At 43.8% G+C, this 144,179-nt stretch overlaps 1 protein-coding gene across 1 annotated transcript; it reads left to right on the forward strand.

Moving 5' to 3' along the window:
- The first annotated feature begins 429 nt into the window (after positions 1-429).
- Positions 430-74,755, forward strand: LOC140190999 (aspartate beta-hydroxylase domain-containing protein 2-like). Its single transcript, XM_072248042.1, has 4 exons — positions 430-512; positions 35,251-36,372; positions 69,486-69,599; positions 72,668-74,755. Exons 2-4 carry the CDS (start codon positions 35,487-35,489, stop codon positions 72,775-72,777), a joined length of 1,110 nt encoding a protein of 369 aa, XP_072104143.1. The 5' UTR covers positions 430-512; positions 35,251-35,486; the 3' UTR covers positions 72,778-74,755.
- Positions 74,756-144,179: the final 69,424 nt, after the last annotated feature.

Genomic DNA, 144,179 nt, shown 5'->3' on the forward strand with positions numbered 1-144,179 from the left:
CAGATAGCTAAAGTTGTTCTGTTGTTTTAAAAAGGCTTTAAAAATAAACCAGGAAATTATAGGCCAGTGAGCCTAACATGAATAGTGAGAAGTTATTATGTTATTCTAAGGGAGCGAATATTATAATAAGTATTTGGATAGATGTGGAGTGATCAGCATGGTTTGGTGTCTAACCAAACTTGTAGAGATTGTTGAGGAAGTTAGCGGGAAAGTTGATGAAGACAAGGCAGTGGATATTGTCTACGTGGTACTGACGAAGGGTCTCGGCCTGAAACGTCGACTGTACCGCTTTCTAGAGATGCTGCCTGGCCTGCTGTGTTCACCAGCAACTTTGATGTGTGTGGCCCGACGTCACCGCGTCAGGCGAACCGCTGGGTGGCGCGAGCGACGCGTTTACGACACGGGGGTCTGGCCGGACGGGCCGAGCGGCGCCGTGACGTCACGGCCGGCTGGCTGGCTGGCTGGCGAGGGGAAGCTGCGGATTAATGAATCGGCTCGGTGGTATTGTTCAGGTGGGCACCGTGTCGCTGCATCGGGGCGGGAAGGTGGGCCGGGACTCGTTGGAGACACGTAGCGGCAGCCGAGCGATGACTGAGTTTGCTTTGGTATTTGCTGTTCTGCTTGTGTCACGTTAATGCAGGGTCAGAGACTGCAAACTGGGGCCTGATCGGTCACCTCACCTGCAAAAGGGGATGAGCATGACGTTGCGCTTTATTATTTTAATTCTCCGTGTATTATGAGTGTGTCAGAGGGAGTCAGGTGCGCCTTTTATTCCCCCTTGGCAGTGTTTGGCTAGACTTGGTACTGGGGCAGGTGCAATGCTGCCAACAGACCAGTGGGCCGTCAAAACGTTGTGCAAATGAATAACAGTTTATTTATTCGCAGAAAAGCGTGTGATATTGGTTTTCAAATTATCAAGCCTCTTTCAGAAAGGCTTATTATGCAGGAATGAATTCAGTTTGCATATTTACTTTGGAGAGTTTTATAGATGTCGATATTAAATGTTGATATGCCTCTGATATTTTTGTTGGGATCGCCTGCATCAGTGCATTTCTTGACGGGTAGTTGACGCAAAGGGGATTTCTGCCCAGGATTCTTGTTCCAGAACCCTCTTTAGTCATGCTTGAAAAGCATTAGGGTTGTGAATATTGGGATTACTGCCTGTGCCACGCGACAGGGAGAGTAGGAATGCGATGAGGTGGAGGATAAATGCGTGGCTGAGGGATTGGAGCAGGGGGCAGGGATTCAAGTTTTTGGATCATTGGGACCTCTTTTGGTGCAGGCGTGACCTGTACAAAAAAGACGGGTTGCACTTGAATCCTAGGGGGACCAATATCCTGGCAGGGAGATTAGCGGGAGCTACTGAGGTGACTTTAAACTAGAATGGTTGGGGGGTGGGAATCAAATTAAAGAGGCTAGGCGAGAGGAGGTTAGTTCACAACAGGGGGATGGGAACCAGTGCAGAGAGACAGAGGGGTGTAAAGTGAGGGTAGAAGCAAAAAGTACTAAGAAGAAAAGTAAAAGTGGCAGGCCGACAAATCCAGGGCAAGCATTAAAAAGGGCCACTTTTCAGCATAATTGTATAAGGGCTAAGAGAGTTGTAAAAGAGTGCCTGAAGGTTTTGTGTGTCAATGCAAGGAGCATTCATAATAAGGTGAATGAATTGAAAGTGCAGATTGTTATTAATGATTATGATATAGTTGGGATCACAGAGACATGGCTCCAGGATGACCAGGGATGGGAGCTCAACGTTCAGGGATATTCAATATTCAGGAGGGATAGACATGAAGGAAGGGGAGGTGGGGTGGCGTTGCTGGTTAAAGAAGAGATTAATGCAATAGAAAGGAAGGACATAAGCCAGGAAGATGTGGAATCGATATGGGTAGAGCTGCGTAACACTAAGGGGCAGAAGACGCTGGTGGGAGTTGTGTACAGGCCACCTAACAGTAGTAGTGAGGTCGGAGATGGTATTAAACAGGAAATTAGAAATGTGTGCAATAAAGGAACAGCAGTTATAATGGGTGACTTCAATCTACATGTAGATTGGGTGAACCAAATTGGTAAAGGTGCTGAGGAAGAGGATTTCTTGGAAAGTATGCGGGATGGTTTTTTGAACCAACATGTCGAGGAACCAACTAGAGAGCAGGCTATTCTGGACTGGGTTCTGAGCAATGAGGAAGGGTTAATTAGCAATCTTGTCATGAGAGGCCCCTTGGGTAAGAGTGACCATAATATGGTGGAATTCTTCATTAAGATGGAGAGTGACATAGTTAATTCAGAAACAAAGGTTCTGAACTTAAAGAGGGGTAACTTTGAAGGTATGAGACGTGAATTAGCTAAGATAGACTGGCAAATGACACTTAAAGGATTGATGGTGGATATGCAATGGCAAGCATTTAAAGGTTGCATGGATGAACTACAACAATTGTTCATCCCAGTTTGGCAAAAGAATAAATTAAGGAAGGTAGTGCACCCGTGGCTGACAAGAGAAATTAGGGATAGTATCAATTCCAAAGAAGAAGCATACAAATTAGCCAGAGAAAGTGGCTCACCTGAGGACTGGGAGAAATTCAGAGTTCAGCAGAGGAGGACAAAGGGCTTAATTAGGAAGGGGAAAAAAGATTATGAGAGAAAACTGGCAGGGAACATAAAAACGGACTGTAAAAGCTTTTATAGATATGTAAAAAGGAAAAGACTGGTAAAGACAAATGTAGGTCCCCTGCAGACAGAAACAGGTGAATTGATTATGGGGAGCAAGGACACGGCAGACCAATTGAATAATTACTTTGGTTCTGTCTTCACTAAGGAGGACATAAATAATCTTCCAGAAATAGTAGGGGACAGAGGGTCCAGTGAGATGGAGGAACTGAGCGAAATACATGTTAGTAGGGAAGTGGTGTTAGGTAAATTGAAGGGATTGAAAGCAGATAAATCCCCAGGGCCAGATGGTCTGCATCCTAGAGTGCTTAAGGAAGTAGCCCAAGAAATAGTGGATGCATTAGTGATAATTTTTCAAAACTCGTTAGATTCTGGTCTAGTTCCTGAGGATTGGAGGGTGGCTAATGTAACCCCACTTTTTAAAAAAGGAGGGAGAGAGAAACCGGGGAATTATAGACCGGTTAGCCTAACGTCGGTGGTGGGGAAACTGCTGGAGTCAGTTATCAAGGATGTGATAACAGCACATTTGGAAAGCGGTGAAATGATCGGATAAAGTCAGCATGGATTTGTGAAAGGAAAATCATGTCTGACGAATCTCATAGAATTTTTTGAGGATGTAACTAGTAGAGTGGATAGGGGAGAACCAGTGGATGTGGTATATTTGGATTTTCAAAAGGCTTTTGACAAGGTCCCACACAGGAGATTAGTGTGCAAACTTAAAGCACACGGTATTGGGGGTAAGATATTGGTGTGGGTGGAGAATTGGTTAGCAGACAGGAAGCAAAGAGTGGGAATAAATGGGACCTTTTCAGAATGGCAGGTGGTGACTAGTGGGGTACCGCAAGGCTCAGTGCTGGGGCCCCAGTTGTTTACAATATATATTAATGACTTGGATGAGGGAATTAAATGCAGCATCTCCAAGTTTGCGGATGACACGAAGCTGGGTGGTGGTGTTGGCTGTGAGGAGGATGCTAAGAGGATGCAGGGTGACTTGGATAGGTTGGGTGAGTGGGCAAATTCATGGCAGATGCAATTTAATGTGGATAAATGTGAAGTTATCCACTTTGGTGGCAAAAATAGGAAAACAGATTATTATCTGAATGGTGGCCGATTAGGAAAAGGGGAGGTGCAACGAGACCTGGGTGTCATTATACACCAGTCATTGAAAGTGGACATGCAGGTACAGCAGGCGGTGAAAAAGGCGAATGGTATGCTGGCATTTATAGCGAGAGGATTCGAGAAAAGGAGCAGGGAGGTACTACTGCAGTTGTACAAGGCCTTGGTGAGACCACACCTGGAGTATTGTGTGCAGTTTTGGTCCCCTAATCTGAGGAAAGACATCCTTGCCATAGAGGGAGTACAAAGAAGGTTAACCAGATTGATTCCTGGGATGGCAGGACTTTCATATGAAGAAATACTGGATGAACTGGGCTTGTACTCGTTGGAATTTAGAAGATTGAGGGGGGATCTGATTGAAACGTATAAGATCCTAAAGGGATTGGACAGGCTAGATGCAGGAAGATTGTTCCCGATGTTGGGGAAGTCCAGAACGAGGGGCCACAGTTTGAGGATAGAGGGGAAGCCTTTTAGGACTGAGATTAGGAAAAACTTCTTCACACAGAGAGTGGTGAATCTGTGGAATTCTCTGCCACAGGAAACAGTTGAGGCCAGTTCATTGGCTATATTTAAGAGGGAGTTAGATATGGCCCTTGTGGCTACAGGGGTCAGGGGGTATGGAGGGAAGGCTGGGGCGGGGTTCTGAGTTGGATGATCAGCCATGATCATAATAAATGGTGGTGCAGGCTCGAAGGGCCGAATGGCCTACTCCTGCACCTATTTTCTATGTTTCTATATCCCCCGCCCCAGTTCCCCATCCCCACCACTTTGCCCTACCAAAATTAAAGGAGAATACTGCAGTTGATGTATGTGTTGAAATCCTCAGCGGGGATAGGATGGTCAGTATCTAGAGAGAGATAATGTTTTAGATCAATGACCTTTCATTCCTCAGAAGCTGCAATTCTGATCAAAGGTCAAAACCAAAATACTGTGGGTGTGTGAAATAAAACATTTTTTAATAAAATCAGCAGATCTGCAAATCTGATATATCTTATATAAATAAATATATATAAATCTGATAGATAGATATATATATATAAAATTAGTGGCTGGAAAAGTGAACAGCCTGTCTGTGTATAATGCCTGGTTTGTGGATGAGTTCCAATTTGTGTTACTGAACTCTGTCAATATTACTTGTCTGAAATTACAGTTGAGGATTAGTCAGACAGCTGAGGTTCTAAGGGCTGCCGGGGTAAAATCTGAATCCAGTGGGGAGGAGAGAGAGAAATTAAAGGGAAGAGAACAGGACAGCAAAATTACCACACAGATGTGAATAGCAGTGTATTGTCCATTGAGTAATATTTAAACTTACACCCCTTAACTGGAATTTGATTTTAAGTTCTATCTTCATTGTTGGGTTGACTCTTTTGTCATGAACTGTGATTGAAATGTGTATCTGTCGCGGTCATGTGCCCACGTGAACTGCGATTCAAGTGTGTTTCTGTCGCGGTCATGTGCCCACATGAACTGTGAATGAACTGTGTATCGGTCATGGTCAAAGGCCCATGTGAACTGTGTATTGGTCATTGTCAAGTGCCCACACAGTACTTCGCCATTTGTTTATTATCAGAATCAGGTTTGATATCACTGCCATATTCCGTGAAATATGTTGTTTTGTGGTGGCTGCAGCACACTGCAATACACAATAAAAAGCTATAAATTATAATAAGAAATATATATTAAAAATAATAGTGCAAAAAGAGAAAAGAAAAAAATAAGTGAGGTAGAAATCCGGTGGAGGGCAAGAAGTTGTTTTAAAACATTGAGTGTCTGTCTGCAGCCTCCTGTACCACCTCCTTGATGGTACCAATGAGAAAGAGGCCATGTGGATTCTAACTTTTTGAGACATTGCTTTCAACAGTGGGGAGGCCGGTGATGGAGCTGATTTGACAACACTCCGCAGCTTTTACCAATCCTTGCAGTGCCCCCCCACCCCCCCCCTGCTCCCCATATAGATGATGCAACCTGTTAGAATGCTCTGCACAGTACATCTGTAGAAATTTGCAATGGTCTTTGGTGTCGTCCCAAGTGCCCAGTGTACAGTAAAGAACCTTGCTTTGCGTGCTATCCATAGGGATTATTTCCAGTGCCTGTAAGTTGGACAATGCACGTGGTGATCGACATTTCAAAGGCAGAGTTTTAGAAACATATAGAAACATAGAAAACCTACAGCACAATACAGGCCCTTCAGCCCACAAAGCTGTGCTGAACATGTCTCTACCTTAGAAATTACTAGGCTTACCCGTAGTCCTCTATTTTACTAAGCTCCATGTACCTATCCAAAAGTCTCTTGCCAGCAGCCCATTCCACGCACTCACCACTCTCTGCGTAAAAAAACTAACCCCTGGCATCTCCTCTGTACCTGCTCCCAAGCACCTTAAACCTGTGCCCTCTTGTGGCAGCCATTTCAGCCCTGGGAAAAAGCCTCTGACTATCCACATGATCAATGCCTCTCATCATCTTATACAGCTCTATCAGGTCACCTCTCATCCTCCGTCACTCCGAGGAGAAAAGGCCAAGTTCACTTAACCTGTCATCATAAGGCATGCTCCACAATCCAGGCAACATCCTTGTAAATCTCCTCTGCACGCTTTCCACATCCTTCCTGTAGTGAGGCGAACAGAATTGAGCACAGTACTCCAAGTGGGGTCTGACCAGGACCCTATATAGCTGCAACATTACCTCTCAGCTCCTAAATTCAATGCTACGATTGATGAAGGCCAATACACCGTACACCTTCGTAACCACAGAGACAACCTGTGCAGCTGCTTTGAGCAACCCCAAGATCTCTCTGATCCTCCACACTACCAAGAGTCTTACCATTAATATTGTATTTTGCGGCAGCCTTTCGGAGTTGAGGAGCAACCAATCAGCAAGAGGCATTGCGTAAAAAGAGATACCTTTCGGTCAGGTCTACGCTTAAGATTTAAAAAACAGTCCTGCTGAAGGGTCTCAGCCCAAAGTGTCGACTGTACACTTTTCCTACATGCTGTCTGGCCTACTGACTTCCTCCAGCATTTTGTGTGCGTTGCTCAGATTTCCAGTATCTGCCCTCGTTCTTGTTTGTGAGGCAAGAGGGATGGATTGATTAGGAAGGGGAAACACAAGTAATGCAGGTGCAAGGGGAGCGGCCATTCTTGTGAGCGTGCCAGTCTTTAGAGTGGCTTTGTCTCATCAGGTTTGGATGAGGTAGATTGTCTTGTAAGTTGCTCTCTCTGTTGTTATTTGTTCATTCCTCATTCATCAGTGCACAGTATAGTGAGAATGGCTCCAGGGGCAGTGTCCTGTACCGTGTGTGGGATGTGGGAAGTCTGGGACACTTCCAATCTCTCAGATAAACAAATCTGTTCCAAGTGCACTGAGCTACAGCTTCTGAGAGAAAGTAAGGAACTGGAGCTGCAGCTCGATGACTTTCAACTCGTATGGGAGAATGAGGAGGCGATAGATGCTACTGGAGGTAGTCACCCCTAGGTTGCAGGAGACAGGTAACTGGGTGACTGTCAGGAGAAGGAGGGGAAACGCACAGGCAGTACAGAATACACCTGTGGCTGTTCCCCTCAATAAGTATACAACTTTAAATACTATTGAGGGGGACGACCTACCGGGGGAGCCACAGTGACCGGGTCTCTGGCACTGAGTCTGGTGCTGTGGCTCAGAAGAGCGGAGGTGAAAGAAGACTGCAGTGTTGACAGGAGATTCCATAGTCAGAGGAACAGAGACGAGGTTCTGTGGCCATGATAGAAACACCCGGAGGGTAGGTTGGCTCCCAGGTGCCAGGATCACAGATGTCTCTGATCAGATCCATGGCATTCTCAAGGGTGAGGGTGAGCAGCCAGAAGTCTTGGTACGTATTGGCACCAGTGACATAGGTAGACATAGTGAGGAGGTTCTGAAGAGAGATTTTAGGGAGCTAAGAAACAGGACCTGCAGAGTACAGGACCTCCATCCAAGGTGGTAATCTCTGGATTTCTGCCAGTGAGAGTAAGAACAGGATGGTTCGGCAGGTGAATATGTGGCTGAGGAACTGGTGCAGGGGCAGGAGCTCAGATTTATGGATCATTGGGATCTCTTTTGGGGAAGGTACGACCTGTACAAAAGGGACGGGTTACAGCTGAACCCAAGGGGGTCCAGTATCCTTGTGGGCATGTTGGCTGGACTTGTTTGGGTTGGTTTAAACTAATTTGTCAGTGGGATGGGAACTGGAGTGATAGTGCTGAAGATCAGATAGTTGGGTCACAAACAGAGGCAATGTGGGGAGACTAGACCACAAAAAATAGGAGCAGAATTAGGCCATTCAGCCCATCAAGTCTGCCGCACCATTCGATCATGGCTGATCCCGGATCCTGCTCTACCCCATACACCTGCCTTCTCTCCATAACCTTTGATGCCCTGACTGATCAGGAAACAGTTAAATTCTGCCTTAAATATACCCACTAACTTGGCTTCCACCGCAGTCCGTAGCAGAGCATTCCACAGATTCCTACACTCTGGCTAAAAAAGTTCCTCCTTCCTTCTGTTCTAAAAGATCACCCCTCAATTTTGAGGCTGTGGCGTCTAGTTCTGGATATCCCCATCAGAGCAAACAGCCTCTCCACATCCACCCTATCTCGTCCTTTCAACATTCAGTAGGTTTCAGTGAGATCCCCCTGCGTTCTTCTAAATTCCACTGAGTACAGGCCCAAAGCTGCTAAGCGTTCCTCATATGTTAATCCCTTCATTCCCGGAATCATCCTCGTGAACCTCCTCTGCACTCTCTCCATTAACAACACTTCCTTTCTGAGATATGGGGCCCAAAATTGTTGACAATTACTCCAAGTGAGGCCTGACTAGTGTCTTATAAAGGCACAGCATTATCTCGATTTTATATTCTGTTCCCCTTGAAGTAAATGCTAATATTGCATCTGCCTTTGTTACCACAGAATCAAAAAAGGCCGTTTTTATTCCCACCTGCTGCCTCCTGCTTGTCAGCCATTCTGCTGTCCTTGCCAGTATCTTTCCTGTAACGCCATAGGATTTTGTCTCGTTAAGCAGCCTCACTTTATCAAATGCTTTCTGAAAATCCAAGTGAATGACATCCACTGCCTCTCCTTTGTCCACCCTGCTTGTTACTTTCTCAAAGAACTCTTAACAGATTTGTCAGGCAAGATTTCCCTTGACAGAAACCATGCTGACTTTGACATATTTTATCATTAGTCTCCAAGTACCCCAAAACCTCATCCTTAACAATTTCCCAACCACTGAGGGTGCCTTTCTCCCTTAAGGATTGGAGTGACATTTGCAATCTTTCTGTCCTCTGGGACCATGTCAGAATCAAGTGATTCTTGAAAGATCATGATTAATGCATCTGTTATCTCTTCAGCAACCTCTCTCAAAACTCTGGGATGTTGTCCATCTGGTCCAGGTGACTTATCCACCTTAAGATCTTTAAATTTGTCTTGCACTTTTTCTTTGTAATAGCAAAAGCACTCACTCCTGCTCCCTGACACTCACGGACCTCTAGCGCACTGCTAGTGTCTTCCACAGTGAAGACTGATGTAAAATACTCATTAAGTTCATCTGCCATTTCTTTGTTCCTCTTTAGTACCTCACTAGCATCATTTTCCAGTGGTGTAATATCAACTCTCACCTCCCTGTTACTCTTTATATAACTGAAAAAAACTTTTGTTATCTGGCTTTATATTATTGGCTAGTCTGCCTCATATTTCATCTTTTCCCTTCCTATAGCCTTTTAGTTGCCTTTTGTTAGATTTTAAAAGCTTTCCAATCATCCAACTTCCCACTGACTTTTGCTACCTTATATGCCCTTTCCTTGCCTTTTATGCAGTCCTTAACTTTCCTTGTCAGCCATAGTTGCCTACCCCTGCCATTTGAGAACAACAACTTCTGTGGGACATATCTATCCTGTGCCCTGTGAACTATTCCAGGAAACTTCAGCCATCATTCCCACCAGTCTCTTCCTCTAATCCACCAGGGCAAGCTCCTCTCTCATGCCTCTGTAATTCCCTTTATTCCATCGAGATACTGATACATGTGACTTGTGCTTCTCCCTCTCAAGTTGCAGTATGAATTTAAACATTATGATCACTGTCTAAGGGATCCTTTACATTAAGCTCCCTCATAAGATCTGGGTTATTACACAACACCCAATCTAAGATAGCCTTTCCCTGAGCAGACTCAAGCACAAACTGCTCTAAAAAGCCATCTCAGGCATTCAACAAATTCCCTCTCTTGCGATCTGACACCAACCAGATTTTCCCAATCCTCTTCCATACTGAAGTCCCCCATTACAATTGTGTCATTACCCTTATTAAATGCCTTTTCCAGCTCGCTTTGCAATATCAACCCCACATAGTGGCTGCTATTTGGAGGCCTATATAGGATTCCCATAATGGTTTTTTAACCCATGCAGTTTCTGAACTCTATCCAAAGATTCGACATTCTCTGACCCTATGTCACCCCTTTCCAAAGTTGGAATTCCATCTCTTACCAACAGAACCACACCACTGTCTATGTCTTCCTGCCTGTCCTTTCTATACAAAGTATATCCTTTGATATTAAGCTCCCAACTGTGGCCTGCTTTCAGCCACGACTCAGTGATGCCCACAACATCATACTGACCAATCTCTAATTGTTCCACAAGTTCATCGACCTTATTTCAAATGCTATGTGCATTTAAATACAGCAGCTTCAGTCCTGCACTCTTTGCCCTTTTGAATTTTGCCTCTGTGGTACAATTTAACTCTGCTCTGTCTACATTTGTTCCCAGTCATTGGCTTGTCCTTCCTTTCATTCATGTTACACCCATCATCTACTTGTAAACCTGCTGGCTGTTCCTCAGCTCTATCACACTGATTCCCATCCCCCACCTTATCAGTTTAAACCACTCCCAACAGCTCTAGTGAACCTGCCCACAAGAATATTGGTCCCCCTCAGATTCAGGTGCAAATGATCCCTTTTGTGTCGGTCCCACCTGCCCCAGAAGAGATCCCAATTATCTGGAATTCTGAATCCCTGGTTCCTGCTCCAATTTTTCAACCACAACTGCCCCCTCATTCTATTCCTATCCTCACTGTCGCGTGGCACAGCAGTCCCAAGGTTACTACCTTTGAGGTCCTGCTTCTCAGCTTCTTTCCTAACTCCCTGTATTCCTTTATCAGGACCTCCTCCCCTTTTCTACCTGTGTCGTGGGTACCAGTGTGCACCACGACTTCTGGCTGCTCACCCTCCCTTTTCAGGATATTGTGGACGCGTTCAGAAACATCACGGACCCTAGCATCTGGGAGGCAAGCAACCATCGTGTTTCCTTTTTGCACCCATAGAATCACCTATCTGCCCCCCTGACTATAGAGACCCTTTACTACTGCCATCCTCTTCAGTTCCCTCCCATTCTGAGCCACAGGACCCGACTCAGTGCCAGAGGCATGGTTGCTGTTGCTTCCCCCAGGTAGGTCGCTTGCCCCTCAACAGTACTCAAAATGGAGTACTTATTGTTCAGGGGGATGGCCATAAGGGTGCTCTCCACGGTTTGATGTTCTCCCTTCCCTCTCCTGACAGTCACCCATTTATCTGTCTCCTGTAGCCTTGGGGTGACTGCCTCCCTGTAGCTCCTGTCTATCACCTCTTCACTTTCCCGAACAAATCGAAGGTCATTGAGCTGCAGCTCCAGTTCCCTAACACGGTCTCTAAGGAGCTGCATCTCGATGCATCTGGCACAGATGTGGCCATCAGGGAGGCTTGGAATCTCCTAGAAATCGCACATCTGATACCCAGAACAGAATACTGGCTCTGTAGACATTCCCCCTATTCTCTCTAGAGTGAAATAAGGAATGAATTTATCTACTTGCCTTGCCTCTGCCTTTTCTCGCCGAAGCCCTGTTGACCAAAGCCTTATTACTCTGCCTTAGACTACTCCGACGATAACTACTCCACTAGGGGGTACCTCCTTTTATAGAGACTGGGTTTTTAAATATCTTTGCCAGACCTGCCCGGGAATGCTTCTGTTGCGTCTGTGCAGTACTCGAATCAGGCTCCTAGCAAGGAGAGGCTGATGATAGGGCAAAATTGCAGTCAAACAGGACGAGTTGCAATGTAAGATGCAGACAGAATCGAAAAAGGTGCATAGAGGACTGAAGGTGTTATATTTGAATGCATGCAGTATATGGAATAAGGTAGATGAACTTGTAGCACAGTTACAGATCGACGTGTATGATGTAGGCATCACTGAATCATGGATGAAAGAAGATTATAGCTGGGACTTTAATGTCCAAAAATACACATTGTATTGAAAGGATAGGCAGGAAGGCAGAGGGGTGGCGTGGCTTTGTTGGTTATAAAAAATGAAATTAAGTCATTAGAAAAAGGTGTCTTAGGGTCGGAAGATGTTAAATTGTTGTGGATAAAGCTAAAGAACTGCAAGGGTAAAAAGATCCTGATGGGAGTTGTACGCAGACCCCCAAACAGTAGTAAGAATATACTCTACAAGTTACAATGGGAGATAGAAAATGCATGCTAAAAGGACAATGCTCATGGAGGATTTCAATATGCAGGTAGGTTGGGAAAATCGGGTTGCTGTGGGACATTATCCTGAGGGATAATTTCTAGAATCCCTACGAGATTGCTTTTTAGAGCAGCTTGTGGGTGAGCCCACTAGGGGATCAGCTGTTTTGGATTGGATGTTTTGCCGTTAACCAGAATTGATTAGAGAGTTTAAGGTAAAAGAACCCTTTGGGGCAAGTGATCATATGATTGAATTCACCCTGAAATTTGACAAAGGGAAGCCAAAGTCAGATGTATTAGTATTACAGTGGAGTAAAGGGAATTACAGAGACATGAGAGAGGAGTTGGCCAGAATTGGTTGCAAAAGAACACTGGCAGGGATGATGGCAAAGCAGCAGTGACTGGAATTTATGAAAGCAATTCAGAAGGGACTGAATATATACATCCCTAAAAGGAAGAAGTATTCTTAAAGCAAGATGACACAACCAGGGCTAACAAAGGAAGTCAAAGCCAACATAAAAGCCAAAGAGAGGACATATAATACAGCAAAAATTAGTGGGAAGTTAGAGGATTGGGAAGTTTTTAAATACCAACAGAAGGTTAAAAAAATCATTAAGAAGGTAAAGATGAAATATAAATGTAAGCTAACCGATAATATTAAAGATGATACCAGTAGTTTCTTCAGATACATAAAGTGTAAAAGAGAGGCAAGAGTGGATATCGGACTGCTGGAAAATGATGCTGGAGAGGTAGTAATAGGGGACAAGGAAATGGCTGATGAACTAAATAAGTATTTTCCTTCTCTCTTCACTATAGTGGAAGTTCCAGGTGTCAGAGATCATGAAGTTTTGAAATTACCATAACTAGACACAAGGTTCTTGTGAAGCTGAAAGGTCTGAAGGTACATAAGTCACCTGGACCAGACTGTCCACACCCCACGGTTCTGAAAGAGGTGGCTGATGACATTGTGGTGGCATGAGGAATGATCTTTCAAGAATCACTAGATTCTGGAATGGTTCAGGAAGACTGGAAAATTTCAAATGTCATTCCACCCTTCAAGAAGGAAGAGAGGCAGAAGAAAGGAAATTATAGGCCAGTTAGTCTGACCTCCATAGTTAGGAAGATGTAGGAGTCGATTATTAAGGATGTGGTTTCAGGTTACTTGGAAGCACATGATAAAATAGGCCATAATCAGCGTGGTTTCCTCAAGGGAAAATCTTGCCTGACAAATCTATTGGAATTCTATGGTTTCTGTGGTTTCTAAATAACAAACAGGATAGACAGAGGGGGAAATTGGTTGATGTTGTATACTTGGACTTTTAGAAGGCCTTTGACAAGTTACCACACATGACACTGCTACAAGCCCATGGTATTACAGGGAAGATTCCAGCACGGATAAAGCAGTGGCCAATTGGCTGGAGACAAAGAGTGGGAATAAAGGGAGCTGCCAGGTGGCTGCCAGTGTCTAGTGGTGTTCCATAGGTGTCTGTGTTGGGATTGACTCTTTTTACATTATATGCTAATGATTTGGATAATGGAATTGATGGCTTTGTTGCAAATTTGCAGACGATAGGAAGATGGGTGGAGGGGAAGGTAGCTCTGAGGAAATAGGGAGGCTACAGAAGGACTTAGACAGATTAGGAGAATGGGAAAAGAAGTGGCAGATGGAATACAGTGTCAGGATGTGTATGGTTATGCACTTTGGTAGAAGAAATGAACGGGTTGGCTTTTGTTTAAGTGCAAAGAAAATACAAAAATCTAAGGCGCAAAGGATTGGGGAGTCCTTGTGCAGCATTCCCTAAAGGTTAATTTGCAGGTTGAGTCTGTGGTGAGGAAGGCAAATGTGATGTTAGCATTCATTTCAAACGGACTAGAATATAAAAGCAAGGACATAATGTTGTGACTTTATAAAGCACTGTGAGATCTTACTTGGAATATTGTGAGCAGTTTTGGTCCCATTACCTTCGAAAGGATGTGCTAAAATTGGAGGGGGTTCAAAGGAGGTTCACGAAAATGATTACAAGATTAAACGTCATATGTTTGGTGGGTCTGGGCCTGTACTCACTGGAATTCAGGAGAATGAGGGGTGTCCTAATTGAAGCCTACCAAATGATGAAAGGCCTTGATAGAATGTTTTCTATGGTGCGAGTGTCTATGACCAGAGGATACAGTCTCAGAATAGAGGGGTGTCCTTTTAGAATAGAGCTGAGGAGTAATTTCCTCAGCCAGAGTGCAGTAAATCTGTGGAATTCATTGCCACAGGCAGCTGTGAAGGCCAAGTCTTAAGTATATTTAAGGCAGAGGTTGGTGGATCCTTGATTGGTCAGGGCATGAAGGGATGCAGGGGGAACGCAGGAGATTGGGGTTGAGAGGAAAATTGGATCAGCCATGATGCCATGGTGGAGTGGACTTGACGAGCCAAATAGCTTAATTCTGCTCCTATATCTTATGGTCTTATGGTGTTCATCGATGTTGTACAAAGGTAAAAACAATAACAGGTGCTACAGGTACAGAGAAAGCGCAGTGCAGGTAGATATGAGATCCAAGGGCTATGAAAAGGTAGACTGTGAGATCAAAGGATTGTCTTTATAAAATTGATCAGAGAATTCAATAAGTTAGAGAATTTAGATTTAAGTGCATGGAACAATTATAATAGATGTAATCTAAGAATGGCTAATAGTCATAATGCTGCAGTACCAAGATGCCAGAGGAAGTGGTAGATGCACTCAGACCAAGCTTAATGCTGAGGAGGTAAATAGACATTGTGTAAATGGACATGGGTGCCTGATTTTAAAAAATCAAACCCAAGATGTATGATATTTTATGTATACACAGTAATTTGTGGAGTGACCTGTACATTGGTGGAGCAACAACCCATTGTAGCATTAACACCTCGCAGCATCAGTGGAGGAAGCAGGTGGTGGTTAAATCTTAACGGGACCAGCTATGAGTCCTCCTCTGCCTTTGGCTTTTTCTTCAAGTAGACATCAATATTTGACTGCCTTTTCTTAAGTTTCCTCTCATGAAGCAGTTCTTGGCAGCCGGAAATCATGTCAAGAACACCTCTCTTTGCTTCTAGTCAGGGCCATTACTGATGAACTGGTCCGTGATTTGTGTGATCGTGGTGATGCCAGTGCATGGAGAGGGGAAGTCTGCTGCATGGGTAACAGCTTGCTCTCCATATTGTACTGTTCTGGCTTGCATATTGGCTTGTGACACTGCACCAACGATGTAGACAGCTGGGACGTAACATCCATGGTTGATCCCAACCAACAGAGGGCCTCTGTTCTTATTGACAATTTTTTTCAGCCAATCGACAATCAAGACTGAGCATATATCAGTGTCACATCAAACAGTTTACTCAGGAGTCTTGAAAAACTGAAGGAAATAGACTGAAAACCAAAGTGACAGCAGCCTCCATTAGTAAGAATGGGCTGACTCCTGCAGAAAATGCAGTGAGTGGAGGATAATTACATGCTGTTGATTTTCATAAAGCCATGCAGGTTACCGGTTGTCACTAGGCTCGAGTTTAATGGGGATAATTATAAGTTGTTGTGCTCTGGCTAGGAATAGCATTGACACCAAATGCAGCTACATCAAAATAAGCAAGAAAGGGTATTCTGGATTGTCTTCTGATCAAAGTCAAGTTTCTTGTCATCTGCAACCATGAACACACAGGTGCAATGAAAACTGACTTGTCGCAGCATCACAGACAGAAAGCATCATGTAGGCAGTATTCACAAGAAAAGCGAAACTATACACAGTAAATAATATAAATTTTCACAAGAAGCTCACAATTAGAACAAAACACAAAGTCCATTTTAGTGCAATGTGATCAGTGTTCATAACATTGCTAAGCTGCTCAAAGTTTCAAAAGAAATTTATTATCAAAATATATATATGTCACCATATACTACCCTGAGATTCATTTTCTTACAAGCATTCACATTACAATAGAATCAATGAAAAACTACACAAAAAGACTGACAAAGCAACCAATGTGCACAAGACAAACTCTGCAAATAGAAAAAAAAAGAAAAAGAAATAAATAAATCGCTGTAAATTTCTTGAAAGTGAGTCTGTGGGTTGTAGAATCAGCTCATTGTTGAGGTGAGTGATGTTATCCACACTGGGTTAAGAGCCTGATGGTGAGGGGTAATAACTGTTCCTGAACCTGGTGGTGTGGGTCCTGAGGCTCCTGTACCACCTCTCTGATGGTGGCAGCGAGAAGAGAGCGTGGCCTGGATGGTGGGGGTCCATAATGATGATTAGGGTTTTGCCGGTTGGTTCAAGAATTGGATGGCTGAAAGGAAGTCGCTGTACTTGACTTGGTGGTTTGAGACCTCCTGGCTGATGGTAGCTGTGAAAAGATGGGATGGCATTCCTTGCACTCATTGGTACCATTTATCAATTTTGGTTTCAGTGATAGCTGTGATCTTTCATCCCACATCTCCAAGCAAACCACAGTATTATTATTGGCTAAATAGACCCAGTTTTTATCCCTGATTTTAGAAGTTTACCAGTTCCAAGTCCCAGGCCAGAGGCCCTAGATGCATTATTGATGGGCAACTGCATCGTTGAGGTGCTGACATGCTGATGAGAGTTTAAATCAAGGTGCAGTCTTCCTCCATGTAAAAGATTGTGTGGCATCTTTTGAAAAAGAACTGGGAAGTAGAGTGAAGAGCTTAAGGGCTTTGGCTAAACGGGCGAGGTGAAGAGGGTTTGGTTACTCATTTTTTTTTTCACTGTTATTTGAAGAGAGGGGGAAGTATGAGCGTGAGGGCAGCTTGTTGTTCTCAGTGCCGAATGTGGGAGGTGGTGGAGTCTCCCAGCCTCCCGGACGTCCACATCTGCACCAGGTGCGTCGAGATGCAGCTCCTAAGAGACTGCGTTAGGGAACTGGAGCTGCAGCTCAATCACCTTCGTCTTATCAGGGAGAGTGAGGAATTGATAGGCAGAAGTTACAGGCAGGTGGTCACAGCGGGGCTACAGGAGGCAGACAAGTGGGTCAAGGTTAGGAAGGGGAATAGGAAGAATCAGGTAATAGAGAGTACCGCTGTGGCTGTGTCCCTTGAAAATAAGTACTCCGGGGTTTGAGTACTTTTGCGGGGGACAGCCTACCTGGGGGAAGCAACACTGGCCGTGCCTCCGGCACAGAGTCCAGCCCTGTAGCTAAGAAGGATAGGGAACGGAAGAGGAGGGCAGTAGTAATAGGGGACTCTATAGTTAGGGGGTCAGATGGACGATTCTGTGGACGAAGTCAGGAGACCCGGATGGTAGTTTGTCTCCCTGGTGCCAGGGTCCGGGATGTTTCTGATTGCGTCCAAGAGATCCTGAAGTGGGAAGGAGAGGAGCCAGAGGTTGTGGTACCAATGACATAGGTCATTGAAGAGGTCCTGAAAGAAGAATATAGGGAGTTAGGAAGGGAGTTGAGAAAAAGGACATCAAAGGTAGTAATCTCGGGATTACTGCCTGTGCTACGCGACAGTGAGAGTAGGAATGCAATGAGATGTAGGATAAATGTGTGGCTGAGGGATTGGAGCAGGGGCAGGGATTCTGGTTTTTGGATCATTGGGACCACTATTGATGCAGGCGTGACCTGTACAAAGGGGACAGGTTTCACTTGAATCCTAAGGGGACCAATATCCTGGCTGGGAGATTTGCGAGGGTTACTGAGGTGACTTTAAACTAGAATGGTTGGGGGGAGGGAATCAAATTAAGGAGACTAGGAGAGGGGAGGTTTATGTAGGGGAAAAGGAAGAAAAAGATAACAAAGTTGTTTGCTCAATTAAGGATAAACAGAGAGTGGGAGGTGGAGAGTTTCTTAAATGCATCTATTTTAATGCTAGGAGCATTGTGAAAAAGATGGATGAGCTTAGAGCATGGATTGATACCTGGAAGTATGATGTGGTAGCTATTAGTGAAACGTGGTTGCAGGAGGGGTGTGATCAGCAACAAAATATTCCAGGATTTCGTTGCTTCAGATGTGATGGAATAGGAGGGGCAAGAGGGGGAGGTGTTTCATTGCCTGTCAGAGATTATATAACAGCGGTGCTCTGGCAGGGTATTTAGTGGACTCGTCTAGGGAGGCTATTTGGGTGGAACTGAGGAATAGGAAAGGTGTTATGACGCTTATAGGGGTGTATTATAGACCACCTAATGGGGACTGAGAACTGGAGGAGCAAATTTGTAAGGAGATAGCAGATATTTGTAGTAAGCACAAGGTTGTGATTGTGGGAGATTTTAATTTTCCACACATAGACTGGGAAGCCCATTCTGTAAAAGGGCTGGATATTTTGGAGTTTGTAAAATGTGTGTAGGATAGTTTTTTGCAGCAATACATAGAGGTACCAACTAGAGAAGGGGCAGTGTTGGATCTCCTGTTAGGGAATGAGACAGGGCAGGTGACGGAGGTATTTGTTGGGGAGCACTTCGGGTCCAGTGATCACAGTACAATTAGTTTCAGTGTAATTATGGAGAAGGATAGGACTGGACCTAGGATTGAGATTTTTGATTGGAGAAAGGCTAACTTTGAGGAGATACGAAAGGATTTAGAAGGCGTGGATTGGGAAAATTTGTTTTACGGGAAGGATGTAACAGAGAAATGGAGGTCATTTAAAGGTGAAATTTTGAGGGTTAAGAATCTTTATGTTCCTGTTAGGTTGAAAGGAAAGGTTAAAACTTTGAGAGAGCCATGGTTTTCAAGAGGTATTAGAAACTTGGTTTAGAAAAAGAGAGGGATCTTCAATAAATATAGGCAGCTTGGAGTTAATGAGGTACTCGAGGAATATAAAGAATGTAAAAAGAATCTTAAGAAAGAAATTAGAAAAGCTAAAAGAAGATACGGGGCTGCTTTGGCAAGTAAGGTGAAATTAAATCCAAAGAGTTTCTACAGTTATGTTAGTGGCAAAAGGATAATGAGGGATAAAATTGGTCCCTTGGAGAATCAAAGTGGGCGGCTATGTGCGGAGCCAAAAGAGATGGGGGAGATTTTGAACAACTTCTTTTCTTTGGTATTCACTAAGGAGAAGGATATTGAATTGTGTAAGGTAAAGGAAACAAGTCGGGTAGTTATGGAAAGTATGACAATTGTAGAAGAGGGAGTACTGGCACTTTTAAGGAATTTAAAAGTGGATAGGTCTCTGGGTCCGGACAAGATATTCCCTAGGACCTTGAGGGACATTAGTGTAGAAATAGCAGGGGCTCTGACAGAAATATTTCAAACGTCATTAGAAACGGGGATGGTGCCAGAGGATTGGCGTATTGCTCATGTTGTTCCATTGTTTAAAAAGGGTTCTAAGAGTAAACCTGGCAATTATTGGCCTGTGAGTTTGACGTCAGTGGTGGGTAACCTGATGGAAAGTATTCTTAGAGATGGTATATATAATTATCTGGATAGACAGGGTCTGATTAGGAACAGTCAACATGGATTTGTGCGTGGAAGGTCAATTTGACAAATCTTATTGAATTTTTTGATGAGGTTACTGAGAAAGTTGTGGGTAAAACGGTGGATGTTGTCTACATGGACTTCAGTAAGGCCTTTGACAAGGTTCCACATGGAAGGTTATTTAGGAAGGTTCAATCGTTAGGCAAAAATATGAAAGTAGTAAAATGGATTCAGCAGTGGCTGGATGGGAGACACCAGAGAGTAGTGGTGGATAACTGTGTGTCAGATTGGAGGACGGTGTCTAGTGGTGTGCCTCAGAGATCTGTACTGGGTCCAATGTTGTTTGTCATATATATTAATGATGTGGATGATGGGGTGGTAAATTGGATTAGTAAGTATGCAAATGATACTAAGATAGGTGGTGTTGTGGATGATGAGGTAGGTTTTCAAAGCTTGCCGAGAGATTTAGGCCAGTTAGAAGAGTGGGCTGAAAGATGGCAGATGGAGTTTAATGCAGAAAAATGTGAGGTGCTACATTTTGGTAGAACTATCAAAAGAGGACATACATGCTAAATGGTAGGGCATTAAAGAATGCTGTAGAGCAGAGGGGTCTAGGAATAATGGTGCATAGTTCCCTGAAGATGGAATCTTATGTGGATAGGATGGTGAAGAAAGCTTTTGGTTTGCTGTCCTTTATTAATCAGAGCATTGAGTATAGGAGTTGGGAGGTAATGTTGAATTTGTATAAGGTATTGGTAAGGCCAAATCTGGAGTATTGTGTACAGTTCTGGTCACCGAATTATAGGAAAGATGTCAATAAAATTGAGCGAGTACAGAGGAGGTTTACTAAAATGTTGCCTGGGTTTCATCTCCTAAGTTACAGAGAAAGGTTGAACAAGTTAGGTCTTTATTCTTTGGAGCGTAGAGGGTTGAGGGGGGACTTGATACAGGTGTTTAAAATTATGAGGGGGATTGATAGAGTTGACATGGTCAGACTTACCATTGAGAGTGGGGATGATTTAAACAAGAGGACATGGGTTGAGAGTTAGAGGACAAAAATTTAGGGGTAACATGAGGGGGAACTTCTTTACTCAGAGAGTGGTAGCTGTGTGGAACGAGCTTCCAGCAGAAGTGGTTGAGGCAGGTTCTATGTTGTTGTTTAAAGTTAAATTGGATAGATATATGGACAGGAAAGGAATGGAGGGTTATGGGCTAAGTGCAGGTCGATGGGACTAGGGTCGGCACGGACTAGAAGGGCCGAGATGGCCTGTTTCCGTTCTGTTATTGTTATATGGTTATAAGGTTATAAGTAGATATTTTATTGATCCCAAGGGAAATTACAGTGTCACAGTAACATTACAAGTGCACAGATATACAAATATCAGAAGAGAAGTAAGAAAGAATAAAAAAAAAGTTACCTCAAAAAGTCTAACAAGAGGGCGTGATCACTTCACCAGCTATAGGTTTGCTCTTTATAGAGCCTAATAGCCGAGGGTAAGAATGACCTCATATAGTGCTCTTTGGAGCAGTGCGGTTCTCTCAGTCTATTACTATAAGTGCGCCTCTGTTCAGCCAAGGTGGTATGCAGAGGGTGAGAAACATTGTCCAGAATTGCCAGGATTATCCATTGGGTCCTTTGTTCCACCACAGCCTGCAGTATGTCCAGTTTGACTCCAATAACAGAATCAGCTTTTTTAATCAGTTTATTGCGCCTGTTGGCATCACCTGTGTTGATGCCATTGCCCCAGCAGACCACTGCAATAAAGATTGTACTGGTGACAACAGTGCGAGCATGTGAAGGAGAGGCCTGTATATTCCAAAGGACCTCAGTCTCCTCAGGAAGTATTCTCTCTTGCCCTTCAGCATTTACCTTTCAAGCAGCAGATGAACGAGTTTTTGGGTGTGTGGACCTTGCTTTAAGTAACTGATGTTTTTCCAGACTTTCCAACATTGGTTGTAAAAAGGGTCATGGCTGCCAAGGTAATGAACAACACACCATGTTTTTCTTTTTCCTTTATAATTGACAGTCTTCCATTGGAGAAATTTTATGTACAAGCTTTCACAAAAATGTTAAGGATCTCGCCCCAAAATATCAACTCTATATTCTTCTCCATGGATACTGCCTGACCTGCTGAGTTCCTCCAACATTTTGTGTGTTGCTTGGATTTCCAGCATCTGCAGACTTTTTTATGTTTATACTTTCCTACAACTATTCACTTCTTGAACCAACCAGCAAAACCGTAATTACCAACAGTTTAGCTTAGACCATTTTGATCACATTGTTTTGCATAAATTGTGTTCTTTTTGTAAAAGTTTAAAATCCTTTAAAATACTTCATTTTTCGTAATTTGCATTCGACTTTACATCAGCTATTTTAATGTTTTTTTAATTTTTCATCTTGGGATCAAGATGCATCTGTATTTTTTTATTCATTTCTCAGGGTGCAATTGTTAATTGCTGCATTTCTTCCCCATCTGTATTTGCCTCTGAGAAGGTGGCGCTGAGATGCAACCTCTGAGAAGGTGTGTTGATCTGCCTCTCTACCAGAGGTCTTTAGGTTCAGACCCAGGGAATAACTGTTTACTTAAAAGTACATACTGTTTATTAGCAAGCTTACGTTTTCAGTTGGCAACACAGAATCTCTGCTCACCGAGCTTGAGAAAATCTGCAGCCAAGTCAGCCCAGAATACTGTTTGGAGCTGTTGATGTACATTGTTAGCACATACGGATAAGGGTAGACCGAGAAGCTTCTCATGGAACAAACAATTCTTTGTTCATACATTATTCTCAGAGCAAGACTTGTCAAGTCAGTTAGGTTCTAGCCCTTTAATTCTGCAAATAATTCCTCATTCCCTCCTTTTGTCATTGCATGACAACCAGGATTATCAATGTCGGGGTTGTTGTACATCTTAATTTTCATATTCGTGTAGGGAGGGTGGGTAATAACCCATAGGATAGGCTGAAGGGCTTTCTGTGTCATCGTAGTCTCCATTCTCATCATTTGCACCTCGGTCTCTCTGAGGTCCCCTTTTTTCTTGGCGGACTCTTTGTATAAATACCCCTGTGGGTGTAGGGCAAAAGCACCGGCTGACTAGGGACCATAAACATCAGAAAAGTGCAATAAGTATGAGTACTCCTGCAATGATGATAGCGTAATGTAGCATTATACCGCTCCATCCTGCAAACATGCCATTAAAGGGTCACCATCCCCCTTTTGACCTAAAGCCATGCAGGTCGGCCCGGATTTTCCAGATTTTATTAACCTCCTTTTGAATGTGAACGGAAAGAGAGGTGATGTTCTCTGATTCATCTGGGATGTAGGTGCAGCACTCTTGTCCTATAACGGCAAATGCATCTCCTTTTTCAGCCAGAACAAAATCAAAGGCCACTCAGTTTTGTAAAATAGTCTATCTTAGCACCATCATTTCAGCGGTAATGGCCGTCACCTGATCCTGGACGCCATCCATGGCCTTAGCGGTGCTATTGGCCATCTCCTCCAAAACTGCATCCAGGTTGATGATTTCCCTTGAATTGTGGGCTGCCCCGTAGAAGGGGAAGGCTGTCATCCAGATGCGCTCTGGTTGTGAGATTCCTTGCTTTTGCTGTAGAAGGGAAGGGTGCTGGTCCAGGGTTTTCAGCATTCGCATATGGGGTACAAGGTAAGCCAGGAAGCAGCATCCCATCCAACTTCTGCTCTCCTGTTGGGTGTCCCATCGGCTAGCTATCTCCTATGAGCCGCCAGTGGGCCCTTTCCTCACAAACCCATTGAGTTCCGTTCAGGGGGCGAGGTGGTTTGGCATTGTATAAATGGCACAGGTGCTATTGCCCAGAAAGTAAGTCTTCTTACCTTTGAAATTACAGTAGCAGATATTATTTGCTGGTTGGTCAGATCTGACAATGGTGGGGGGCCATGATGTCTGACCTCCCCATCGGATGGCTTTTTCCGGGGGCAGGGGGAAGGTGTCGAATGTACCAACCATCAAAGAGGGAATGATTTCTTTCAACAAAGTACGCACCACAGTATTGGCTTTGTTATCTGTGGTGGGATATGCTTCCATCCATTTACTAAAAATTATCAAGAATTGCAAGACGATACTTACAGCAGTGCACACATGGTAATTCGATAAAATCGAGTTGTAGTTGGCAGAAAGGGTATTTTGGCACTGGGGTATATCCCTTTGGGCATGGGGTGCCTTTTCCTGGGTTATGGTCTTGGCATATCAGACATCGCCTGGCAACATTCTCTGCTACTTTCTCCAGGTCCGGGTTCCACCACGATTCCAAACATTGCCTTACCTTTCCCTCCTTGCCAAGGTGAGTATTGGTATAGACAAAATCTACAATATAGCCCAGTATAGTTTCAGGTATGCAGACCTGACAGGCAGGAGTAAGCCAGAAGTCCTCGGTTGGTGAGTAAAAACATCCAGCCGATTCCCAGGGGGCTTTCTGTTTTTCAGAGGCATCCCTCTGTAAAACACGCACATCCTGGATGTTATTCCATTATTCAAGAAAGGGATTAGAGATAGCCCAGGAAATTATAGACCAGTGAGTCTTACTTCAGTGGTTGGTAAGTTGATGGAGAAGATCCTGAGAGGCAGGATTTATGAACATTTGGAGAGGCATAATATGATTAGGAATAGTCAGCATGGCTTTGTGAAAGGCAGGTCATGCCTTAAGAGCCTGATTGACTAAACACATTGACGATGGTAGAGTAGTAGATGTATGTATGGATTTCAGCAAGGCACTTGACAAGGTAACCCATGCAAGGCTTATTGAGAAAGTAAGGAGGCATGGGATCCAAGGGGACTTTGCTTTGTGGATCCAGAACTGGCTTGTCCACAGATGGCAAAGAGTGGTTGTAGATGGGTCATATTCTGCATGGAGTCCGGTGACCAGTGGTGTGCCTCAGGGACCCCTACTCTTTGTGATTTTTATAAATAACCTGGATGAAGAACTGGAGGGATGGGTTAGTAAATTTGCTGATGACACAAAGGTTGGAGGTGTTGTGGATAGTGCGGAGGGAAGCGGAACATTGATAGGATGCAAAACTGGGCTGAGAAGTGGCAGATGGAGTTCAACCCAGATAAGTGTGAAGTGGTTCATTTTGGTAGGTCAAGTATGATGGCAGAATATAGTATTAATGGTAAGACTCTTGGAAGTATGGGGAATCAGAGGGATCTTGGGGTCCGAGTCCATAGGACACTCAAGGCTGCTGGCTGCTGCGCAGGTTGACTCTGTGGTTAAGAAAGCATACGGTGCATTGGCCTTCATCAATCGTGGGATTGAGTTTAGGAGCCAAGAGGTAATGTTGCAGCTATATTGGACCCTGTTCAGACCCCACTTGGAGTACTGTCCTCAGTTCTGGTCGCCTCACTATAGGAAGGATGTGGAAACCATAGAAAGGGTGCAGAGGAGATTTACAAGGATGTTGCTTGGATTAAGGAGCATGCCTTATGAGAATAGGTTGAGTGAATAGATCCTCCTTTTTTCCTTGGAGCAAAGGAGGATGAGAGGTGACTTGATAGAGGTGTGCAAGATGATGAGAGGCATTGATTGTGTGGATAGTCAGATGCTTTCTCGCAGGGCTGAAATGGCTAGCACGAGAGGGCACAGTTTTAAGGTGCTTGGAAGTAGGTACTACTTCAGGGGTAAGTTTTTTGACGCAGAGAGTGGTGAGTGCGTGGAAGGGGCTGCCGGTGACAGTGGTGGAGGTGGATGCAATGGAGTCTTTTAAGACACTCCTGAACAGGTATATGGAGCTCAGAAAAAAAAGAGGGTTGTGGGTAACCCTAGGTAATTTCTCAGGTAAGGACATGTTCGGCACACCTTTGTGGGCCGAAGGGCCTGTATTGTGCTGTAGGTTTTCCATGTTTTATTCTCAATTCCAGGCATATCCTTTGATTCGGAAACGGGGGAATCAGTTTTTCCCTGGCGATTTATCATTTGGGGAGCAATCAGAGCAGCTTGTTTCGCAGCTGAGTCCGCTCTGTTGTTTCCATGGTCAGTCTCAGTAGTACCTTTAGTGTGTGCAGAGCGTTTAATAATGGCCAATTGTGAAGGAAGACAGATGGCGGACAAGAGGTTGTCGATGTAAATTTTATAAGTCGTGGGCGTACCAGAGGAGGTGACGTAACCCTAGTTTTCCAAAGTTGGCCAAAGTCATGAGCGACTCCAAAGGCATATCTAGAGTCTGTAAAAATGTTGGCTGATTTCCCAGTGGCTAGGATGCATGCTGTAGTGAGTGCAAGGAGTTCAGCGTGCTGCGCCGAGTAAGAAGAAAGAAAGGAAGCAGACTCCACATTTTCTATGTCAGAAACAACAGCATAGCCTGCATGACGCTGGCCTTGGTTGTCTATAAAGGAGCTCCCATCTACATAGAAGATTAAGTCTGGGTTAGCGAAGGGGACGTCAGTCATGTCAGGCTGGACTTCTGTCAGTTGGTGATTTATTGTTGCACAATCATGGGGTGGTCAATCTAGACTCTCAGGAGGGCATTCTAAAATGGCGGCTGGGTTCACGGTAGAATGGGAAAAATGGAGAAGGGGGTTCTGTAGGAGGACCTCATGTAGTATCCTTATATTTGTTCAGAATTGGACAAAATCAAAAATCAACCTTTCCTCACAAGTAAAGAAAGCAAATATTCCAATATAGAAGATTGCTCTTGCCACTCACTGAAATGTTATGTACTAAAATTTAAATAAACTTCTTCCCTTTAGATGACCTCTGTGTTTTGCTTTGGAAGACAGAACGAGACACTTCTTTCTGACAAGGCCACAGATTGTTCATACAGCTACAATGATAAATAATGAACGTCTTTATCTGATTTACAGCTTTCTTAGAAATACTTTGTCTTGGGCCGGCTGGTGGCGCAATGACATCAGCGCCGGACTCTGGAACGAAGGTCCCCAGGTTGGAATCCAGTTGGGGCTGCTCCCGAGTACGCTTTCCATCCGTGCCAGGTTGAGTGTCGAGATCGCAACTCAACCTAGTAAAATAAAAGGGAAAAATACTGCGAAATGTCTGTGTGAGGAGTGGCGCGCCACACAGTCCCTCTCTCGCTTCGCGCCTTGTAAAGGCATGAAAAAAGACATTGTCCCGCCAACATCACATACGCCAACAGAAAGAGAAATACTTTGTCTGTGCAAACTACTATCTAATTTAAAATGGCTTTCTGAAGCGCGAGTGGATTCTGACCAGTTCATATTGTTGACTTTAACCTTGTCGGCCACCTTGCTGGCTGAGGCATGGAGGAGGAGAGCACAGTACTGTGGGGGCTGGTTCCCTGCTGCGTACAGCGGATCTCCCGATCGTGCAGAATAAATGGCATTAAAGCGTCCTAGGAAATCATCGGGGGTCTCACCTTTCCTGGGTTTACACTCTTAAGACCTTCGTTACATCTGTGGAGGGGGCCAAAACATGCGACAAGGTGTTCGATGTATTTTCAATCATCTGTAGTTTGGTTTGCCCGGTTGCAATTAACTGGTCGTAGTTGCCGTGTCCGAGTCGAATGGTGAATCGTGTCTGATTGGTAGGAGTATAGCCATAGGGAATAAATCTCGGGAGTTAGCAGAATAAATAGTCAGGACAGTTCTTAAGTAACTACAGAACCCTTGGGGGTCAACCTTCTTGTCAGGGGCAGCATTCAGTGTACCACAGAGTCTGGAAGGGGTCCAGGGCTTATAGATTTGCATGGTAGGTGCTTGTCCCACCACACCGGCTTGTGGGTTAGGAATGATTGTCATGGGCAATTGATACTGAGTCTGTATTGGTCCCAGTAAAACCAATGGCCCTTTTTCAGGGGTCTGCTCCGGGAGAGGTCCAGTCTGACTGCGCGTGCGGGCAGAAACAGGTATTGGACTTCCCAACCGTTCTGGAGAAACTACATCGGTCGGTGGTAATGCAATGGCTGTCGAGTTGGCGATTGAGGTACCAGGGCAAGAACCATATAGGGGTGGAGAACTGGACCGTGGTAAAACTGGTGCTGTCGCAGTTGTGGTAGTACAGCGGAATTATTAGGTAGCCTTACCCATTCCCAATTATCATCAGTATTGTTTAGGGAATTGGTTGTAATGTCTGAATAGAGGCGGGGTACCCCAGAATTATTTTTATTTTCCATATCCATTTTCCCTTTATTTCTTCCAGGGCCAGTATGTTTTGGCTCTGATACAATTTCTTTCTCCGTCTCCTTTGTCTGTTTCTGTCCCTAATCCCATTCTTCACAAATCGCTCTCAACTCTTGCCACTCCTAGGATTGCCTCTTTTATGTCTAACCCTCTTTGCTTAGCGTTATCGGTCCAACAATTTAAGATATGTCTGTCTTTTATTTCTGCCTCTTGTCGCCGTAGACCAATCAGTCGACCATACTCTTTCCCTGCCTTCCCATTCCATATTCTCTGTTCTGCCTGCCATACTAAATTTAAATCAAATGTACCTCCTGCAGGCCAGTTGTCTTCCCAAATGTTTAGACAATTAGTCTCAGTTTCTTTTCATTATCTGGATATTTGTCTATTATTTTCTATAACGGTCTACTCCCCTCCCCCCCCCCCTTTGTCTAAGCATCGATTCCAGGGGACATGAACCACCCATCTTGATTCACTATTCCGGGAGATACGAACTGCCCATCTTGATGTACTATTCCAGGGGACTCGAACAGCCTGTCTTGATTTGCTATTCCCTTTGGATCCCGTCAGTGGATTTTAGCCACCAAAATGAGGGAACAAACAGAGTCGTCAGAGAGCAGAGAGGAACCAAGGTTAAAACTTACTTTGTGGGCCTGTCGTCTCTGATTCACCCCAACTTATTCTGTCCACTTATTCAACTTCGGCGAGGGGTCCACCATATATTTGGACCCTGCTCACAGCACCAAGATGTTAATCTGCCTCTCTACCAGAAGCCTTTTGTTTCAGACCCAGAGAATAACTGTCAAACACAATTTACTTAAAAGTACATACTGTTTATTAGTAAGCTTGGATTCTCAGTTGGCAACGCAGAATCTCTACTCACTGAACTTGAGAAAATCTGCAGCCAAGTCAGCCCAGAATACTGTTTGGAGCTGTTGATGTACATTGTTAGCACATACAGATAAGGGTAGACTAAGAAGCTTCTCATGGAACAAACACTTCTTCGTTCATACATTATTCTCACAGAGCGACTTGTCAAGTTGCCAATAAGTCAGTTAGGTTCTAGCCCTTTTAAGTCAGCATATAATTCCTGAGGTGGAGCTGAGGTGCTTCCTTTGAGAAGGTGGGGCTGAGGTGCTACATATAGATTTATGGTCCAGTATTTGTCTAACAAAATAGAATGTTCTCTATTCAGGGAGATGATCCTGTATTCACAGGACTTGCTAAGTGTTCTTACCAGTGATGCCCAGAGACTCCAGACAGTCTTTCTTTGTTCTCATAAGGGGTTATTAACTAGTCAGCATTCTGTATCTTTAAAGATGAGGTATCTTTTGTGTTTTTTTTTACCTTCGCAGATTACATGCTGCCACTATAAATACTGAGTATTGCAGTACTGCAAGACAAATTAGAACAGCCCATCTTCATTCACAATAATTGATGTTTTAATTTGCACAAGCAGTTAGTGTTAGGATCTTCAAAGTATCATCTTGTTGTTAAATAGTATGTTTTTTTACAGCGCTGTTCAAGCCCTTCGGCCCATGATGTTGTGCCAACCTTTAAACCTCCCTGTGACTGTGGGTTTCCTCTGAATGCTCCGGTTTCCTCCCACATTCCAAGAGAAGTATGAATTAGGAGTAGTAAGTTGAGGGTGTGTTCTGTTGCTGACACTTGCGAGCTGCCCCTGGCGCATCATCAAACTGTTTTGGTCGTTGAAGTAAACGATGCATTTCGCTGTGTATTCTGATGTTTTGATGTACATGTGACAAACAAAGCCAGTCTTTCTTCCTTTCTATTTCAAGTTCAATTAAGTGCCTCCCTTCCACATAGCTGTCCATTTTTCTGTCATCCATGTGAATATCTAAGAGTCTGTTAAACCTCCCTATTGTCTCTGCCTCTATCCCTGGCAGAGCTTTCTGTGCACTCACCACTGTGTAGAACAAAAAAACCTCTAACATCAACCCTATGCTTTCCTCCAAACACCTCAAAATTCTGTCCTCTCATATTTGCCAATGCCACCCTGGGAAAAAGACAGAGGCTCTACATTCCATCAATGTTTCTTGTCTCCTGCACCTCTATCAAGTCATCTCTCCTTCCTTTATCCTAGCTCACTCAACTTTTTCTCATAAGACATGTTCTCTAATCCAGGCAGCATCCTGATAAATCTCGTCTACCCCCTCTCTAAAGCTTCCACTTCCTTCCTATAATGAGGAGACCTGTGAAGAAAATAAGCTTCAGTATGATCCATTTAGGTCCAATCACCTTATGTTTTCACTTTCAATGAATTTCAAGCTTATCAGCAGATATCCTGTGAGAGCTGGAAAGAGATGTGCCTCATTTCATGACAGTGAGTGGTGCCAAGTCAGAGTTTTTGGACAGACATCCAGTCATATTTTGTCAGGACGTACCCTCGGCTGTTCTGAGAACAAATAATGTGCTTGTGAGGTGGAAAATGCTCATCACAACAGATAACAATGAGCAAATTGGAAGAGAAGAAATAGAAACAGGTTTAAGACATCAAACTGCTTGAGTCTGTGCCAGTGAGCAGCGAGAACAGTGCTTATCCTGTGAAGTTCATAACCTAACTCATTGCCAGAAGCAGTAGAAATTACATATAATCAGAAGCATTTTATAGAAAGGAGCATAGGGTTGGGAGAGTGGGAAAGAGTCTTGTTGTCGCTGTCTGTGTTGTTCTGCTGAACATCGTGGACATGCTATGTTGGCGCCGGAATGCGTGGAGACACTTGCGGCTACTCTCAGCACATGCTTAACACACACAATGCATTTCACTATGTCTTTCAATGTACGTGTGGTAAATAAATCGGAATCTGAATCAGTATCTGAAGGAGAAGCAAAGGAAAGAAGGAGGACCATAGGTATTAAAGACATGAAATGCAAAGCTATATAAAATGTTCAGAAGGGAAACAAAGTACTTCAATGGCTAAGTAAATATTTACATGGTAGAAATTAAAATATAAGACAAAATAGTTCTTGAATCCAGTTTCCAACAGTTACGTGGATTTCCAAACTGGGTGGAGATCTTGGAATTTTCAGTCCTCTGTAGACAAAATATGATCAGCTGGTTCATCAAAGTTCAAAAACTGGATGAATAGTAGCTAGGTTTACATGGAACCCACTCTGCTGAACTATACTGTTAAGCCCAAATAAATCTTAGTGAATGTTAGTCTCTTTGCTGGTCTCCTCCCATACTAGTTATCTGGTGCAACACTTTCCCCAGATCTCTCTAATCCCCTCTTTCTCAAGTGTGATTATTTTGTAAGCCTCCCTAAACAGATACATTTTGAGAATTCTGTTCTATAGCAGATTTTTGAAGTCAGCCAGCGAGTGTACGGTTCTCAGATTCAGAACGTAAAGAATTAAGTATCTTTATTGATGTAACCTTAGATATTTCCAACTGATTTTCCTGGAAAAGGTATACCTTCTGACTCCTCAAATCCTGCCTGTTGTTTGAGGTATAAATCAGATTATGAGTGCAGATTTAACAAATTTAAAGAAGTTTAAGACTACCTGTGATAAAGCAGCTATCATGATTGGAAGCCCAGCAAGGCCTTAAAAAAATATACATCCCTTCCTTCAGCAGTACATCGAATTTGCAAGCTCTACTGCGATTGCTTATCTTGCACCAAGCCCTAATCCAACAGTCTACATTTCCCAGAAGACAGCAAATGTTGTCTGGGAATGTCACTATATCTGGGAACTTCTCCAAGTTGTACACTGTCCAAACTAGTGATAGCCATAGCCCAGTGGGTAATATTCTCAGAAGTTTGAGGGATCAATATTTTAAGCTGGCAGCAAAAAAAAAAAAACAAACTGTGACAGCAGGAGTTCCCAACCTTTTTTATGCCATGGACCAATAACATTAAACAAGGGGACATGATGGATTCCATGATGCTATTTTGAAGTTCTTCCCACCATCCTAGCCAATAATAGTCCTTGCCACACACACAAAATGCTGGAGGATCTCAGAAGGCCAGGCAGAATCTATGGAAAAGAGTATAGTTGATATTGCGGGCCAAAATCCTTCATCAGGTCTTGGCTCAAAACATCGACTATACTCTTTTCCATAAATGCTGCCTGGTCTGCTGAGTTGCTCCAGCTTTTTGTGTGTGTTGCTTGGTTTTCTCTTATCAAGGATAGTCCTTATTCAACATTACCAAGACAGGGTTATGTGGATATTAGCACATTTTCAACAAGGCCAAATTTGTTCTCAAGTGCTAGTTGTAACTGGGGCAAGAATTATTCTTCTGATTTTTGAATGCTTATGTTGGATTATTGTCTGCATAGTTTCGTACTACACTTGCTGTTAATAAATTGGGAAGATTTTCTGAAGGACTGTAAGATTCTTCTGCTTTTATAAAAGGGTCAAGTTCACGGGCTTTATTCTATCGAGCATGGTGTGATCTGCAGCCTCTGATGAACTAATCCATTTCATCAGGGTGTGAGGAGGATGGGAGTGCATGTTGAAAAATAATGTGCAGAGAGAAACAGATGTAGTGTTTCAGGTGACCTTTCAGAACTGAAAGTGAGACTTCAAGTGATGCTCATGTGTAAATTAAACCAGGTAAATATTGGCCATTGGTTTTGGAAGTGGAATCATTGCCTGTAATAGTGCTGACTTGCTAAGCATTCCAGCACTTTGCGTTTTGATATTGTGTGACCAACAGTTGATTTACACCTTGGGAACAGAAATTTAAAAATGGTTGTTATAAACTCTGTTTATGCATCCAAGTATTTTCCTTTTGGACTTCTTCAAAGATCTGATCTATTCTTTATATTATCTATATCTGAAGAACAATTAGTTAAGGGCTTCAGGATTTTATCCCAGCAATTAAGGAAAAGCAATGTTAGAAGGTTGTGACTTGGAATCTGTAGGTAATAGTGCTCCCTTCTAGATCACGAGTTTGAAAGACAGTGCTAAAGAAGCCATTGCAAGTTGTGTTGTATTTTGCAGATTGTGTTCACTCGAGGTATAGTGCATAAGTGGTGGGAGGAGTGAATGTTTAGATTGGAGATGAAGTGATCTGTTTTGACCTGGATGGGGCTACCTGAACATTGGGTGAGCTGTTAAGTGACAAATTGGTATATATCTCTTAAAAAGAGGGAGTGAGAAAACAGGAAACTTCAGGCTATTTAGCTTAACATTTGTCAAAGGGAAAATGTTAAAAGCTATTATTAAAAACATTGTAACAGAGTAGCTAAAAAAATTCAACATACTCCAGCAGAGTTGACATTGATATGTGAAAAGGAAAACTTCTGACTAATTTCCAAGAGTTTTGTGAAGAGATAACATGCTGTGCATAACGAGGTAAACACAAGAGATTCTGTAGATGCTGGAAATCTAGAGCAGCACACAAAATGCTATAGGAACTCAGCAGGTCAGGAAAGGAATAAAGAGCCGGCTTTTTGGGCCAAGACCCTTCATCAGGACTGTGGATAAAGAGGGAACTGGTGGATGTACCATACCTAAATTTCAAGAAGCAATTTGATAAGGTGCTTCAGCAGAAAATAACCTTTGCTCAGTGTTAACTGAAATGAGCTTGTTGTTTCACGGGGAAAGTTTGGGCTTGTACCTACAGACTTTGAAAGAGTGAGAGCAGACTTAACCCTCAGGGGTTTTGATAGGGTGGATGTGGAGAGGATGTTTCCTCTAGTGGGAGAATATAGGGCTTGGGGGTCAGTATTTAAAATTAAGAGGGCATCCATTTAAGACAGACGAGGCATTGTTTGTCTCTCGATGTCATGAGTCTCTAAAGCTGTCAAGTCAGTAGAGACAAAGGTATTTGAATGTTTTAAGACCATGGTAGATAAACTCATGTTAAGGAAGGGGGTGAAGGAAAGAATATGGAGTTTGAGTTACAATCCTTCTAACTGCTCATACAGTTACACAAGAAACTGCAGATGCTATAGTCTGGAGTGAAAAACAGTCTGTAGCATAAAAGAGAGCGAAATAATTGTTACTTACTCCAGATCTGAAGCTGTACAAAATAACACACTGCTATAGGAACTCGGTGGGTTGAGCACATATGCTTGTACATTCACTTCACTTGGGTTCACGCCTCCTTCCTAATTTTAAAGTTCTTGATATAAGGCATCTTTGTCATTCTTTAGAGAGACTCTCTCTTGATGGTTGTTTCACTGGTATATTTTTTCTCATCGAAGTGTAACCCTCCATCACCACCATATCAGTAAGACTGATCAATACTTCCACCCACTAACCCACCTCAGCATATCCCACCTCACCACCACTCCTGTTAGTCACTTTATGTACAGATACTCCTGTACCCAGCACCACTTTTTGTATGTAAGCTATCTTGTGTTCGGTGCGCTGCGTTAGTCTGGGGAAAGACACTCTCCGGCCCTCCAAACTTGTGAAATCTCATTTGTGTGGATGCTGTGTGATGTTTTCCCCGTTACAAATCAGTACCACAAAATAACAAACAGTACACCTTATGCAGTTAAACAGTTTAGCTTTATGATTCTTAATTTGACGAGAGGGTTAGTAAAGAAAACAAAAGAAAAGGGCCCACTTTAATGAAACAGTCTATTGCGCGTGTTGGAGCTCACGACTTCCCATCCATTCGTTCTCCATCAATGTCCCCCCCTGGGCATAGTCAAGTCCTGACCCCATTCCACGTCCACTCAGTCCTGCAGTCTACAACCTCTCCGTTCTGGCATCTCTCCATCTTCCGCCGAACAAAAGCCCCCGAAAACCTTCTGTCGGACACACAAGAAAGAAGCAACAGGTCTCTCACTTGGATGGCGCACATTCCAAAGCCCCATTATCTCTAGTCATAACCCAAACACTGCTGCTACAGAGAAACCATTACATTAGGAGTGAAACCTTACAGAGTGTTACATGTGCATTACAGAGTGTTACATGTGCATTTATATTTATCATGTTTTTTAATTAGTGTTCTTTATCTTTTTTGTGCTGCATCTGTTAAGTATAACATTAAGTTGTTAGAACGCAAATTATAGAAGAATATTCCTGAGAAAGTAATCTGATGTTTTTTGAAAAAACTGAATAGTGTTGGAGTCTACTTGTGATTCATTGTCTTAACCTGTATACTAATGGTCTTTCAAATTGCCCTTTTGTGTTTGAAGCTTTCAGTTTTTAGTTAATTTCAAACAAGACAAAATGAATTTGTTAATTGTTTACCTGCATATTATTTTAGTCAACTTTACATCCTTTATTATACTTAATTTTCAAGATATTACAGTGATAAATCATCTTAAAGTATTGCTTCATAAAGATGATTTTGTTTCAGTGGGTTGTTCTGTTATTTAGTTTCTATTGCTCAGCATTCCATTTTTGCAAAATCATTCCAGGCATGCACTGGCAAAAGGTTAACATAAAACAATGTTTAAATGCCAGAATTGTTTGTAATATTCTCTGAATCCAGTATATTACAGAACTAATGAGTATATGTCTTGTCTCTGTGCTCTTGTTTGTAGGACCTGAGGCTTTAGCAATGCTGCTTTATATCCAGATGCTCCAATACAGCAATCTAAATCAAGGCTAGCTGGTTTTTCTCCTATGCAGCAAGAAGATCGTGGTTATGTGTTTGTTCTGTGAGACGAGCAGACAGACTAAATGTGTCCAGGCTGCCAATACAGTGCTTGGGAGCCAAAATGCCATCTTTGCCTGTCGATTAGGCCACAGTTGCTTTTCTTCCACTTACTAACACCGCATGGTGTGGGTGCCTGTGCACAAGTCGAAGGCTGACAACATTGCCTTGCTACACCGATCTAATACGAATCTTGGGAACATGTTTGTTGAGTGGTTGACAGACTGGGACCTGACACTGGACCGCATTAAAGGTTTGGTGCTGGCAAGCTTGCACGCAGTGCGGGAGTGTGACGTAACGGCTGTGACCACCTTTGCGTGCGTCTTGGGGCTCTTTGTGTGGTATTGCTACCACGTAGGCAGTGAGCAGCCCCGCAGTCACACACCGGTGAATGCCATCATGCAGAATGCTGACATAAATGGGTTGCAGAATGGTTACACGTGCTGTCAATCCGCCGATTGCATAAGGTGCACCCATAACGAGGGACGCAATCAGAAACTGCATCACAATCTACAGGAGTATGCTAAGCACTACTCGTGGTCAGGAATGGGACGGATCCATAAGGGAATTCGGGAGCAGAGCCGATACTTGAACACTAGACCTTCCATCCAGAAACCAGAAGTTTTCTTCCTGCCTGACCTGCCCACGACTCCATATTTTTCACGAGACGCCCAGAAGCATGACGTAGAGTTGCTGGAGCGGAACTACCAAACCATCCTGGCTGAATTTGAATTGATTTTCAAGGCATTCTCAAACTGCAGCCTTCCACAGGGCTGGAAGGTTAATACCACCCCAAGAGGCGACTGGTTCACCTTCTATCTGGTTAACCAGGGCATCTGCCTTCCCAGTAATTGCAGAAGGTGCCCTCGGACGTATCGATTACTAGGCAGTCTTCGCACTTTCATCAGTAATAATGTCTTTGGGAATGCCTGTTTCTCTGTTTTGAGTCCAGAAACACTCATCACCGAACACTACGGACCCACAAACGTCCGGATCCGCTGCCATTTAGGTGTGTGAGTACTTGATTTTTAACATAATTGTGCTTTGTGTGGCGGGCAGTACTGGTATGGCTTCTCTTTTCTCTTTAACGCCTTCTTCAATATCAAATGGGGTGTCATGATAATGAAGACAAGGGACTGCAGATGCTGAAATCTGGAACAAAAGAAAACATGTTGCTGAAAGAGCTTAGCAGGTCAGGCAGGATCCGTGGAGGGACATTTTGGGTCAAGATCCTTCATCTGGACCAAAAGGTAGAGGGGAGATCATATGCCTTTCACTCCAGGTGATGGGTCTTGCATCTGGATCAAAAGATAGAAGGAGGTGATGTACTTTCACTCCAGGTGAAGGGTCCCATATTGAAATCTCAATCATCTATTTCCATCTACACAAGCTGCTTCACTTGCCTATTTTCCTGACCCCCCCCCCCCCCGTTATAAATTCTGGGCTGACGGATTGGGACTCATTCAGGACCAGTATTTATCTTGTTTGCTACTCATCACCAATTACTGGTTACCATGAACTTACCATGTACAAGCCAGCTACTGTATTGTGTAGCAACTTCCCCACATTAATAAAGGTTAATTGAATTCAGGAGGCTAGTGGTCATGAAAAGAATTGTACTAATGCAGCTCTGGTCTTCCTGTGAATAAAGTGTTGGAGCGATTTACCAGAGTCACCATCTAGTCCGGGTATTCTGAAGTGCCTTACACTACTTTCTTCGGCAGTTTGAACGGGGCACGACTGCGCAAGCACGTGGAAGTCAGCCTGTGAGACAGCAGGAGAGTTTAAAAAGCGAGCAAATTGAGAAGGGGCAGTCATTTCTTCGGCAGTTTGAACAGGGCACATGAGACAGCGGGAGAGTTTAAAAAGTGAGCAGATTAACGGAGCGGGCGACAGAGTAGTGGGAGACAGAGTAGGAAGGCTTTGGCTTGAGAGGCTCCGGAGAGGAGAGGCTCAGGACGAGGTAAGGCCAGGTAAGCTCCTTTAATTACTCTAATTAACTTATGCGTAGGTAATAGAGACAGCAGTTAGGGCAGTCAAGTGCTCAATTTGTAGTATGTGGGAAGTCAGGGCAAGCACAATTGTCCCTGATGACTACACCTGTAATAGGTGCATCCAGCTGCAGCTCATGACAAACCGAGTTAGGGAGCTGGAGCTGGATGAATTTCGGATCATTCGTCAGGCAGAGGCAGAAATAAACAGGAGTTACAGGGAGATAGTCATCCCTGAAAGTCAGGAGGCAGGTAGCTGGGCGACTATCAGGAGAGGGAAGGGGAATAGACAGGAAGAGCGGAGCACCCCTGTGGCCGTTCCCATCAACAATAAGTTTTGGATACTGTTGGTAGGGACGACCTACCTGGGACAAGTTGCAGTGGTCGCGTCTCTGGCACTGAGACTGGACCCTCAGCTCAGAAGGGAAGGAGGGAAAAGAGGAGAGCAGTAGTGATAGGGGATTTGATATTTAGGGGGACAGATAAGAGGTTCTATGGAAGAGATCGAGAATCCCGGATGGTCTGTTGCCTCCCTGGTGCCAGGGTCCGCGATATCTCGGATCGAGTTCTCGATATTCTCAGGAATGAGGGTGAGCAGTCAGATGTCGTGGTCCATGTAGGGACCAATGACGTGTATAGGAAGAAGAAGGAGGTCCTGCAAAGAGAGTTTAGGGAGTTAGGTGCAAAGTTGAAGGATAGGAATTCCAGGGTTGCAATCTCAGGATTGCTACCCGTGCCACGTGCTAGTGAGGTTAGAAATAGGAAGATAATGCAGCTAAATACCTGGCTAAGGAGTTGGTGCAGGAGGGAGGGCTTCATCTTTCTGGACAATTGGGCCTTGTTCCAGGGAAGGTGGGACCTGTTCTGACTGGACGGGTTGCACCTGAACTGGAGGGGAACTGACATCCTTGTGGGAAGGTTTGCTAGTGCTGCTCCGGGGGGTTTAAACTAGATTTGCAGGTGGAAGTGAACCAGAGTGTTAGAGCAGATATTGAGGTGGAGGAGGATAAAGGTCATGCAAGAACTGCAAGTATAGTGCATGGAGTAAAGCCGGATCTAACATATAAAGAGGCTTTGAGGAAAGAGAAGCAGAATAAAGGGTGTAAAGGTAGTAAGGTAGAAGGGCTAAAATGCGTGTACTTCAATGCGAAAGCTTCAGGAACAAAGGTGGTGAACTGAGAGCTTGGATACATAAATGGAATTATGATGTAGTGGCCATTACAGAGACCTGGCTGGCGCCAAGGCAGGAATGGGTTCTCAATGTTCCTGGATTTCGTGCTTCAAAAGGGATAGAGACGGGGGAGAAAGGGGAGGAGGAGTAGCATTACTAGTCAGGGATACTATTACAGCTACAGAAAGGGTAGGTAATGTAGCAGGATTCTCTTTTGAGTCAGTATGGGTAGAAGTCAGGAACAGGAACTCTATTGGGAGTATTCTATAGCAGCAGAGATACCGAGGAACAGATTGGGAGGCAGATTTTGGAAAGGTGCAAAAATAACAGGGTTGTTATCATGGGTGACTTTAACTTCCCTAATATTGATTCGCACCTGATTTAGACGGGGCAGAGTTTGTTAAGTGTGTCCAGGAGGGATTCCTGTCACAATACGTTGACAGGCTGACTAGGGGGAATGCCATACTAGATCTAGTATTAGGTAACGAACCCGGTCAGGTCACAGATCTCTCAGTGGGTGAGCATCTGGGGGACAGTGACCACTGCTCCCTGGCCTTTAGCATTATCATGGAAAAGGATAGAATCAGAGAGGACAGGAAAATTTTTAATTGGGGAAGGACAAATTTTGAGACTATAAGGCTAGAACTTGCAGGTGTGAATTGGGATGATATTTTTGCAGGGAAATGTACTAAGGATATGTGTCGATGTTTAGGGATCTCTTGCTGAATGTTAGAGATAAATTTATCCCAGTGAGGAAGATAAAGAATGGTAGGGTGAAGGAACCATGGGTGACAAGTGAGGTGGAAAATCTAGTCAGGTGGAAGAAGGCAGCATACATGAGGTTTGGGAAGCAAGGATCAGAGGGGTCTATTGAGGAATATAGGGTAGCAAGAAAGGAGCTTAAGAAGGGGCTGAGGAGAGCAAGAAGGGGGCATGAGAAGGCCTTGGCGAGTAGGGAAAACACGAAGGCATTCTTCAGTTATGTGAAGAACATAGGGATGACAGGAGTGAAGGTAGGACCGATTAGAGATAAAGGTGGGAAGATGTGCCTGGAGGCTGTGGAAGTGAGCGAGGTCCTCAGTGAATATTCACCAATGAGAGGGAACATGATGATGATGAGGACAATATGAGTGAGGTTGATGTTCTGGAGCCTGTTGATATTATGGGAGAGGAGGTGTTGGAGTTGTTAAAATACATTAGGATGGATAAGTCCCTGGGATATTCCCCAGGCTGCTCCACGAGGCGAGGGAAGAGATTGCTGAGCCTCTGGCTAGGATCTTCATGTCCTCGTTGTCCATGGGAATGGTACCAGAGGATTGGAGGGAGGCGAATGTTGTCCCCTTGTTCAAGAAAAGTAATAGGGATAGTCCGGGTAATTATAGACCAGCGGGCCTTACGTCTGTGGTGGGAAAGCTGTTGGAAAAGATTCTTAGTCAAAGTCATAGTCATACTTTATTGATCCCGGGGGAAATTGGTTTTCGTTACCATTGCACCATAAATAATTAAATAGTAATATGTAAATTATGAAATAAGTCCAGGACCAGCCTATTGGCTCAGGGTGGCTGACCCTCCATGGGGAGAAGTTGTAAAGTCTGATGGCCACGGGCAGGAATGACTTCCTATGACGCTCTGTGTTGCATCTCGGTGGAATGAGTCTCTGGCTGAATGTACTCCTCTGCCCACCCAGTACATTATGTAGTGGATGGGAGACATTGTCCAAGATGGCATGCAACTTGGACAGCATCCTCTTTTCAGACACCACCGTCAGAGAGTCCAGTTCCATCCCCACAATATCACTGGCCTTACGAATGAGTTTGTTGAGTCTGTTGGTGTCTGCTACCCTCAGCCTGCTGCCCCAGCACACAACAGCAAACATGATCGCACTGGCCACCACAGACTCGTAGAACATCCTCAGCATCGTCCGGCAGATGTTAAAGGACCTCAGTCTCCTCAGGAAATAGAGACGGCTCTGACCCTTCTTGTAGACAGCCTCTGTGTTCTTTGACCAGTCCAGTTTATTGTCATTTGGTATCCCCAGGTATTTGTAATCCTCCACCATGTCCACACTGACCCCCTGGATGGAAACAGGGGTCACCTCTCCTCAGGTCTACCACCAGCTCCTTAGTCTTTTTCACATTAAGCTGCAAATAATTCTGCTCACACCATGTTACAACGTTTCCTACCGTAGCCCTGTACTCCCCTGCTGATGCATCCAGCTATGGCAGAGTCATCAGAAAACTTCTGAAGATGACAAGACTCTGTGCAGTAGTTGAAGTCCAAGGTGTAAATGGTGAAGAGAAAGGGAGACAAGACAGTCCCCTGTGGAGCCCCAGTGCTGCTGATCACTCTGTCGGACACACAGTGTTGCAAGCACATGTACTGTGGTCTGCCAGTCAGGTAATCAAGAATCCATGACACCAGGAAAGCATCCACCTGCATCGCTGTCAGCTTCTCCCCCAGCAGAGCAGAGCGGATGGTGTTGAACGCACTGGAGAAGTCAAAAAATATGACTCTCTCAGTGCTCGCTGGCTTGTCCAGGTGGGCGCAGATACGGTTCAGCAGGTAGACGATGGCATCCTCAACTCCTAGTCGGGGCTGGTAGGCGAACTGGAGGGGATCTAAGTGTGGTCTGACCATAGGCCGGAGCAGCTCCAGAACAAGTCTCTCCAAATTCTTCATGATGTGGGAGGTGAATGCCACTGGTCTGTAGTCATTGAGGCCGCTGGGGCGCGGCATCGTCGGCACAGGGACGAGGCAGGATGTCTTCCACAGCACAGGAACCCTCCGGAGCCTCAGGCTCAGGTTGAAGACATGGCGAAGTACTCCACATAGCTGAGGGGCACAGACTTTGAGCACCCTGGTACTGACACCATCCGGTCCTGCAGCCTTGCTTGGGTTGAGACATTTCAGCTGTCTTCTCACCTGTCAGCTGTGAAGCCCACTGTGGTGGTTTCATGTGGGGAAGGGGTATAGTCATGAGAGCCGGGGGCGGGCGGGACTGTGAGGAGGGGTAGGAGGGGAGATTGGAATATGTGTTGGTTGGGGGCCGACAACAGATGACTCATGTGGGGGATGGGCAGGGGCCACAATGTCACAAAGAACAGATTAAGATAGGATCTGTGGGCAATTAGAGAATCATGGTCTGATCAGAGACAGTCAGCATGGCTTTCTGAAGGGCAGATTGTGTCTAACAAACCTGATAAGAGTTCTTTGAGGAGGTGGCCAGGCATATAGATGAGGATAGTGCAGTGGATGTGATCTGTATGGATTTTAGTAAGACACTTGACAAGGTTCCACATAGTAGGCTTATTCAGAAAGTCAGAAGGCATGGGATCCAGGGAAGATGGGCCAGGTGGATTCAGAATTGGCTTGCCTGCAGAAGGCAGAGGGTGGTGGTGGAGGGAGTACATTCAGACTGGAGGATTGTGACTAGTGGTGTCCCACAAGGATCTGTTCTGGGACCTCTACTTTTCGTGATTTTTATTAACAACCTGGATGTGGGGGTAGAATGGTGAGATGGCAAGTTTGCAGAGGACACAAAGGTTGGTGGTGTGGTGGATAGTGTAGAGGATTGTCAAAGATTGCAGAGAGACATTGATAGGATGCAGAAGTGGGCTGAGAAGTGGCAGATGGAGTTCAACCCAGAGGAGTGTGAGGTGGTACACTTCGGAAGGACAAACTCCAAGGCAGAGTACAAAGTAAATGGCAGGATACTAAGTAGTGTGGAGGTGCAGAGGGATCTGGGGGTACATGTCCATAGATCCCTGAAAGTTGCCTCACAGGTAGATAGGGCAGTTAAGAAAGCTTATGGAGTGTTCACTTACATAAATCGAGGGATAGAGTTTAAGAGTCACGGGGTAATGATGCAGCTCTATAAAACTCTGGTTAGGCCACACTTGGAGTACTGTGTCCAGTTCTGGTCACCTCACTATAGGAAGGATGTGGAAGCATTGGAAAGGGTACAGAGGAGGTTTACCAGGATGCTGCCTGGTTTAGAGAGTATGCATTTTGTTCGGAGATTAAGGGAGCTAGGGCTTTACTCTTTGGAGAGAAGGAGGATGAGAGGAGACATGATAGAGGTATACAAGATATTAAGAGAATGGATAGAGTGGACAGACAGCGCCTCTTCCCCAGGGCACCACTGCTCAGTACAAGAGGACATGGCTTTAAGGTAAGGGGTGGGAAGTTCAAGGGGGATATTAGAGGAAGTTTTTTTTTACTCAGACAGTGTTTGGTGCGTGGAAAGCACTGCCTGAGTCAGTGGTGGAGGCAAATACACTCGTAAAATTTAAGAGAGTGCTAGACAGGTATATGGAGGAATTTAAGGTGGGGGCTTATATGGGAGGTAGGGTTTAAGGGTTGGCACCACATTGTGGGCCGAAGGGCCTGTACTGTGCTGTACTGCTCTGTGTTCTACCTATAATAAAGATATAGAACCACTTGCATTCATTTTAAGAGAACTAGAATATAAAAATAAGGATATAAGGCATTGGTTCGACTGCACGGAGCATTGTTAGTAGTTTTGGGCCCCTTATCTGAAAAACGGATGTGATGGCATTGGAGATGGTCCAGAGAAGGTGCACAACAATTATCCTGGGAGTGAAAGGGTTAATGTGCAGAGAGCTTGATGGCCCTGAGCCTTTACTTACTGGAGTTTAGAAAAATGAGGGAGGGATCTCATTGAAACCTGTTGAATATTGAAAGGCCCAGATATGGTGGACCTGAAGAGGATGCTTCCTATAGGATGTTTCCTAGGACCTGAGGTCACAATCTGAGAGGAACGTCCATTTAGAACAGAGATGAAGAGGAATTTCTTTAGCCACAGATAGCAGTGAAAGCCAAGTCATTAAAGCAGAGAAGGTTGATAGGTTCTTGATTAGTAAGAGTGTCGAAGGTTACGGAGAGATAGTAGAAGAATGGGGTTGAGAGGGCCATGATGGAATGGTGGATCAGACTCAGTGGGTCAAATGGCCTAATTCTGCTCCCATGTCTTATGATCTTATAGGCTTTGTTTCTTCTTTGTTGATGTATGTTTATACCTTTGCTGAAAGATTAATGTTGGTAATGTAATTGTCACAGTTTATAAAATAATAGTCTTGAAAATGAGTACCAAATTGGTAGGTGCAGTCAGAACTAAATAGCAGGTGAAAGTCGTTCAGTGATTTGCATGACAGCAAACTTGAAGCAATTTATGCTAGAAACAAGAAGCTGGGAAGTTCGGTAGCTCAACGAGTTAATGGTTTATACAGTGATCTTCTAAATAATAGAGATCAAGAGCTTAATTGACATTCCATCTTAACGTCAACGTGTTCCACCATTCAGTACTTGGTGATGAACAACCTCCAACTGCTGCAGTTCATGCCATTGCCTCAGGGATGACTCAGGATAGCAGCTGCAACAACACTGCACCCTATAATCTTGTTTTTAAGAAGTACTCATGTTAGGGTGAAGAGGGCAACATTGGCCAATATGGATTCTTGAAAGGAAATTGGTGATGTCAGATGAGTACAAGATTGAAGTCAGTTGAAAAGACTGCTAAAATCTCTGATGTGGGTGAAGCCGCAAAAGGCAGTTCCTATGAGACCTACCGTTCAGCACTCACAGTGGAAGATATTGGCTAAAATGTGCTACTTGTTTACAGTTATTCACTTTCTCTGCCAGCAGTCAGTGAAACACAAAGGAAAGGAGTATTGCAGCCAAACCTTGAGAAAATGCTGCTCACATCACAAAGCTGCAACAATCTGAATCTGTCCCTTCCTCCTCTGAGAACCGCCATCAGGAAATGTATTCTGCAGTATTGGCTGTCCTGTTCAATTACACTAATGGGAAATGATCTGAGGAATGAGTGAGAGTCCAATAATCTTAACCTGCCGAACCCCAGTTGAGCTTTCCAAGGAGATCATTACCAATATATTATTTATTTTTAGATACTGCCTGATAACAGGCCCTTGCAGTCCAACAAGTTAATTATATGTGTGATCAATGACTAACCTGTACATCTTTGGACTGTGGTGGAAACCAGACCCCCATGCTGCCCAGTTACACATGTGATCAATGACTAACCCATATGTCTTTAGACTGTGGTGGAAACCGGACTCCCATGCTGCCCAATTACACACGGGATCAAAGATTAACCAAAATGTCTTTGGACTGTGGGAGGAAACCGGAGTACCTGGAGCCACGGGGAGAAAGTACAAACTCCTTACAGTGGTGGATTGCTGGCACTGTAATTGTTTTACATTAACCACTACACTACCTGGGTTGTGACACTCTGCCTCTCTCTCTGTCTTCCGGATCCCACTTTATTTTGCATATCTGCTATTTTGTAACCCATTTTTAACCTTTTCTATCTCTCCTATCAAATCTTCTTTGACTTGATCTCCATAAACCTTTTTTATCCATCCTTCTGCATAGTCCTTTGTGCAGATGCGGTGCGTGTCAGTAGGCTGTTACTATATGCTGATTTTCTTTCTGGACGTTTTCTTTCTTTTCCATCTTCAGCCTATATCATTCTACATCTTTCTTTTCCCACGATGTTTGAACTGGACACAGTTGCTTCTTCATCTATGTGCACATTCCTGGGTCTCTCTCTCTCCCTCGTTTTCTCATGACCTGTGCCACCTCAGCTCTTTTATCCTCTGGTGTCACCATCTTGCCTTCCTCTCTTTGCAGAAGAATATGGCTGTGCGTGTGCTCCTCTCATGCAGTGTTTTTTTTTGCTCTTATCTTCTTGTATTCCTTCGGGGTTTTATTTTCTTCAGAGTTGCAGCACAGTACCCAGTCCTTCCGGCTCAACATGCCCCTGCTGCCCAATTACAGCCATGTGACCAGTTAACCCACTCACCCATATGGTCAAGGGGAGAATGTAGAAACTCCTTTCAGACAGCAGCAGGAATTGAACCCAGATCACTGGGCCTGTAATAGTGTTATGCTAAGCACTATGCATGAGGTTCTTTCTTTTGTTTTCCTCTTTCTATTCACATTCTATATATCCTTCCATTCCCATTCATTCACTTGCATTCCTTTTACCCTCTGTCTATTATCCTCTGTCTTTTACTCTCTTTCTACTCATATTCCATGTATCCTTCCATCCCATTCATTCACTTACATTCCTTCTGCCCTCTGTGTCACTGGCTTTGGGGTTCTCATGTTTCTGTCATTGATTCTTTGGGGTTTCTTGTTTTGTGGATGTCCATGAAGAACAAGAATTTCAGGTTGTATAGTGGATACATTCTCTGATATTAAATTGAACCATTGATCTCTCTCATATTTATTTTTCTTGTCATCAGTAATAGTTAAAATTAACCTGGCCATTCTGCAGCAACTGCACAGTGGCAATAATTTATTGTCATTAGTTCAGCAAAAATACTCCATTTTATTCCACATATTTTCAAACGACAGAAGGAATCTGCCACATCTTGTCATGCCCGGTTACGTAATCCCTCTTCTGCTGTTTGTTTTGCCTGTAACCCATTCCCTTTCTCATACCACTCTGTGATTCTCTTGCCACCCACCTACATTAGATGCAATTTGCAGACACAGTTTTGGGATGGGGGAGGAAACGAAGCAAGGATTCACAGGGATAATGTGTAAGCTCAAGCTGAGTGGAATTTATTGTCATATACATAAGTCAGGTGAAGCCAAGTTGCAATGAAAAGCTCCACCTGGATTTCTGGGACTATGTGGCGACAGCACTAACTATGGTATCTCATGAGGTTTTCGGTCCCTAATCCTAAAAAAGAATATGATGATATTAGAGAGGGTCCAGAGGAGGTTCACCAGAATGATTCTGAGAATGAAAGAACATAGAACATAGAATAGTACAGCACAGTACAGGCCCTTCGGCCCACAATGTTGTGCCGACTCTCAAACCCTGCCTCCCATATAAGCCCCCACCTTAAATTCCTCCATATACCTGTCTAGTAGTCTCTTAAACTTCACTAGTGTATCTGCTTCCACCACTGACTCAGGCAGTGCATTCCACGCACCAACCACTCTCTGAGTGAAAAACCTTCCTCTAATATCCCCCTTGAACTTCCCACCCCTTACCTTAAAGCCATGTCCTCTTGTATTGAGCAGTGGTGCCCTGGGGAAGAGGTGCTGGCTATCCACTCTATCTATTCCTCTTATTATCTTGTACACCTCTATCATGTCTCCTCTCATCCTCCTTCTCTCCAAAGAGTAAAGCCCAAGCTCCCTTAATCTCTGATCATAATGCATACTCTCTAAACCAGGCAGCGTCCTGGTAAATCTCCTCCGTACCCTTTCTGATGCTTCAACATCCTTCCTATAGTGAGGCGACCAGAACTGGGCACAGTACTCCAAGTGTGGCCTAACCAGAGTTTTATAGAGCTGCATCATTACATCGCGACTCTTAAACTCTTCCCTCGATTTATGAAAGCTAACACCCCATAAGCTTTCTTAACTACCCTATCGACCTGTGAGGCAACTTTCAGGGATCTGTGGATGTGTACCCCAGATTCCTCTGCTCCTCCACACTACCAAGTATCCTGCCATTTACTTTGTACTCTGCCTTGGAGTTTGTCCTTCCAAAGTGTACCACCTCACACTTCTCCGGGCTGAACTCCATCTGCCACTTCTCAGCCCACTTCTGCATCCTATCAATGTCTCTCTGCAATCTTCGATAATCCTCTACACTATCTACAACACCACCAACCTTTGTGTCGTCTGCAAACTTGCCAACCCACCCTTCTACCCCTATGTCCAGGTTGTTAATAAAAATCATGAAAAGTAGAGGTCCCAGAACAGATCCTTGTGGGACACCAGTAGTCACAATCCTCCAATCCGAATGTACTCCCTCCACCATGACCCTCTGCCTTCTGCAGGCAAGCCAATTCTGCATCCACCTGGTCAAACTTCCCTGGATCCCATGCCTTCTGACTTTCTGAATAAGCCTACTATGTGGAACCTTGTCAAACACGATCTGCTCTTCACAAAGCCATGCTGACTGTCCCTGATCAGACCATGATTCTCTAAATGCCTATAGATCCTATCTCTAAGAATTTTTTCCAACAGCTTTCCCACCACAGACATAAGGCTCACTGGTCTATAATTACCCGGACTATCCCTACTACCTTTCTTGAACAAGGGGACAACATTCGCCTCCCTCCAATCCTCCGGTACCATTCCCGTGGAAAACGAGGACATAAAGATCCTAGCCAGAGGCTCAGCCATCTCTTCCCTCGCCTCGTGGAGCAGCCTGGGGAATATTCCGTCAGGCCCCAGGGACTTATCCATCCTAATGTATTTTGACAACTCCAACACCTCCTCTCCCTTAATACCAACATGCACCAGAACTTCAACCTCACTCATATTGTCCTCACCGTCATCAAGTTCCCTCTCATTAGTGAATACCAAAGAGAAGTATTGATTGTGGACCTTGCTCACTTCCACAGCCTCCAGGCACGTCTTCCCACCTTTATCTCTAATCGGTCCTACCTTCACTCCTGTCATCCTTTTTTTCTTCAGGATTAACGAATAAGGAACTTTTGATGGTTCTGGGCCTGTACTCACTGTAGTTTAATAGAATTGGGGGTGGGGAGGGAATCTTGTTGAAACCTATCAAATATTGAAAGGTCCAGATAGAGTGGATATGGAGATGATGTTTCCTACAGTGGGGGAGCCTAGGACCAGAGGGAACAGCCTCAGAATACATAGGCATCCCTTTAGAACAGAGGTGAGGAGGAATTCTTAAGCCAGAGAGTAGTGAATCTGTCATGGACGGCTGTGGAGTATATTTAAAGCAGAGGTTGATAGGTTCTTGATTCGTAAAGTCATCAGAAGTTACGGGGAGGAGAAAGGAGAATGGGGTTGAGAGGGGTAATAAATGAGCCGTGATGGAATGGCCAAGTGACTTAATTCTGCTCTTGCGATCTTATGGTTGCAAAGATAGGTCTCCAATACAAGTTACCATAGAAACCAAAAGTGGACCCAATGATCTATCAAAAGACCATGGCATTAGACCAACGAGATAAGCATTTTGAATACTGGATAACTGTTCTTATGTAACATGTAAAATAAATAATATTATTTATAATAAATGTTCACAGTTATATACGGTGTGCAGAATTTACGTGCTGTGTTTGAAGCACACACAGAATTGTTCACTCCAGATGATTTCAGTTTTCAGTACATACAGGCTCCCTACAACATACGCTACATTTGCTCCATCCCTTCAAGTTTTTTTTATTTTGTAAGGCAACACAATCTGTGTTTTTAGACATGAGTACTTTGTCATTCATTTCGAGCAGGGTTTCCCAACCTCAGGTCAACAGACCCCTTGCGTAATGGTATTGGTCCAGTGGGAACCCCTGACTTAGAGTGTGTACCCCCATCTACATCTTTGTCCTCCCATCTACTCACCTTGGTTTTAGTTACCGTGTTAACCTTGTCCAACTGAATCTTCTCCCTCTACATCCAGAAATTTTCATTTGACTGAACCTCCACTGATTTTACATTTTCATTACACTATGTGTGAAGGAATACTTTCTAACATAACCCTTCAACTGCTTAGCTCTAATTCTGAGCTTGATCACTTTTGTTTATGAACCTCTCACCAAAGGAAGTAGTCTTCATCAACCATGTCAAAACTTGGTTCATACTGAGCACTTCAATAGATACCACCCCCCACCCCCAAGCCTTTATACTCTGTTAATGCAAACTGCCATCGGTCTCATTCATACCTGATCAGTCCTGATGATCATTCTGGTGAGTCTGCACTGCACATTGTCCAGGGTTAATACTTCAGAATCAGGTTTATTATCACGACATATCTCCTGAAATACAGTGCAATACATTAAAAACTTCCTGTAAGTTACAGTGAAATATATATAAAATAGTGCAAAGCGGGAGCAAAATCACGAGTCATGGGCTGTTTGGGAATCTGATTGCTGAGGGGAAGAAACTGTTCCTAAAATGTTGACTGCACTTCTTCAGGCTCCTGTACCTCCTATATTATCATAGTAATGAGAAGAGGCAATGATAGATACGTCCTCCTTGAGCAGCATTGCACAGACATGAATCTGCATAGATGGGATCTAACAAGAGCTCTGTCCAGCAGTAACGATGTCCTTTGCCTTTTAACCCTCTAGTAAGAAGGTACAATGTTGGGCAAGCTATTTATTTCTGTCTTGTACTTGGCTAGCACTTTATTTCTGTACTATAGCTCCTCGTATCTTTGTGCATATTCACCTACCTGGCAGTTTTATATAATACCTTGACCAATCTTCCTTCTGTACAGGACGAATAAGTTCTTAGTTTCCTACACTAAATAATATTTGGCACCGGAACTTTGTTTCTTGATCTAATTTAGTCAATACCTGTCTCCTGCATCCATCCATAGTATTATTTGGTGTGCTCAGCAGTCACAGATGTCTCTTCTGTCAAGCTACTGGTGAAAATTCCAGTACAAGTCCTTGATTTCAGAGAACATCCCAAATAATCCTACTTCAACTCTACCTCTATTCCAACCAATCTCCTAAATAACTTAATACAATAAACTATTGTAGATGATAGAAATCAAGATGTAGGAGTAGAATTAGGCCATTTAGCCCATCGAGTCTGTACTTCCGTTCAGTTGTGGCCAATTTATTTTCCCTCTCACCCCCATTTTCCAGTCTTCTTCCCTTAATTTTTGACACCCTTACTAATCAAGAAACTATCAACCTCGGCTTAAAAAATATACCCAATGACTTGGCCTCCACAGCCTTTTCTGGCAATGAATTCTACAGATTCATCACCCTCTGGCTAAAGAAATTCCTCCTCATCTAAATGGATGTTCCTCCATTCTGAGGTTGTGCCCACTGACTCCCCCACTACAGGAAACATCCACTCTGTTTAGGTCTTTCAATATTGGATAGGTTTCAGTGAGATCCCTCCTCATTCTTCCAAACTCCTGTAAGTACAGGCCCAGAGCCATCAAACACTTCTCATATGTTAACCCTTTTGCTCTGGGGTCATTCCTGTGAACCTTCGTTGGACCCTCGCCAGTACCAGCATACCCTTTCTCAGGTAAGGAGACAAAACAGCTCATAATATTCTGAGATCTGACCAACACCTTATAAAGTCTCCGTAATGAAAATGGAAAAATGCTGGAGATTCTGAGCTGTTTATGCAGTATATTTTGGCTAATGTTAATGCTTCAAATTAGGAGATTTTATTAATATAGTTCTGACACCTGACTTGCTCAATATTTTTGGCATTTTAACATTTTGAGCTCCCTGCCCAAGCCAAGAAACTGCTTCCAATTCTGCAGACTTCCACTTCATAATATTTCATTGTCTGTTGATCTATGCTCACTCTCAAAACCGTCCAGAAATTACATTTCTCCCCACTCTGTCATTCCCCGGCATCTTGTCCATCTCACATGCCCATCGCCACCCTGTCACACATCATATATGCCCACCACCCTGTCATTGTCTCACCTGCCCACCATCACCCTGTCACTGTCTCACCTGCCCACCATCACCCTGTCGTCTCACCTGACCAACCTGTCACCGTGTCACCTGCCCCCCTGTCACCATCTCACCTGTCCACCATCACCTTGTCACTGTCTCACCTGCCCATCACCCTGTCACTGTCTCACCTAATCAACCTGTCACCATCTCACCTGCCCATCACCCTTTCACTGTCTCACCTGTCCACCATCACCTTATCATCGTCTGACCTGCCCACCATCACCCTGTCACTGTCTCACCTGCCCACCATCACCCTGTCAGTGTCTCACCTGCCTACCATCACCCTGTCACCGTCTCACCTGCCCACCACTACCCTGTCATCCAACCTGTCACCGTCTCACCTGTCCACCACACTGTCACCATCTCACCTGTCCATCATCACCCTGTCACCGTCTCACGTGCCCATCACCCTGTCACCGTCTCACCTGCCCACCATCACCCTGTTGTCTCACCTGCCCATCACCCTGTCATCTCACCTGCCCATCGTCACCCCGTCGTTGTCTCACCTGCCCACCGTCACCCCGTCATTGTCTTGCCTGCCAACCATCACCTTGTCATTGTCTCCTGGATCCTGTTCATCTCACATGCCTGCCATCTCTCCCATCATTCAGCTTCTTTAGGGATTATTTACAACATTTTTCCAAGATGTGGGAGAAACTAAGGTATCTGAGGAAGCCCACGTAGTTAGATGGAGAACTTTCAAGCTCTATAAAGACACCAATAGAAGTCAATCAAACCCGGGTTGTTTGAACAATGATGCAGCAACACTATCTGCTGAGCTACATGGCTGTTTTATTTTTACTACTTAATGGAATTTAGACTTAAACACAAGAAATTCTGCAGATGCTGGAAATCTTAAACAACAGACAGAATATATTGGAGAGGGAAAGACCCTCTTTCTGTGGCCCATTTTCTGTAGGGATCGTCTCTACGTGACACCCTTGTCCACTCATCCCTCCCCACTGATCTCCCTTCTGGCACTTATCCCTGCAAGCATGACAGGTGTTCCTACACCTTCCCCCTCCCTTGCTGTCATTCAGGTCCAAAACGGTCCTTCCAGTTGAGGCAACAATTCACCTGGGGGTCTGTCGGGGTTATCAACTGCATCCAGAGCTCTCAGTGTAGCCTTCTGTACGTCGGTGATTGGGGTCTGCTTTATCAAGTACCTTTGCTCTGTCTGCCACACAGAAAAAAAAAAACAGGATCATCTGGGGCTGCCTGTTTCAACTTAGCTTCCCATTCCCATTTGACATGGCATATCTGGCCGTGGCACCCAAACTCAGTCTGGAGGACTAGCATCTCATAAAACATCTGAGTAGCCTCCAACGTGATGGCATGAACATCAATTTCTCCAACTCTCCTCTCTAGTTGCCTTTCTCTTTCCCTCACCTACCTATCACCTCCCTCAGGTTTATTTATTTTATATTGATTATACTGACCCGTTGAGCCAAGCCATCTAACAATCCCCCAATTTAATCCTAGCCGAATCACAAGACAATTTACAATAACCAATTGACCTATCAACTGGTAACCTTTGGAACATGGGTGAAAACCCATGTGGTCACAGGGAGAATGTACAAGCTCTTTACTGGCAGTGGAGGGAATTAAACCAGGGTACTATAAAGTGTACTAACCACTATGCTACTATGCTATCTTTCTTAAAGGAATTAAAGTTCTCCTCCTCCTCCTCTTTATTCCATGGTCCACTGTCCTTCTTCTTTAGCCCTTTACCTCTTCTACCTATCCCCTTGCAGCTTCTTACTTCATCCCCCCCCCCCATAAGACATAGGAGCAGATTTTGGCCATTCAGCCATCGAATTTGCTCCGCCATTCCATCACGACTGATCCAGGATCCCACTCAACCTCATACACCAGCCTTCTCGCCATATCCTTTGATGCCCTGACCAATCACGAAACTATCAACTTCCATTTTAAATATACCGACAGACTTGGCCTTCCCCGCAGTCTGTGGCAGAGAATTCCACAGATTCACTACATCCTGGCTAAAAGAATTCCTCCTTACCTCTGTTCGAAATTGAGACTGTGCCTTCTAATTCTGGATACCCCACCATAGGAAACAACCTCTCCACATCCACCTTATCTAGTCCTTTCAACATTCAGTAGGTTTCAATGAGATCCCCATGCATTCTGCTAAATTCCAGTGAGTACGGGCCCAAAGCTGCCAAACACGCCTCATAGGTTAACCCCTTCACTCCCAAAATCATCCTTGTGAACCTCCTCTGGACTCTCTCCAAGGACAACACGTTGTTTCTCAGATATGGGGCCCAAAACTCTCGACAATATTCGAAGGCAAACAACAGAATTCTGTAGATGCTGGAAGTTCAAGCAACACACATCAAAATTGCGGTAAACGCAGCAGTCCAGGCAGCATCTCTAGGAGGAGGTACTAGAGTACACTTTCAAATCTGTTACTAACTCTTCCTTCAGTTAGTCCTGACGAAGGGTCTCGGCCTGAAACGTCGACTGTACTTCCTCCTAGAGATGCTGCCTGGCCTGCTGCATTTACCAGCAACTTTGATGTGTGTTGCGACAATATTCGAAGTGCGGTTTGACTAGTGTCTTATAAGGCCTCAGCATTATCTCTTTGTTTTTATATTCTATACTCTTTGAAATAAATGCCAACATTACATTTGCCTTCTTTACCACAGATTCAACCTATAAATTAACTTTCTGTGAGTCTTGCAAGAGGACTCCTAAGTCCCTCTGTACCTCTGATGTTTGAATTTTCTCCCCATTTAGATAATATTCTGCACTATTGTTCCGTTTACCAAATTGCATTATTGTACATTTCCCAACACCATATTCCATCTGCCACTTTTTTTGCCCATTCTTCCAATCTGTCTAAGTGTTCTGCAGTTGCATTGCTTCCTCAGCACTACCTACCCCTCCACTTATCTTCGTATCATCTGCAAACTTTGCTACAAGGCAATCAACTCCATTATCTAAATCATTGACAAGCAATGTGAAAAGTAGCGGTCCCAATACTGACCCCTGAGGAACACCACTAGTCAATGAGAGCCAAACAGAAAAAGCCCCCTTTATTCCCACTCACTGCCTCCTGCCTATCAGTTATTCCCACCGTGTTCAAGACAAAAATCTAGTGTCTTCCCACGTACTCCCACCACGTTTAGAACAAGATTCTAGTGTCTTCCCACACACTCCCACCATGTTCAGAACAAAAATCTAATGTCTTCCCGCACACTCCCACCATGTTCAGAACAAGAATCTAGTTCTTCCCATACTCCCACCACGTTCAGAACAGGAATCTAGTGTCTTCCCACATACTCCCACCATGTTCAGAACAAGAATCTAGTTCTTCCCATACTCCCACCATGTTCAGAACAAGAATCTAGTGTCTTCCCACGTACTCCCACCGTGTTCAGAACAAGAATCTAGTTCTTCCCACGTACTCCCACCATGTTCAGAACAAGAATCTAGTTCTTCCCATACTCCCACCACGTTCAGAACAGGAATCTAGTGTCTTCCCACGTACTCCCACCATGTTCAGAACAAGAATCTAGTTCTTCCCATACTCCCACCATGTTCAGAACAAGAATCTAGTTCTTCCCACGTACTCCCACCGTGTTCAGAACAAGATTCTAGTGTTTTCCCACGTACTCCCACCATGTTCAGAACAAGAATCTAGTTCTTCCCATACTCCCACCACGTTCAGAACAGGAATCTAGTGTCTTCCCACGTACTCCCACGGTGTTCAGAACAAGATTCTAGTGTTTTCCCACGTACTCCCACCGTGTTCAGAATAGGAATCTATTATCTTTCCATTTCTCATTCATCTCAGCTGTCTTCTGTATTGTTTCTGACTGAAACTACTAATTAGTGTTGGGCTGATAGCTGCTGAATTTCACAAAGAGCGAACTAAATGTTGTGTCAAACTTTCATCCGGTGGAAATTTTCTTTTTTCCACCTCATGGATTTAAATCCGTATTCTTTAGCAGAAGTCTAATATTGACTCAAACTGTTATCTGCATTTGTCAGGATCAATTGTGTCCACTTTGTGTATAAACCTGTTTGCATCAATATTTTATCTTTGAATTTGTCTGCTTTTTTTGAACTATTGATTGAGACTTGGTGACCTCTGAGTTTTCACTGCTGTGCTGGAATCAGCCATTGGCTGATACTTGAAGCTATGAGGTATCGTTCTGGATTACTGAATGGGCAAGTTGTTTGTAATTGTGAATTAGAATTCATCAAGGACATACAGTATACACAGGAAGGTGCTGGTAAAAGCCAGCAAGGATTCCACACATCCTGCTTGTGGACTGTTTGTCTGACTCCCATTAGGGAGGAGGCTACTCAGCATCCACATCAGGACCACCAGACTCAAAACCAGTTACTTTTCCCAAGTAGTATCTCCACTCTCTAACCCAACACCATCTACATCACAAACAAGAGAAAAATCTGCAGATGTTGGAAATCTAAGTAACACACGCAAAATGATGGCGGTATTCAGCAGGCCAGGCAGCATCTGTGGAAAAGAGTAAACAGTAGTCAACATTTTGGGCTAAGACCCTTCATCAGGACTGGAGAAAAACATGAGAAGTCAGAGTAAGAAGGTGGGAGAAAGGGAGGAAGAAATACAAGATAGAAGGTGATAGGTGAAACCGAGAGAGAGGGAGGAGTGAAGTGAACAAATGGGAAGTCGATTGGTGAAAGAGATAAAGGGCTGGAGGGGGGAGAATCTGGTAGGAGAGGATAGAAGTCCATGGAAGAAAAGGAAAGGGTTGGAGTACCAGAGGGCAGGTAAGGAGATAAAGTGAAAGAGGGAAATGGGAATGGTGAAGGTGAGGGTGGCACCAGATACTCCACTCCACAGCCCCTCACTACCCTTCATCCCCCCCATGCACTGCCACTTCACATTTACACTCCACACCTCGTACTACTCTGATATAATCACTGTGCTATTGCCTTTTCACAGGCCCTGCTGCTCACTAGAAGAGTTCCTCTTGCTAACAGTCACTTTGTCATGTTATCATTTCCACAGAGTCACCTTGTGTACAGATGCTCCTGCACCTACAATCACTTTATGTACATACAGTCAGTCTGTGTAAATAAGCCACACACACACACAAAATACCGGAGGAACTCAGCAGGTCAGGCAGCATCTGTGGAAATGTACAAACAGTCGACGTTTTCAGCTGAGATCCTTTTTTCAGATCTGGGAAGGAAAAAGGAAGTTGCCAGAGTAAAAAGGTTGGAGGCGGGGGGAGGAAGGAAGGCAGCCAGGAGGTCATGGTGAAGCCAGGTGGGTAGGAAAGGTCAAGGGCTGGAGAAGAAAGAATCTGATAGGAGAGGAGAGTGGACCACAGGAGAAAGGGAAGGAGGAGGGGACCCAGGGGAAGATGACAGGCAGGTGACAAGAGGTTAGAGGCCAGAGTAGGGAATATGTTTCAATCGGTGCATTTAGTGTCAGAGAAATTTATACAATATACATCCTAAAATTCTTTTTCTTTGCAGACATCCATAAAAAAAGGAATGCCCCAAAGAATGAATGACAGTTAAAACATTAGAACCCCAAACCTCCCCCCAGCATCCCCCTCCCACACACAAGCAGCAGCAAAGCAATAACCCCCACCAGCACCTTCCACCGAGCACTCAAGCGTGCAGCAAAGCATCAATAAAGACACAGATTTGCAGTATTCCAAAGACTACTCATTCATCCAATAACATACCCAAATAAGGGAAAAAGAGGTGTCCCCGTTTCACAGCAAAAGGGGAAACATAACAAACAATTCACTGAATTAAAAGTCTGTTGCGTCACTTATTCTGAACTCTGCGCCCAGAGAGTCGGCACCAAAAAGGAACAGCTCTCCGGTCACACAATCCCCAGCAGCTAACCCGCAGCTCCCAATGTTCCATTGTGAGGAACCCCGTGATGGGAATAAAGAACCAGCAGAGATGGAAAACATTTTGAAGTCCAGTATTGCTATAAACTGAAAATATTTATTAGTAACTACGCAATACAGTAATATAAATCTAGATAAATCAAACAGGTTAGCAATGATTATATATATATGTGTAAGTATATCAGTAAGTGTGGAAATATATGTATGAAAAACCAAGCTTCTTAAAGTCTAGGGGTAAAGAGATACAGTCTTACGATGATGAGTAAAGTTCAGTTCAGTTCATGGTATTGAGTTGAGTAGTGATGGAGAGAGAGAGAGAGGGAGAGATTTGAGTCTTCTGGTGAGCTGACGCCGTCGATCTTCTCGTTGTCCTTCGAACTCCTTTAAAAGTCACCGACTGTGACTTTAACAAAGGGGGCCGGTTTTCTGTGGTGGAGCTATCCCCCAGGTGAGGGTAGACACATGGACAACTCCCCACCAGTCAACCCTTTTCCTCTTTCCGCTGCAAGAGCGATGGATCGATCCGCCTGATCGATCCTCCAAAACCCACATTTTCTGCGGGCACAACAATGCTCATTCAGTGTCCAAACAGGTGTCTGAGGTCTGTATCATCCGACCTCCTATTTTAATTTCCCGTGCTGATCATCTACTGTAATTCAAATAATCCCTCCTTCCTCTCTCTGTGAAGAAATGCACAAGCAGGCGAACTGTCCTTGAGAAATGTCAACAACCTGCCGAAAATCATAACATCACGTGCCCATTAAATAACACCGCCTTCGGTCACCATAGCAACTTATGAGCTGCTCGGGACTGTCTCCAACTCCAACTCAGTAGAAATCCAAAGTTACTTCCAGTACCTTAAAGTGACAGTCCAACCGTTAATCTTCGCCTCTCTCTCTCTTTTACAAACAAGCTGTTGGTGGTAAATAGCTCTCTTTGTCTCTTTTCAAAAGCACAGTTCATAGAGGTAACTCAGGGTCCCGTCACACCGTGTCCTCCCGCCACACGTCAGTCAGAGGCACCGGCCTAGAACCACCACGTCCTCAGAGCCATGGAATCCCGGAGTCCTGAAGGCATGCTAGTCTTCCAGGCTGTGTCCTTGGGATATCAAAAAGCAGCTGGTCGTTAGGCCCTGAGAGCAGGTCCTATTTCCGCAAAGAGCCAAAGTCAGAGTGTAACTCCAGGTCAGGGTCTTCCACACCCTGAAAAGGAACAAAAAGAGATATTAAAGATAGAAATAAAGCTGTCTCCGAAGATGCAAGCAAAGGAGTTACCATTGAGTGCCACCTTAACTTTGCCCCGAAGAGGGGAGAGGGAGTTTTTTTTTGCCGGAAGGAGAAATCAATATTCATGACATCAGGTTGGAGGCTACCCATACAGAATATAAGGTGTTACTCTTCCACCCTGAGGGTGGCACAAGAGGAGGCCCTGGACTGACATGTTGGAATCGGAATTGGAATAAAATGTTTGGCTACCAGGAAGCCCCACTTGTAGTGGATAGAATGAAGGTGTTCAACAATGTAAAGGAGGCCACATCGGGGGTACTGGATACAATAAGCGATTCTAGCAGATTCACAGCTAAAAGTGTTGCCTCACCTGGAAGGACTGTTTAGGCTGAATGGAGTTGAATGGGCAGGTGTAGTACTTTGGTTGCTTGCAGGGGATATGTGCCAGGAAGGAGGAACGGATAAGGGAATTGTGGAGGGAGCGATCTCTGCAGAAAGCATTGAGTGGGGATGGGGATGTAAAGATGTGTTTGGTAGTAGGAGTCTTTCAGAGATGGCGGAAGTTACAGAGAGTAATGTATTGGATACGGAGGCTCATAGGGTGGTAGTAAGGACAAAGGGAACTCTATCGCTGTTTATGGCAGCGGGAAGATGCGGTGAGCACTGATGTCCAGGAAATTGAGGAGATGCGGGTGAGCGCAGCATCAATAGTGGAGGAAGGGAAACCCCGTTCTTTGAAGAAGGAGGACATCGCTGATGTCCTGGTAAGGAAAACCACATCCTGGGAACAGATGTGGCGGAGAAGAAACAACTGCAAAAACAGAATAACATTTTTACAGGAGACAGGGTGGGAAGAGGTATAGACCATAAGACAGGAGCAGAATTAGGCCATTTGGCGCATTTAGTCTGCTCCGCCACTCAATCATGGCTAATCCTTTCTTTCCCCTCCTCAGCCCCACTCCCCACCCTTCTCCCTAGATAGGATCTGTGTCCAGTCAAGAACCTATTAAGCTCTGCCTTAAAGTCACCCAACAAGCTGGCCTCCACAGCTGCCTCTGGTAATAAATTCCACAAATTCACCATCCTCTGGATAAATGAAGTTCCTCTGCATCTCTGTTTTAAATGGAAGCTCCTTTATCCTGATGATGTGTTCTCTTGTCTTAGACTCCCCCATCATAGGAAGCATCCTTTCCACATCTACTCTGTCTGGGCTTTTCAACATTCAAAAGGTTTCAATGAGTCCTCCCTCATCCTTCTAAATTCCAGCGAGTACAGACCCAGAGCTATCAAACGTTCCTCATATGATAACCCTTTCCATCCTGGAATCATCCTCGTGAACCTCCTCTGAACCTTTTGCAAGCCAGCACATTTTTTCTGAGTTGAGGAGCCCAGAACTGATCACAATACTCAAGGTGAGGCCTCACCAGTGCCTTATAAAGCCTCAGCCCCTGCTCTTATATTCTAGACCTCTTGAAATGAATGCTAACATTGCATTTGCCTTGCTCACCATGGACTCTACCTGCTGGTTAACCTCTAGGGTGTTCTGCTCAAGGACTCCCAAGTCCCTTTGCACCTTCGATTTCTGGATTTTCTCCCCATTAAGAAAATAGTCTGCACATTTATTTCTTCTACCAAAGTGCATGACCATGTATTTTCCAACATTCTACTTCATTTGCCATTTTCTTGCCCATTCTCCCAATCTACCTAAGTCCTTCTGCAGCCTACCTGTTTCCTCAATACCAGCTGCCCCTCCACCAGTCTTCATATCATCTGAAAGCTTGGCAACAAAGCCATCTATTCCATCATCTAAATCATATATATACTGCATAAAAAGCAGTCCCAACACCGACCCCTGCGGATCACCACTAGTCAATGGCGGCCAATCAGAAAGGGATCCTTTTTTTCCGACTCGCTACCTCCTGCTAATCAGCCAGTGCTCTAATCATGTCAGTTACTTTCCTGTAATACCGTGGGCTCTTAACTTGGTAAGCAACCTATGGACTCACTTTCAAAGACTTTGCAACTCATGTTCTCAAAATTATTTATTAGTTTTTCTCAGCTCAGGCTGGTAAAACCTGAGGTATGGACATAGCTAAGCAAACTCATTTTTCAGTTGCTAGGAACTTTCTGACTGCTCTAGTGCTGTTTAATGGTGACTTTTTCAAGATTTACATAAATATTGCTTTATAGGCCCAATTTTTTAATGTTATTTTGTAGCAAGTTTAGGATGTTACCAGTTGTAGATATTACTATTGAGACAATGTATACCATGTTCATGTTCCAAAGTCTTTCAAAGTCCTCCTTTAATTCAGCACATTTCTGGTGTTTCTCTTATCAATTTCTGTATGTTATATGTGTTTGGAATGGCAATATATTAATTAAGTTGTGTATCCTTGTATGCTTGTTTATCCTGTATTATTATATCTGTGTTGTTATTATGGATTGTCCTATCTGTAATAATGGATGTTGTAATATAATTTGTAGGATTCTGACTCTAAAACTGCGCCAAGTTTGTATTTATAGTAAGTATGGTGTCTTTTATGAGAACAAACAAGAAAAAATCTGGTGATGCTGAAAATCCGAGGAACACAAAAATCTACTCCTCAGCTTTTTTTCTCCAGTCTTGCCAAAGGGTTTCTGCCCGAAATGTTGACTGTACTCGTTTCCATAGATACTGCCTGGCCTGCTGAGTTCCTCCAGCATTTTGTCTGTGTTGTCTTTTATGAGTTTCTGTTTTAAAGGAAGATTTTGGTGAATAGAAAACCTACAGCACAATACAGGCCCTTCGATGTTTGCCATTTGATTGTGCCTGTGTACGTAATCAGATTGAGTTAAACTGCTGCAGGATCCTGTAATGTGTTGGATTGTTTCTGGTTTCTCTTGGCATTTTCTGCATTTATTGTCTTGAATTTGTTGGTCTTTTATTATTTATTTTTGATAATTTTTTTGTGTTAGCCACCTGGTTCTATATTGCCACAGGGAACCCCTCTGTTTCTTGGAAGAAGTCTCCAACTCTAAGCCAGGCGTTTGATACTTCCTTGTCAACATCTAGTCTGCTCAGATTGTGGGGATGTCTTCCATGGACGGCCATGCTCTTCCATTGGTTAACTTTTCCTTCTATAGTGACCATTCCTTCATTTTTCTGGGTTGTGCTTTCAGTTAAGTTTGATGGTGTGAACTTCTTATCAGAATTGCATATGATCACATGCCATGGTAAATTCTGCTTTTGTTGATGAAAATATATCCCTAGAAGTTTTATCTGACGTGTTTGTAATTCTTATGTCTGTTATTGCTCTTCCTTCTGTCCTCCTAGGTAGTGTTAATCAAAGTGTGTTTGAGTGTACATAGTATTTTCTAAAATTTGTCTTATTAGAATGATATCAATAGTTTTTTTCGTATTTGCACAGTTTGTCTTTTCCACGTTGGTTGTGTGTAGTTTTTCATTGATTTTCTTGTATTTCTATGTTCTACTGTGAATGCCTGAAAGAAAATTAACCTCAGGGTAGTATAAGGTGACATATAAAGTGGTGCTAGAAAGTTTGTGAACCCTGTAGAATTTTTTTGTCTATTTCTGCATAAATATTACCTAAAATGTCATCAGATCTTCTCCTAAACTCTAAAACTAGATAAAAAGAAAAAAATAAGCAATAAATATTGAGTCCTTGAAAGTGAGTCTGTAGGTTATGGGAATAGTTCAGTGATGCAGCGAGTGAAGTTGAGGGGTAGTAACTATTCCTGAACCTGATGATGTGGGTCTTCAGGCACTGCTTCCTGCATGCATGCTGAGCTCGTTGACTTCATTAACTTTGCCCCCAACTTTCACCTGCCCTCAAGTTTACCTGGTCCATTTCCGACACCTCCCTCCCCTTTCTAGATCTTTCTGTCTCTATCTCTGGAGACAGCTTATCTACTGATATCTACTATAAGCCTACTGACTCTTACAGCTATCTGGACTATTCCTCTTCTCACACTGTCTCTTGCAAAGATGCCATCCCCTTCTTGCAATTCCTCCGCCTTCGCCGCATCTGCTCTCAGAATGAGGCTTTTCATTCCAGGACGAGGGAGATGTCCTCCATTTTTAAAGAAAGGGGCTTCCCTTCCTCCGCCATCAACTCTGCTGTCAAACGCATCTCCCCCATTTCACGCACATCTGCTCTCACTCCATCCTCCCGTCACCCCACTAGGAATAGGGTTCCCCTGGTCCTCACCTACCAGCCCACCAGCCTCCGGGTCCAACATATAATTCTCCGTAACTTCCGCCACCTCCAACGGGATCCCACCACTAAGCACATCTTTCCCTCCCCCCCCCCCCCCGCTTTCCGCAGGGATCGCTCCCTACGCGATTCCCTTGTCCATTTGTCTCCCCCCATCCCTCCCCACGGATCTCCCTCCTGGCTCTTATCCTTGTAAGCGGAACAAGTGCTACACATGCCCTTACACTTCCTCCCTTACCACCATTCAGGGCCCCAGACAGTCGTTCCAGGTGAGGCGACACTTCACCTGTGAGTCGGCTGGGGTGATATACTGTATCCGGTGCTCCCGATGTGGCGTTCTATATATTGGCGAGACTCAAAGCAGACTGGGAGGTCGTTTTGCTGAACACCTACACTCTGTCCGCCAGAGAAAGCAGGATCTCCCAGTGGCCACACATTTTAATTCCACATCCCATTCCCATTCTGACATGTCTATCCACGGCCTCCTCTACTGTCAAGATGAAGCCACACTCAGGTTGGAGGAACAACACCTTATATTCCGTCTGGGTAGCTTCCAACCTGATGGCATGAACATTGACTTCTCTGACTTCCGCTAATGCCCCACTTCCCCCTCGTACCCCCCTCCGTTATTTATTTATATACACACACTCTTTCTCTCTCCTTTTTCTCCCTCTGTCCCTCTAACTATACCCCTTGCCCATCCTCTGGGTTTTCCCCCCCTCCCCCTTTTCCTTCTCCCTGGGCCTCCTGTCCCATGATCCTCTCATATCCCTTTTGCCAATCAACTGTCCAGCTCCTGGCTCCATCCCTCCCCCTCCTGTCTTCTCCTATCATTTTGGATCTCCCCTTCCCCCTCCCCCTCCCACTTTTAAATCTCTTACTAGCTCTTTCTTCAGTTAGTCCTGACGAAGGGTCTCAGCCTGAAACGTCAACTGTACCTCTTCCTACAGATGCTGCCTGGCCTGCTGCGTTCACCAGCAACTTTGATGTGTGTTGCTAATCTGCATGCTGTCAATGGAAAATCTTAAAATGATGAGAGTGACACAGACTGTGTACGGTGTTGAGATTTACGATGTGAAAACTAACAACAGACAAGCAATATGGCTTACACCAGAAGTGAACAGCAAATTAATTGAAATAGTGCTGGACACTGGCTCAGCTGTTCTAGTCATTCCACAAAATGAGGTTCAATGGCATTCCAAAGATACTGAACTGGAGCCTGCTGATATACAACAGAGAACTTATACTGGAGAAAAGGTAGCTCCTGTGGGAATGACATTCGTAACAGCAACCAACAAGGCACATTGAGTTTGTATGTGGTAAAAAATAGGAGGCCCAGCATTGTGGGTTCACGATTGGCTGAGATAACTACAACTTGATTGGAGATCCATCCATCATTTGCATGCCACAATCTAAAATAGAGTCAACTGGAGGTGAATTAAGAAAGATACTTGATGATGCCAGAGCAGTGTTGAAGGATGGCACCGTAAAACTCAAATACCGCGGCATGCAAAAGTTTGGGCACCCCTGGTCAAAATTTCTGTTACAATGAATAGTTATGTGAGTAGAAGATGAACTGATCTCCAAAAGTCATAAAGTTAAAGATGAAATATTCTTTTCAACATTTTAAGCAAGATTAGTGTATTATTTTTGTTTTGTACAATTTTAGAGTGAAAAAAAGGAAAGAAGCACCATGCAAAAGTTTGGGCACCCCAAGAGATTTGAGCTCTCAGATAACTGTTACCAAGGTCTCAGACCTTCATTAGCTTGTTAGGGCTATGGCTTGTTCACAGTCATCGTTAGGAAAGGCCAGGTTATGCAAATTTCAAAGCTGTAAAAATACCCTGACTCCTCAAACCTTGTCCCAACAATCAGCAGCCATGGACTCCTCTAAGCAGCTGCCTAGCACTCTGAAAATTAAAATAATTGATGTTCACAAAACAGGAGAAAGCTAAAAGAAGATAGCAAAGCATTTTCAGGTAGCCGTTTCCTCAGTTCGTAATGTAATTAAGAAATGGCAGTTAACAGGAACGGTGGAGGTCAAGTTGAGGTCTGGAAGACCCAAGAAATTTTTCCCAGAGAACTGCTCGTAGGATTGATAGAAAGGCAAATCAAAACCCCTGTTTGACTGCAAAAGACCTTCAGGAAGATTTAGCAGACTCTGAAGTGGTGGTGCACTGCTCTACTGTGCAGCGATACCTGCACAAATATGACCTTCATGGAAGAATCATCAGAAGAAAACCTTTCCTGCATCCTCACCACAAAATTCAGCATCAGAAGCTTGCAAAGGAACATCTAAACAAGCCTGATGCATTTTGGAAACAAGTCCTGTGGACTGTTGAAGTTAAAATAGAACTTTTTGGCCGCAATGAGCAAAAGTATGTTTGGAGAAAAAAGAGTGCAGAATTTCATGAAAAGAACACTTCTCCAACTGTTAAGCACGGGGGTGGATCGATCATGCTTTGGGCTTGTGTTGCAGCCAGTGGCACGGGGAGCATTTACTGGTAGAGGGAAGAATGAATTCAATTAAATACCAGCAAGTTCTGAAGCAAACATCACACCGTCTGTAAAAAAGCTGAAGATGAAAAGAGGATGGCTTCTACAACAGGATAATGATCCTAAACTCACCTCAAAATCCATGATGGACTACCTCAAGAGGTGCAAGCTGAAGGTTTTGCCATGGCCCTCACAGTCCCCCAACCTAAACATCATCGAAAATCTGTGGATAGACCTCAAAAGAGCAGTACATGCAAGCCCAAGAATCTCACAGAACTAGAAGCCTTTTGCAAGGAAGAATGGGTGAAAATCCCCCAAACAAGAATTGAAAGACTCTTAGCTGGCTACAGAAAGCGTTCACAAGCTGTGATACTTGCCAAAGGGGGTGTTATTAATTACTGACCATGCAGGGTGCCCAAACTTTTGCTTCGGGCCCTTTTCCTTTTTTGTTATTTTGAAACTGTAAAAGATGGAAATAAAAAAAGTAATCTTGCTTAAAATATTAAAGAAATGTGTCATCTTTAACTGTATGCCTTTTGGAAATCAGGTCATCTTTTACTCGCTTAGCTATTCACAGTAACAGAAATTTTGACCAGGGGTGCCCAAACTTTTGCATGCCACTGTATATCGAGGGTAAAATAGCGTTAGAAGAAAATGCCACACCAAAGTTTTACAAAGCCATTTCAGTTCCTTACACAATTTGTGATAAAATAACCAGTGAACTAGATTGCATGGAGGCTGAGGGAATTCTTTCCAAGGTTGAGTGGAACCATGACAATGCTGGTGGTCTCAGTAGCCAAAAGGAATGTATCTGTCAGGATCTGTGGTAATTTAAGGTCACCGTCAGCTCAGTACTGAAAGTAGATCACTACCCTCTGCCCAGGGTAGAGGATACCTTTGCAAACCTTTCTGGGGGGGGACGCACCTCAGCATAGTAGACTTAGTGGAGGCCTACTTACAGATGGAGATGGAAGAAGAACCCAAAGTGTTTCTCACCATAACCACTCACAAAGGGCTTTATCAGTGTAACAGGCTTATTTTTTGGAGTATCCACTACTTTTTGTAGGATTTCCCATTCAAGTGCTTTGGTGTTTCCATACTGGCGCATGATGCAACCATTCAATATACCCTACACACATCTATAGACATTTGTCATGCTGAGTCTTTGCAAACTTCTAAGGAAGTAGTGGTGCTGCCGTGCTGAGCCCAGTTCAAATCCTCTGAAATGATAACACCAAGGAATTTAAAGCTGATGACACTCTCTACCTCTGATTGCCCAATGAGGATTGCCTCATTGTCCTCCAGTTTCCTCCTCCTGAAGTCAATAGATCAGCTCAGTGGTGTCGTCTGCATAACTAAATATGGCATTGGAGCTGTGCTTAGCCGCACAGTCATAAATATAAAATGAGTAGAGCAGGGGGCTAAGCACACAGCCTTGTGATGCTCCTGTGCTGATGTAGATTGTGGAGGAGATGATGTTCCCAATCCAAACTGACTAGTGAGTGCAAGTGAGGAAATCGAGGAGCTAGTTGCAGTGGAGGTATTGAGGCCAAGGTCTTGAAGCTTATCAGTTGGTTTTGAGGGGATGATGGTATAGAATGCCGAATTGTGGTTAATAAAAAGCATCCTTATGTATGCATTCTCACTGTCCAGATGTTCCAGGGTTGAGTGAGGGGTTCTTCACGGGCACCTGTATAATTGAAGCCAAGCTTGAAGCAGGCAGGTACCTCAGACTGCCAAAGTAAGAGGTTAAAGATATTAGTGAGCACTCCAGCCAGTTGATAGCACAGGTCTTTAGTACTCGATCAGGTACCCCATGTGAGCTGGCTGCTTTCTGTGGGTTCACCCTCCTTAAGGATGCTGCCATGTTAGCCTTGGATACTGAAATCGCAGGTCATCGGGGGCTATGGGAGTTCATGAAGGTTCCTCCATGTTTTGGCAGTCAGAGCAAGCTTAGAGGACATTGAGCTCATCTGGGAGTGAAGACTTGTTGTCATCTATTTTGCTTGATGTTACTTTGTAAGAGGTAATAGTGTTCAAGCCCTGGGGGCGAGTATCCCCAATGACTCAAGTTTGGTCTGGAATTACCACCTCGGGTGTGAAGTGGCTTTCCGGAGGTCACACTTTGACCTCTTGTATCTTACTTAGTCACCGGACCTGAATGTCACTGATCTGGCCCTCAGCAGATTGTGAATTTCATGGTTCATCCACGGCTTCTGGTTGAGGAAGACGGAATGATTTTGTGGGGCCTCACTCATCCACGACCATTTTAATGAAGTCCGTGACAATCATGGGGTATTCATTAAGATCCTCTGGGTGCTTGAACACAGGCCAGTCCACTGACGCAAAGCAATCCTCTAGCCGCTCCTTTGCCTCCCGTGACCACCTCTTTTGTTGTCCTCAACTCTGGAGCCTTGCTCTTTAGCCTGTCCCTATACTCTATGCAGCTAGGAGGAGGACAGCCAAGTGATCAGATTTATGAAATTGCAGTCCAAGCATGGAACGGTACTCATTCTGTATCTTAGTATAACTGTGGTCTAGCATGTTGGGACCTCTGGTGCTACAGGTTATATGCTGATAGTAACTGGGCAGAGATTTTTTTCAAATAAGCCTGATTGAAGTGGCCGACTATGATTTGAAATGCATCAGGTGGGCTGTTTCTAGTTTGGTGATAGCAGCATTCAATATCTCTCGTACCTAGTTAACATCACTATATGTAAACTGCGATCAGGATCACAGAGGAGAATTCTGTTGGTAAGTAGAACAATCAGCACTTAGATGTTAGATATCCAGTTGGGGGAACAAGACTGTGACAAGACCAAAACCACTGTGTCTGAGCACCACTGAGACTTTATCATGGAATGCAAACCCTTCTCCAAATCAGTAGTCTGGCCTATCTGATGTATTGGGTCTGATCGCCAAATCCAGCAGGTTTGGAGTTTTTCTCTGCCAGACATCAAACACAGCAATTTCTCATTTCTCTGTGATACAGCAATCTTGCTCTTAGGCCTTCAGTCTTGTTCTCCAGTGACTGTACGTTTGCTAGTAAGATGCTGGGTAGAAGGAGCTCAGTCCTCTACATCTCAGCCCAGTTTGGAGTCCTCCCTCCTCCTTTCTTCTGCCATGGTGATGTACCTTTGTCTGCTTAAAGTTACCATACCTCTGTGCTTGAGAGTTACATCTTCAGAAATCACTAGTTCATTAACACAGTTCGTTACTTAAAGGGAAATTACAGGCTGTGGAGTACAGTGGGAGTAATTCAGAACAGGTATATTTAGAAGTTTTGTGGTAGGCGCAACACTTTGCCATGGATCACTGGCATACATCTTGGTCTTTGGTAAGCTGTCTGACTGAGGATTAAAAGCTATTGATGCTGGAAATTTGAAATCAAGACAAACAATCCTGGAGGCACATGAACAAGCGCCTGGGACACCATGGGATAGATCGGGACGGATTTGACAACTGCTTCTGGCGGAATCTTGTGCTGGGTGAGAACGGGGCATTTCCCCCTTGCCTTCCCTCCATACCTGCTTCCCAGAGCCGTGACAATCAAGGGCCAGATGAGGCCACGTGGAGCTGAGTCATTCGCTCGCGCACTTGAGTCAGTGAGGCCGGCTAATAATCTCTCTTGCTGGACTCGTGCTCTCTTCCTTCACCGCAGTTTCCACGATCGTCTGCCTCACACTGTGTTTGTTTATTTCTAACTGGCTGACTCTTCATACTATGAACAATACTCAGGAGCAGTGTTGTTATAACCCGGTCACTTACTGTACTCAGAAGCTTAGCTTCTGTGGGGAAACAGAAGAAAATCATTCAGGGACCTGGGGTGTTTGATGATGCTCGTGTGCCAAGCATTACTACATTTCCTGGTTTTAAATTGTTCAATATGGCACAAACACAGATTCTATTAAGAACCGAATGGTACTGATTTATTCTTGTCACGTGTCCCAAATTACGACGAAGAGCTTGCCTTGTATACTATTCATGCAGATCAAATCATTACACAGTGTATTGAGATAGAATAAATCTAAGTCACATTACAAGAAAGTAAGTTTATTAAAGTACATATACACATGCTTTTGCTGTCGTTTCTCCATGTGGGTGATCTTTTAGTTTTTATGGGAGAGGGACAGTGGGGGCAGGTTGTAAAAGGATGCAGGTTTCTGTTTCTTTGTCTTTTCATATGGTGGGCGATTACAACTAGAGGGCGAAGGGGGTTTGTCTTTCTTTCAACTACTGTGGTTTTCTGTATTTAATGGCAACCTGGAGAAGACAAATCTCAGAGTTACACTCTGATAATAAAATAAACCTTTGAACACTACCTTGAGATTCATTTTCTTATGGCATGTACATGAATTAATGAAACACATGGGATTGATGAAACACTGTAGGATTAATAAAATACTATAGGATTAATGAAACACTATACATAAACAAAGAGAGGCAAACAATCAATGTGCAGTATGTAAAACAATAACCATGGAGAATAAAGTGTACCAATAAGTGCGGTGCAGGTAAGCAATAAAGAGGCGTGTATATTCAGGTATAGTGTTGGTTAGCAGGCAGCACCTATCATACTTAACAGATTTAAGATTATGTCTTGTTTTCCTTTGGCAATGCTTGTCTGAATGTTCATTGTAAGTGTGGTCTCCTGCTGTTCCAGGTTTGAAGGTTCCCAGCAACTGTGAACTGGTGGTAGGGGGAGAGCCCCAGTGCTGGGCAGAAGGGCGATGTTTGCTATTTGATGATTCCTTCCTTCACACAGCATTCCATGGAGGTAAGGCTGTAGTTAAAGATCACAGTTTCACTAACTTCTCGTACTTAAATTCACCTTCTCGTATTTCAAATCCACTAGGATCTCTGTGCTGATGGCTGTCGAGTCCCAGTTCCATGTTGGAGTGAGGAGTGGGGTTTAGTCATCGTCTGGCTGTTATCCCACAGGGACAATCTGTACAAAGAGCTGTTGGATTACAGTGTAGAATTAGTATTTTTCTTGTAGTGGTATATTCCTGTGTCTACTTATAATTTTTATGATCACCTGCATGTGTGTAATTGTTCAGTGAATTTAGTATAGTTGAGTTTTTTTTATACAGAGAGTTGTGGGTGGTTGGATGCCAGGGTGGTGTTAGCGGCAGGTACATTAGGGACATCTAAGACAGTCTTTAGATAGGCACATGGATGATAGAAAAATGGAGGGTTAGATTGATCTTAAAGCAGGGTAGAAGGTCAGCACAACATCATGAGCTGAAGGATCTATACTGTAATGTTCTATATTCTTAATCCAATCAGCATATTTGACTGAGTTGGAGGAATCTCAGGTGGAATATAAGTGGTAAATGGGTTGTTTCTATGCTCTATGTTATAAATAATTAAGATAAAGACATAAAGGACAAGAAAACTTTCCAAACTTCAATCCAGAAGAAAGTGTTTAAATGGGATATGGAATAAATCTGAATTATTGAATGTCCTTACCTTTACCCCTTGAGATTCATTTGAGAAATATACCAGAGTCCACATATATAGCAAGAGACTTTCCTCATTATACACGTTCTCTCATCCTCTCCTGCCTCCTCATTAACACAAGAATACTTCCCAATACAAGTTTGTGGGTAACGATTGGAAGTGGGATCCTGTTTACTGCAGCTGCTTGGGTTGATAAGGCATCGGTCAAACCAGACTTGGGGTAGTGTGAGCAGTTTTGGGCTCCTTGTCTAAGAAAGGATGTGCTGGCATTGGAGAAGATCCAGAGGAGGTTCAGGAGAATGAATCCGGGAGTGATAGGGTTGCCATGTGAAGAACACTTGATGGCTCTGGGCTTGTACTTGCTGGAATTTAGAAGAATGAGAGGGTGTCTCAATGAAACTAATTGAATATTGAAAGACTTAGGCAGAGTGGACCAGAGGGTACAGTCTCAGAATGTCCCTTTAGAATAGAGATGAAGACAATTTCTTTAGCCAGAGGGTGGTGAATCCACAGAATTCATTGCCACAGATGGCTGTGGAGGCCAAGCCACTAGGTATATTTTGTTACAAGAATCGCTCCTTGTAATAATGATCAGTGAAGCACAGGGAGAATCTGTACTTACCGATGGAAGAACACCTGAACTTACACAATCGATACCTGTGTGATTTCCTGACCTTCCTTGAACAATCAAAGAACAGATGGAGTTCAACCCCGATAAGTGTGAAGTGGTTCATTTTGGTAGGTCAAATATGATGACAGAATATAGTATTAATAGTAAGACTCTTGGCAGTGAGGAGGATCAGAGGGATCTTGAGGTCCGAGTCCATAGGACAGTCAAAGCTGCTGCGCAGGTTGACTCTGTGGTTAAGAAGGCATACGGTGCATTGGCCTTTATCAATCGTGGAATTGAATTTAGGAGCCGAGAGGTAATGTTGCAGCTATATAGGACCCTGGTCAGACCCCACTTGGAGTACTGTGCTCAGTTCTGGTCGCCTCACTACAGGAAGGATGTGGAAACCATAGAAAGGGTGCAGAGGAGATTTACAAGGATGTTGTCTGGATTGTGGAGCATGCCTTATGAAAACAGGTTGAGTGAACCCAGCCTTTTCTCCTTGGAGCGATGGAGGATGAGAGGTGACCTGATAGAGGTGTATAAGATGATGAGAGGCATTGATCATATGGATAGTCAGAGGCTTTTTCCCCAGGGCTGAAATGGCTGTCACAAGAGGGCACAGGTTTAAGGTGTTTGGGAGTAGGTACAGAGGAGATGTTAGGTATAAATTTTTTACACAGAGTGATGTGTGCGTAGAATGGGCTGCCGGCAACGGTGGTGGATGCAGATACGATAGGGTCTTTTAAGAGACTTTTGGATAGGTACATGGAGCTTGGAAAAATAGAGGGCTATGGGTAACCCCCGTCATTTCTAAGGTAGGGACATGTTCAGCACAATTTTGTGGGCCGAAGGGCCTGTATTATGCTGTAGGTTTTCTATGTTTCTAACAGAAAATATAATACAAGTTAAAAAGGAGTTTCTACTGCTGGCCACATGTTCCTCGTAGTCCAGTTTCGAATCTCCACATGTCTGTGGGGCACCTCACATTCACCATAGTTGGTCTCCTACAGAGTTACCGCTGCCAGCACACTTGAAGCGTCTACTTTTATATTAATTTCCGACCAATTCAGATAGTGCATCCAGTGTCATTGGCTGCAGGTCGAGTGTCCAGGCCAGCATCCATTTATTACCTTCTTCCCAGCAAGTGACAATCTGTATGGCTCTTTGTTCTCACTCAGCAACCAGCTGAATCGCACAGACCAACATTCACAAACCTGTATGTTATATCCAATCAAAGAACACCCATAAATAACTTCTTATTTGGAAATGATCCCAAGTTCAGCAGATTACCTGAGGCATCACTGTGTCAAATTTTAAACACTGATCAAGCCAAGCGACTGACTCACAAAATGGAGAACACAGTCTCTTCATAAAATGGCAGCCTCCATCTCCTCCCTCATGGCAAGAACAAAGACAATTGGTCTATCTGCTTCCACTGTCCTTGACTCATTTGAATTCACTAATTTGTAGACTGTAGATCTTTCTGGCCAACAATTTAAAGTGGAGATTGATAGGTTCTTGATCAGTCAGGGTGTCGAAGGTTACTGGGAGAAGGCAGGAGAATGGAGTTGTCAGGGATAATAAATCATCCAAGATGGGATGGTAGCGCATACTCGATGGACCAAATGGCCTGATTCTGCTTCTTTATCTTATGTATGTGGTCTTTTGGTTGTACAAAATGAGAACTCATTGGACAGCTGCCATCCTTTATCTTCTGACAAACCAAGAAATGTCAGACCTAGTCCTGACAGTGTTCCTTGTGGTTGCAGGTTCAGCTGAAGATGGTCCACGGGTTGTCTTCATGATTGACTTGTGGCACCCAAACGTTGCAGCCACCGAGCGCCAAGCTCTAGACTTCATCTTCTCTCCGGCCCGCTGACTCCACTCAATCCTGTTTTATTCTTCCTCCTGAGTGGCAGACCTCGGAAGGAACGGACACTGGATGGAATGAGGGCTTTTGGATCATTGGACCTGCTGCCCTTTCTCATTTCATTAGAAAGAAATAAGTGGGCAAAATAAGGAAAATATAAGCTTTATTTGCTGAAATTGCACGCATTGTCGTGTTAATGGTTAGATGGAGAAACAAAAGTCCAAGATTTATTTATGTATTGCTTCGGATTTATTTTTTTAACAAGGTAAATTCCTTTACTTTCCACTAGTCATTGGGGTAGGGTGTGCAGCCGAATTGATTTCTGTCACACTGGGTTGCAGCCAGTAGGACGTTTTTTTCTGAGCTGTGTATTACTTTGATTTTAAACTGTCTCATCTGTGAGACATAATCCAGGTTAGGCACTGTGAAAGGTTTTCTGGCCCGGTTCGTCTAGTTGTCAGTGTTCATTTTGGCAGGGTTGGGTGGGAGTGGGTGGGTATTGAGTTGGAAAAACACAACAGCTGTCCAAGAATTTTCCAAAGAAATTCCTGGGATTGTGGGTCCATATACAGGTTGAGTGGATTAGAAACCTAATTGAGCATGTTAAAAACTCCTCTGATTTGGAGTTTCTAGATCAATTTGCCATTTCTCACAGACTGCTTACTGTCTCGCTTCTGTACCTCAGCAATTTTAATGTATTTTGCAGTGAAAAACAATATTTAAATTATAAAGTATTAGTTTTATATTTTAAAAAATTAATGGATTAAAGGAAAATAACACTCAAAGCTGTTCTCATCAGAGAAAATGACAGATGGATATGTCATACAGAGAATCCTAGATATAAAAGAAGGGATGTCATTAGAAGTATTGTGATTATCACAATTATTTTTGCAATGCAAATCCTTCGTGAAAAAAATAACTATTCTCATCGACCCATTTATTGATTGGAAAATTATTTGATGCATTGGCCACAGTAACAGTAAAAAGATCATCATTGAGTTTCAAAAGTTCAACAGGTTTACCTTTTTTTTATCTAATTGATTAATGAAACAAAATTTGCTTCTTGGATCTGAAGAAGACTCATTTGGGGCCATTATTTTTTTATTTATCAATGTACATTGGGATTAAATGATTAATCCAGAATTATGTTTTTATTCCTTTGGCATAATCAAAGGAGCTAAATGGTTTACAGAGTTTGGAAGGTTACTTTTCCACTTGTGAGCAGTGTGCGAAGAAGTTGAGGCTGTAGTGAAACGAGCTGCACCACGACGTTAGCTTCAGGCTTCACGATATCACTGTAAAGCACAGAACCCTGTGCAAGTATAGAGAGGAACTGCAAACAATTTCCCATCACCATGTCCATGTTAAATACTTAGAGCTTTGCCTGTCCTAGTGAACTCTGAACAAGATTGTCCCATCAAAAGATAGTAAAGAGGTCAACTGCTGTACTGAATTTTTGGCAGCTGCGAATGGGAGATTTATACTTGAATGAAACTTAATTGAATTTGATTGGAACTTTAAAGAGCTGCCAAAGGAGAAACTATCTTCCTAATTCAGCTGTAACCAAGCCTAGGCTCTTTGTACCACGTGAACTTAACTTGTAGTGCTGCAGTTAAATACTTCGATTACAAATGTAGTAAAGTATTACTTTTCTATTTGTGCCACCAGTGAATTAGCATTATGTGAACTTGCGTCTAAAAGGAATTAATGCAATGCCACAGAATTCAGTTTAACATCTGTGCTCTTCATGATGCAATGTGATGCTTGCCTACTCCTGTGAGTCTGACATTTCCATATGATGGACTGTTATTTTCGTAAGTATGCTTACCTCCGCTGGCCTAGTCATTCTGGTTGTGCAATCTGGCCATAAGATTGCCCCAAACCTTGGGGCAAATTACTTCTATTGATGCACTTTACTATATATGATAACTAATGTGTTGCATGTGTACACATGGAATTGTGCTGGTGCAAGATTTGAAGAAATAAATCAGACATTAAGTTTTATTGCTGTGTTTTTCTTCCTCTCGGTCAAGGTTAATATTCCTCTGTCTTGAATTTATTAGGGGTGAAAGTTATACTTGCTGTCCATTTTTGTGTTGGTCATTTGAGCCTCCATTGTCATAGAGGTGTAGGGCAATACAGCATGGATAAAGGCCCTTTGCCCAGTTGGCCTATGCCAACCACAGTGCCCACCCAATCAGTCCCAGGTTCCTGCACTTGATCCATATCCCTCTAAGCCCTGCACCTCCAAGTGCTGCTTAAATGATATTATTGTGCCTGTCTCGACCACTACTTCTGACAGCTCATTCCGTATACTCACCACCCTCTGCATGAAAATATTGCCCCTTAGGTCCCTTTTAGACCTTTCCCCTCTCACCCTAAACCTGTGCCCTGGAGTTCTGGTCCCTACCCTGGAGAAATGCTTAATAATCTCTGAGCTATGCAGTTATGAAATCCAAATGATTTTCATCTTTCGATTTCTGGCACTATCCTATTTCTGCAGTTGATTTATATTGTGAGATTCCTTGATCAAAGTCCCAAAATCAAATCCCAATCTCTTTCTGTCTTAAAACTCAATGCCCTTGAATCCCATGCAACAGAGTCTTGAAATTGTACACACAGGACTGGGCCAATCAGCCATGCTGACCTCTATGCCCAACTACACTCATTCTATTTGCTATCTCAGCTCCATATCCTTTTATACTTTGTACTTGATTTCATCACTGCCTCTGGCACCAGGTTCCAGATATCAACCAGTTGCTCTTGATTCCCTTTTGATATCTCTGCCATTGGAAGAAGACTGCCTACTTTTTTCCAAGATGTTGGGCAGCACAGTAACACAGTGTTCTGCAGTGCCGGTGATTGGAGTTCAATTTCCACACACTGTCTATAGGGAATTTGTATATTCTCCCCGTGACCACATGGATTTACTTGGGATGCTCCAGTTTCCTCCCACAGTCCAGAGATGGGTTAGTAAGTTGTGGGCATGTTATGTTAGCACTGGAAGCATGGCAACACTTGCAGGCTGATCTTCAGACTGATGACACTTTTCACTCTATGTTTCAATGTACATGTGACAAATATAGCTGTTTATCTATAATGTTATATACCTCCATTAGGTGACTCCTCAATCTATTTCACTCTAGAGGAACAAGTCCAACCTATCCATTCTCTCACCATAACTAAAGTCCTCCAATCTGCACAACACCCTAATGAATCACCACTGTATTTTCTCCAGCATTACCACATCTTGGATTATAGTTGACTGGTCCGTCATCACCCCTGTGTGGTCCCTGAGCAATGGTATCTTTAATCCAGACGTAATGGGGTTGAAGTAGCCAGTAGGTGTCCTGCATTACTTCTCTGGTATCCATGTGACACATCCTTGTTACTCCCTCCCACCCCGCCCCTTAACCTCTTCATATCTTCTGTCTCAGAATCTTTCTCAAATCTTTTTTAGACAATGCTTATTCTATCAACTGAGATTAACACAATACCCGTGGCCTAACTGTTCCGTTGAACACCAGTTCTGTTTCTCCCTCGGGCTCACTGACAGCTATTCCACATGTCGGTGTGAATGTCTAAGATACATTTCCATATGATGTATGAGATGTTGAAATACTTGGTGTAAATCTTCGGTATGAAACGCAATAAGAATTAGAGTCATAGAATAATGCAGCACAGGAGTAGGCCCTACTCCATGCCAAGCTATACTCCATTGAGTTAATTTGCCTTGTAGTAGATCCCATGTTTCATTCCTGGTTAGAACATAGAACAGGAACAGGCCCTTCGGCCCATAATGTTGTGCCAATTTAATTAAGCCAATGATGCCTAATCCCTTCTACCTTGCTGTCTTAAGAGCCTCTTAAATGCCTCTATCATATTTACTCCTACCAGTGCATTCCAGGCACCCACTACTCTTTGTGTAAGAGAAAGACAACTTCCCCCTACCCATCTCCTTTCAACTTTTCTCCTCTCACTTTAAGTGCATACCCACATCCCCCCCCCGCCCCACCAGCCTTAGACATTTTGAAAAGATAGCAGCTACCTATCTCTGTCTTTAATAGGTTTATAAACTTCTCAGGTCTCCCCTTAGCTCCACTACTCCAGTGAAAACAATCCTAGTTTGTGTAATCTCTTTTAGCACATGCACTTTGCATCCTTCTGCACCTTGTCCAAAGCCTCCACATCCTTTCTAGAATGCGACAACCTTTAATGAATACAGATGTACTCTAACCAGAGTTTTACAAATTTGCAGCGTAACTTTCTGCCTCTTGAACTCAGTGCCTTGGCAAGCATCCCATTCATTGCTGCATGTGTGGACTGTTCATTGTTTTCACTTGTTCCCAAGATGTAGGTATAAAAGTAATGATCACAATAACAATTTACAGTAAGAAATGTTAGTACCGAACATCACAGCCGGAAGGTCAATCAGACGGCGAAGCCCGATGACCAAAGCCTGGAGTCTTGGAGGCTGGTCACTGGACAACTGACCATGTATGTGGGAGGGAGGGAGGGAGGAAAGGGGCTTATTTTGTTGTTTGGGGTGTTCTGTGTTGTTTTGCCGAGCATTGTGGCTATGCTGTTGGCACAGAATGTGTGATGACACTTAGGGGCTGCCCCCTTTCTGTTGGTTGTTAACATAAACACTCACATTTCCATGTACGTCTGAAAACTAGTCTGAATCTGAAACGACTCACAGGAGAAAAAAGAAAATGTTTTTCTGATTGAGAGAGTATGATCTGTGATTTCCTGACTTGCAAGTTAGAAACTGGTCTTGTGAGAGCGGATCACACTTTAGAACGAGGAGAATTCTTGAGATGTTTCAAAGATGCAACCTTCACAAAGGAATGATGTGGTCTTCATTTACTTGTGTCATTTCAAAGGTAAGTGTTCTGTCCCGCATTCACACTTCTAAAATATTTATTCTGAAGTTTATTGTATGCATTGAAAAGTTTCTGAAAAAGAACTAGCAAGTTTTTGTGGAGCCAGTTTCAACATTTAGAATCAATCAGGTTTATTATCAGTGACTCAACTTGAAACTTTTTGTTTTGTGGCAGCAGTACAATGCAAACACGTAACATTATTAAAAATTGCCAAATAAATAGAACAAGAAAAAGGAATAATGAGGAAATGTTCATCAAATCTGATGCCAGTGGGGAAGAAGCTGTTTCTGAATCGTTGGGTGTAGGTCTTCAGGCTCCTGCCTGATGGTGGTAACAACTAGAGGACATGTCCCAGATGAAGAGAGAATTAGTGATGGATGCCATATTTTTCAGATACCATCTCAAAGTTGTCCTCAGTAGTGGGGAGAGATGTGCCCTGATAGAGCTGGCTGAGTCCACATCCCTCTGCAGCCTGTGTACTGGAGTTTTCTTCCCTGGCATAAAGCAGATGAGCAGTTCTAAAAGACTTGGCATGTCAATACTCTAGGTGTCCCCTCCACCTATGCAAAAGCTATTTGAGTTGTAGTTTTCTAATTCTGTTAACTTACAGCACAGAGAAGAGTTCTTTCAGCCAGACATCTTATGCAGCCAAAAAAAGCAAAAGATTCTCTCCAATGACAACACATCCTTTCTGAGATATGGGGCCCAAAGCTGTTGACAATACTCAAAGTGCAGCCTGACTAGTGTCTTATAAAGCCTCAGCATTATCTCCTTGCTTTTATATTTTATTCCCCTTGAAATAAATGCCAACGTTACATTTGCTTTCTTTACCACAGACTCAACCTGTAAATTAACCGTCTGGGAGTCTTGCACAAGGGCTTACAAGTCCCCCTGCACCTCTAATGTTTGAATTTTCTCCCCATTTATATAATAGTTACACTATTGTTTCTTTTACCAGAATGTATTATACATTTCCCAACACTATATTCCATCTGCCAATTTTTCACCCATTCTTCCAATTTGTCTAAGTCCTGCTGCAAACGCATTGCCTCCTCGGCCCCTCCACCTATCTTTGTATCATTTGCAAACTTATCAATTCCATTGCCTAAATCATTGACAAACAATGTGAAAAGTAGTGGTCCCAATACTGACCCCTGAGGAACACCACTAGTCACTGGCAGCCAACCAGAAAAAGCCCCCTTCATTCCCACTCGCTGCCACCTACCTACCTGTCAGCGATTCCACTATCCATGCCAGTATCATTCCTGTAACGCCATAGGATTTTATCTTGTTAATCAGCCTCATGTATGGCACCTTATCAAGTGCTTTCTGAAAACCCAGGTAAATGACAATCACTGCCTCTCCTTTGTCCACCCTGCTTGGTACTTCTTCGAAGAACTCTAATAGACTTAACAAACAAGATTTCCCTTCACTGAAACATAGAACATAGAATAGTACCGCATAGTACAGGCCCTTCAGCCCACATTGTCGTGCCGACCCTCAAACCCTGCCTCCCATATAACCCCCCACCTTAAATTCTTCCATATACCTGTCTAGTAGTCTCTTAAATTTTACGAGTGTATCTGCCAATGAAACCATGCTGACTTTGATTTATTTTATCATTAGTCTCCAAGTACCCCAAAATCTCATCCTTAATCATAGACTCCAATACTTTCCTAACCACTGAGGTTACGTTAACTGACCTATAATTTCCTCTCTGTTGCCTTCCTTCCTTCTTAAAGAGAGGAGTGACATTTGCAATTTTCCAGTCCTCTGGGATCATGCCAGAATCAAGTGATTCTTGAAAGTTCATGACCAATGCATCTGTTATCTCTTCAGTAACCTCCCTCAGAGCTCTGGGATGTAGTCCATCTGGTCCAGGTGACATCCACTTTAAGACCTTTGAGTGTGCCTAGCACTTTTTCCTTTGTAATAGCAATGGCATTCACTCCTGCTCCCTGGCACACAGCTAGTGTCTTCCACAGTGAAGAGATGCAAAGTAGCCATGAAGGTCATCTGCCATTTCTTTGTCCCCTATTACTACTTCACCAGCGTCATCTTCCAGTGGTCCAAAATCAATTCTCACCTCTCTTTTACTCTTTATATAACTGAAAAATCTTTTAGTATCCTACTTTATATTATTGGCCAATTTACCCTCATGTTTCATCTTTTCCCTTCTTATAGCTATTTTAGTTGCCTCTTGTTGGATTTTTAAAGCTTCCCAATCATCCAACTTCCCACTCACTTTTGCTATCTTATATGCCCTTTCCTTGGCTTTTATGCCGTCTTTAATTTACTTTGTCAGCCATGGTTACCTGCCCCTGCTATTTGAGAACAGCTTCTTCTGTGGGACATATCTATCCTGCTCCTTGTGAACTATTCCCAGAAAACTCAGCCATCTCTGCTCTGCCATCATCCCAGCCGGTATCCCCCTCCAATCCACCTGGGCATGCAGGGGAATCTCATTCAAACCTACTCAATGTTGAAAGGACTAGAGGGGGGTGGATGTGGAGAAAATGTTTCCTGTGGTGGAGTATCCAGAACTAGAGGCCATAGCCTCAATATTGAGAGGTGAGCCTTTAGAACAGAGTTGAGGAGGAATTTTTTGGTCAGAGAGTAGTAAATCTGTGGAATGCTCTGCCATAGACTGAGGTGGAGTCCAAGTGTATGGGTATCTTTAAGGCAGAACTTGGCCGTTTCCTGATCAGTCAGGGCATTAAAGGATATGGCGAGAAGGCAGGTGTATGGGGTTGAGTGGTATCCAGGATCAGCCATGATGGAATGACAGAGTAGGCTTGAGGGGCTGAATGGCCAAATTCTTATGGTCTTGTGCTTCTCCCTCTCAAGTTGCAGTATAAATTCTGTCAGATGATGATCACTGTCTCCTCAGAGTTCCTTTACGTTAAGGTCCCTGATAAGATCTGGGTTATTACACAACAGCCAATCGAAGATAGCCTTTCCCTGAGTAGACCCAAGCACAAGCTGCTCTAAAATGCCATCTCTTAAGCATTCAACAAACTCCCTCTCTTGCAATCAGACACTAACCTGATTTTCCCAACCCTTTTGCATATTGAAGTCCTCATTACAATTGTGACATTACCCTTATTACATGCATTTTCCAACTCCCTTTGCAATTTCAACCCCACATCTTGGCTGCTATTTAGAGGCCTATATAATGGTTCCAATAATAGTTTTTTACCCTTGCAGTCTCTTAGCTCCATCCTCAAAAATTCAACATTCTCTGACCCTATGTCATCTTTGTAAAGATGTAATTCCATCTCTTACCAACAGAGCCACTCCACCACCTGTACTTTCCTGCCTGTCCTTTTGAATCAAAGTATATCTTTTGATATTAAGCTCCCAACTATGGCCTTCTTTCAGCCACGACTCAGTGATGCCCACTACATCATACCGACCAGTATTTAATTGTGCCACAAGTTCATCCACCTTATTCCGAATGCTATGTGTATTTAAATACAGCACCTTCAGTCCTGCATTCTTCACCCTTATGAATCTTTGCCTTTGTGGTTCAACTTAACTCTTTGCTCTGTCTGCAGTTGTGCTCAGTCATTGGCTTGTCCTTCCTTACATTCATCTTAAAACCACCATCTACTTGTAAACCTGTTGACTCATCCTCAGCTCTATCATCCTTGTTCCCAAACTCCTGCCATATTAGTTTAAATCACTCCAAACAGCTCTAGTAAACCTGCCCACAACAGCTTTAGTAAACCACCCACTCTGGCACCAACCATCATTCTACAGTCAAAGTCACTTAGATTCCACTCTGTTTGGTCTGAACAACAACTGAACCTCCTGACCATATTTTTATGCATTGCATTGCTGTCACGTGATTGGCTGATTAAATATTTGTATTAACAAGCAAGTGTACCTAATAAAGTGGTCACAGAGTGTAGGTTACAGTGTACTTAATAAAGTGGTCACAGAGTGTAGGTTACAGTGTACCTAATAAAGTGGTCACAGAGTGTAGGTTACAGTGGTCACAGAGTGTAGGTTACAGTGTACTTAATAAAGTGGTCACAGAGTGTAGGTTACAGTGTACCTAATAAAGTGGTCACAGAGTGTAGGTTACAGTGTACTTAATAAAGTGGTCACAGAGTGTAGGTTACAGTGTACTTAATAAAGTGGTCACAGAGTGTAGGTTACAGTGTACCTAATAAAGTGGTCACAGAGTGTAGGTTACAGTGGTTACAGAGTGTAGGTTACAGTGTACCTAATAAAGTGGTCACAGAGTGTAGGTTACAGTGGTCACAGGGTGTGGGTTACAGTGGTCACAGAGTGTAGGTTACGGTGGTGACAGAGTGTAGGTTACAGTGGGATGTAGACAGGATGCAGAGTCAGGCAGAGAATTGGCAAATGGGATACAATCCAGAGTGAAGTGATGCACTTTGTAAGGTTGTACTTGGAGGCACAGTACAGGCTTCTTAATGGGGGGAACAGAGGGATCTTGGGGTCCACATCCGTAGCTCCCTCACAAAGTCAGCACGCAAATTGATGAGGTGGTTCTCATTGGTCAGAGGCTGAGTTCAAGAGCTGCGAGGTAATAATGTAGCTCTATAAATCTCTAGTTAGGCCTCACTTCGAATATTGTCTTCACTTGGAATATTGTGTTCAGTTTACGAGGATGCTGCCTGGATTAGAGAGTATGTTTTATGGTGAAAGTTTGAGTGAGCAAAGATGAGAGGCAACTTGATAGAGGTGTACAAGATTATGAGAGGCATGGACAGAGTGGACACCAGCAACTTTTTCCCAGGGCAGTAACGGCCAATACCAGAGGACATCTGTTGAAGGTGAGTGGAGGAAAACTTAGGGGAGGTGTCACAGGTTTTTTTTTACAGAGAATGGTAGGTGCTTACACTGCACTGCCGAGGGTGGTATTGATATTGATACCATAGGGACATCAAAAAGACTCTTAGATAAGCACAAAGATGTAAGAAAAAAATGGAAGGTTATGGCTGTGTAAGAAGTGAAGAGTTAGATTGGTTGTGGGAGCCTTAGATCCCACTCTGAGGTTCAGGAACACTTATTACCCATCAACCATCAGGCTCCTAAATCAGCAGGGATAACTTCACTCACCTCAATTCTGAGCTGATTCCACAATCCATGAACTCACTTCCAGACCAAAAGCTGTGGATGAACCAGGAGATTCAGTGTCTGCTGAAGGATAGATCAATATGTTGGACCCAGGATAGGGCTAGACCTATGGCATTCAAGACAAGTGATCCAGAACTATACGTCCAAGTATGACGTACAGAAGGCCGTTTTAAGAGCAACAAACTCATACCAATTGAAGTTAAAGATACATGTCAGGTCGTGCAGGGTTTGCAGGCCGTTACTTCCTCCAAAGCAAAAACTGACATCAAGGGATCAGTGGCAGAAAGGGTGAACAGTGTCAAGTCCTGAGTATCATCTCTGAGGATCTATCCTGTGCCCAACATATTGATGTAATTACAATGAAGCCATGACAGCGCATATATTTCATTAGGAGACTTGGTATGTCACCAAAGACTCTCAAATTTCTACGGATGTACTGTGAAGACCATCACCATCTGGTATGGAGGGGCCACCTCACATGATCGGAAAAAGCTGCAGAAAGTTGTAAACACAGCCAGCTCCATTAAAAGCACCAGCCACCCCAGCATGACATGGAGATCTTAAAAGGCCAGCATCTGTCATTAAGGACCCCCATCACCAAAAAGAAGAAAAAGGTCAGGTAGCTCATTGTCCATTCAAAAATCTGATTGCGGAGGGGAAGAAGCTAATCCTGAAATGTTAAGTATGTAGCTTCAGGCTCCTGTACCTCCTCTTTGATGGTAGCATTGAGAAAAGGGCATCAGCACCCTCCACCGAGCACTCAAGCGCGCAGCAAAGCATCAATAAAGACACAGACTTGCAGTACGCCAAAGACTACTCGTTCACCTGGTAATTCAACACACCACAGGCTCTCTCTCTCCCCTATAAGGGAAAAAAAGGTGTCCCTGTTTCACAGCAAGAGGGGAGACATAACAAAACAAATCACCTATTTATGGTGTTTAAAGTCTGTTGCATCCTTTCTCCAAGATCTGTGCCCAAAGAACTCGGGTCTCTGGGCACACAACCAGCAGCCAGTTCACTGCTTTCAATCTTCCATCTCCCACAATGCACCAGGTGGCAGCACCAACCTTGAACCCACCCGCCTCCAGAGCCATGAAAATTCGGCACCCTAAAGGTGCGCCAGTCTTCCAGGCCGCAGCCTGTCATGAGGCCCTGAGAGCGAGTCCCATTTCCGCAAATAACTGAAACCAGCATGTAACTCCAGGTCAGGGTCTTCAAAACAAAACCCTGAAAAGGAAAAAAAGAGATACTAAAGATAAAATGAAATGTGTGAAGTTACCATTACTAGAGATAAAGTTCTTGGGAATCTGAAAGATCTGAAGGTAGTAGTCAGATGGTGTACACCCCAGAGTTCTGTAAGAGGTGGCTGAAGAGATTGTGGAGGCTTTAGTAGTGATCTTCCAAGAAACATTTGATTCTGGAAGGTTCTAGAAGACTGGAAAATTGCAAATGTCACTCCACTTTTCAAGACCGGGGAGAGGCAGAAGAAAGGAAACTATGGGCCAGTTAGTCTGACCTCAGTGGTTGGAAAGATACTGGAGTTGATTATTAAGGATGTGGTTTTAATGTACTGGGAGACACATGATAAAATAGGCCATAGTCAGCATGGTTTCCTCAAGGGAAAATCTTCAGACAAATCTTGGAATTATTTGATGAAATAACAAGTAGGATAGACAAAGGAGAATTTGTTGACGTTAGGTAGTTGGATTTTCAGAAACCCTTTTATAAGGAGCCACACCTGAGGCTGCCAAGCAAGCTACGAGCCCATGGTATTACAGGAAAAATTCTAGCATGGATAAAGCAGTGGCTGCTTGGCAGGAGGCAAAGGGTGGCAATAAAGGGAACTTTTTCGGGCTGGCTGCTGGCATTCCACGAGGTCCATGTTGGGACTGATTCTTTTCATATTATATGCCAATGATTTGAATAATGGAATTGATGGCCTTGTTGCAAAGTTTGCTGACAATATGAAGATAGGTGGAGGGCGAGGTAGTTTTGAGGAAGCAGAGAAGCTGCAGAAGATAACAAGTGCATTGGTTACGATCTTTCAAGAATCACTTGATTCTGGCATGGTCCTGCAGATCTGGAAAGTTGCAAGTGTCACTGCACTCCTTAAGAAGGGCGGAAGGCAAAAGAAAGGAAATTATAGTCCAGTTAGTCTAACCTCAGTAGTTGGGAAAGTGTTGAAGTCTATTACTAAGGATGATGTTTCGAGGTACTTGGAGACTAATGATAAAATAAGTCAAAGTCAGCATGGTTTCTGTCAAGGGAAATCTTGCCTGACAAATCTGTTAAGAGTTCTTCGAGGAAGTAACAAGCAGGTTGGACAAAGGAGAGGCAGTGGATGTCATTCACTTGGATTTTCAGAAGGCATTTCATAAGGTGCCTCACATGAGGCTGCTTAACAAGATAAAATCCTATGGCATTACAGGAAAAATACTGGCATGGATAGCAGAGTGTCTGACAGACAAGAGGCAGTGAGTGGGAATAAAGGGGATCTTTTCTGGTTGGCTGCCAGTGACTAGTGGTGTTCCTCAGGTGTCCGTTTTTGGACTGTTACTTTCCACATTGTTTGACAATGACTTGGATAATGGAATTAATGGCTTTGTGGCAAAGTCTGCGTATGATACAAAGATAGCTGGAGGGGTAGGTAGTGTTGAGGAAGTAATGAGATTGCAGCAGGACTTAGACAAATTGGAAGAATGGCCAAAATAGTGTCTTATGGAATACAGTGTTGGGAAATGTATGAGAATGCATTTTGGTAAAAGGAACAATGGTGCAGAATTATATAAAAGTAGAGAAGCTTCAAATATCAGAGGTGCAGAGGGACTTAGGAGTCCTTGTGCAAGGCTCCCAGTAGGTTAATTCACAGGTTGAGTCTGTGGTAAAGATGGCAAATGCAACGTTGGCATTTATTTCAAGGGGAATAAAATATAAAAACAAGGAGCTAATGCTGAGTCTTTTTAAGACACTAGTCAGGCCACACGGAGTATTGTCAATAGTTTTGGCCCCATATCTCAGAAGGATGTGTTTTTATTGGGAAGAGTCCAGAGTAGGTTCACGAGGATGATTCTGGGGATGAAGAGGTTAACACGTGAGGAGCATTTGGCAGCTTTAGGCCTGTACTCAGTGGAATTTAAAAGAATGCAGAGGGATCTCATTCTTTTGAATGTTGAAAGGACTAGATGGGTGGATGTGGTGACCTTTTAGAACAGAGGTAAGGAGGAATTTTTTTAGCCAGAAAGTAGTAAATCTGTGGAATGCTCTGCCACAGACTGTGGTGGAGTCTAAGTCCTTGGGTATATTTAAGGCATAAGTTGACCATATCTTGATTGGTCAAGGCACAAGAAGGCAGGTGTATGAGGTTGAGTAGGATCTAGGATCAGCTGGTGGCACAGACTCGATGGGTTAAATGGCCTCACTCTGCTCCTATGTCTTATAGTCCACTGGACCTAGACAGATTAGGAGAATAAGCAAAGAAATGGCAGATGAAATACAGTGTCGGGAAGTGCATAGTCATGCACTTTGTTAGAAGAAATTAAAGGGTTGATTATTTGCCAAATGTAGAGAAAATACAAACAACTGAGGTGAAAAGGGACTTGGGAGTCATTGTGCAGGATTCCCTAAAGGTTAATTTGCAGGTTGAGTCTGTGGTGAGGAAGGCAAATACGATGTTAGCATTCATTTCAAGAGGAATGAAAGCAAGGATATAACATTGAGACTTTATAAAGCACTGGTGAGGCCTCACTGGGAGTACTGTGAGCAGGTTTGGGCCCCTTATCTTAGAAAGGGAGTGCTAAAACTGGAGAGGGTTTCAAAGGAGGTTCATTGAAATGATACCAGGATTTTTTTTTTTTTAAATACTTTATTTTCAAAATTTTCAAAAAAAAACAATGAGATCAACAATAACATACCAGCTCAGACATGTATAAAAAAGAAATAAGCAAAAAAAAAAGACATAACATTAGAGGGATGCCTATGTACAAAGTGCTCAAAAATACTAAACATTAAATCTCAAATGAGGGCCGTGAGAAATCATCTGGGGGGAAATTGCTCATCCACCCCCGGCCTCGTCCAGGTAGGCAAGAAATGGATCCCAGACAGCTGAAAATTTTTTAATTGAATTGGTTCTCAAGATCCTAAGTTTCTCCATCTGTATGACTGAGATCATATCAGCCATCCATCTCCGAAAGGAAGGGGGAGAAGGTGATTTCCATTCCATCAAGATAAGTCTTTTGGCAACAATCATCCCCAGCATCAGAGACTGTTGTATGGCTGCAGGGAAACAAATAGTAGATTGCAAGCAGCCAAATATAGCGAGACCGGCTTCCAAGGGGAAGGATCTTTTATAGGCCTTTGAGTACCAGTCGAATATTTTGGACCAAAATCCAGTCAGTAATGGGCAAAACCAAAAGGTGTGTGACAACGTGGCTTCCGTCCCTTGGCATCTATCACACATTGGCAAGGCAGAAGGGTAAATCCTGTGCAATCCAAGTTTAGAGTAGTGGAGACAGTGGACAACTTTAAACTGGATCAGTTGGTGCCTGCTGTTAACAGAGCAAGCCTGTATCATAGACAAACACTTATCCCAGGCAGCTTCAGATAATTCAAAGCCCAACTCCTCTCTCCAGGTGTCTCTAAGCTTCACAGTAGACGCTACAGTGCAATTATCAAACTAACATACAAACTTAGAAACGAGATGCCTGGAGTCAGGAGGGTTCTTTAAAATATCAAAAAAACATACATTTCCCTGGAAGGATTTCAAAATTACAAATCTTAGATTGAATGTAGTGTCTAATTTGTAAATAACAAAAAAAGTGCGAATGAGGCAGCTCAAATTTCTCTTTCAGCAGACTAAATGTTGCAAACCGTCCCTCTATGTACAGGTCTTTAATAGAAACTAGACCCTTCTCCCTCCAAGCATGGTAGGTTTTATCTAACCATGAGGGTAGAAAGGAGTGATTGAAACAGATTGGTGTTTGTACAGAGATCTCTGGTAAATTCAGAACGCTCCTAATCTGATTTAGAATTCTGACAGAATTTTTCAAAATAAGACTCAAACTTTTTGAAGTCCCAGGCTTCTCTAACTTGGAGAACAGCATGGCTGGCAAGGAGGAATTGACAACAGGGTTAGACTCCATACATAGCCACAAGGGAGCCCCAGGGGCTTGGTTATCTGGAGCCCCCCGTTGCCAAAACATTAAAGCCCTAGCGTTGACAGCCCAATAATAGTGTCTAAATACTGGTAATCCCAGCCCTCCTTCAGACTTGGGCTTTTGTCAATGAATTTTCAAAATCCTGTGATTCTTATAATTCCAGATATAAGACAATATTATGGAGTCCAACTCTTTAAAGAAACCAGATGTAAGAAAAATGGGGAGATTTTGACAAAGATAGAGAAACCTAGGAGGGGAAACCATTTTAATTGAATTTATACGACCAATCATGGACAGAGGTAGGGTTTTCCAACTTTCTATATTCTGTTTAAGTTTTGAAATAAACTCCATGAAGTTTAACTTGAATATTAATTTAGGATCTTTGGGGATTGTCAAGCCGAGATAAGTAATCTTTAACTACTTTGAACGGGACTCCTTCCAAAAAACCCCGTGTGTAGTCGTTGGAAAGGGGCACAAAGTCACTTTTTGTCTAATTGATTGAGTATCCTGATAGTCTGCCAAAAGAGGTGATTAAATCTAGAAGAAGAGGGACTGACTTTTCTGAGTTTTGTAAGTAGAGCATCACATCATCAGCATGTAAACTAATAAGTGTTTCAATACCTCCCACTTTCAAACCCAGAATATTTGGGTGACTTCTTATTTTTAAGGCAAAGGGCTGTACCGCGACGGCAGAAAGGGCCGGTGAGCGAGGGCACCCCTGCTGGACTGAACGGTGCAGGGGAAACAGAGTTGACTTGTCACCATTAGTTATAACAGAGCACATTGGGCTGGCGTATATCAGTTTTACCCAAGATACAGATGACTCCCCGAACCCAAACCTGTACAGTGACTCAAAGGCCACTCAATCTGGTCAAAAGCCTTTTGTGCATCAAGGGACAGAATTGCTGCCCCATTAGCTTTCCCATGATCAGCATATGTAGTATTAGGAGGAATCTGACATTGGAAAAAGAGAACCTAACCGAGACAAATCCTGTCTGATCAGGATGAATGATAGATGACGAATACTTATTTAGTCGGTTACCCAGCACTTTAGTAATTACCTTTCTATCGAAATTCTGGAGTGCAATGGGCCTATAGTGGGCCGGATCTGTTTCTTCTTTACCTTTCTATAAAATGAGGGAAATGTCAGCCTCGTACAGTGTCCTAGGCAAGGCTTTATCTCTCTCAGAGCAAGATATCATTCTGAGGAGAAGTGAGGCAAGGATATCACAGAATTTCTTATAAAATTCACAGCCAAATCTATCCGGTCCGGCAGCGGATAGATATGACTTAATGACAGAAGTTATTTCTTCCAATGTGAAGTCAGAATCTAAGTCCTCCCTAGCAGCGTCACTAAGTACCAAAGAAGTCATTCAAATCAGATTGAGTGGCATTGCATTTAGAGGTGTAGAGTTCTCTGTAAAATCCTTTAAAACAGTCATTTATCTCCTTGAGGTTAGTAAACAGGGTACCCGGCCTCGATCTAATGCAATGAATTGACCTTAGGGCCTGGGCGCCCCTGAGCTGCCGCGCCAGGAGCCTCTCAGGCTTGTCCCCCATTTCAAAATGCTTTTGTCTTAAGTTTAAGAGGAGGTTATTTATTTGACTACCCAAGATACAACTGTACTCATATTTAAGCTTCATTATTTTATTATAATCTTCAGAGGATTTCGAAGCCTGGTGTGTCGCTTCGAGGGTTGGGAGAGTATTCTCAATCTCTAAATCACCCTTCTCTCTTCCTCTTAGCAGCGGATTCATATGAAATTATATACCCAAATGTCTCCCAGAGTGTGGAATCTGACACCTTGCCATTATCGTTAATTTCTATAAAATCTTTTAATCTGGTGGTGATAAATTCTATAAATTTCTTATCGGCGAGTAGGGAGGGGTTAAAACACCAGGAATAGATTCGTTTGGAAAGGGAGAGATTTAGGGATATTGTCAAGGGGCTATGGTCAGAAATTAATCTATTATATTTTGTATTGGTACCACGAGATACTAAATGAGAGTCAACCAAAAAATAGTCTATTCTACTATAAGATTTGTGTACATGAGAATAGTAAGAATAGTCCTTGTTGGCGGGATGTTGAACTCGCCAAATATCTACTAAATTCCTAGATCTAATCAAATTATTTACGACCTGCACTGACACGATATCTGAGGGCGGGTGGGAGGACAATCTATCTAAATATGGACCCAGGTAGCAGTTCAAGTCACCGCGGATTAATATATTTGAATTACTAGCATCCGGAAGTAAATCAAAAACTTCCCTAAAAAAATTTGGCCCGTCTGTTTGGACCAGAAATATTAAGGAAGGTTAGCGGAAACAAATTAATGGTGCCAGAGATCATAATAAACCTGCCCAGAGGATCTGTGGTCATGGAAGCGAGTTGAAATGGAATATTTTTTCTAAAGAGGATAGCCACACCACGGGCATGAGAAGTAAATGGTGACTGGTAAACCTGCGATACCCAGCTAGATCTCAATCTGCGTTGCTCAGTTACTTTGATATGGGTTTCCTGTAGAAAAATCACATCTGCAGATGGAGACTTGAGATGTCTAAAAACTTTACCCCTCTTAACAACATGACCAAGGCCCTTAACATTCCACGAGACTATCGTAATATCTTAACCCCCCCCCCAGCTGAGTTCTAACGCAAGGCCTCTGCATATGAGAATAAAAAAGAGATTATTAGAGTTGAGCACAAACATAGTAAGCAATGCAAAATAACTGGCAGCCTCATAAGAACACAACATACACCAAAATAAAAAGCATGTCTGAGCTATAAACAAAAACAACACACCCCCTAACCCACCCCCCTTCGTGTCTCCCTAAACCAGACACGTAGTTCCCCATTTCCAAACCAAAAGGAGCTGCTGGGCAGGTAACTAACATTACACAATTATCACAAATCCCCTCTCCGAGAAAATTTATGACACAAATTATATAATACCGTTAAACAGATGCTAATAGGACTGGGGAGAGTTATCCAATGTCCGCACCTGAAGCTGAACATTCATGACACCAACTCAAATTTAATCCTTATAATAACAAAAATATTTAGAACATTCTCTGCAATTAAATCCCAGTAAGGCATACAGCATTGCAAAACTACACATAACAAGCAAGTCCCTCCCCATATCCGAGCATGGAAACCGGCACAAATATAAGCTGAATAAAGTGTCAATATATCTACTCCCTTTTTCGTGCATTATTCCTTTCAAAGAATTGTGCTGCTTCTATCGGGTTGTCGTATACTTTAGGCACTCTTCCATCTTGATGATAAATCCGGCCTAGCCGGATACCGCAGGCTGTGCTTGATTCCTCCATTGAGCAGAGTTTGCAGTACATCACGAAAGGCACGACGTTCAGTCATCACCTCTTTAGTATGGTCTGGGAAGATCAAGACCTTATTTCCCTTGTACTCCATGGGTTTTAGTCTGCTGCGGCGCAGGATCAGCTCTTTCACCTGAAAGTGATGGATACATGCCAAGATGGTACGCGGTTTACCACCGGCAACTGGCTTCAGCTGAGAGAGCGATGCGCGCAATCGACTTTAACCAGATACGGGCAATGCTCTTCCCCGAGCAACTTGGGAATCAGTCTGGAAACAAATTCAGTAGGTTTACCATCCTCCTCGCCCTCTTGTATCCCTACAATCTTAATGTTCTGTCTCCGGGAACGAGCCTCTAAGTTATGCACTTCAGCTTCAAACTGGCTATTTTGTCTCAGTAGCTCTGAGTACTTAGCTTCAAGCTCTTGTACGCGTGTTTCAAGGTCACTGGTGGTTAGTTCTTGATTAGCCACACGGGCTTGTAAGTCAGCCTGGGAGGCCACAAGCACCTCAAACTTGGTCTCAAAAACATCAAAGCGGTCGTTAATGCCGCGCAGAACTGACTCAGAAATCTCCTGACCTAATTCCTTACACATGGCGTAAATTTTATCCGGCGGTATCTCAGATGCGGAGAAGTTCTTTACGGACCCGTTTTTAGCGCTAACTTCGGTAGTTTGGCAGTCGGCGGTCTTGGCTTTATTTGCCTTCGGCATTGTCAGACTTGTCCAGACACTTCGTTTAGACATACACTGTTGGCCTATGAATGAATAAAACAGGGTATTATAGTAATTTTATCGAGGCCTTGGAGAGGAGCACCGTCCAAACACATCTAATCCATACGCATACACACTAGCGTATCCCACCATGATTCCAGGATTGAATGGTTTGTCACAGGGAGAGTGTTTGATGGCTCTGGGCCTGTATTTTCTGGGATGGAGAAGAATAAGAGGTGACCTCACTGAAACCGATCAAATGATGAATGGCCTTGATAGACTGGATGTAGAGAGCGTGATCAGAGGACACAGCCTCAGAATAGAGGGGCATCCTTTTACAATAGAGATGAGGAGGAATTTCTTTAGCCAGAGTGGTGAATCTGTGGAATTTGTTGCCAAAGGCAGCTGTGGAGGCCAAGTCTATATGTATATTAAGGCAGAGGTTGATAGCTTCTTGATTGGGCAGGAAAATAAAGGATAGGTGGAGAAGACAGGAGATTAGGGCTGAGAGGAGAAATGTTGCAGCCATGATGAAATGGTGGGGCAGACTCAATGGGCCAGATTATTCCCTATTTCTCATGGTCTTACGATAAATTTGCTGTGAACTTTGAGCAGGTTTATATAGGCGTGTACAACATTGAGGGTGAAAGGGCCTATATTCTATTGAGGAATATAGGGAAGCAAGAAAGGAGCTTAAGAAGGGGCTGAGAAGAGCAAGAAGGGGGCATGAGAAGGCCTTGGCGAGTAGGGTAAAGGAAAACCCCAAGGCATTCTTCAATTATGTGAAGAAAAAAAGGATGACACGAGTGAAGGTAGGACCAATTAGAGATAAAGGTGGGAAGATGTGCCCGGAGGCTGTGGAAGTGAGTGAGGTCCTCAATGAATACTTCTCTTCAGTATTCACCAATCAGATGGAACTTGATGGTGAGGACAATATGAGTGAGGTTGATGTTTTGGAGCATGTTGATATTAAGGGAGAGGAGGTGTTGGAGTTGTTAAAATACATTAGGACGGATAAGTGCCCGGGGCCTGACGGAATATTCCCCAGGCTGCTCCACGAGGCGAGGGAAGATATTGCTGAGCCTCTGGCTAGGATCTTTATGTCCTGGTTGTCCACGGGAATGGTACCAGAGGATTGGAGGGAGGCGAATGTTGTCCCTTTGTTCAAAAAAGGTAGTAGGGATAGTCCGGGTAATTATAGACCAGTGAGCCTTACGTCTGTGGTGGGAAAGCGTTGGAAAAGATTCTTAGAGATAGGATCTATGGGCATTTAGAGAATCATGGTCTGATCAGGGACAGTCAGCATAGCTTTGTGAAGAGCAGATCGTGTCTAACAAGCCTGATAGAGTTCTTTGAGGAGGTGACCAGGCATATAGATGATGGTAGTGCAGTGGATGTGATCTATATGGATTTGACATAAGGCATTTGACAAGGTTCCACATGGTAGGCTATTCAGAAAGTCAGAAGGCATGGGATCCAGGGAAGTTTGGCCAGGTGGATTCAGAACTGGCTTGCCTGCAGAGGGTGGTGGTGGTGGAGGGAGTACATTCAGATTGGCGGATTGTGACTAGTGGTGTCCCACAAGGATCTGTTCTGGGACCTCTACTTTTCATGATTTTTATTAACGACCTGGATGTGGGGGTAGAAGGGTGAATTGGCAAGTTTGCAGATGACACAAAGGTTGGTGGTGCTGTAGATAGTGTAGAGAATTGTCGAAGATTGCAGAGAGACATTGATAGGATGCAGAAGTGGGCTGAGAAGTGGCAGATGGAGTTCAACCCGGAGAAGTGTGAGGTGGTACACTTTGGAAGGACAAACTCCAAGTCAGAGTACAAAGTAAATGGCAGGGTACTTGGTAGTGTAGAGGAGCCGAGGGATCTGGGGGTACATGTCCACAGATCCCTGAAAGTTACCTCAGAGGTGGATAGGGTAGTTAAGAAAGCTTATGGGGTGTTCACTTTCATAAGTCGAGGGATAGAGTTTAAGAGTTGCGATGTAATGATGCAGCTCTAAAAAACTCTGGTTAGGCCACACTTGGAGTACTGTGTCCAGTTCTGGTCACCTCACTATAGGAAGGATGTGGAAGCATTGGAAAGGGTACATAGGAGATTTACCAGGATGCTGCCTGGTTTAGAGAGTATGCATTATGATCAGAGATTAAGGGAGCTAGGGCTTTACTCCTTGGAGAGAAGGAGGATGAGAGGAGACATGATAGTGGTGTACAAGATAATAAGAGGAATAGATAGAGTGGATAGCCAGCGCCTCTTCCCCAGGGCACCACTGCTCAATACAAGAGGACATGGCTTTAAGGTAAGGGGTGGGAAGTTCAAGGGGGGTATTAGAGGGAGGTTTTTTACTCAGAGAGTGGTTGGTTCGTGGAATGCACTGCCTGAGTCAGTGGTGGAGGCAGATACACTAGTGAAGTTTAAGAGACTACTAGACAGTTATATGGAGGAATTTAAAGTGGGGGCTTATATGGGAGGCAGGGTTTGAGGGTCAGCACAACATTGTGGGCCGAAGGGCCTGTAATGTGCTGTACTGTTCTATGTTCTATGTTCTGCATAATGTTCTAACATCAGCCTGAGACAGGAAAGCCAGTGCACTGACCCAGCAAGGAATATGTGTCATGGTCCGGTCCGTGAAATCCGCATTCCGGTTTGCGGTCCAGACCGTCGTTCCTTATTCCAGGTTTTCCAGTTTTCCCTTGTTCTGTTGGGTGCTCTATTTGAGGCACCTGATTCTCATTTTGGACTGACTACATAAATAGCTCCTGGGTTCAGCTTTGTTTGCTGCTGGGGGTTGGGGCTGCTGGAACTGCTGAAGCTCCAACTGCTGGGCCAGAGTTACGAGTTAGCTGCTGACTGTGGGGTGTTGTGGGGGACATTCTGTGGGAATATTGACTGACGGCCTGTATAGGTCTGGAATGATATTCGTACACGGTCCCTTGCAAACTCTGATAGGATGACAGGGAGGGAGACTGATGGTGACAGCAATAGCACGGAGTGTGAGTGGGATGAGGTGGGGAGAGGGACTAAGAACAGGATGATGATCGGTCAGGAGAGAAAGAAAGGAGGTGGGTCTAGTGTAGGTGGATTGGAAAGTGAGGGAAGAGAAGTTGAGGAGAAGGGCCTGAGGGCAAAATTGCTAAATGATAAATTGCTAAGATATGAGGGGGAAGGGGGAGTAAAGAAAATCTTTAGAGGACAAGTAGGGAAAGTGAACCATGCGAAAATTTTAGGAGGTGTAAACCTGCTGATAGGATGTAAAACTGAAGAGCAGATGGAGAAGGCAATGAAGGTGACTAATGTTGGGAAAGTCAAAGTGTCCAGGGTTGTAAGAGTTGGAGCACAAAGGGTCAATGGTTGCAAGGGGGTGATCTCTGGGTTTCCCCTCAGTGTTAATATGAAGGAGCTAGTGGAGAACTTGAGGGTGAGGAATAGTTCAGTGAAGTGTGTGAAAAGAATGACAAGGGGAGCAGGGAAAAGGGAGACTGAAACCATTCTGGTAGAATTTGAGGATAAGGTGCCTCCAAAGGAGTTATATTTTGGATTTCTAAGATACAATGTAAGAGAATATATACCAAAACCTATGAGGTGTTTCAATTGCCAGGAGTTTGGGCATGTGGCCAAAGCATGCAAAGGAAAGAGAAGATGTGCAAGGTGAGGTGGGGAACATGAATATGGAAAATGTGGACAGGGAGTGAGACCAAAGTGCTGTAATTGTGGAGGTAACCATAGTGTAGCATACTGGGGATGTGAAGTGTTGACAAAAGAGGTGGAGGTGCAGCAGATAAGGGTGAAGGAAAAAGTCTCGTGCTGAGGCAGTCAAGTTGGCAGGACAGAAGGAAATGAATGAGGGAGGGTGTAGCAAACAGCAAGCGGCAGCTAAAGAAAGGCAAGATAAGAAGAATGCATGGATAGAGAAGAAGAAATTGGTGACCTTTATAGCAGGAGTGGTAAACGCAATGTATGGGATCAAATCTAAAACTGAAAGGATTCAGATTATTGTGAAAGCTGCAGAACACTATTTGGGTATGATAGGATTAAAATGGGAAGTAAACGATGAACTTGGTACAGTCAAGTCAAGAGACAGTATGTGTGGGTTGATATTACTAATAATGCTACTTCTTCAATAGAATGCAAGAAGCCTGATTGCTAATGGACAAGATTTCAAGCAGTTTATAGCGAGTAGGAGAGAAAAGCCAGATGTTGTGTGTATCCAAGAGACCTGGTTAAAACCTAATTTAGATTTTGTTTTATATGGTTATGAGGCAGTAAGGCGAGACAGGAGAGAGGGTGGAGGAGGAGGATGTGCAACTTATGTAAAGCAAGGTATTCCTTATAGAATACTAGGTGTTGGAAGTGAACAAGAGTATGTGGTAGTAAAAGTATGGTCTGAAAGGAAAGAGTTGGTGATTGTAAATTATTATAATCCATGTAAAAGACTAGAGTTAAACAAGCTTGAGATAGAAGGGCAGAATAGTAGTAACGTTGTTCGGTGTGGCAATTTTAATGGACATAATGTATTATGGGGGAGTGACAGAAGAGACATCAATGGTCAGGTAATAGAGGAGTTGCTAGATGAGAAGTATTTAGTGTGCCTAAATGATGGCAGTAGTACTAGAATTGATGTTAACACAAGTAAAGGATCTGTGCTTGATCTTACATTTGTATCAAACTCCATTGCATCAGTGTGTGATTGGTTAGTGTACCAAGAAGGAACTGTAGGGAGTGATCATTACCCAATCTGGTGCAAGATAAATATTTCTGCTTCATTGGTCACAGAGAATACAGGTGGGAAATGGATCCTTGAGAAAGCCAATTGGGAGAAATTTCTGGAAAAAAGTGATTAATATCTAAGTCAGGTCAGTGATGGAATGGACATAGAAACACTTGACAGCATATTAAAACAAGGTATAATATCAGCTGCATTAGAATCCATTCCTAAGAGTAAAGGAAGAATAAAGAGGAGAATAATACCATGGTGGGATGATAATTGTAAGGAAGCAGAGAGAAATAGAAATAAGGCATTTAAACTGGTTAAAAGAACTCACAACTTCCAACATATAATTCCTTACAAACAAGCTCAGGCAGTAGTAAGGAGGACAATAAGACATGCTAAAAGGACGCACTGGAGAAAGTATTGTGATTCAATCGGAAACACAACTCAAGTAGGAGAGGTGTGGGGGATGATAAAAAGGATGGGAGGGGACAGGAGAGAGTGGAGGTACCCAGTTCTGGGTAATGGAAATGTGACTGCAGTAACAAATAAGGAAAAGGCAGAGTCGTTGGCAAACACTTTTGTTATGGTACATAGTTCCGATAATTTGTCTGAGAAGGGAAGAAGAGGTAGAGAGAGAACAAAAGCTGAAAATATGGAGACTTTATGTAGGAAAACTAACCTTGACGGTGTGCAAGATGTCCCTTTCAGCATGGGAGAATTAAGAAAGGCACTAGATAAAACAGGAAAGACTGCACCAGGTAAAGATGAAGTGTGTTATAGTATGATAAAACACTTGAGTGAAGGAAGTCTGGAGAAACTACTGCTTCTCTATAACAATGTCTGGGATGAAGGGAGAATACCAGGGAGCTGGAAAGAGGCAATAATTATTCCAATAAGGAAACCTGGGAAAGATGCCAGCAGGCCAGAAAACTACAGGCCAATTGCCTTGACGTCACGTATGTAAACTTATGGAACGTATGATAAATGAGAGGTTAGTGTACTTCTTGGAAAGTCGAGGTATGGTGGCAATGTATCAAAGCGGGTTCAGGAAAGGAAGGAATACTATGAATCCTGTGTTGTGTCTAGAGGATGAAATAAGAAAAGCTCAAGTAAATAAAGAGACAGTGGTTGCAGTTTTTTTTTGATGTTGAGAAAGGTTGTGATATGTTATGGAAAGAGGGGCTCCTAATCAAGCTACATTTAATGGGAATTGGGGGGGCAATGTTCAATTGGGTTAAGGACTTTTTAAACGGGAGAACTATTCGGGTGAAGATAGGATCAGAGCTATCAAGCCAGTATGTTGTAGAAAACGGGACGCCTCAGGGGAGTGCAGTGAGTCCAACGTTATTCTCCATTTTGATAAATGATATATTCGTAAATATTCCAACGGAAATGGGGAGGTCATTGTTTGCAGATGACGGGGCTTTGTGGAAAAGGGGGAGAAATATTGAACATATAGTTACGAAAATGCAAGATGGAATTAATCAAGTTGAAGAGTGGAGGACAAAGTGGGGTGTTAAATTTTCAGTGGAGAAGACAAAAGCCATGTTCTTTACAAGGAAAAAGTTCAGGGGACTTAATTTGAATCTGTATGGAAGTAACCTGGACAGAGTTGAAGGTTTTCGGTTTTTGGGAGTGCACTTTGACTTGAGATTAACATGGAGAGAACATGTTAGATATGTAGTTGGTAAATGTAAAAATGTGATAAATGTCATGAGGTGTCTTGCTGGATTAGGATTGGGTGCTGATTTTGCATCACTGAAGTATATTTATGTAGCATTAATAAGATCAAGATTGGACTATGGAAGTATTGTATACGGGTCAGCAGCAAAATCTGTGCTGGCAGAACTGGATATCGTGCAAGCTCAGGCTCTCAGGGTGTGCTTGGGAGCGGTTAGAACTTCCCCAGTGTGTACACTCCAAGTTGAAGCAAATGAAATGCCATTGGGGCTGCGGCGTAAACAGCTGGAGGCCAATTACTGGATTAATTTAAGGGGGCATGGTGATAGCCATCCTACAAAAAGGGTGTTGCAGACATGCTGGGAGAAGGAGAGGACACAAAAAAAAAGTTTTGGCTGGACAGGAGAGCGAACAGCAAAAGATATGGGTGTATACAATAAAGAGTTTTGTCCAAGTGTGGTGTGGCCTGTCAGACCTTTCTGGGTATTAGAAAATCCCTCTGAAACGGCTAATATACTCAGTGAATATCATAGTTATAGGGAATGTAAATATAAAGCATACAGATTTTTACGGATGGATCAAAGGATCCAGAAACAGGTGCAACAGGGTCTGCAATTGTTGTACCAAGTTATTGAGTGGAAATTAGCAAGAGAACACCTGATTGCTTGAGTGTATATGCAGTTGAAATGTTTGCCATATTGTTAGCACTAGAATGGAGTGAGCAGGTTGATTGTAATAATTTTGTGCTATGTAGCGATTCTGTGTCGGCCCTTGCAAGCATTAAGGTGGGTACAGCTAGAGGTCACCAGGATCTGCTTTATGAAATCCTGTTTGCAAATTCAAGACAAGGCAAAAATATCGCATTCATGTGGGTTCCAGCACATTTGGGTATTATGGGAAATGAGACAGCAGATAGGCTGGCAAAAGCAGCAGTCAAAAAAGGATCTATAGAGGTCAATATTAAACTATCAAAATCAGAGGGGAAGAGCATAGTGTGGAGAAGGATGAATCAACAGTGGCAGCAGCAATGGGATAGAGCAATAAAAGGAAGATATTTACATTCAATTCAGAACAGAGTAGATATGGGAAGAAGTAGGGGAGTAAAGCGGAAGGAGCAAGTAATTATCAGTAGACCGAGAATTGGGCACAGCAACCTTAATGCCACTCTGGCCATCATAAATAAGCATCCAACAGGTTTTTGCGATCTATGTCAGGAGAATGAAACAGTAGAGCATATCCTTATTTCATGCCGGAAATTTGCACAGGAAAGGCAACAAATGTTACAACAATTACACAAAATAGGACTGGTAGAGAATGGTGTTAAAGGTTTATTGGAATGTGGGGAGAGTGATCAGGGGAGGAAATGGTTGTTTAGTTATTTAAGGGTGACGGGGCTGGAAAGACAGCTTTAAAATGAATGGACAATGAAGGACAATAAATCCTGAAGATGGCAGTAATGCAACAATGTGGATGCCAACTGCCGTAAAAACTCGAGGAAGAAGAAGAAGAAGAAGAAGCAGCTTCATTTGCTGGACTGCTCCCTTCCCTTCACCTTCCTCCTGCAACCTTTGCCTGAAGCCTTGCCTGCAACCTTGCCTGTGTCATCGCCTGTATCGCTGTCAAGTTCTACTGACAGAGTGAGTTGTTGCTGTGCCTCGGCAAGGTAGACGTCAGTACACCAGACTACAACAGCTCCCCTCCTTATCAGCGGGTTTTATAGTAAGGTTAGGATTGGTGTGGGGGGAATGGAGAGCAGAGTGTTCGCAAGGAGTGAGGTTGGAATTGGAACAAAGTGTGGTGAAGTCGAGACGGTTGATGTCCTGTTGGCAGTTAGCAATAAAGAGATCCAGAGCAGGCAGAAGACCAGAGCCGGGGTGTCCATGAAGAGGAGGAGAGTTGAAGACGGGACCCGCTGATAAGGGGGGCGCTGTTGTAGTCACTCCTTCCGAACGCTCTGCTCTCCATTCCCCCCACACCAATCCTAACCTTACTATAAAACCCGCTGATAAGGAGGGGAGCTGTTGTAGTCTGGTGTACTGACGTCTACCTTGCCGAGGCACAGCAACAACTCACTGATACCTCCTCTTATTTACCACCCCACTAAGGAGCACCAGGCCATTGTCTCCCACACCATCACCAACCTTATCAGCTCTGGGGATCTCCCATCCACTGCCACCAACCTCATCATTCCCACACCCCGCACTTCCCGTTTCTACCTCCTACCCAAGGTCCACAAACCTGCCTGTCCAGGTAGACCCATTGTCTCAGCTTGCTCCTGCCCCACCAAACCCATTTCTGCATACCTCAACACTGTTTTATCCCCGCTTGTTCAATCCCTTCCCACCTATGTTTGAGACACTTCTCACGCTCTGAATTTTTTCAATGATTTTAAATTCCCTGGCCCCACCACTGTATTTTCACCATGGATATCCAGTCTCTATATACCTCCATCCCCCAGCAGGAAGATCTCAAAGCTCTCCGCTTCTTTTTGGATTCCAGACCTAACCAGTTCCCCTCTACCACCACTCTGCTCCGTCTAGCGGAATTAGTCCTTACTCTTACTCCACGTCCCATTCCCATTCTGATATGTCTATCCACGGCCTCCTATACTGTCAAGATGAAGCCATACTCAGGTTGGAGGAACAACACCTTATGTGGCATGAACACTGACTTCTCTGACTTCTGTTAATGCCCCTCCTCTCCTTCTTACCCCATCCCTTATTTTTTTATTATTTTTTCCTTTTTCTCTCTCTCATTTCATCCTTTTCATCCTTTCATCGATAACTCCTTGCCTGCTCTCCATCTTCCTCTGGTGCTCCCCTCCCCCTTTCTTTCTCTCTAGGCCTCCCATCCCATGATCCTCTCCCTTCTCCAGCCTTGTATCCCTTTTGACAATCAACTTTCCAGCTCTTAGCTCCATCCCTCCCACTCCTGTCTTCCCCTATCATTTCAGATCTCCCCCTCCCCCTCCGACTTTCAAATGTCTTACTATCTCTTCTTTCAGTTAGTCCTGACAAAGGGTCTCGGCCAAAAATACCAACTGTACTTCTTCCTAGAGATGCTGCCTGGCCTGCTGTGTTCCACCAGCCTTTTGTGTGTGTTGCTTGAATTTCCAGCGTCTGCAGATTTCCTCGTGTTTGCACGTATGAGGCAAGGTTAGGAGAGCTGGGACTTCTCTCTTTGGAGCGTAGAAGGATGAGAGGGGACTTGATAGAGGTCTACAAGATCTACAAGAGAGGCATAGATAGGGTGGATAGCCAGTACCTGTTTCCCAGGGCACGCATAGCAAACACCAGAGGGCATATGTACAAAGTTAAGGGAGGGACGTTTAGGGGAGACATCAGGGGTAAGTTTTTTACACAGAGGGTTGTGGGTGCCTGGAATGACTTGCCAGGGATGGTAGTGGAGGCTAAAACATTAGGGGTATTTAAGAGCCTCTTGGACAGGCACATGGATGAAAGAAAAATAGAGGGTTACGGGGTAGTGTGGGTTTAGTACTTTTTTTAAAGGAATATATAGGTCAGCACAACATCAAGGGTCGAAGGGCCTGTACTGTGCTGTAGTATTCTAGTGTCTAGCTTTCGATACCTGCTGTGCAGACAGCAGTCTTATGCTTCAGAAACCTGTGCAGAGGAAACCTATCCACTTCACAAACAAACTGTGTGAGGGAAGCCAAGTATTTCAGAATCCTGCTATGCAGGGGGCAGCCATGTGCTTGGGAAACCTCCTGTGCAGAGCAAAGCTATGCGCTTTGGATAACTGCTGTGCAGACAGAAGCCATGTGCTCTGGAAATCTGTGCAAGGGATGCCTTGCATTTCAGAAATCCCTTGTGCAGAGGGAATCTATGCACTTCAGAAGAAAGCCATGCACATTGGAAACCTGCTGTGTAGAAAGAAGCTCTGCACTTTGGAAACCTGTGCAGAGGGAATCTATGTACCTCAGCAAACTCCTGTGCAGAGGGAAACGATGCGCTTCAGAAACCTCGCTGAGCAAGCCTATGCTCTTTAGAAAGCTGCCCTGCAGAGGGAAGCCATGGGCTTCAGAAATCCGTTGTGCAGAGGGAATCTATGTACTTTGGAACCCAGTGCAAAAGGAAGCTCTGTGCTTCAGGAACCTGCTATGCAGAGGGAAACGATGTGCTTTGGAAAACGGTGCCGATGGAAGCATTGTGCTTCAGAAACCTGCAGAGGGAAGACGTGCTTTGAATAGCTGTTGTGCAGAGAGAAGCTATGTGTTTCAGTAAACTCCTGTGCTGAGGGAACAGTGCGCTCCAGAAAACTATGCTGAGGGAAGCTGTGTGCTTCAGAAACCTGCAGAGGAAAACCATGCACTTTGGAAACCTGCTGTGCAGAGGGTAGCTCTGTGTTTCAAACACGTTCAGAGAAAGGTTATGCAATTCAGAAACCTGTGAGAGGGAAGCTATACTATTCGCTAATCTGTGCAGAGGGAAGCTATACATTTTGGTAATCTGTGCAGAGGGAAACTATACATTTCGGTAATCTGTGAGAGAGAAGCTATACATTTTGGTAATCTGTGCAGAGGGAAGCTGTGCAATTCAGCAACCTCCTGTGCGGGGAAAGCTGTGAGCTTTGGAAACCTGCTGTAGAGAAGAAAGCTGTGTGCTTCAGAACCCTGTGCAAAGGGAGCTATGTGTATTGGATACTTGCTGTGCAGAGGAAAGCTGTGCGCTTTGGAAACCTGTGCCAAGGGAGCCATGCACTACGGAAACCTGCTATTCAGAGGAAGCTGTGTGCTTCGGAACCCTATGCAGAGGGAAGCTCTGCACTTTGGATACCTGCTGTGCAGAGGGAGCTCTGTGCTTCAGCAACCTGTGCAGTACTACCGAAATCTGTGTAGAGGGAAGACATGCGCTTTGGACACACAAATTGCTGGAGGAACTCAGCAGGCCAGACAGCATCTATATAAAGGAGTACAGTCCTGCTGAAGGGTTTCGGCCTGAAAAGTTGACTGGTCTCTTTTCTCCTTCTTAGGTACTAGCCTAGAAAGTACCCAGGACATCTTCAAGGAGCGGTGCCTCTGAAAGGCAGCGTCCACTATTAAGGACTTCCAGCACCGAGGGCATGCCCTTTTCTCACTGTCACCATCAGGTAGGAGATACAGAAGCCTGAAGGCACACACTCAGCGATTCAGGAACAGCTTCTTCCCCTCTGCCATCCGATTCCTAAATGGATGTTGAACTCGTGAACATTACCTCACTTTTTAAATATATATTATTTCTTTTTTTGCATGATTTTTAATCTATTCAATATACATGTACTGTAATTGTATTATTTATTTATTTTTTTCTATATTATGTATTGCATTGAACTGCTGCTGCTGTTAACAAATTTCACAACACAATTTGGTGAAAATAAAGCTGATTCTCAGTTGTTGCCTGGCCTGCTGAGTTCCTCAGGCATTTTGTGTGTGTTACTCTGAATTTCCAGCATCTGCAGAATCACTTGTTCAACCTCTCTGTTGCTTGAAGGAATGTGGCCTTCAGATTTGATTGACAGTGGAATTAGCCAATCGTCCCCAGGTTTGTATAAGGCATTGGTGAGGCCGACTCTGGAGTATTGGGTTCAGTTTTGGTCACCAAATTACAGGAAGGATATAAATAAGGTTGAAAGAGTGCAGAGAAGGTTTACAAGGATGTTGCCGGGACTTGAGAAACTCAGTTACAGAGAAAGGTTGAATAGGTTAGGACTTTATTCCCTGGAGCGTAAAAGAATGAGGGGGGATTTGATGGAGGTATATAAATTATGATGGGTATAGATAGAGTGAATGCAAGCAGGCTTTTTCCACTGAGGATAGGGGAGAAAAAAACCAGAGGACATGGGTTAAGAGTGAAGGGGGAGAAGTTTAAAGGGAACATTAGTGGGGGCTTCTTCACACAGAGTGGTGGGAGTGTGGAATGAGCTGCCAGATGAAGTGGTAAATGTGGACTCACTTTTAACACTTAAGAAAAGCTTGGACAGGTACATGGATGGGAAGTGTATGGAGGGATATGGTCCAGGTGCAGGGCAGTGGGACTCGGCAGCAAAATGGTTCGGCACAGCCAAGAAGGGCCAAAGGGCCTGTTTCTGTGCTGTAATGTTCTATGGTTTGAAAAGGCAATTCCACCTACATGAACCCTTCATTAGCCTATCAGCAGCTATATTTTCCTTTCATCAATCTATTGAAGCTCCCTTGAATGTTTCTCCCCCTGGTTTATCTGCATCAAATTTTGTTATCATTTAGTTTTTTTTTGTTTTGCAGTTAGCAGGGAATAGGGTCTACACATTGAGATGAAGATACGCATAAATTTCAAAGTCAGTAAAGGTGATCAGTTGGAGGCATTCTGAATCCTGATGAAGGGTCTCAGCCTGAAATGCCAACTGTTTACTCCTCTGTATAGATGCTGTGCTGAGTTCCTCCAGCATCTTTCCAAACTCCTGTTCAAATATAACCTTTGATGTAAGTACATCAATATGTTGGGCCCAGGATAGATCTTAAGAGATGTTGACACCCAGGAACTTGAAAGTGCTCACCCTTTCCACTTCTGATCCCACGATGAGGACTGGTGTGTGTTCCCTCGACTTCCCCTTCCTGAAGTCCACAATCAATTCTTTGGTCTTGTAGGTTTTTGCAAATAAAACAAAGTGAGGCATTCTATTTTAATGAAACCTGTAACACATTTTATTGAACTCCAAAACCTAAACACAAAAATGCACTAAAACTCTTTACATAGTAATGTCATCACACAGACCAACCTCTTAGAGTGACACCCCAACTCAATGTTGGTGGCTGTAAATTAGGTACATTTCTCCCAGTTGCATTACCCTACACAGGCTTCCCACCCCCCCACCCCCCATCAGCATTCACTAAAACCGGCATTGCGAGCCTGTCAGGAGCTCGGACAGGCTGGGCTCCTGTGTGCCATAGGTGGAGAAACGGTAGGTGCCTCTGGCTTGTCCAGACGTGCATTGACACACTCACGGTCATGTCATGACAGCAGGCGCATGGCAGCGGAATACTTCAAACCTTGGAGGGCTGGTTCCAGGCTTATCCCTTTTACCTATGATAAAAAATTTTCTCCCCATTTCAAAATATGGAACGGGCCTCGTAAGGGGCCTAAGGGGATGTTGCTGTGCGTCATGGCGGACGAAAACAAACGAGTGGAATGTAGGTCAACAGGAACCCAAGAGAGCTGTACGCTATGATGGGAGGTAGGAATAGGTGAAAAGGATCTGAATTTACTGAGGAGGGTGAAACACTGTTGAGAGGCGGACGAGATGTTGGTGGCATTAGGAGCTCGTAACAGCTGCTCATATATCAACTCTGCCACAGATAACTGCAGGTCCTCTTTTGGATCAGTGCTGAGCCCCAGCAGGACCCACGGGAGACAATCACGCTAACACTTGTCTGTTAGAGCAGCCTTTAAGGAGTGGTGAACCTGCTTGCATTAGCCATTGGATACGACATGGTGCGACGCAGCCTAATGCCGAGGTTCTGGGCCACCACATCCCGGAGGTCCGAAATGAATTGGGACCATGGTCAGACAAATTTTCAGATAGGGTCCTGGACCAAACAACCCAGCTGCTGATGAATGGCCCGAGATCGTTGATGCTAAAGGAATGACCTCTGGCCGTCTGGCGCTACAGTCCACTGTGGTAAGAAGGTGTGTGAAACCGCAGGAGGGGGAAGAGGGCCAATGTCCACATTGGCATGGTCAAACTGGTACTCAGGGACATCAAAAGGTGCCGGTGGCACCAGAACAGGATGGTTAATCTTAGCCCACTGGCACCCCACACAGGTTGCAGTCCAATCACGTGTGTCCTTTCTAAGGTCAAGTCACACAAACTTTAATGCAATCAGTTTCTGTGAGAACTTCCAGCCCGATGCAAGAGGTCACCTATGGAGTTGAAAACAGTCCTTCTCCAGATTGTGGGCATGATGGGGAGTGGGCAACTAGTTGAGACATTGCACAGGAGAGAGGCCCCAACTTCCCCGAACTTAATGTCAGCCATGACTGCTGTTCGGTAAGCTGGGACACCTGGGTCAGCTGACATGTCAACCCCCATGTGTACAGCCTCAACGGCTGGCCATGAGGGGCAATCAGCCACATTATTTTTCCCCTTGCTCTGTTGTATATCTGTTATGAACTTGAATATGTAGGCTAAGTGGCATTCCTTCACAGACGAAGGGTCTGACATCTTGGCCATCAGGAGCACGAGGGGTTTGTGGTCAACGAACACTGTGAAATGACGACCCTCTGGAAGAAAACAAAAATGGTGGACAGCCAGATAAAGACCAGGAAGCTCACGGTCAAACATGCTGTTCTTCCTTTCAGAGGGAGGGGTTGGTGAGGGTGAGTGGCTGCCACACGCCTCCAACAATGCACAGCACCCACGGCGTAGTCTGAAGTGTCAGGAGTAATGGCTGTGGGTGTGTTGGGGAGCAGGTGCATCAGTAGGTTGCATTAGAAAGAGCTTATTTGGTATCATCAAATGCCCTGGTCATGTCCACTGACCAGTCAAGCACACGATTAGGGGTATTACCTTCAAACACAACGTCAGCAGCTTGCAGATAGAAATTTACCCTACCTAAAATCTCCTGTCATTTCTCAGTACACTGGGGCACTATAGCGGCTACTTTTGATGGGAGGGGTTTTGTACCTTCTGCAGAAATACAATGGCTAAGAAGGTCAATGGTTGACAACCCAAACTGACAATAATAAATGATGATAAAGAGGATGCTGTCCAACTTGCATGCCATCTTGGATGATGTCTTCCATCCACTGCATAATGTACTGGGTGGGCACAGGAGTACATTCAGCCAAAGACTCATTCCACCGAGATGCAGCACAGAGCGTCATAGGAAGTCATTCCTGCCTGTGGCCATCAAACTTTACAACTCCTCCCTTGGAGGGTCAGACACCCTGAGCCAATAGACTGGTCCTGGACTTACTTCCTGGCATAATTTACATATTACTATTTAACTATTTATGGTTTTATTACTATCTATTATTTATGGTGCAACTGTAACGAAAACCAATTTCACCCGGGATCAATAAAGTATAACTATGAAATCCGTGTTGGCTTTGGCACTCAGAGGGTGCAGAGATGAGGTCCATATTCGGATTTGATGCACTGGTGACAAACATGTCATCCAGGTAAACAAAAAGAAAACCTGAGACTTTAATATGGAGTCCATCAGCCACGGCAAAGTCTGTGTTGAATTCTTCAGTCCAAACAACATGTGCAGAAACTCAAAATGCCATACAGGGCTATCACAGCTGTTTTGGGACGTCCTCCGAGCACACAGGCACCTGATGTTATTCCCTAACTAGATCAACTTTGGAAAAAATTAACTTTCCGACTAAATATGTCGAAAAGTCTTGAAATGTTTGGAGCAGGATAACAATCAGTGGTGGCGATCTCGTTAAGGCGTTGGTAATCACCACATGCGTGACAACCACGTAGTTGGACCTAGAGGGCATGTGGAAAAGCCATTTCATCTTGGTAAACTGAGCCTTCGCGGTTGTCAGCTTTTCTGTGTCCAGTCTACACGTGCAGGCATAGCCTGGCGAGCCAGTTGTGGGAATGTGGTGCTTGACCCCATGGTTTATGATTGTAGTGGAGAATGTTGGCTTGGGAATTCACTCAGCAGTCGAGTAAACTCACATGTGGTGCTGCATGCACTTGACAGAGTCATCGTGGGCAACTTACTGGGGGACCAGGCTAACAACCTAAACTCCTTGACATCCACAAACCAGCAGGTCTTAAGATTGACTCACAGTCCTTGGGCACACAGGAGGTCTGCACCGGGAAGAGGTTAGCCACTTTAGCCAGGAGGAAGTCCCATGTGTAATATTGCCCACTGAAGCAAAGTGTCACCCATCATGTCCCAAAGTCTGGATCCTGCTGCCACTGGCTACCTCCAGTGAGGCTTCGTCACTCTCTACTTTTTCATCAATAGGTGATGCTGGTAGCACATTCACTTGAGCACCTGTATCACAGGGGAAATGTCGCCCTGAAAGGGTGTCTGTAATGCACAGTAGACAACCCTGGCAGCTGAAACCCATGGTATTCGCAGACCTCTGATGTCTCAATGCTCTGGCACGGTCGAAGCTGCAAGGCAGTGGGCACTTCCTAGCGTTAGTACCAAAGCGAGCCTGGTAAAAACAGACCTAATGTTGTCTGTTTCGCAGCCACGGGTGTCCTTATGGTGGGGCCTTGCTGACCAGGCTTATTGAGGTAGAGAAAGGAGGAGGAATGATGCACCGCTGCCTGGCTGACTATCAGCCATTTTAGCAAGCTCCCTATAGTACTTCATAGGTGGATTAGTGATGGCTATGTGAACTTGATCAGACATGTGCTATCTGAAGAGTATTTTAAAAATAAAACAAGATGGTGATTTCCCAGGAGAGACTGCATGTGGTCCGTTAGTTCTGAAGACCTAGCATCGCCAATGTTGTGTAAGTAGAGTGACTGTTTGGCGCACTCAGACTCCGAGAGTCCAGCTGTCGGTAAAAGGTGAGTTTTCAGCGATCAGAATCCATCATGTTCAGGTGGGTGTTCAAGCAGACTCACCACTCTCACAGCCGTGGAAATGCCAAGCAACGTTCCTGCATCATAGAATTTGGTGTCATCGGCAGTAATGCCTCAGCTTGTACGAGCCAAGCAAAGGCATTTTGCTCCTCAAATTCCAGCAGTTTCAAAGCAACTGCGTTGGCCAACATACTCAATAACTCAGAAATTGTCCGAGAGCATTGGGGTCACCATAGTCATAGTCATACTTTATTGATCACGGGGGAAATTGGTTTTCGTTACAGTTGCACCATAAATAATAGATAGTAATAAAACCATAAATAGTTAAATAGCAATATGTAAATTATGCCAGGAAGTAAGTCCAGGACCAGCCTATTGGCTCAGGGTGTCTGACCCTCCAAGGGAGGAGTTGTAAAGTTTGATGGCCACAGGCAGGAATGACTTCCTATGACGCTCTGTGTTGCATCTCGGTGGAATGAGTTTCTGGCTGAATGTACTCCTGCGCCCAACCAATACAGTATGTAGTGGATGGGAGACATTGTCCAAGATGGCATGCAACTTGGACAGCATCCTCTTTTCAGACACCACCGTCAGAGAGTCCAGTTCCATCCCCACAACATCATTGGCCTTATGAATGAGTTTGTTGATTCTGTTGGTGTCTGCTACTCTCAGCCTACTGCCCCAGCACACAACAGCAAACATGATTGCACTGGCCACCACAGACTCGTAGAACATCCTCAGCATCGTCCGACAGTTGTTAAAGGACCTCAGTCTCCTCAAGAAATAGAGATGGCTCTGACCCTTCTTGTAGACAGCCTCAGTGTTCTTTGTCCAGTCCAGTTTATTATCAATTCGTATCCCCAGGTATTTGTAATCCTCCACCATGTCCACACTGACCCCCGGATGGAAACGGGTCACCACTGCCTTAGTTCTCCTCAGGTCTAGCACCAGCTCCTTAGTCTTTTTCACATTAAGCTGCAGATAATTCTGCTCACACCATGTGACAAAGTTTCCTACTGTAGCCTCATCTCCCTTGCTGATGCATCCAACTATGGCAGAGTCATCAGAAAACTTCTGAAGATGACAAGACTCTGTGCAGTAGTTGAAGTCCGAGGTGTAAATGGTGAAGAGAAAGGAAGACAAGACAGTCCCCTGTGGAGCCCCAGTACTGCTGATCACTCTGTCGGACACACAGTGTTGCAAGCACACGTACTGTGGTCTGCCAGTCAGGTAATCAAGAATCCATGACACCAGGAAAGCATCCACCTGCATCGCTGTCAGCTTCTCCCCCAGCAGAGCAGGGTGGATGGTGTTGAACACACTGGAGAAGTCAAAAAACATGACCCTCACACTGCTCGCTGGCTTGTCCAGGTGGGGGTAGACACGATTCAGCAGGTAGGCGATGGCATCTCAACTCCTAGTCGGGGCTGGTAGGCGAACTGGAGGGGATCTAAGTGTGGCCTGATCATAGGCCGGAGCAGCTCCACAATAAGTCTCTCCAGGGTCTTCATGATGTGGGAGGTCAATACCACGGGTCTGTAGTCATTGAGGCTGCTGGGGCGCGGCGTCTTCGGCACAGGGACGAGGCACGATGTCTTCCACAGTACAGGAACCCTCCGGAGCCTCAGGCTCAGGTTGAATACATGGCGAAGTACTCCACATAGCTGAGGCGCACAATGTAGGTTTTAGCAAATAAAATGAAGTGAGGCATTTTATGTTTAATGAAACTCGTAACACAGTTGATTGAACTCCAAAACCTACACAACAAAAACACACTAAAACCCTTTACGTAATAACGTCATCACATCAGGCAGCATCTTAAAGTGAAACCCGCACTCAATGTCGGTGGTTGTGAATTATGTACATTCCTCCCAATGACGTTACCCTCCAGTCTTACTGACACTGAGAGCAAGGTTACTGTGTGACTCCACTCAACCAGCTGACCTGCTTCACTGCTGTACGCTTCCTCTCGCCATCTAAAATTCTGACAATAGTTGTGCCATCGGCGAACTTAGAGATGGCAAGAAATTTGTTGAGTCAGCATTACAGTGCAAGACATTAAAAATTACAAAATAATTATTGCAAAAGAGGATTAATGGGGTAGTGTTGATGGGTTCATGGACCATTCAGAAATCATGCAGGGGAGGAAGCTGTCCTTAAATGTGTGTTCTCAGGCTCCTGGACCCCTGATCTTTAATTAAAATGCTATAGAATTGAAACTGCATCTCTTCTCCAAACACAATTTCACACTGAACATTCAGAATCAAAACACAATCTAACCAAATTCTGGATCAGATCATCTCCTCCCACTTCATTCAAGTTTCTGCCTTTTCACTCAAAACATTGGTAAATCTTCTCCTCAGAAATGCTGCTTGACCTGCTGAATTCCTCCGGCAGATTGGTTGTTGCTCCAGATTCCAGCATCTGATCTCCCTTCTGTCTGTAATCAAGGTAGTGAGTAACTCGAGATCACATTATCCACTCATGACTCCTCATTACAATCTCAATACAGCACAAGAAAGCAAAATTGTCTGAATAAAAAATATAACACCGATTCTATCTGCAAATTAAAGTGGTGCTTATTAAAGTGTAGGAAGAAGACGATCCTGAAAGTACCAAGATTAAAGGCTTAACTTTCTCACTTTACTAAGATCTGTCTCAAATGATTTTACTTTGCCACACACAGTATTCCAAATTTGTTCAATTTTGCTCAGAACTGTAAATGTCTAAATTTGCTCTTTCATGAACTATGAACACATGAGACACCTAGAGGGATTACAGTCCATGGATCTGTATCTGAATTAGGAAGCAGTGCCTTCAGGAAAGGGAAGAAAATTGTTAATGATATTTTCAGTGAAGTAGTGGTTAGAAGTTGAAACTGATAAGCACTGCTCAGTTAATTTAGGCCTTTGTCACTGTTTAGGATTTTGTGAATGCACAGAACATGGGGAGCAATGGTTTATGAAGATGGCATATATCATGAGGGTCTCTCACCATCCAGGACATGCCCTCTTCTTGTTCCTACCATCAGGGAGGAGGTTCCTTACCCTTTGCCATCTGAATGGACAATAAACTCAACACTATCTCACTATTTTGTTCTCTTTATGTGCTATTTATTTATTTGGTTGTTTGCTTGTCTATTTACTGATTTACGGTATTTGAGGGAAGTTTTCTGTGCATTCCTCTTAACCAATTCAAACCAGCTGGTGAGAATTCCAGACTTCTTGACTCTGTGTGATCAGTGACAACACTCTGCCCCACCCAAAAAACACAAGGCTAGTTGGATTCTTTTCTTAGATACAATTAATTTAAAATGCTTTCGAAGACTTTTTATTTTGTGTTAATAGATGCTGTCAGTTTTAAACTGCATTCTTGCTTGCCATCTAGTCTGATGTGGACTCAGCTCAGATTCCAATTCTCTTCTGTGTACATTTGGGAGTCATCCTTTTAAGTAAGAGTAGAAATGATAATTTATTTTCTTCCCACATTTTCTTCTATTATGTTAATTGCTTGCAGCATTTTTTCACTGTGATAATTTTTTTTTAATATTGAAAATTGTGCCTAATCTGCAAATCATTTGCCAGATTAAGCACACACAAAATCCTGAAGGAACTGATAGAGCGGTATAAACAGTTGACATTTCAGGTCAACACTCTTCATCAGATTCAGGAATATTGGCCTCTCTTTTTCACCCCTCCATCACTGTTGTGGTCCTCCAGCATTTAGTCTGTGTTGCTCAAGATTGTATATTAGTTTGATATGGACTAGATGAGCTGAAGGGTGCCTTGGTGTTCTGTAACTCTGCATTCAACTTCTACAAAATCTCCTGTGTTTATGGTTTCCAGGATTTTCTCTTTCTCTAGAAATGTGAGTTCCTTTGTATTTAATTTCAGTTTTTTTTTCTCTTTGGTCACAGTGAACAAGGCAAAAATAATCTGCAGCATGACCACAAATGCACCAGATAAACTATTGTTTTCTTGTTGGGCCTGTTGACTTCTGCAGAGCTGCCTTTACCCTATGGGTTGAGGGATTTAATGTGATTTTGGTGTGGCTTTGCAAGAAGCATTCTGGAAGTACATACCATTGCCTTTGCTGTTGAAATTGCAGCACAATACCAGGTTATTCAAACAGACACTGGTGTGAATGGCCCATTAGGCATCAAACAGAGTGTGAATGACTACTTAGACAACAATAGCACACACCAGGAGCCTTCTAATGAGTGTGCTTATGTTCTTGACAAAAAAATGTGTGGAAACTTTTTCCAACAACCTCCTTCTCCTTCTGGCATTCTGTGGTCATTTTCAGTGAAGTGCCAAGGACGTTGCAGAGAGTTGTAGACACGGCCGGCTCTATCCTGAGAACAGTTTTTTTTAGGTATGTGAAGAGAAGGAAGATGGTTAAGAACAATGTTGGGCCCTTGAAGAATAAATTGGGAGAAATTGTTATGGGAAACAGAGAAATGGCAGATGAATTTATTAAGTACTTTGGATCTGTCTTCACTAGGGAAGACACAAGCAATCTCCCAGATGTATGGATGGGCCAAGGTCATAGGGTAACAGAGGAACTGAAACAGATTGACATTAGGAAGGAAACGGTGATGAGCAGACTGATGGGACTGAAGGCTAACAAATCCCCAGGTCCGGATGGTCTGCATCCTAGGGTACTAAAGGAGTTGGCTCTGGAAATTGCAGATGCATTGGTGATCATTTTCCAATGTTCCTTAGATTCAGGATCAGTTCCTGAGGATTGACGAATGGCTAATGTTATCCCACTTTTTAAGAAAGGAGGGAGGGAGAAAACAGAGAACTATCGCCCTGTTAGCCTAACATCAGTAGTGGGAAAGACGCTAGAGTCCATTATTAAAGATGAAATAGCGGCATATCTTGATAGCAGCAATAGGATTGGGCCGAGCCAGCATGGATTTACCAAGGGCAAATCATGCTTGACTAATCTATTGGAGTTTTTCAAGAATGTAACCAGGAAGATAGACATGGGAGATCCAGTGGATGTGGTTTACCTTGACTTTCAGAAGGCATTTGATAAGGTACCACATAGGAGATTGGTGTGTAAAATCAGAGCTCATGGCATTGGGGGGAGGATATTGACATGGATAGAGAACTGGTTGACAGATAGAAAGCAAAGGGTAGCAGTGAATGGGTGTTTCTCGGAATGGCAGGTGGTGACTAGTGGGGTGCCACAGGGCTCGGTATTGGGACCACAGCTGTTTATGACTTACGTCAATGATTTAGAGGAAGGCATTGTGAATAACATCAGCAAGTTTGCTGATGATACTAAGCTGGGTGGCAGTGTGACATGTGATGAGGATGTTCGGAGAACTCAAGGTGACTTGGATAGGCTGGGTGAGTGGGCAGAAACTTGGCAAATGGCGTTTAATGTGAATAAGTGTGAGGTTATTCACTTTGGGAGCAAGAACAGGAAGGCAGATTATTATCTGAACGGTGTGGAGTTAGGTAAGGGAGAAATACAAAGAGATCTAGGAGTACTTGTTCATCAGTCTCCGAAGGTGAATGAGCAAGTGCAGAAGGCAGTGAAGAAGGCTAATGGAATGTTGGCCTTTATTACAAAGGGAATTGAGTACAAGAGCAAGGAAATCCTTTTGCATTTGTACAGGGCCCTGGTGAGACCACACCTGGAGTATTGTGTGCAGTTTTGGTCTCCAGGGTTAAGGAAGGACATCCTGGCTGTGGAGGAGGTGCAGCGTGGGTTCACTAGGTTAATTCCTGGGATGTCTGGACTGTCTTATGCAGAGAGGTTAGAGAGACTGGGTTTGTACATGCTAAAATTAAGGAGATTGAGGGGGGATCTAATTGAGACATATAAGATTATTAAGGGATTGGACAAGATAGAGGCAGGAAATATGTTCCAGATGCTGGGAGAGTCCAGTACCAGAGGGCATGGTTTAAGAATAAGGGGTAGGTCATTTAGGACAGAGTTGAGGAGGAACTTCTTCTCCCAGAGAGTTGTGGAGGTGTGGAACGCGCTGCCTCAGAAGGCTGTGGAGGCCAATTCTCTGGATGCTTTCAAGAAGGAGCTAGATAGGTATCTTATGGACAGGGGAATCAAGGGTTATGGGGACAAGGCAGGAACTGGGTATTGATAGTAGATGATCAGCCATGATCTCAGAATGGCGGTGCAGGCTCGAAGGGCTGAATGGTCTACTTCTGCACCTATTGTCTATTGTCTAAAATCAAAAAGGAGTGCATACAGGACTGAAAGTATGATATTTGAATGTGTACAGTATATGGAATAAGGTAGATGTAGCACAGTTACAGTATGACATTGTGGGCATCACTGAATTGTGGCTGAAAGAAGATTATAGTTGGGAGTTTAACGTACATTGTATCGAAAGGACAGGCAGAGGGGGGTAACTCTGTTGGTAAAATTGAAATCAAATCCTTAGAAAGAGGTGACATAGGGTTGGAAGATGTTGAATTGTTGTAGGTAGAGCTAAAGGTAAAAAGAGTCAGATGAGTTCTACACAAACTCCCAAACAGTGGTCTACAAATTATAACAGAAGATAGAACATGCATGCCAAAAGCACAATGTTATGATAGTCATAGGAGATGTCAGTGTGTGGGTAGAGTGAGAAAATCAGGTTGGCGCTGGATCCCAAGAGGGGAAATTTCTAGAATGCTTGGGAAATGGCTTTTTAGAGCAGGTCATGGTTGAGCCCACTAGGGGATCAGCTATTCTGGATTGGGTGTTGTGCAATGAACCAGATTTGATGAGTGAGCTTAAGGTAAAAAAGAACGTCTAGGAGTGAGTTGTTGTTGTTCGTCCATCATCGACGTCGATGAAGACCTCGACACCATTATGACGGTGTCGAGACTAGCACGTGATTTGGAATTAAGTGAGGGAGAGTTGCGCAGCGTCAGCCTCACTCTCTCTTCCCAATTCCCATCTGAGTCCAGTGGCAAGACAGAGTCGAGACGGCTGGAGATGGGACTAGGCGCAGTGGATGACCAGGACATCTTCTGTGACTTGCCCTGCTCTGCACATTCCAAGACGCTTGCAGAGACTGCCTTCTTGACCATTGGACCTTCCATTGGTCTCATCCGCTCAATCCGCCGGAGTCTGTCTTCACATGCTGGGATAGACAACTCCCTATCTCACCGAGGGTTTGAGACCCGTTGGCTACCCTCACCTGGTTTAGCCGGCTTGTCGAAGCCATTGCCTGGGGTATGGCCGCTGTCGCATGCAAACAGCTACGGGGAGTCACAGGTGAGAGCTGAGTGCCAGGTGGGGACCAAAGGTGTCTAACCGCCTTGAAAAGGATGCGACATGTTCCCTCACCAGAGGCGCTACCCCTCCCTGACACCCCACGTATGGCAGTGAGTAAACATAATATGATTGACTTCACCCTGAAATTTGAGAAGTTAAAGTCAGATGTATCAGTATTAATGTGGAGTCAAGATAATAGAAACATAGAAACACAGAAAACCTACAGCATAATACAATACTGTGCTGAACATGTACTTACTTTAGAAATTACCAGGTTTCCCCATAGTAATTACAGAGGAATGAGAGTGGAGCTGGTAAAAATTGATTGGAAAAGAACACTGGCAGGAATGACGGCAGAGCAGTAATGGCTGGAGTTTCTGGGAGTAATTCAGAAGGCACAGGATATATATATCCCAATGAGGAAGAAGTATTCTAAAGGAAGGATGACACAACTGTGGCTGACTAGAGAAATCAAAGCCTACAGAAAAGCCAAAGAGAGGACACACAACAGAGCAAAAATTAGTGGGAAGTTGGAGTTTTAAGAAACTTTTAAAAACCAACTGAAGGCAACTAATAAAGTCATTAAGAAGGAAAAGAGGAAATGCAGAGGTAAGCTAGCCAATAATATTAAAGAGGATACATAGAGTGTAAGAAATAAGAGGAGACATTGGACAGCTGGAAAATGATGCTGTGGGGACAGTAAAGGAAACGGTGGTGAATAAGTACTTTGCACCAGTCTTCACTGTGGAAGACACTAACTGTATGCCAGAGGTTCAAGAGTGTCAGGGGTCAGAAGTGTATGACGTTGCCATTACGAAGGAGAAGTTGCTTGAGAAACTAATAAGGTCTGAAGGTAGATAAGTCAGCTGGGCCAGATAGACTACACCCCAGGGTTCCAAAGAGCTGGCTGAAGAGATTGTGGAGACATTAGTAGTGGTCTTTCAAGAATCACTAGATTCTGGAATGGTTCTGGAAGACTGGAAAATTGCAAATGTCCCTTCACTCTTCAAAAAGGGAGAGAGGCAGAAGAAAGGAAACTAGAGGCCAGCTAGTCTGATCTCAGTGGTTGGGAAGATGCTGGAGTCGATAATGAAGGATGAGGTCGCAGGTACTTGGAGGCACATGATAAAGTAGGCTGTAGTCTCAGTGTCAGCAAGAGCAACAAACTGATTGTAGACTTCAGAAGAAGGAAACCAGAGAACCACCATCAGAGGATCAGAGGTGGAAAGGGTCTGCAACTTTAAATTCCTAGGTGTTATTAATTCAGAGGACCTGACCTGTCCCAGCAATGAAAAAGAAAGCACGGAGCACCTTAGGAGTTTGTGCAGATTCGGCATGACATCTAAAAGTTTGACAAACTTCTATAGAGCAGTGGAGGGTAAATTGGCTGGCTGCATCATAGCCTGCTATGGAAGCAGCAATGCCTTGAATGGAAAATCCTACAAAAAGTAGTGGATATAGTCCATCATGGCTAAAGCCCTCCCAACCACTGAGCACATCTGCATGAAACTATGTTGCAGGAAAGCATCCATCAGCAGGAACCCCACCACCCAGGACATGCTCTCTTCTAGCTGCTGCCACCAAGAAAAGGGTACAAGAACCTTAAGCTCTTGAACCAAAGGGAATAACTTCACTGAACTTCACTTTGAAATGTTCGCACAATCAATGGACTCACTTTCAAGGACTCTTCATCTCTTTTTATTAAGTTTAAAGTAAATTTATTATCAAAGTATGCATACTTTATACAACCTTACAGGCAGCACAAAACAAAGAAACCCAGTAGATTCTGCTAAAAAAAAACTGTCAAACAGCCAATGTGCTGGGAAAAAAATGAATCACTTAAACAATAAAAATAAGCAAATTATCTTTTTTTTGCCTTTTTTTGGACATTTTCATTTGTCCATCTTTGTGTGTAGTTTTTCATTGATTCTATTGTGTTGTGGTGCCATCAGGAAGAAGTTGCAGGAGCCTCCGGACTCAGACCACCAGGTTCAGGAACAGTTACCCCTCAACCATCAGGCTCTTGTTCACAGGGGGTAATTTCACTCAACCAGTCCCCATCACTGAACTGTCCTCACACCTTATGGACTCGCTATCAAGGAATTTTTATCTCAGGTTCTCAATATTTATTGCTCATCTCATTTACTATTATTATGTACTTTTCTTCCTGTTTTATTTGCACAGTTTGTTGATTTTTCTACATTGGTTGTTTGTCTGTCCCGGTTGTGTGGCCTTTCATTGATTCTATTGTGTTTCTTGTACTTATTCTGAATGCCCACAAGAAAGAGAGTCTCGGGGTTGTACATGGTGACATATATGTACTTTGATATTAAATTTAGTTTGAACTTTGAACTTCCTTGTCTCTACTGTGAATGTCTGGAAGAAAATCAATCTCAGGGTGGTATATATGACATATGTACTATGATAGACCTGAGGGGGTCCAATCTCCTTGCAGGCAGGTTGGCTAGAATTGTTCAGGTAGGTTTAAACTAATTCAGCAGGGGAATGGGAACCAGAGTGATAGTGCTGAAAATGTCACAGTTGGGTTACAAACAGAGGCAATATGTAGTGAAACTCCTAGCAAGGAGATGTGGAAGACACTAACAGTATGATGGAAGTTCCAGGTGTCAGGGGTCATGAAGTGCGTGAAGTTACCATTACTAGAGAGAAGGTACTTGGGAAACTGAAAGATCTGAAGGTAGGTAGTCAGCTGGACCAGACAGTGTACACCCCAGGGTTTTGATTGAAGTGGCTGAAGAGATTTTGGAGGCATTAGCAATGATTTTTCAAAAACATTTGATTCTGGAATGGTTCCGGAAGACTGGAAAATTGCAAATGTCACTCCACTCTTCAAGAAGGGAGAGAGGCAGAAGAAAGGAAATTATAGGCCAATTAGAGTCTGACCTCATTGGTTGGGAAGATGTTGGAGTCGATTGTTAAGGATGTAGTTTTAGGGTACTGGGAGACACATGATAAAATAGGCAGTAGTCAGCATGGTTTCCTCAAGGTAAAATCTTCATTGGAATTCTTTGAAGAAGTAACAAGCAGGATAGACAAAGGCTGTACTTGGATTTTCAGAAGGCCTTTGACAAAGTGACACACATGAGGCTGCTTAACCCATGGTTTTACAGTACAGGAAAGATTCTAGCATGGATAAAGCAGTGGCTGATTGGCAAGAGGTAAAAAGTGGGAATAAAGGGAGCTTTTACTGGTTGGTTGCTGGTGACTAGTGGTGTTCCAGATGGGTCTGTGTTGGGATAGATTCTTTTTACATTATATGTCAATGATTTGGATGATGGAATTGATGGCTTTGTTGCCAAGATTGCAGACAATATGAAGATAGGTGGAGGGCAGGTAGTTTTGAGGAAGTAGAGAGGCTGCAAAAAGACAGACTGATTAGGAGAATGGGCAAAGAAGAGGCAGATGGAATACAGTGTCAAGACGGGTCTCGGCCTGAAACGTCGACTGCACCTCTTCCTAGAGATGCTGCCTGGCCTGCTGCGTTCACCAGCAACTTTGATGTGTGTTGCTTGAATTTCCAGCATTTGCAGAATTCCTGTTGTTCACATTTAAGTCAGACAGCCTCTGGAACAACATGCTTCTTTCAATTTTATATCGATTACAACTCAACAAAACATGCTGGACTGTCTCTGGACTACCACAGTCACATAATCCAGTAGGATGTTTTCCTATTATCTTCAAATAATAGTTTAGCCCACAATGCCCCAACTTAAGTCTTGTTAATTTCACCATATCTCTACGATTTAAAAAGTAACAGTGAGATCTTTTTAAACTAGTGGATGACTAGAAGAGAAATGCCTTCCCTTTAACTCATTTCCCAATCCTCCTGCCACTTCTTCTCTATACCATTTTTTATCCTGCTTCTCAATTCTGCTCTGCCTAGGGGAACTAATTTCTACTTGCCTGCTCTGTAAGGAAGACTTTGCAATGCCATCCACAATTTCATTTCCCTCCACCCAGCATGCCCAGGTATCCATGTAAATCTGACTTCACAACCCATCTTCCCTACTCTAAACAAAACTAAGAGAATCTCAATAACTATGTCAGGACGAGCTTTTGATTTAATCAGCAGCAGCAGAATCTGAACAGATGATAACCCTATGTGGTTGAGAGTCTTCTATCCACCATAAGGCCCAGAGGATTGCTAGTAATTCTGTTGCAAAGACAGAAACACCATCTGAAACCCGATGACCAATCTTAACTCCAAGTTGAGACATGTACATCCGAAATCCTGCCCTACTGCTCTCTGGGTCCACTGAGCCATCAGCAAAAATCTTCAGATAAAATCCCCATTTATTATTTAAATATTCATTTATGATCATCACTGTTGAAATTGCTCTGCTTCCTTGAAGCTGAAAAATTAGGAATAGGTCTACTTCTGGTTCTGGCAAAAGCCAAAAAGGAATGGGTGGCAAGCAAATTTCGTCAGCTATGTCTTCCTCAATCAGTTTCAATTTCACAGCACAGTTATTAACCAAATCTAAAAATGGATATCTTTTAATTTTACTTTGGCAATCTGACTTCCCCTGCAAAAGACATTTTGATGGACAGCTGTGACTGAAGCCATGTATTGGGCCCAATACTGCGGGCCCAACTGAACTCGCCTTAAATGTAGAGCCACTTCTCCCATCTCCACACATAACGCAGGGACTGATGTTGTTCTAAAAGCTGCACAACGGAGTCTAAGTGCTTTGGACTGCACAGTGTCTAATTTTTCAAGCACTGCCTTAGCAGTGGAACCATAAGCAATACAACCATAATCAATAACTGAAGTAGTCATAGCTAGATATATTAAGTACACAGTTTCCCACCCTGCTCCCCAGTCACATCCAGCAATACTTCTCATAACATTTAAAACTTTCTCACACTTCCCAATTGTTTTATCTATATGAACCCTCCAGGTAAGTCTTTCTTCAAACCAGACACCTAAAAACGTGAATACCTTGACTTTTTCTAATGGAGAATCATATAGACATAATTTCATCAAAATCAGATGACATGGATTATAAAAGTTAATCAAAGGTGTTTGACCATGAGAGCTCCAAACCTCCACAGCCACAATTTCAAGGTTAGATTTAAAATCAAGTCTTCTAAACTGGAGTCCTGTTTTTATGAAAGTTGCACACCCTCCACCAGATTTACCCGTTCTGTCAGCTCTCTAACTATCATATCCAGGGATCACAAAATCTAAATGAGGCTTTAACCATGTCTCCTGTATCCAGATCAAATCAGGCTTATCTTTAAAAGTTCCAACAAATCTTTTTAATTCTTGACCATTTGCAATTAAACCTCTTGCATTCTATTGTAATATTAAAAAATCCAAATACTAATTATCAGGCTCTTCATCCACATAAAGCTCCTCCATACTCTCTGATCCTGACAACTGGGAAGTATTCAGTGATTATTTGTCCATACTCGTAATTTTTCCGGTAAAACCTGTTTCATATCAAGGAATCTCTCTGCAGCTCCAACATCATATCAGACCTCTTGGTTGTAGTTTTAGCCCCGACCAGTACATCAACAACAAACGCCAAAAAACTCTTTAGTCATCAACAACATGCCTGAAGGAACCATAGTTGGAGAACGCGGTATGTGCTGACTCCCCATCGTTCCAATCTTTTCTTTACTTATCCTTTGCTCTCCATCAACTTTCTTTACGGCCTCAGCATATGATATGTTTTGTTGGTTACTAACAATCTGAATCTGCTTTGCCTTACTAAAATACTCACCTCCTCTGAATGCCGCTACATGATCCCCTCCACAGTTACTGCATTTTAGGTGCCGCTACCTTACGTGCTTTAATATCATGATCCTCTCCACATTTCACACATCTTCTTTTACCTCGACATGAACCAATAATATGTCCAAATCTCTGGCAATTATAACAGTGCAAGGGAGGTCTAATATATTCTCTAACTTGATAAGACATGCTCCCAAGATAGACTCTAGTTGGAAGAACATCACCTGCACAAACCAGTAGGACAGGAGAATTCCAATCACCTCCTTCTCTCGATTTTAATTGTTTGGCTTCAATCACCATATTGTGCAAAATTTCCTTTTCAATCATGCCAGACCAAATACCATACACTACCCCCCAACTCCCTTCCTTTCGGAGTGATACACTCCACTTTCACAACCAATTTTCCCACTGTTTTAACACATGTGCATCTTTTCCATAAATTTTCAGCGATCCATTAGATAAAATCTTGGCCTGGAATCCTTTACCTATTTGGTTGTCTAATGTTGCTGCCACTTTCAAGGGATTCAGGGCTCTAAATCCTCCTTCCCATTCCTTCTGACCTTTAAATTTTATACAGAACTATAAATTCCTCCAAGTCACCCATTCTCCCCATTACATCAGGTCTTTCACTTGATGCACCCCTTTTTTGACTACTCTTACTTCTGGAGTATTCCACAGTCTCCCACCCTCCTCCTCCTTCAATCTCAACCCCCCCCCTCCCCCCTTTGCAGCCATAGGCTATAAACTAACCCTTTCCAAACTACTGGGCTGTCTGTCTGTCTGTATCTTGTTTTACGGCGGTTGGCATCCAGCTTAATGGTGCATTACCGCCACCCTCTGCTCCAGAATGTGCACTAGACATACATTCTAAATCCCTTCACCCAATCACTCACACACCTACACTTCACCCTCCCATCTTTGACCATCCTAGTATCCTATTCCTGTTTATTCGTCATATTCTATGAAAAACCCCTGTACCCCTTAAAAATGCTAAAAATACCCAGACTTGTGCTCTCTCACCCATGCCCAGCAACCCTTTTAATGTGAATTCCTGCATCCCCAACTCCCTTAATTTATTTCTCATCATCTCTCTCTGTATCCCATACTTCCTGCAACTCAGAACTACATGTTCTACTGACTCCTCTTCCTGACATTCCTCACACAATCCTGTCTGGTGTTTCCCTATCATTTTCAATGTTTTGTTTAATGCACAATGCTCCAGCCTTAACCTAGTCCACACAATTTCCTCTCTTCTGTTTCCATTACCTACCCTAGTAACTGCAACACTCTTTTGTATTTGATATAAATGCCTCCCTTTCCCCTCCCCGTCCCATCTTTCTTGCCACATTCGGTTGACTTTTTCCCAGATTACACACTTAACCTCTGCTTTACTGATACTAATGTGCATTTCCACATTTTCTTTCTTTAACGCCCTCTTTGCCAACTCATCCACCCTCTCATTCCCCTTCACCCCTACATGTGCTGGAACCCATAGAAATTTTACCTGACCTCCCTGATTTGCAATCCTTGTAACTAACTGAAGGACTTCATAAAGTACATCTTGCCGACTGTTTGTCTGAAAAGACCTTAAACTTGCTAGAACGGAGGATGAATCTGAACATATCAATGCTTTGACTTGTCTGGCTTTCTGCACCCATTGCACCGCAACCAACACCGCCAGCATCTCCACTGTAAACACTCCTAACTTATTAGATGTTCTTCTGCTGATTCCAATTTCTTTTGCTGGTATGACCACCCCAAACCCTGTCACTCCTGTTGCAGGTTCCTTCGCACCATCCGTATAAATGTGAGTATAATCACTATACTTTTCCATCACATGACAGTTAAATGCATTTACCAAATCTGTTTTATATCTTTCTTTCCTTTTTACCTCTACCAAATGCCAGTCTATGTCTGGCCATACAAGCTTCCATGGAGCTACAACTGGATAAACTACTGAAGGACTTATCCTCAGATTAAATACTCCACATTCTTTTGCGATATCATTCTCTACCCGACTAAAGGTATCCCTCTGAAACCTCCCATTTTCCCAGCACTCCTGCAACACTCCTTTAGTAGGGTGAGAATCATTGTGCCCCTGCAAGTTAGCCCAGTAGTTTGCCATCAGTTGCATCCTTCTTAGTTCCAAAGGCATTATTCCCATTTCTACCTGTAGGGCTGACACTGGTGACGTTTTCAAAGCCCCACTGCACACTCTCAAGGCCTGAGCCTGAATCACATCCAGTTTCCTTATAAGAGACCTAGCTGCTGATCCATATACTATATTTCCATAGTCCAACACAGATCTCACTAAAGCCACATACATTCTCTTCAAAGCTGAACAACTTGCTCCCCATTCCCTATTAGTCCAACATCTCATCACATTTATTACTTTTTTACATTTCTCCTCAACTTTCCTGATATGGTCTGCCCATGTTAATCGTGAATCAAATATAACTCCCAGAAATTTAAATGATGCAACCCTTTCTAATTCAACCCCATACATCCTTAACTTCTTCCCTACCTCAACCCTTTTCCTGGTAAAAAATACAGATTGAGTTTTGTCTACTGAAAATCTACATCCCCAATCATAACCCCACTCCACTCCACCACTTCATGCTTCTTGTAGTTTCCTGACTATATGGTCCATGTTCCTGCCCCTTTTCCACAAGGCCCCATCATCCGCAAACAGTGACCTACCTATATCCACTGGTACCTTTGTGAAGACATCATTGATCATAATCATGAAAAGTAATGGGCTAATCACACTACCTTGAGGTGTGCCATTTTCCACTATGTACTGCTTTGATAATTCTGATCCAATCCGAACTTGAATTTTTCTACCAAATGAAAAATCTTTAATCCAATTAAAAACTCTCCCACCAACCCCCATCTTGTGCAGTTTAATTAATAATCCTTCCTTCCACATCATATCATAGGCTTTTTCAATGTCAAAGAACACTGCCACTACTGACTCTTTATTTGCCTGGGCCTTCCTTATTTCAGTCTCTAACGTAATCACTGAGTCCATGGAATTCCTTCCCTTTCTAAAACCACTCTGATAACTTGCCAGCAATCCCCTTTTCTCAAGCTCATATGATAACCTTTCTGTTATCATCCTTTCCATTATCTTACATATACTTGATGTTAATGCAATTGGTCTGTAGCTAGTGGGTTTTGACAGATCCTTGCCAGGCTTCCTTATTGGAATTACTACTGCTTCTTTCCATGCACTTGGTAATCTTCCCTCCTCCCACACTCTGTTATAAAAATGCAGCAACTTCAAGAGCGCTCCTTCTCCTAGATTTTTTAGCATCACAGAGCATATCAGATCTTTCCCTGGGGAGGTTGGTCTCGATCTCTTTATTGCTCTCACCATTTCTGCTAATGTAAATGGATCATCAATTATATCATCTGTTCCTTCCCTCCTGCTTAATACACCTGGGTGTTGGCTCATTATGCTTTCCCTTCTTCTTTTCCCTTCTTCAGACAAATTTTCTGAACTGTGTATCAGTACAAATGACTTGGCCATGACCTCAGCCTTATCCCTACTGGAGACTGCAGTTTCCTCCTCAGATATCATTACTGGATATTCCCATTCCCTTCTATCTCCTCCCATCCTCTTAATCATTCCCCATATCTCTCCCACAGGTGTTGTTCTTCCTACCTTGTCGCAAAAACCCCTCCAACTTGCCCTTTTAGCTTGACGTATAGTTCTTCTCACCACTGCCTGTGCTTTCTTATATTGAACCAAATGCTGTTATTATGGGTTCTTTTAACTAGCCTGCATGCTCTATTTCTGTTTTTTACAGCCTGACAACATTCCTCTGTCCACCATGGTACCAGTTTTCTATTCATCCTATTTTTACTCCTAGGTATAGATCCTTCTGCTGCCATGATAATTGCTGAAGTCACCTGACTGTTTAATTCATCTACATTTCCAGAAATATCAATCTTTGTCAACCCTTCTTCACTCAACTTCTGGAACTTACCCCAATCAGCTTTTTCAAGCACCCACTTTGGGGTTCCACCACCTGGTCTTACTTCAACTCTTTCACCCACTGAACACAAAACTGGGTAGTGATCACTGCCTACTGTTGAAGCAGTCCAAACTCCCCAGTTACTAATGCCAGCCAAGGTATTAGACACTAACGTAATATCTAACACTGACTCAGTTCCTGTTGTTATATCTATCCTTGTGCCACTACCATCATTCATACACACCAAATCCCTTTCTTCCATCAAATCTTCAATTACCTTTCCATTTGGATCTGTAATCTGATCCCCCCATATTGTGCTGAGCATTGAAATCTGCACACCACACTACTTTGTCCTTGTATCTTTAATAGGCTGTCCAAATCCAACCTTTTACATGGATTGTAGTAGTCAATTATAACCACTCCCTCCCCTCTCTCCCACACTTCCACCACTATGTATTCCTGATCATCTCCTTTTTCCAGTACCCTATATGGTATACCTTGCTTGATTAACATAGCACAACCCCCTTCTCCCCCTAGATTTCTATCTTTCCTTATTATTGTATACCCATATACCACAAAGTCTAAAGTTGGTTTCAACCAAGTTTCCTGAATACACACTACATCCGGTTTTACAACCATTTCTTTAATAAAGTGCTTGAATTCCTGGCTATTGGCCAGTAAGCTCCTTGCATTCCATTGTAAAAGAATCACCATAATTAGTATTAACCAACACATGACACTTCCTGGCTTGACTGAATAGTGAGGTTCTCCCTCACTTCCTCCCATGTCAGTCCTACTAACCCCAAATGGTTTACTGCTGCTTTTACCACCAGCTGAATTTTGTCACTTTTTGACTTTACCTCAGCCGTACTATTAATCACTCCTGCAATGAATATTACTAGAGCCTTTTTGTCTACATAAATCCTGTCATTTGTTCTTTGTTGCATCTCTCGTATCCCTATTGCTCCCTGTTCATTAGGAGCATTATTCTGTTCTCTTGACATTCTTACAGCTTCTGCATAAGTGATCTTTCTTTTCACTCTTATTTCTTGAATTTTAGTCTCCCGTCTGACAACCTCACACCCACTATGTGCAACATTATGAGCTCCTCCACAATTGCAGCATTTTGGTTGAACTCCTGTTCTACACTTTCCATATTCATGATCACCCCCACATCTAGCACATCTCCTCTGCCTTTTACAGTTTTTAGCCACGTGTCCTAACCTTTGACAATTATAGCACCTCAGTGGCTTTGGCACATACACCCTTACTGGGTAACTCATGAAACCCAGGAACACCTTCCTTGGCACTCTTTCTTCTTCAAATTCAATCAATACTGATTCACTTTCCTTTTTCACTCCCTCCTTTGTTGTTTTCAGTCTTTGAACATTCATTACTTTCCCTCCTTTGATATTCCTCTTTGTCTCCTCCATATTTATACTCATTGGTATCCCCGTGATCATTCCTTTACAACCACTGTTTTGTGCTCCCACCCCCCCCCAAGTGTATTCCACCTTGCATTTTCCTATCTCTTTTAGCTTGAGTGCTTTCTCAAGTTGTTCCTCATTCGCACACCTTACCAATAAGTTGCCATCATTAAGGACTTTTGCAAATACTATTTCCCCTATCTTATTTGTCAGAGTTGTTGTTAGCACAAACAGGTTAATTTTTTTCGTATGTCCCTGAGCCTTCTCATTAAACCTAATTATGACAACACCTCCTCTCTGAGCTTGTTCATCTTCCTCACTTTCAGAGCTTTCTCCACTATCATTTCTTATTCTTTTATTCCCTTTGTCTTGGTTTTTATTCATCCGACCCCTCACTACCTCCTCATTCTCTTTATTTTTCCCTTCACAATAATCCACCTCTCCCCACCTGCCTACCTCTGGACCCAAGTCTCTATCCCTCTCCTTCTCCACTTTCTTTCCCTCAACCCCACCTCTTAACTTGTCCGCCATTACCGGCAATTTCCGTTCCTTCCCCGCTCTCTTTCCCTCAACAGGTTCCAAAGCACAGCCAGCTTCCAGTCAAGCCAACTCAGCCCTCTGCATGCTTTTATGCATTGAGTTGCTACCACATGATTGATTGATTAGATATTTGCATTAACATACAGGTGTACCTAATAAAGTGGCCAGCGTGGACCGATTGAGTTAATGGCCTCCTCCCCCCCTTCAGTGATGCAGATGTTTGTCTATGTTTCAACAGCAAGGCCAGGCTCAGATTTCGCTCAGTCACTGCACAGGTGAACTCTTATTCTGAAGTGTGCTTGACAAAATAATTAGAATGGGGTTCAGGATATCTTCAGCTGGGACGTATTGTGAATGAGGAGCTCCAAAACATGATTGAGATCTTCAAAGGTGATACAAACCTGTTCTTAGAAGTAACAGAGGTGTATTACCGTGACTGAAGAGGCAATTAGTTTAACAGCTCTCAATTACATAAGATTAAGTGCTGTAGGATTATTGTTCATCATACTTCATTCTTATTTCATTTGAAAAGGTGGGACCATACAATCCACTCAATTAGCATCACAGTAGTCTCTTTTTAAACAGCAAGTAAAGTGACAGAAGGTGTCACTGGCAGGATGGTCAGCTCATACCTAAACCTGATGTTCATTCTGGGCTTCACCAGGATACAGTAGAATACAGGTCCTTTTAATCTACTCCAGGGATCAATCTAACACTTCTCTCCCACATAAGGCCCCATTTTTCTTTCATCCATGTACCCCTCTAAGAGTCTTTTAATTGTCCCTAATGCATTCACTTCTACCACCACCCCCAGCAGTGCATCCCATGCACTTACTACTCTCGTGTAAAAATGCTTAGTGCAAGTGCTTTACTGCCCCAGTGATCAGCAATCTCGGCAACACACACAAATGCTGGAGGAACTCAGCAGGCCAAGGAGCATCTATGGAAAAGAGTAAACAGTCAATGTTTTCTGCTGAGACCCTTCATCCGGACTGGAAATAAAAGAAGACATTTTTTTTCCCAGTCCTGATGAAGGGTCTCGACCCCAAAAGGTCGACTGCTTACTCCTTTCCATAGATGCTGCCTGACCTGATGAGTTCCTGCATCATTTTGTCTGCATTCTTCGTTTACCAGCAGCTGCAGATTTTCTTGTGTATCAGAAATACTATGAAAATGAGTTTTCAGAAGTTCAAAAAGATCTAAGAAAATTTATATTAAAAGTTTGCATATGTCAGTATATACTACCCTGAGATTCATTTTCTTGCAGGCATTCACAGTAGAACAAAGAAATACAATAGAATCAATGAAAAACTACACACATCAAAAGACTGACAAGCAACCAATGTGCAAAGGACAACAAACTGTGCAGACAAAAAAATCAAATAATAATCTAATTCATCATCATTACGTGCCGTGTCGTATGACATGGGCAATCATGGTCTCGTGACCATGATCATTCTTGGCAAATTTTTCTACAGAAGTGGTTTGCCATTGCCTTCTTCTGGGCAGTGTTTTTACAAGACGGGTGACCCCAGCCATTATCAATACACTTCAGAGATTGTCTGCCTGGTGTCAGTGGTCACATAACTAGGACTAGTGATGTGCACCAACTGCTCACACGACCATCCACCATCAGCTCCCATGGAGTCACGTGACCCTGATAAGCAGTTGCTCCACCTTGCACAAGCGTGACCTGCAGGTTAGTGGACGGGAGGAACACTTTATAACTCCTTGGGTAGAGACATATCTCCACTCCAACATCAGTAATAACATAAATAATATTGAGAACATGAGTTGTGAAGTCCTTGAATGGGAGTTGATAGGTTATAGAACCAGTTCAGTGTTAGTTGAGTGAGACCATCCGTGTCTTTTTGCAGCAGCAGGAGCACAGAACGATATTGACTACCAGAGAGAGAGAGTCCTTCACTCCACGGTCACATCTAACCCTGTGTTTTGCAGAAGTACAGTGCAATACATAAAACCATGACTATAAGTTACAATAAGACATATAAAAAATAAATGGGTCGTGAAAAAGAGGGCAGCATAATGAGGTAGCATTCATGGGTTTCTGGTCGATTCAGAAATCTGATAGCTGTTCCTAAAATGTTGAATGTGTCTTCAGGCTCCTGCACCTTCGCCCTGATGGTAGTAATGAGAAGAGGGCATGTCCTGGATGGTGAGGGTCCTTAAGAATGGATGCCCGCCTTCATGAGGCATCGCCCTTTGAAGATGCCTTCAATGATGGGGACGCTCATACCCATGATGGAGCTGACTGATTTTACAACTTTCTGTAGCTTTTGCTGATCCTGTGCATTGCCAGCTCCGTACCAGACAGTGATGCAACTCCAAGAGTGCTCTCCATGGTACATCTGCAGAAATGTGCTAGTCTTCGGTGACATACCAAATCTCCTCAAGCTCCAAATGAAATACAGCTGCTGGCGTGGCCTCTTCATGACCACTTCAATATGTTGGGCTCAGGATGGATCTTCAGAAATGCTGACACCCAGGAATTTGAAGTTAGTGATATAGTGCCATAACAGGCTCTTCCACCCAGTTACATCCATGTGACTTAATGACCTGCTAACCCAACATCAGGTGCCATGCCCAGTTTGAGCTTTGACTGCCATGGCCCACACACTCCTGTTTGGGTCAAGTGGATCAATGCATTGGTATTCGTTTCCAGTTCTCTGGCTGCTGTCTCCATCATCATTTGTCTTTGTCTTCCTCTTCCTTCTTCCCTTCAGTCTTTCCCATAATTACCGTGCATTCTAACTCCTCTTTCCTAATCACATGTCCAATGAAGTTACATTGCCTTTTCATGATGTCATACATTATTTCTCTTTTTGTGTTTGCTCAATTATGACATCCCTGTTAGATATTTGTTTCATCCATGATATTCTTTGCATCCTCCTCAAAAACCACATCTCCACTGCTTCAATTTGTTTCTTCATGTTACTAGATATTGTCCAATATTCTGAGCTATATAACATAACTGGATAAAGGTAACATTTCAGTACTCTGAGGTGAGTTGTCATGCCTAGTTTAGTGTTGGTCAGTATACCCTTCATTCTCGTAAAGGTGTCTTTTGCCATCCCTATTCTTCTTTCGATGTCCATGTCGCACCTGCCATCTGATGTCACCCAGCTTCCTAAGTAGCAAAAGTTCTGCAATTGTTTTATGTCTTCCCCATTTACTCTCAGCCTGCAGTCTCCTTCTTTTTGAATATCACCATACATTCTGTCTTTTTGCAATTGATAGATAGACCCATACGTCTTTAGAATGTGGGAGGAAACCAGAGTAGACAATGATGGAGAGAACATACAGGCAGTTGTGAGAATTGAACCCAGGTTGCTGGCATCGAAAGAATGTTATGCTACTCTACCATGTTACTCATCCTTTCCATCACTAACTGCTTGACGAGGACTGATGTGTGTTTTTGAAGCACTAAACATCCCAGCATAATAGCAACAGGAACATTCCACCTCGCACATTCATCCCACCAGTCACCTCCTGCCCTTTCTATGGGAGAGTCTGACATTCAATGTTGGGATGGCGGGTGGGGTGGGAGCGAGGGAGGTGAACACAACTCTGTCCTCATTAACAGCACTGCCGTAGACATGGTCAACAGCTTCAAGTTCCCATATCACCAGCAGCCTCTCCTGCTCCCTCCGCACTGACGTGACACTTTCTCAGGCTGTTTATCTCTTAAACATCAACGGGTGCACTATAGAAAGTGTCCTGTAGGGCTCTAATCCAGCCTGGTGTGGCAACTGGAAAGCAAAACATGCAGTGAGTGGTAAACACTGCCCAGTCCATCACATGTTAACCAGTTTCTTCCATCCAGTCAATCTGCACCAGGAGGGACAAGATAAAATAAAACTTCTATTTATACAGGAGGAAATTATTGTGTTTGACTGTTCATTTCCACGGATGCTGCCCGACCTGCTGAGTTCCTCCAGTGTGTTGTGAGTGTTGCTTTGACCCCAGCATCTGCAGAGTATTTTGTGTTTGTAATGATTGTTGCAAGGTTGCTCAGTCAGAAATATCTACTTTAAAATACAAAATGTATGCATTGAGGTATGAAAAATTACAAAATGTGCATTAAAAAGAAATAGTGCAAAATACATTTGTGCAATAAAACCAGATACTTCTGTAGTGGAGGGGGAGGAGTTGTAGAGTCTTATGACCACAGGGAGAAAGGATCTGCTGTGGTGTACAGTGGTACCCCATGAATAACAGTATCAGCAACAACGCCAACACCCTGACCCTTAGGAAGGGTAATGGTATCATCAAGAATGCCAACACCCTGGCCCTTCTTCATGTTCTCTCGTGAAGCCTCCATGACCAGAATCAAGGACAGCTTCATCCTCACTGCTAATCAGATTCTTGAACCAACCACCTCTTTCAGGTTATTACTGGAGCAGACTCGATGGGCTGAATGGCCAGGTAACGTAGAGGAGGCCTGGCCCAAGTGCAGAACAGTGGCGACAATTTATCGGTGAGCAATAACTTTATTAATAAAGTGCCAGGAGGAGCCACAAAACAGGAGAGAACAGATACTTAACTGAACAAGGCAAGGCAACAAGGTAACTGAAGGCTGGGAGCGATCTGTTCAATGGGGGAACAAGGACCGTGACTGAGATCTGGGTTTAAATAGGCCTGACACAAATGGCCTAATTCTGCTCCTATCCCCCTTCCCGGTGGCGCTGCCACACTTCGGAACCTTAAATTCAGATTCATTTCTTTAGTTCTATCTCACCCATTATTGCCTCCTTAACATTTCTGTTTGCAAACCCTCAGACTACATTTATATACTTCATGCCGTTTGATTGTTTTTGGTTTGTTGCAGGGGGTATTTATTATTACCATGAATTCACACGAAAAGGGAATTTCATTGCAGCGCAATAAACTAACCTCAGTCGGAACCGAATCAGCTCCCTCAGTCTTCCTCAAATCCTAAAAGTCAGGAAAGTTATTCTTTAACTGCCCATTTTATTTATACAGACCCGTTTTAAGGTGGCCCGATGGCGCATGCTGGACTCTGCCTCATGTCCGTGTCATTGTGGCGCTTTAATCTCATTAGAGTTTCTCTTCCCATTCATAGGCAAATCCCTTTTCACAAGGGTGGATAGAGCACAAAAGCGAGGCATTACCCTCGGAGCCCCAGCTGGCACCAGAATTAATGTGCTGCCTGAAGACCGCAGACGGCAGCCTGCCCCTTAAGACTCGAGGACCACACAAAGGCTTCAGTTCCAGGAGCGGCTCCCGACCGATTTACAACCATGCACCGATCTACCGTCACCTTCTGTCTCCTGTTCACCCTCCTACATGTCCTCTGCGCGCTCCCCCGCAACTCCAGAAGGCATTCCAGATCCTCCCCGTTAGAAGACGAGGACATGTTCTACAATTTCCTCAGCGGCAGCCTGGAGATGGACGTGGAGGAAGAAGGCAAGCGGATGGGCAGGCGGGAGACCGTTGTCGGTCCGAGGCACCTTCACTGCTCCAAGGCAAGCGAGACCTGGTCGGCGGCGCACAGCCCCAATGCGCCGTTCTCCGGAAGCGTCCAGTACCGGGTCACTGTTACCACCGCCCCCACCGAGCCCCCTTGGAAAGTTTTCCCACTCTGGCACCTGATGATGTTCATGAAACGCTTCTACAGCTGCTGCAAGCTTGGGTATCCCTGCAAGAAAATCAAAGGTTACCAAGGACGCTTGCTCGGACGTGAGTAGTTCTCTCAATGCCTAACGAGTTGCGAAACCATTTTGTTTTGTTTGGGGCAGAGGAGGGAGGTGGGAAGTGGGGGGAAATTCTGAGGGTCTTCGCCCGAAAGGTCGATTGTTTAAATCCTCTCCATAGATGCTGCCTGACCTACTGAGTTCCTTCAGCATTTTGTGTGTGGTAGGCTGGATTTCCAGCATCTGCAGAGTTTTAAAACGTTGTATTTATTGTTGTGTGAAGTGATAGTGGCTCCAGTTTCATCACCTGGGCGGAAGGACGGGATGTTTTATTGAGGAGAGGATAAGATTCAGAGGAGTGGCGGGTGGGTTTGAGCTGGGATCAGAGAGCAGAGACTGTGAATGTGGGGCACGCAGTGAGTACTCAGCCACGCGACCCGCGTTACTAATATGCATTTAGGATTCACGGGAGAGTTGATAAAATTTCTCGCTCTCATGGTGTGTTATATTTGATTTAACTGCTTCTGTTTTTTAAAGAGAGGTGGGAACTTTTGTCTTAAATGATATCATATGACCGTAAGACAAGGTCTGCACAAGATACTCTGCAGATGCTAGAAATCAGGAGAAACAGACACAAATTGCTGGAGGAAGTCAGCAAGTCAGACAGCATCTAAGGAAGACATATGAGCAAGATCAGGCAACTCGGCCCATCGAGTCGAGTCTGCTCCGCCATTCCATGCTGGCTGATTTATTTTCCCTCTCAACCCCATTCTCCAGTCTTCCCCCCCCCCCGTAAACTTTGACTCCCTTACTAATCAAGAACCTATCAATCTCCGTATTAAATATACCCAATGATGGCCTCCAACTGTCTGTGGCAATGAATTTCACACTCACTGCCCTCTGGCTAAAGAAATCCTTCCCCATCTCTGTTCTAATACTGAAGTTGTGCTCTCTGTGATCCACAAGGTATCCATGTGGGATATCATGAACAGAATCCAAATGGATGATTCAGGGTTTGGGGGGATTTAGGACATGGAGCAATGCTGGACTGTTCCAGGAGTCTGAAGAACTCCTGACTGTATCTGCTATCTCCCTTCGGAGCTGTGAAACGTGGGGGCATGGGGCAAAGGTTCACTGCTCACAGTGCAGGAAGGGATTCTCTGCATTAGGAAACTAGTGCCTCAGAATCTCAGGGTTAAGAATCCTGCCTCACACCTTATTCTGGCTTCTTCCCCCTTTCTTTGAAGTCCTGAAGAAAGGTCTCTGCCCAAACAGCCAACTGTTTATTCTCCTCCATAATGCTGGAGGAACTTGGCCTGACCCGCCAAGCGGTTCAAGCTTTCCTAACATCAGAATGGGAATGGTAGATCAAGATGACATATCATCAGAATGGGAATGGTAGACCAAGATGATATAACATCAGAATGGGAATGGTAGACCAAGATGACATAACATCAGAATGGGAATGGTAGACCAAGATGACATAACATCAGAATGGGAGTGGTAGACCAAGATGACATAACATCAGAATGGGAATGGTAGACCAAGATGACATAACTTCAGAATGGGAGTGGTAGACCAAGATGACATAACATCAGAATGGGAATGGTAGACCAAGATGACATAACATCAGAATGGGAATGGTAGACCAAGATGACATAACTTCAGAATGGGAGTGGTAGACCAAGATGACATAACATCAGAATGGGAATGGTAGACCAAGATGACATAACATCAGAATGGGAATGGTAGACCAAGATGACATAACTTCAGAATGGGAATGGTAGACCAAGATGACATAACATCAGAATGGGAGTGGAAGATCAATGATGTGCATTTGAAGATAAAAGTGATTCTGGCACACAATTTATTTTAACACATGGGAGATTCAGCAAACTGTGAAGATGGAATTAGTTGAAATGGTTCCTGCAATTGTTCCTCACTGAACGTGAAAAGTATTGAGCTTTTCCATCTCACCCCCGCACAGTACATTGATAGATCTACATATAGTTGACCTGATGTGGTTGATGCTGCCATTCCACTTATTTTGGTCAAGTGACGTGCATACCCTCAGCCCTGAACAAGATTGCAGGTTAGTCCTGGGAAATCTCACCCATTGCTCCACAGTTACTTTGCAGCACATTTTTAGATTGAGTTACAATGAAATGGGTCTGCTTTATTCTAGGTCCTGACATAAATTAAATTAACTTGTGTTAAATTTATAGAATTTTTATGCAGTTATACAGACTGCTGCTAACCAAATGGTGGAGAAGTATTTCATAAAAGCATTCTTGTTCCTCAGCCGGAAATGAGATGGAGTTTTTCCTGAGACCTGAGTACCTGTTTGTGAACGTGCTCAGGGCACAGCTGCATGTGAACATTGCCAATCCCGACAGAGTGGTATTTGAGGCGGAGATCAGAGTCAAGACGCGGGGGATGACTGTCGTCGCGAGGACACGGTAAGGAGCTGTCAGTGCTGTGAGTGAACCTCTGTCCAAACGCAGCACCGGCAGGTGTCTGCACATTGGGACTAGAGAAACCAAATGTTGATCAGCCACAGCCAGACGCAGTCCAGAGTAGCCCAGTGAGGAAAGGGTTAATCTAATTTCCCCAGAGGTGGAGGCAATCCAGAGGCCACAATGGACTGGAGTTTCTCTAGCCAGAGAGTGGTGAAACTGTGGGGTTAATTGCCACAGACAGCTGTGGAGGCCAAGTTATTAAGTATATTTAAAGTGGTTCCTGATTAGTAAGGACATCAAAGGTTGTGGGGAAGGTGGGAGAATGGGGTTGAAAGGGATAATAAATCAGCCACGATGGAATGGCGGAGGGACTTGATGGGCCAGATTACCTGATTCTGCTCCTGTTTTATGGTCACTCTTGGAACTCTAATACTGTGAATGCTTCTAATAATCTGACGGCTTTCCTCGTCAATAGACGCTGGGTGCGACAGGGTCAGTCACTCCCAGTGGGGCTGTAGTCATGGAAGGAAAAGATAAAGTTCCAAATACTGACTATTATAATGCCATCTCTGATCTGCAGCAATTTAGACCCAGACAGCTTAGAAAGAGACTTGCTATTATCATGTCCTTTCTAGCCAATAATGATGATAGTATACCTAGAGTACATAGATTACACAGAACAGACTCCTGTCAGACTACCCTTCCAGCCTTTACCTTTTCCGTGCATTATGGTATTTTCCATCACCTCCCAGCTTCTTACTTATCTTCCTCCCCCCTCCCCCAGCTTCACCCATCTCCTTCCACCCTCCCCACTTTCCCCACCCCAACCTCACCTTTTTATTCCTGTTTCTTCCCCTTTCCAGTCCTGATGAAGGGTCTCGGCCTGAAACGTTGACCGTTTAATCCTATTCGTAGATGCTGCCTGTCCTCCACCATCTTTATGTATTGCTTTGGATTTCCAGCATCTGCAGAACCTCCTGTGTTTATGTACAGTGTCTTAAGGATACAACTTCCCTAAAACTGGAAGCACAGGCAGACAAGGTGGTGAAGGTGTATGGCATGCTTGCCTTATTCTGACAGCACCTGGGGTATTGTGTTGTGCTGTACAGGCATCGACCAGAATACACCTGGGGTATTATGTGTGTGTGTTCTGGTCACTACACTATAGATAGTAACACACACAAAATGCTGGAGGATGTCTGGCCAGGCAGCATCTATGGAAAGGAGCTCTGGGCCATCAGAACTGGAGAAAAGAGGTGAGGTCAGAGTAAGAAGTGGCGAGAGGGGAGGAAGAAATGCAAGGTCGTAGGTGATGGGTGATACCGGGGGGGGGGGGGTGGGGGGGGTGCAGTTGAAGTAAAGAGCTGGGACGTCAATTGGTGAGATAAAGGGCTGGAGAAAGGGGAATCTGATAGGAGAATTCAGAAAGGAGAAGGGGAGGAGCACCATAAGGAAATAAGGTGAGAGAGGGAAATGGGGAATGGTGAAGTGGGGGCCATTACCAGAAATTTGAGAAATTGATGTTCATGCCGTCAAGTTGGAGGCTACCCAATGTGTTTCTCCTACAATCTGAGTGTGGCTTCATCACAGCACCAGAGGCCGTGGACTGACACTTTGGAATGGGAATAGGAAGTAAAATTAAAATGGGTGGCCTCTGGGAGATCCCGCAGTTTTTGGTGGTGCTCAGCAAAGTGGTCTCCAAAACTACATTGGGTCTCACCAATATACAGGAGGCCACACCGGGAGCACTGGACACAATATCTGACCCCAATAGACTAACAGGTGAAGTGTCTCCTCACCTGGAAGGACTGTTTGGTGCCCTGAATGGTAGTGAGGGAGGAGGTGTAGGGGCAGGTGTAGCACTTGTTCCACTCTCAAGGATAAGTGCCAGGAGGGAGATCACAGGTCTCCCTACTTGATGGTAAATCTCCTGCACCTTCTCCAGTGCAGTCTTATCGCCAAGCTGGTTTTGGATCTAATTTGCCAAAGTCTTTGCAGTCCATGGTTCTTAACTTTCAGATCAGTGGGAAGTCTGAAGTCTTACTGAAGTTTGTGTAATCTACATCAACGTACTGAGCCACACTCTCAAAATTCATTCAAACTACTCAGACAGGATTTCCTTTTGACATAGCCTATCTGATTTCAAATTTCTCCAACTGTAGATTAATCCCATTGCACAGAACTTTTCCAAATATCTTCCAGCCACTCGATAGATCTACGTGCCTGCTTCCCCCTGCTGCCCTTCTTGAATAAGTATTCTGTATTGTCTGTCTTTCAGATATCTGCAGATGATTTGAAATTTTCTGTTCGTGCCGCAGGAATCTCCTCCCTTGCCTACCATAACATCAGAGATGTTTCACCAGGCCCTGGGATCTGATTATCTCTGAGTATCTTTTGCATCTTCATTTCAATAATGATGTCCAGAGCTTCACAGTCACCGTCCCTGAGTTCACTGAGTACAAAGTCCTTTTTTGTACTGAATGCAATTTATGTGGCCGTGTAGAGACATGAATTTGTGACTTACAGATTTTCTCTCCGTTCTGAAACTTTCCTGCATCAGCTGACTTAACAGGATCTCAGGAGGGTTATGATCATCATTGCCTGATGGTGACAGGGCAGTCAGAGTCTTGATGGTTTCCAGATTCCAGCACAGGTGGCCTTCATGCTCGTGACTGTTGCCCTCCTGTGACTGTCTCCATCGTCACCTTCACCTTCCCCCATCTACCTCACTATGCTCTTCACCCCCTCCCCCCAGTAGATGCTGTTTGCCACTGAGTCCTTCACAACACTTTGCAGCGTTTGCAGATCTTTTGTGTCTCCCTGATGATGGATGTTGGAATTGCGTGTAAGACAGACTGGGAGGGAATTTGGAGATTGTCAGACTAGTGAGAAAAGGGAGGAATGTCAGATTTCTGTGGTGAGGAGGAAGGAGTCATGGAGAGGTGAGCATGGAAACAGGTCCCTCAGGCACTAATTTCTAGTCAACATCAAACCCCCTTTCACAGTAAACCCATATTTTACTCTAGCAACAACCAAAATGCTGGAGGAACTCAGCAGGCCAGGCAGCATCTATGGAAAAGATTACAGTCGATGTTTCAGGCCGAGACCCTTCGGCAGGATATTTTATTCTCCCCACTTTCTCCGCAGCTGCCCCAGATCTGACCATACACATTAGACTCCCAGTTATTTACACCACCCAATTAACCTACCAACTTTGAGGAAATTGGAGTGTCTGGGAAACTAACATTTACAGGCAGAACATGCGAACTCCACATAGTCAGGGTTAAACCTACGTCTCCTAGCACAGTGAGTCAGCGATTCTCGGCTGCCCTGCGGGGGCTGGAAGATTGTTCGGTGGTAAACAGTAAATAAAGGCTGGTTGGATATGAGATGGAGTGCAAGTTCAAATTCCTCTGCACTACTCGAAAGAGTGCTGTGTCACTCTGCAAGGGTGACAGATGACTGGAAGTGTCATACAGAGACACAGTGCAGAAACAACCCCTTACCCCCATCGAGTATAAAATGAAAAGCTCAGTGTCCTGGTAAATCTCTTCTGCGTCCTCTCAATAGCTTCCACATCCTTCGCATAATGCAGTGACTGGGGGTGCCATTGTGTTCACTCCGCCTGTGTGAAGTGTCTAGTTAGGGGCTATGGGGATTGGTCCCGGGAAAATCCTACCGGTTGTTTTGCTGGATCCTTACACTGCCCTTATTCCATTCTGTTGCAGGAACACCATCTCACAATCCATGGCCGAGTCCGAACTGGCCTTCGACACACTCTTCCTCTTCAAGATGATGAAGGAGGAACTTCTTGAGGAAGGAAGCGGGACAGTCCAGTTCCTGCTGATACTGAGGTGTTTTCACAACAATCACCAGCTGAACTGTCACGACCACGGTGTCAGTGTGTTGCGCGCCCCGTTTATAGCCATCGGTTACGTTTAAAGCACCATCAGGGTCGTTGCCAATCCCCACTGTACTCATTCCTGCACTGTGTTGCAATTAAGTTTGTGAGCACTACTGGAAATGTGATTGACCAAGCTCACAGAGCATCTTGCTAGAGCTGACAGGGAGACTTAGTATATAAGGAACAAATAGACCTCTTCCTGAAGGTGAGCTTCTTTTAGCAAAGGGTCATATGGTGAGGATCGCTCTTGTGTGGGTTCACTGTTTCACGGGGGTCCTACTGGTAGATTGTGCTTTTAAAATAAGGAGACACTCTGAGTGAGTATCCTGATCCACAGGCTCAGTCAGTAACTATTGTCTTGACAGAGAGGCTTCTTGTTGACAAAGATCCCAGTTCGTGAGACTAACTCAGAGTCTCAACTTTGAGATGTAGTCTTTAACTGGGAATACAGTGCATGAAATATGAATCGGAATCCTGAAGGTCAGATTCATTCACTATTGAAAGTGGAGAGATGTTTGTTTTAAAATCGAGTATGGTATAGCTCTTCAATCGAAGCATCTAGCTTCAGTGGCTCAGAAGGAAATGGATAACTCAAAGTTGACAGTGATACCTGGGATCACTGGATGTACACGGGCAAACTGTGAGGGAGGCTGGGTAACAGGTACCTTATCAGCATTATTGGAAATGGGGATTTTCTTCTACCAGAGAGCGAGTGGCTTCCTTGCTGAGCGTTAGCTCAAAGGTCATTAGTGCAAATGGTAGGTCTAAAATGATGGTTAAACCTCACCAAACTTTGGCATCGTGGCAGCTTACCTGAGTGACACTGTTACCTTATTGGAGCCAAATAGAACCATCTTAATGAATAATTTAAATAGTTAGTTATTTAGTTCATGTCACACACTGCCAAGTGTCGTCCATTTTATATCAGTATTGGCCCAGGCATTGGACTGTGTTACCTTCAAATATTAAATTAGATTTGCTGAGGTCTTGTTTATAATTTAGTGTCCATTTAAAATATTAATATAGCAGAGTGTAATCTCTGGGGTTGAAACTAAGGTAATGGTGGACTCATTACCTATAGTCTTGTGCACTTTACAATGCCAATATTGTACAGAACTTGTGGACTTGCATAACTTGTAAATATAGATTGAATTTATTTATACCTAAAACTGATGTTCTTTTGTTAATAAATCTGAGAAATGTTTAAATTTTTTTTATTGTGTCATATTATATAACCACTATTTTAAATGCATTTGTAAACTAGTGACTTGACGCTTTGTCTTAGTAGGGCACAACAGAACAAGTAAGGTAACATTTTTAGTTGAGCACTATGACTTTGGTACTGTCCTGAGACAGTGTTGGGGTGATCTGTGGCCCCACATTGAAATGGGGGACAGAAGGTTGAGTGAGTTGGGTGGGTGGGAAGGGTGGGGGGGTTCAATAATCGAGAAGTCAATGCCTAAAGCTACATGCTAATGAAGAACCACGGTACCTGCACTTTCTTAGAAGTTTAATTAGATTCGACATGTCACCAAAACACTTTTGACAAACCTCGAAAAGTGAGAGGTGGATTGGTTGCGTCATGGCCTGGTATGGAAACACCAAAGCCCTCCCTACTACAGAGCACACTTACAGAAAGTGCTGCCACTAGAACACAGCATCCATCACCCACCATCCAGTCCAAACACTCTTCTTGCTACTACCATCAGGCAGGAGGTACAGAAGCCTGAGGTCTCACACCACCAAATTCAGGAACAGTTTTTACCCCTCAACCATCAGGCTTCTGGACCACCATGGATAGTTTCACTCACGTCAACACTGAACTGATTTCTCAACCCACAGACTCACTTTCAAGGACTCTTTTAACAACCCATATTTCAATAGGTTTCAAAAGGTACATTTAATGTCAGAGAAATGTATACAATATACATCCTGAAATCTTTTTCTTCGCAAACATCCACGAAAACAGAAGCATGCCCCAAAGGATGAATGACAGTTAAATATTAGCACTCCCCAGCTTCCCCCTCCCACGCAGCAGCAAAGCAATGCCCCCCCCACTGAGCACTTAAGCATGCAGCAAAGCATCAATAAAGACACAGACGTGCAGTACTACTCGTTCACCCAGTAATTCACACAGGTGCTCTCTCTCCCTAATAAGGAAAAAAATGTGTCCCCATTTCACAGCGAGAGGGGAGACATAACAAAACAACTCACCGATTCATGGTGTTAAAAGTCTGTTGTGTTGCTTTTTCTGAGCTCTGTGCCCAAAGAGTTTGCTGCTTACAACCTTCCATCTCCCATGACGCATCAGGCAGCAGCACCAACCTTGAACCCGATTGCCTCCAGAGCCACTAAAACCCAGTGCCCTGAAGGCGCGCCAGTCTTCTAGGCCACATCCTTGGCATATCGAAAAGCGGCCAGTCGTGAGACCCTGAGAGCGGGTCCCATTTCCAGGTCAGGGTCTTCGAAAGAACCCTGGAAGGGAAAAATAAGATAGAAATAGAGCTGTTTCGGAAGATGCAAGCAAAGGAGTGGCCGTTAGGCACCATTGTCCTCCTATCAGTATTATTTTTTATTTGCACAGTGGCTGTTGGTCAGCCTTTGCTTATGTGTGGGTTTTCATATATTCAATTGTATTTGAATTTTTCTTGTAGGTGTCTGCTAGAAAATGAATATGCATGTAGTATTGATAATGTATAGGTACTTTGAACTTTGATTCCACTTTGAATGAGTTGACTTACCAGATGTTGGTCACTGCAGTGACTTTAATGCAGAGATGTCAGAAATGAGACCTGGTCTGTGATTGAATCAGCTAATCTCAGCCAAGTGGCTGTGAAAGAGGAGGCTCCTCATTCCAGCCATAAACCTGCAATAGAAAAAGAGAATTGCACTCACTTCATTTTGAGCACAGACAGACCGGTTCAGCCAAAACCTCTGTTTGCATATATCTTCAACTAAGAAGGAAACTGGCACAAAATTGCATTTAAAGTGTCTTTTTAATTGGAAAGGAGCTTATGAAAGTATTTACCCTATCATTCATGACATTGCTTACATTAACTTTAAAGGGTTTCATTCCTTATAAATTTCTTAAAAATTGACTTTCAACAGACTGATGTTCTTGCCGGCATTTGTATTTTGCTCTTGATTTTTACACAAGTTAAGGATCCTTTGAATGAACCCCAATTGCCAGAACGTGACTATGCCAAGAGGCATATTAATAAACTTTCTGAGAGTTTCTGACAGTTCTCATAATTTCATCAGAACATCGAGGGAGGCCACTTGACCCACTGAATCCATGCCAGCTCTCAGAACATTCCTAATAGATCTAAGGGACCAGATATATATGTACTTGGATAGACATGGACTGATTTAGGATAGCCAGTATGACTTAGTGCGTGGTAGGTCATCTCTAACCATCTTATAGTTTTTTGAGTAAGTTACCGGGAAAGTAGATGGAGGCAGGGCAGTAAAAGTTGACTTCATGGACTTTAGTAAGGCATTTGACAAGGTCCTGCATGGGAGGCTGGTCAAGGTTCAGTTGCTCGGCATTCAGGATGAGATAGTAAATTGGATTAGGCATTGGCTTTGTGGGAGAAGCCAGAGAGTGGTAGTAGAGGGTTGCCTCCCTGACTGGAGGCCTGTGTCTAGAGGAGTGCTGCAAGGATAGGTGCTGGGTCCATTGTTGTTCTATATCTGGATGGTAATGTGGTTAACTGGATCAGCAAATTTGTGGATGACACCAAGGTTGGGGTGTAGTGGACAGTGAGGAAGGCTATTATGGCTTGCAGAGGGATCTGCATCAGCTGGAAAAATGGCAGATAGACTTTAATACAGACAAGTGTGAGGTTTTGTACTTGGTTAAGACCAACCAGGGTGGGTCTTACACAGTGAACGGTAGAGCACTGAGGAGCATGGTAGAATAAAGGGATCTGGGAATACTGGTACATAATTCATTTCAAGTGCCGTCACAGGTAGATAGGGTTGTCAAGAAAGCTTTTGGCATATTGACCCCCATAAATCAAATATTGAATACAGGAGAAAGAATGTTATGTTGAAGTTGTATAAGGCGTTGATGAGGCCTAATTTGGAGTATCTTGTGCAGTTCTGGTTACCTATCTACAGGAAAGATGTAAGTAAGGTTGAAAGAGTACAGAGAACAATTACAAGGACATTTCCAGGACTAGAGGATCTGAGTTATGAAGAAAGATTGAATAGGTTAGGACTATTATATAACCATATAACAATTACAGCACGGAAACAAGCCATCTCGGCCCTTCTAGTCCGTGTCGA

The sequence above is a fragment of the Mobula birostris genome, chromosome 31, assembly GCF_030028105.1.
Source record: "Mobula birostris isolate sMobBir1 chromosome 31, sMobBir1.hap1, whole genome shotgun sequence".
NCBI classification, from domain to species: Eukaryota; Metazoa; Chordata; class Chondrichthyes; order Myliobatiformes; family Myliobatidae; genus Mobula; species Mobula birostris.

Bases quoted from the DNA above. Each gene is read 5' to 3' on its own strand.
- LOC140190999 (XM_072248042.1), top strand. From the start codon at position 35,487: ATGGTGTGGGTGCCTGTGCACAAGTCGAAGGCTGACAACATTGCCTTG. The intron at 36,373-69,485 runs GTGTGTGAGTAC...CTGCTGTTCCAG, and splicing joins CCGGATCCGCTGCCATTTAG to GTTTGAAGGTTCCCAGCAAC. The intron at 69,600-72,667 runs GTAAGGCTGTAG...TTGTGGTTGCAG, and splicing joins TCACACAGCATTCCATGGAG to GTTCAGCTGAAGATGGTCCA.